At 37.1% G+C, this 144,179-nt stretch overlaps 5 protein-coding genes and 2 pseudogenes across 6 annotated transcripts; 3 read left to right on the plus strand and 4 right to left on the minus strand.

Annotated features, from left to right (window-relative positions):
- Nucleotides 1-33,889: 33,889 nt before the first annotated feature.
- On the minus strand, nt 33,890-34,655 carry LOC113295922. Its single transcript, XM_026544250.1, has 3 exons — nt 34,502-34,655; nt 34,190-34,404; nt 33,890-34,054 (listed from the first exon to the last, which is right to left on the minus strand). The coding sequence occupies exons 1-3, from the start codon at nt 34,653-34,655 to the stop codon at nt 33,890-33,892; spliced, it is 534 nt and encodes a 177-aa protein (XP_026400035.1).
- A 9,596-nt stretch (nt 34,656-44,251) lies between these two features.
- On the plus strand, nt 44,252-46,692 carry LOC113293343 (annotated as a pseudogene).
- Nucleotides 46,693-49,256: 2,564 nt separating this feature from the next.
- On the minus strand, nt 49,257-52,794 carry LOC113295923 (protein ACCELERATED CELL DEATH 6-like). The gene is made up of 7 exons (XM_026544251.1): nt 52,563-52,794; nt 52,282-52,481; nt 51,693-52,196; nt 51,435-51,587; nt 50,867-50,992; nt 49,988-50,445; nt 49,257-49,898 (listed from the first exon to the last, which is right to left on the minus strand). Exons 2-7 carry the CDS (start codon nt 52,436-52,438, stop codon nt 49,257-49,259), a joined length of 2,040 nt encoding a protein of 679 aa, XP_026400036.1. The 5' UTR covers nt 52,439-52,481; nt 52,563-52,794.
- A 33,831-nt stretch (nt 52,795-86,625) lies between these two features.
- On the plus strand, nt 86,626-89,773 carry LOC113295924 (annotated as a pseudogene).
- Nucleotides 89,774-90,736: 963 nt separating this feature from the next.
- Nucleotides 90,737-99,843, plus strand: LOC113293344 (nijmegen breakage syndrome 1 protein-like). Of its 2 annotated transcripts, none has more exons than XR_003332242.1 (4): nt 90,737-90,823; nt 99,179-99,240; nt 99,333-99,435; nt 99,525-99,843. XR_003332242.1 is itself a non-coding variant. In XM_026542001.1 (4 exons), the coding sequence occupies exons 1-4, from the start codon at nt 99,073-99,075 to the stop codon at nt 99,579-99,581; spliced, it is 234 nt and encodes a 77-aa protein (XP_026397786.1). In that variant the 5' UTR covers nt 99,029-99,072; the 3' UTR covers nt 99,582-99,843. The 2 variants fall into 2 exon arrangements, 1 of the variants encoding a protein (XP_026397786.1); XM_026542001.1 differs by lacking the exon at nt 90,737-90,823 and adding an exon at nt 99,029-99,084.
- A 711-nt stretch (nt 99,844-100,554) lies between these two features.
- On the minus strand, nt 100,555-101,891 carry LOC113295926 (patatin-like protein 1). The gene is made up of 2 exons (XM_026544252.1): nt 101,732-101,891; nt 100,555-101,465 (listed from the first exon to the last, which is right to left on the minus strand). The coding sequence occupies exons 1-2, from the start codon at nt 101,889-101,891 to the stop codon at nt 100,555-100,557; spliced, it is 1,071 nt and encodes a 356-aa protein (XP_026400037.1).
- LOC113293345 lies at nt 101,615-103,022 on the minus strand. The gene is made up of 2 exons (XM_026542002.1): nt 102,066-103,022; nt 101,615-101,894 (listed from the first exon to the last, which is right to left on the minus strand). Exon 1 carries the CDS (start codon nt 102,983-102,985, stop codon nt 102,068-102,070), a length of 918 nt encoding a protein of 305 aa, XP_026397787.1. The 5' UTR covers nt 102,986-103,022; the 3' UTR covers nt 101,615-101,894; nt 102,066-102,067.
- Nucleotides 103,023-144,179: the final 41,157 nt, after the last annotated feature.

Genomic DNA, 144,179 nt, shown 5'->3' on the forward strand with positions numbered 1-144,179 from the left:
TCAATTTATTTAGCAGCATGCTGGTGTCTGAACCTTCCTTCACATTGACATGTTCTTATTTTGCTTTTACGGGTCATGAACTCTCCAAGTGTTACAAGTACAACATAAAATAAGATATGTCAATAAACTTCAATTGAGAGCAAATCGATTAGCAAACAAGGTCAAACTTGTTCAGAAGTCTAATTCATCCGAGGTAAGTAAAAAACTCAATTCCTCTCCAAAAAAGTTAATTTCTAAAGAATTAATTAGACCTCTCCAGAAAAGAACAAGGTTTAAACATTCTGTGAAAAAGGGTATTAAGAATTCCATACGAGGAGTGTATGGTGGACAGATTATTGTTCACCCCAACACAGCTTAATTGTGTTGAAAGTGCGTCTTGTCTCATGTGCCTGACTTCAAAGAGACAAGAGTTTGCGCAATTCAGGCTTTAGGAAAAGAAATGTTTTCTTTTTTCTTGGTTGCTGTTTTCTGGAATTCTGTTGATCTTTTCATAAATAGGTATTGAAAAGAATTTCCTTTTCATTAAAAGAGAGTTAAAATCGATAATTCTACCTTCTTTAGGGTTATAAATTGGTCATACGTGAATCCTACTTTGTTTATAGATTCTGTAACCCAGCATTTCTTTTTCCTTCCCTGAAAAACTCTTTTTATCACAAGATTGCTTGTTGAGCTTTATTTGTGTATTTCTTTCACAATTCCATACTTGTATGGAGACTCCAAGCATCATGTCTTCTGATGGAAAAGATGTTAATATGATTGTTAAGCCATCAATCATGAAGGAAAAATATAATTATTCTTCCTCCACAACTTTGAAGAGAAAAAGGAAGAATATGAAGAAACCAAGGGATATCCCCTCTAATATCCAGAATTTTTATAGTGTTCTTGAAGAGTTGAAGGAAACAAGGAAGGAGATTCAGCAAATAAAGGCTATTGTTTTAAGGACTCTTGAAATTCAGAACGCCCGGGTTCGGCATCAGTCAAGAAGGTTTGTTGGAATTGACTCCTTTCTTCATGAACCTTATATTCCAATGGATGTGGACAACAAGGAGTTCGGGGACGATAAAGAATTTTTCATAGTTCTTATTGTCTAGGAAACTTCTTATGAGGATTTTATTCTTGTGTGTTAAGAGTATAACTAGGGTTCGGAATAACCTATATTGTGATTACACATTGTTATTGCCAACGTTTTTCATCTTGCAATGTTTTTAGATTTATTAATTTTAAATTCTAAAGTTTATTTGGAAGATGATTTTGCAGTATTAATCTTTATTGGTTTTATATATTGCAAAAAAAATTATGGGATATGCGTGCTTTCATCCATGAACTATGATTGTCCCATATATGTCAAAAGATTAAGTCTATTGTGTGATTATGAAAATATTGATGAAAAATAGAATGAATCTTTGAATATTCCGCAGGATTGATCTTTCCCTGATCCACTTTTATGTGAAAGTACTGTATGGCTCCGTAAGTTCTCTTATGTTGAGCATTTCCGATTAAATTAATCATGGATTTTCTTGTGGTTAATTTGATTGAGTTTTCTGGATACAGATTCATGTTTCATGTAATTTGTTAATGTCCAAAGAAATCCTTCTTTTCTTGTGAAAGTAAGGCCGCTCTTTTTTTTCTTTCGGCAATGACATTTTATGGGGTAGAGTTCTTATTTAAACTTGTACTTAATTGCCAAATCTTTGTGGGGAGTGCGGCTGTGGAATATTATAGGAGTTTTCTTGTATCTTTATAAACTCCTTGATGAATACACTAAGTTTCGACTATGTGAAATCATCGAAACAAAGTTGATATGTTCTCTTTTAGTCAAGAAGTATCTCTATGAGAATTTTATTATGATCCCGCTAGTTTTCGTACCTTTGCCAATTCATATTGACAAAAAGGGAGAGAATTATTTTGTAGTTCACACTACAAATACATATGGTTTATGGATCATTATGTAAGGGGGAGTGGTTTTCATTGTGAGATGAAGTATTGACTAAGGGGAAGTGATACATATCACCATAGTGTTATCGTCAACGTTGTGATACAATTGAACTGATGATCTGTAATAATACGATGATACTGTATAACAATAAGAAAACAATCTTGTGCAATTATTGTTATGGCTAGGGATCTTCAACAACTATGATGTTGAGTTGAACACGTTCAGAATCACTGGAGTACTTGGAAGTGACGAAGATTTCGAGTAATGTTGAAGAACCAAGAAAATCAAGCATTTGGATGAGAAGCTACAAAGTTTATTTATTTTGTAATACATATGTGTTGATAGTTTTGTCATTAAAATTGACAAAGAGGGATATTGTTAGAGCACTGCTCGATCGAACTCGCAAGCGTTGCTGTCTCAAGCTTGTTTGTCAAGTTTAGTTGCCAAAAATATAAGTCTTGATTTCTAGTATACTTATAGCTATGTCTCGGATTAGGATATAATGTGTAGTTGATTTTTAGACTTCACGACATTCATCGATTGAAGATGAAGAACTAGTAAGGGGAGCTTGTCGAACTTCATCAACAAAAGGTATGTGGAGACTTGAACTCATCTATCACTCAGAAGTCTATTTATATTCTATCTCCTATTGAGATAAAAGTCGTATAGCAATATAGACTTTATATTATACACATTTGATATTTCGAGTTGAGTTTAACTCGCTTACATATTTCTCGAAATATGTGGTGGTAAGCTTTCACTTTAACCAAGTTCATCTTTTATTCTTGATGAAAGTCAAAAGATGATCATGTGAAAATCGCCTGGTAACATCTTACATAATTTGTGTGAGACAGTCATTTGTTGTAGACACAGAATGTTTCGTATTTATCTATTGATCACTTGAAAATTGCTTTGAAGCTAATAGTTTGTGTGAGACAGCTATTCCCGTCTTCCAAGAATGTTTAAATGAAGTTTAGAATGATTAACCATTGATTGGATATAACACAATATGCGTACTTGTATGCTAACTGTTGCAAGCTATTCCAAGTCCGGGAACCATAGTATGCATACTCGTATGCGTACTAGTTTAATAGTTGAAGTCCGAGAACTTAGTATGCATACCCGTATGCGCACCGTCTTAACAGTTCAAGTCTGGGAATTCAACTGAGTTTGGTCATGTACGACAGTATGCATACCCGTTCGCATACTGACGAACCCATACCAAGTCCGACTACTTAGGTATGCGTACCCGTTTTCATACTTGAGTGGGTTAAGTTCTAAAATCGGTTTGTTCATGAATAAATTCATTGATACAATAAGGAATGCAATCTTTTAAAAACCGTGGCTATAATATTCATGAATTGATTCGAGTGAATCAAAATCGATTTTTCTTCAATTGTGTCTTGTATACTTCTATGAAAATATAATCAATTTAATAACTCTAGAACTAGTTTCATTTGAGTCATTTGAACTAGTTGTTATTAAGATGAACAAGGTTGATATGAAAGTGTTCATATGGCTAACTTTGGTTAACTATTGTTGAGCCAACTAAGTGTACACGTTTAGGTACGTTTACCCATATCTAAATGAAGTCACATTTTATTTTGTGTATAACAAGCTAAGTTCGATCTAACGGTTGAAAGATATTAGCTTGAATCTAATCAGGTTTTCATCTAATGCTGTATATTGAATGCTTTGTTAACAAGGTAGCATTGATTGTAAACCCTAATTTGAAGACTATGTAAGGGAGAACTCTAGCAACTGGGAAACCTAATCCCCACACCTCTGTGTGATACTAGTTGCGACTAGAGTCGATTCTCTTTTAACCTAGGTTTTTCCTAAAACCATTATAGGTTAACGACTTAAAGACTTCATTGGAATTCTGAAACCAAACACAACTATTTTCTCCGTAGTTGCGTGTTCTGATGTTAATTTGTTCTGTCGTATTGAGTACTATCTTCTCTAAGATTTGCTCGAGATTTAATCTCCGATAGGTAAGATAAAAAGTAGTCAGAAACATCTTCGTCTCATCGTTTGTGATTCCACAATATCTTGTTTCACTACCAAACGATTAAGATTATTGTGAGGTGCTTGATATTACTAGGCTGTTCTTCGGGAATATAAGTTTGGTGTATCAATTGGTTCATGTTCACTTGATTTATCTAAAGACGGAACAAAAACTCGTAGGTATTTATGTGGGAGACAGATTTATTTATTCAATAGACTTTTCTGTGTGAGACGGATTTGTTTATCAAGTATTCGACTTTGGGTCGTAGCAATTCTTAGTTGTGGGTGAGATCAGCTAAGAGAATGAAAATAGAAAAGTGAAGTGTGCAAATGTTGAGTTAAGTGAAAGATGTTACCCACAATACTTGTATGAATGCCGTCAAAGGATATATATTTATAGATCACTAGTTGAGAGAAGCACCCATTAACTCGACCACATGATTAGATACTCTAAGCGCATGTTCCTTTTCAGCAAGTACATGATAGTTTCCTTGGATCCTGCGTTCCACGCTTGCTTAGGCGACGGAGACAGGGACAACGTTTCACACATACTGCTATCAAAGTGTCAAGAACCTCATCAATAGTCTCTTTGACTTGCTATATAATGATGATATGGTTTTTGTTTTCATCGACTATGATTATCCGCGATTCCGAGCCTATCATTTATTAGTGTCGATAAAGTGAAGAGGAGCCTTATATATAATTTTTTTTTCTTTTTCGGCTCACTCTTTACTCTTTACGAGTGTAAGACAATTGTCTATGGGGCTTTTATATAAACTCAACCAGTGATTACCTTGCTACAACATCCATGGCAGTATCAGGATCCCACCAAATCACTTTAGAGAAACATAAAACTGCAAAAATAAAAAGAAAGTGATTCAGTAATGATTAATTGCGAGGATGACTCTTTAAAACGACTACCATAGCTTAATTTCGCATTCAATTATGAACGTATATATTTAAGGATTATGGAATTGATAAAGTGGAACTCAATCTATAACCGTAAGAACTATTTCAACCTAAAAAGGTTTAGAGTGTCATCCTAAATAGCTCATAATTAACTCCAAAAGAGGAAGTCTCAAGAATGAAAGAAATCAAAGAGTATTATAATTATGTGTATATTCAAATAGTAGATACTAAATGCTCCCCCACACTTAAACTCCACATTGTCCTCAATGTTCAAAACCGAAAATTCTGATTTCTGACATAACATCCCTGAAAAACTTAAAAACTGTACCAATGTGTATGGAACTAGGAAAAACATCCTAAACTAAAGTTGTTCACCTACGTCTTTTATATAACGTGTCGAAAGGGAACAATGTTTCGATAAATGGTCTGACTCTTATGGCCTCCGGACTGACTGACATGCAATCTGAAAAAGTTCTGGAAAAATACCGAAACTCAAATGTCCAGGCCTATCGCTCCAACTTAACAGACTCCAAATTCAGATTTTCTTTCTGGAAAAGAAAGGTATGTCTGTCCTCTTTAAAAGTTGGGGTCGACCACTCAAATCGTACTTCGTATGAAGTCTCGAGAGCTATTTTCGGGACAAGTGCGCAATCAGAATTTTCTGACGTGAATTCGTCAAACTTCCATTATAGATATAGGACTTGTAAAATCTCAGATGGGAATGCAAGATATGATATGAAAAACTAATAAAATTTAAAACAAAAGGGATAGAGATACAAAACCGATGGGTTGCCTCCCATTTAGCGCTTAGTTTAATGTCTTCAGCCCGACTTGGCATCCTTTTAATTACTCCTCCAGAGTGAGATAATCATGAAATCCTTGCACATCCATATCCACATAAGCGATGCTTCCATAATATGGCTTCAATCTATGGCCGTTCACCTTTAAATTTTTTCCATCTCTAAGACTAGAAATTTCAATTGCGCCATGAGAATAAACATTAGTAACAACATATGGTCCAATCCATCTGGACCTTAGCTTACCAGGAAATAGTTTAAGACGAGAATAAAATAAAAGAACTTTTTGCCCCACAACAAAATTCTTTCGAGAAATCATCTTGTCATGGAAAAGCTTCGTCTTTTCCTTGTATATACGAGAACTCTCGTAAGCATCATTACGTATCTCTTCTAGCTCATTGAGTTGTAACTTCCTTTGTTTCCCCGCATTGTCATAATCCATGTTGTACATCTTTATCGCCCAATATCCCTTTTGTTCAAGTTCAACCGGAAGATGACAAGCTTTGCCATAAACCAACCGATATCGAGACATACCAATCGGTGTTTTGTACGTTGTTCTATATGCCCACAATGCATCATTAAGCCTATAACTCCAATCTTTTCCGTGTAGTGTTTACGGTTTTCTCAAGAATGGATTTAATCTCACAGTTTGAGATTTCGGCTTGCCCACTAGTTTGTGGGTGATACGGCGTACCAACCTTGTGTGTTATGTTGTACTTCTTGAGTAGAGCATGGAAGGATTTCTGAAAATGTGATCCTCCATCACTGATAACCACTCTTGGTGTACCATGCCTAGAGAAAATATATTCCTTCATAAACTCACAAATAACTTGATAATCATTAATAGGGGTGGCTTTAGCTTCCACCCATTTAGAAACATAATCCACAATAATAAGTATATAAAATTTTCCATTAGAATTGACAAAAGGACCCATAAAATCAATTCCCCACATATCAAATACTTCAACAGCAAGAATTGGTGTGAGTGGCATTTGATTTCGAGCACCTAGATTGCCCGTTCTTTGACATCTATCACAAGATTTGCAAAAAATATATGCATCCTCAAATAGGGTAGGCCAATAAAATACACTTTCAAGTACTTTGAAAGCGGTACGTTTAGAACCAAAGTGGTCACCACATGCATAAGTATGACAAAAAGTAAGAATAGACTGAAATTCAGAATTAGGTATGCACCTGCGGATGATTTGATCAGAACCGTATTTCCACAAGTAGGGCTCATCCCACACATACTGCTTGGCTATTTTCTTAAGCTTAAGCTTTTGAAAATTAGACATTGTACTAGGTACTTGTCTTGTAACCAAGTAGTTCACTATATCCGCATACCAAGGTGTTGAATCTTCAGTTGAGAAAAATTGTTCGTATGGAAAACAATCTTGTAAAGGAAATTCTTCTTCGGAAACAACAAGTCTGCTGAGATGATCCGCAACAGTATTTTCAACACCTCTTTTATCCTTGATTTCATAATCAAATTCTTGCAGTATTAGTATCCACCGTATAAGTCTTGGCTTAGCTTCTTTCTTCTTTAGTAGGTACCTAAGTGCTGCGTGATCGGAATACACAACTACTTTTGAACCAACCAAATAGGATCTAAATTTTTCAAGTGCAAACACTATAGCCAAAAATTCTTTCTCGGTGGTAGAATAGTTGATTTGCGCATCGTTTAGGGTCCTAGATGCATAATAAATCACATGAGACAGCTTGTCTACTCTTTGACCCAAAATGACTCCAACTGAATAGTCACTTGCATCACACATTAATTCAAATGGCAAACTCCAATCCGGTGACTTGATAATTGTCAAAAATTCTTTCAATTTATCAAAGGCATTCTTGCACTCCTTGTTGAAGTCAAAAATAACCTCTTTTTGCAATAATTTTCACATCGGCATTGATATTTTGGAGAAATCCTTGATAAACCGCCTGTAAAAACCTGCATGACCAAGAAAAGAACGAATTTCCCTCACCGAAGTGGGATATTGTAAGTTTCTTATTAAGTCTATTTTTGCCTTGTCAACTTCAAGCCCTCGAGAGGACACAATATGACCGAGCACTATTCTATGGTTTACCATAAAGTGACATTTCTCTTAATTTAAAACAAGATTAGTGTCTATTAAGCACAAGTTCAAGATTTTATAAACAAATATCAAATGAATCACCATAAACACTAAAATCATCCATAAATACCTCAATTATGCGTTCCACGTAGTCAGAAAATATATTAACCATACACCTCTGAAAAGTGGCAGGCGCATTGCAAAGACCAAACGGCATTCGTCTATAGGAAAACGTACCAAAAGGACAAGTGAAAGTAGTCTTCTCTTGATCCGACGGTGCAATAACAATCTGATTGTATCCCGAATAACCGTCCAAAAATCAATAATGTGAATGTCCTACCAACCTCTCTAACATTTGATCAATGAAAGGCAAAGGAAAGTGATCCTTTCGGGTTGCGACATTAAGCTTTCTGTATTCTATGCACACTCTCCATCCTGTTTGAACTCTTGTAGGAACAAGTTCATCATCTTAATTTCTAACAACAGTGACACCTGCTTTCTTAGGTATCACCTGTACCGGGCTAACCCATTTGCTGTCAGAAATTGGGTAAATCACCCCCACACTTAGTAATTTGAGGATCTCTTTCTTCACGACCTCCATCATTGGGGGATTAAGCTTACGCTGATCATCACCTGGCTTGAAGTCATCTTCCATTAGGATTCTATGCATGCACATGGATGGACTAATGCCTTTGATATCAGCAATTGTCCAGCCAATAGCCGTGTGCTCTTTCAGAACCCTAAGTAGACGTTCTTCCTGTATTGGGGTGAGGTTCTTTGCAATAATCACCGGAAGTTCTTCCTTATCACCCAAGTATGCGTACCTTAAGTGATCTGGAAGCGGCTTTAATTCTAGTTTCGGTGCCTGCACAATAGAAGGTAAAGGAACCTCATTAGTTATGAGTAACGAAATATAAGAAACATTACCCGTTTTTGCTTCTGGTAGTGTCATTAAAGCACCACACATCTCCACCAGTTTTTTGGCTAACTTAACGTCCAGGTTTGGTTGTCCATAAACGTCCAAATCAATGCTATTCCGTAACACAACACCAAGTTCATCTTCAGCATTCAAATCAAACATTTGTTGCAGCTAACGAACCAATCACATCAATAGAGAAAGCAGAGTGAACATCACACGGATAACGCATGGTTTCAAAAATATTAACAGTATGATCTCTTTATCAAATTCCATAGTGAGTGCACCACTATCAACATCAATCTTCGTCTTTGCAGTCTTCATGAATGGTCTCCCAAGAAATAACGAAGTAGATGAACAATTATCTCCATTGGCATATCCACAATGTAGAAATCAATCGGAAAGATCAACTCATTCACTTGAAATAACACATCCTCCACGATTTCCTTAGGATATATATTGGACTTGTTAGCTAATTGAATAATAATGTTTGCCTCTTTTAAAGGTCCGAGATTCAAAGAATCATAAACATCGGCTGACATAACACTTATGGAAGCTCCCAAATCAAGCAAAGCACGCTCAAATCTTTGGTTACCAATGGTAACGCGTACCGTGAAACCGCCAGGATCTTCACACTTCGTAGGAATCTTCTTTAGTAACATAGCTGTAGCACTTTCGCCCACCTGAGTAATCTCATTAGCAATCAACCTATCCTTCCTTGTACACAAATCCTTCAAAACCTTGGCATACCTGGGTACGGTTCTGATGGCCTCAATAAACAGAATGTTGATGTGTATCTTGCTGAAAATATCCATGATCTCCTTGTCTTGAGCCTGCTTCTTCGACTTGGTAAAACGACTAGGGAAAGGAGGTGGTATGGTAAAAGTGGGAACCGTGTCCTTAGGTTGGCCGTTTGAGGTTGGCTTTTCCTTTGATACAGTTTCTTCCTCTACTTACTTTTCGAGGTCATTACTAACCTCTTTTTGTTGATGTGGCTCTTCAGTTTGTCTCCCACTTCTTAGAGTTACTGCATTAACGTGCTCTCTTGGGTTCACAAAAGGTTGTGATGGCAACTTTGTTGAAGCTTGCGCTTTCATTTGATTCATATCTGTCGCCATTTGCCCCATTTGATTTTGCAAATCTCTAATAGCGTTATCACTTTTCAACTGATTTTGATCGGCTTTCTGTATGAATTGATCAGTTCTCTGCATGAATTGATCAGTTTTCTGCTGACTTTGTTGGAACAAAGAGGTAATACCTTGCATCATAGCACTCAGTTTATCATCAATAGAGGAATCCTGCTCTTTATGTTGTTGTGGTTGCTGTAAATGTTGTTGAAAACCACCTTGTCTTGCATATGGGTTAGGGGATGCAGCTTGCTTGTTAGCGTAACTGAAATTAAGATGATCTTTCCAACCATAATTATAAGTATTTGAGTATGGATCATACCTTGGCCTTTGATTAGGGGATAAAGCATTTACCTCGGCTTCCTCTTCGTATGATGGAATAATCACTGCTGCCATCCTTTGTACTACCTTCTCTATATTGTTTATCCGCTGTTCTGACTGTGAAGTTTCCTCCATATTGCTAACTCTTCTGACATTTGAGTCATGTCTGGTGTAAAAATTTTGAGCATTCGAAGCCATACTCTCGACCAAACTAGTCGCCTGCAAGAATGTCTTCTCAGTAAGTGAACCACCAGCGGCTGCATCAATCAAATTTCGTTGCTCTGGAAGTAATCCTTCGTAGAAATATTGAATGATGAGTGTTGGAGATATGTTGTGGTGAGGACAGCTTGCCACTAACTTTTTGTACCTATCCCGGTATTCATAGAGAGACTCCCCAGTAATCTGGAGAACACCACTAATCTCTTTACAAACGGATGCTGCCTTGGAAGCAGGAAAATACTTCTCTAAAAATAGCTTTTTAATCTCACTCCATGTTGTAATACTCCTTGGAGGAAGGTAATACAACCATTCTTTTGTTGAATCTATTAAAGAGAATTGGAAGGATTGCAACAATGTTGTATCGCTGTCTTTGGTACTTTGCCTAAGACTTGTCATCTTCTGTTGAAATTTTCGAAGATGACGATTCAGATCTTCACCTGGAAGTCCCTTGAACTTTGGCAGATGATAAAGTAAGCTCAACTTCATCTTCACTGGGTTAGTGATTGTAATGCACAGTGGTTGCGAATCTAAGCATGGAGATGTCAACTCTCCTAACTTCCTCTCCGCAGGTGGAGGTGGTGGATTATTTGTACCGCCTACCATTATTAATGTAGAAGGTTCTTCTTACAACTGTGGACGTGCTTGAAGTACCGTTCCTTTACGAGTTTGGATTCCGCATCTCCGGTATTCCCAGTCTTTAGGTGCCAGCGATTAAGTACCTGAAAATAAAAATCTAAAAAAACGAAATTAAAAACTAAAAATAAAGTCTAAAAACAAGAATAATACTAAGAAAAATAACAACTAAAGCTACCGACTGCTCCCCGGCAGCGGCGCCAAAATTTGATGGCTGTCGTAAGTGCAAACAATTTAATAATCTTATTTCCACACAATTAACTAGTAATATAATGGAAGTAAGGATCGTTCCCACGAAGAGCAGTGAGTTTTAGTTGTCAAAGTGTCACAAAGGGGGGTTTTGTTTTATATTGTGAACAAAATAAATAATCAAAAGCAAATAAAATTGTATTGTAATCAATAGAGAGAATATGATCGAGGAATCCTTCTTCGTATATAAACCGTCAATGAGTTATTATAATTGCCTACTTGTCGTTAATCACAGATTATTACCAACCGTAGAATAACAGCTAGATCAGTGTTATCCCCTAAATTCCTTATACCACTGGATATGGAAGTTCTCACCTACCAGATTCTATTCAACGAACCACCAAGTAGTAGATCACTCAAGGTGTAATCCAATCGAATGCTTTATCTTTTGTGAATTTATAGGTTGATCCTATTAGTTAGACTCTTAGATCAAGGTCCACTTTTTAGTGTTGTTTATACACACAATCACTCCACAGAATCCCTCTGCAAGGTTTTGCGTTCTCTACTTGTGTACAAGTTATTCGACGATTACTAATCTCCTAACTCAATACTAGCAATAGATTGAATCAACAAATTAATTTAGTTGGCCACCTAAACAATCTATCAATCAATCATAAATATTAATTAGTATAAACAAACGATATGTCATGATCCTACAAGTTACTTTTCACTTTAAAATGTAATTTGAATGAATTTTCTTACTTGGGGTGTAACTTATTCAGTCTGGGGTGGAATTAGCATTAGGTTATAAGATCTATTCCTAGAATCTAGTGTATGCGCTTGATGCAATCGTAGCTGTCGGATTTTATTACCAGGGTTGGTCCTTTAAGAACCAATGATTGTACTCAGGTGAGAACCAGTTAATGAAAATTCAGTTTGGCTTTCAATTTGGAAGTTTAGGCTCTGCTTGCAGAGAGAAAGCAGCTTGTTTCTAATTATCCATTCATCTAATCTTGTAGTTGTACTTCAGTACACTAAACTGGTATCAGAGCCCATCCTGGAACCCGTAACCATGGATACTAAAGAGAAACTTCAAGAAATCACCACAGCAGTTACCCAAAATTCTACTTCTATTATCGAAATCCAATCTGAGCTTGGATCTTTAAAAACAGCTGTTAATAGTCTGGATTCAAAGCTTAATACTATTCTCAATCAACTTGAGCCTAATCACCATCAAAACTGTTAGAGCATAGCTCGGTCGACCTCGCATGCGTTGTTATATCAAGCATGTTTGTCAATGTTATTGATCAAAACTATGAGTCTTGATTTCTAGTTTACATAGCTAAGTCTCGGACTAGGATAGAAAAGTGTAGTTGAGCTCAAGGACTTCATGGTGATTCGTCATACAACGACGAAAATCTACTCAAGGAACCGTGGAACATCATCAACAAAAAGGTATGTGGAGACTTGAACTTATCTATCATTCAAAAGTCTATCTCTTCTATCTCCTACTTCTTATGAGACAAAAGTTGTATGCTATATAGACTGGATCATACACATTTGATATTTCGAGCCGAGTATATCTCGCCTATCTATATCTCGAAATCATGTGTTGGTAAAGCGTTTCGCTTTGATCGGGTTTATCTTCACCTAATGACGAAAGTCATAATGTTTCAATCACTTTGAAAATCGCTTTGACGAGAAATAGTGTAACAACTATATAACGTCCTCTAAGAATGTTTCAATGGTTGGAATGAGAGTTTAGGTCAATATAACCAATGATGGACATAAGCATTTAGTGGTAACACATATGTGCATAAGTCCTATTCCTTAATCCGAAGTTTGCGAACTTTGTTGATTGAGAGAAATCGGAGGAATTGGCTTTGCAAAGTCCGCGAACTGACGGAAGTTCTCTTGCCGAGAATTTCTGCTGGGATTTTCCAAAAACTCGTTTGCGTGTTAAGTCCGCGAACTGGCGGAAGTCTCCTTGCCGAGATTTTCTGCTGAGTTTGGAAAACTCTGCCGGTTGCCTTAAGTCCGCGAACTTGCTTGCGTACTTGAGTGGGTTATGATCTAAAGATGTGCTCTGAACATGAAACTTAAATTACTAAGAAATGCAATATGCAAACCGTGGCTATAAAGTTCATGAGCCGATTCAATCGAATCGAATCATCTTTGTTTCAATTGTGTCTTGTGTAGTTACATAAGATCTCATAGCAATTGAACAACTCTCTAACTAGTTCATTTGAGTCAATTGAACTAGTTATGGTGAAGAAGAACAAGGTTAATATGAAATGCTCATATGGTTAACCTTTTGGGTTACTATGTTGAACAAACATACACGTACACGTTGGGGCACGGTTTTCACAAACCCAGTAAACGTATATCTCAAATGTGTGTGACAAGCTAAGTTTTCGATCTAACGGTTGAGAAATATTAGCTTGAATCTAAATCAGGTTTTCATCTAACGATGAATATTGATTGCTTTGCACCTAAGGCAAAACCCTGATTTGAAGACTGTATATCGGAGACATATAGCATTGGGAAAAACTAATCCCCACACGTCTGTGTGATACTAGTGCGCTCGCTAGAGTCGATTCTCCTCCAACCTTTGGTTTTCTTCTCTAAAACCAGGTTAACGACTTAAAGACTTCATTGGGATTGTGAATCCAGACCGAAACTACTTTTATCGTAGTTGTGTGATCTGATCTTGCATCTTCTATCGTACGGCTACAATCTTTGATTGGCTTGAGATCGTGAGAGTTCTCCGATAGGCAAGATAAAGAAGTCACAAACATCTTCGTCTCACTGTTTGTGATTCCTCGAAGTCCTCTTGTTTATACAAGTAAGACTGGTGAGAGGTGATTGATTAATCTAGGTTGTTCTTCGGGAATATAAGACCGAATTATCAATTGGTTCCTATTCACCTTGATTTCATATCATAAGACGGAACAAAAACCTAGGGTTCTTCTGTGGGAGACAAATTTATCCTTTGATAGACTTTTCTGTGTGAGACAGATTTGTTTATTATCAAGTCTGCGATTTTGGGTTGCAGCAACTCTTGGTTGTGGGTGAGATCAGCTAAGGGATTCAAGTGCGCAGGGTCATGCTGGGATCAGAGGCGTAGGGAGTACAACTGTACCTTGAATTAGTGGGAGACTGATTGGGGTTCAACTATAGTCCAGTCCGAAGTTAGCTTGGAGTAGGCTAGTGTCTGTAGCGGCTTAATACAGTGTGTATTCAATCTGGACTAGGTCCCGGGGTTTTTCTGCATTTGCGGTTTCCTCGTTAACAAAACTTCTGGTGTCTGTGTTATTTCTTTCCGCATTATATTTTTTATATAATTGAAATAATACATGTTGTGCGTTTGTGATCATCAATTGGAAATCCGACCTTTGGTTGTTGATTGATATTGATTGATCCTTGGACATTGGTATTTGGTACCGTCCAAGTATTCCTTGTGTTTGATTATGACTCGCTGATTTCTATTAGCTTGAGTAATATCAAAAACAAGAGAGAGATATTAACTCCTTGAGATACTCTTATCTAGATTGAGTCTGACTATCTAGTTGATTCTCTAGCAAAGTATTTCAGAGTTAGTCCATACAGATTGCTAAGCGAAATATTGGGTGTTGTTGTTAGACCCCGCATTTTCAATTGGTATCAGAGCAGGCAAACACGTTTAAAGACCTCAAAAATCTGTGTTTGCAGCGATCTTACTACATGGACCATAAAGTCTCATTTGACGCTTCACCAGGGTTAAAAAACAACCGTAGAAAAAGGTCTGATAAACTGGTTACTCTTCAAAAGAGATTGGAATGACAAATCCGGATCTATTGTGGTCTCATTGCATAAATTTCAACTCTTAAGGATTTGATATCTAGTAAGAGTCTCTCGTTGAATCTGAGAGAAGCCAGTTGTTTCTTTCCAAAGAATAGTCATTATTCAGATAATGTTCAACAACCGATTGTTGAGAAAACGTATGTGACTAGTAACCACTCAGACAAATTTCAAGGGTCTGGCTCATATGGTTGTTCAACCGATCATCCTCGACGAGCCTGTATGTCTTCTTGAAAGAGTTTGGAGGCTGCAAGTAATCCTTCCAAGAATACTGTGCAACCTTGTGTTACTCAGAAAGGACGTACAATACTATCAGGAAATTCCAAACAGAAAAATCCTGATGGAATGGGTAATCTTACTTCTTGTCCTATCTCTCCCCTTCAATTGTGTAGTGACAGTTGTTGTAGCCCTTTTCTACATGTGTTAGGTGATTCTTCATTGTGTATATAATCTATCGTCTCTAAACGTGGAAAAGACTCTACAACTAAAACAGAAGGACAACTTCCGATTGGTTGTGTTTCTTCTCAATTAGAACCAGGAAATATTAATATAACTCTGAGCAACTCCTCTTGGGTAAAATACATGGATGATGAGTTAGATCAACTTCATAGACATGTTGTATGGAACCTTGTACCATGCAAGTCCAAAGTCTATAATATCGGTTCTAAATGGGTATCCAGGAATGTGGGATATTATTTAGACACTTTCAGAGATAATCTCAGGCTCATTCCTCAAGGAAGCTCACGAGTTGAAGAATTTGAGTGTAAAGAAACATTTGTTCCTATAGAATGTTCTTTATCCATTCAACCTACTTATAACTGTCACAGGTCCTACGTGACAAGCGTTTCAGGGGACAAAAGAAAAAGAATCTCTGCTCATGTATCTAACCTTGAAAAGTCACAATGTGATAAACAAGGAGAGATTTTGGATCCCATTGTCTCTATCTAACCCTAAACGTTTGCATCCTCATCTTTATCTTGAGAATATGGGGATTTGCGTCTTTTAACTCAAGAAGTGTATTTTTGGTTATTTCTTATTTATATCTATATAAATATCTAAAAATACAAAAGCTTTTGTTTGTATAGGGTTTTAGTCGTTCGCGAACGGTGTGTCTCAAAAGCTTCTGTTCCATGGCACATGTTATTAGATGCAGCACAAGCAGGAATGCAACTCTGGCAGCTAACGTACGTCGGTGTACTGGAGTAAATTTATGTCCAGTGATAAAACTTTATTTATGAGCTTTCATGAGAATTAGTATTTTATCACAATAGGTGTGAGCTTTCACAAAACTAGCATAAACCTTCGTTTTTTAATAAAACACTAATACGAAGGAAAATAGATTTTTTTTAATATATATGTAGCCGTGAAATATTTTATGTGAAACATGATGACATATTTTATTCACATGGATTTGTTGTTATTAGATAAATTCTGAAAATTTATATGAACAAATTGCATTAATTATTGATTTGTAAAATCAAGACATGGGTTTTGAGTAACCTTCAAACTAGACAAATTATTTATGATGAAGTCATGTCTTATTGTAAATTTCATAGTTTAGTTGTGTGAATGTCCACGTTATGAAAATTATGTATATGATTTTATGAGAAAATTAAGTTTGAAGGTTAATAAAGTTTTGTTCGTTACTGCAGGTTTCAAGGAACGAACTAATTTCGTGTGTTAACTCTTGTATTGCAATCACTATTGTTAGTGAAATTGAAAGAGGTAAGAGTTCAAGATTTACCATTTGTAGACACCGGCGTTTTAATTTGCATGATTCCATCATCTTATTGAATTCGCGGATGACTGAAACATTGTGTGGATTTCACAGCAGCTTTGCGAGGATGTCTGATTCTCCAGCCAATGATGCTTCCAGAGATGAAAGGTGTGCAGATGATGATATCTCCATATAGGAAACATGCACGGATAAGACTTCCGTTGGTGAGGAAGACGAAACACCTGGAGTCAAGAATGTCTCAAACATAGATGACACATTCTTTGAAGTTCCGGAGCCCGAAAATCGTCTCAAGTCCCCGGTATATCGCCTTCTGATCAATCCCAGGACGGTCACTCAAAAGAAATTGGTGACTCCTCGTGCTGCTATTCGGTTCTGTCTTGAACGAGGACTATTCCAGGATTCAATGATTGAATTCAAGCTTTCTCTAAGCCCCTTGGAGAAGTTCTCGGGATGGTCTAGACACATGCTAGGATTTCCTTGTGTTAGAGTTATGCCTGATAGAGCACAAATTACCAGGGCCGTTCAAACATCTGGAGATTTGTATATCTTTCATGACGCATGAGGTATTGTAGCTCTTCTTTCTCGCTGGTGCGTCCCAACTCACACGTTTATATGCAGCTGGGGAGAGTTCACTATTATCTTGGAAGATGTAGTTGCTTTATTGCATCTTCCGATTACAGGTAACTTTCCTGAAGAACTTTGGACAGCGGAAGAGAAAGCAGTTTCCAAAACTTTAACAGCTGAGATGGAGAGAATCAACAAGGTTTTTGGTAAAGGTTGTTACGCTCATTGGTTGACACATTGGTGGCAACGAGACGTCCCTCTTGATGAACCCGACGGTATGTTGTCTATTGCTGCTTTCTTGTGCTTATGGCTGTCTAGGGATGTGTTTGAAGATGCTGGTACCTTGTTGAAGCCGTTTGTAATTTCTTTCGCTATTATGCTAGCTCAAGGTGAACAACTTCCGCTAGGTAGATTATTCTTGGGATCTTTATATTCTAACCTGGACTCTTTAGTCGTAGACTCCAGTGTTTCGAACGGCTTCATGAAGATTGAATGCTACGCCAACACGATGTTTCTACAAGCTCTGATGTGGGAGCGTTTCAGAAACTATGCACCCATTCCCCGTAGCGTCTTACAAAGTCTGAACTCTGCTGATGCTCGACGTATCTTCCATGAGAAAGACAACGCTAGGATTATGCGCTGGTCTACGAAGCAAATTCAGTCCAAGACACGCTTCATTGACGTATTAGATGACGAGTCTGAGTTCAACTTTCGTCCTTGGGTGGTGTTTCCTCCTCACGTTTCTCAATTGACGACTTTCAATGCTGTAGAAAGTAAGTATTTGAAATCTGGTGCTGATTTGAGCGATGGCGAAAGATCTTTCATGCTGAGTTGCACTCCCGGTCATCTAATATCAGCAACGTATGGAGATTTTTCGGTGGAGGGGTATAACATTGATAGAGCCGCCCGTCAGATGGGTATGGACCAATGTGTTCCAACCTTCAGAAGGAGAAGACCATCAGTGGAACAACTTAAGACTTTCTTAGATCACACACATGATGAAGGGAGATCTTATTGGTTCCCTTGTGCTGATCGAACTACGTATGTGACTCCAAGCTACATGGAATTCTGGGATCAGTAGCTTGAGCGTCATAATGATTATGTGATGTCCGTCCAACCTTTAGTGAAAGATCCTCCTTCTTCTGCGATGAGTGTCTCTCGTCCCAGACTAAGGAATATTTCTGGTGGTGACAAGCGAAATACATCTCCAGGAGGTTCACCAGTATGTATTCTTTTGCATATTCCTCATACAACTCGTATAATCGTCTTTAATTATCACATCAATTTCTTTTGCAGGAGGGTCGTGCTGTGAGACCTCAAATTGAAGTCAATTTCTCAGAGGCGGAGGCAATTTCCCACGGTGGAGAAGGCAGGAGAAAGAATTGCAAGTTGTTGCCCAATACCATAAAGTCCCCAGTCGCCTTTTTGGTGAGTTGTTGATATTTTTTCGCTGTGACTTTTTCCATCCGCATTATCAGGATCTCAAAACCAATATTTGTTATTTGGTCACATGACTTTGCTCCATCTAGTATTGACGGTCTTCGATTCTCTGCTGTTGGGCAGACGACTTCTGATTTGAACGTTGAAGAAGAAGTCGCCGTAAGTAATTTCCTTTACCATCAGACATAAATGTTTCATGTGAAAATGCTAACTACTTGATAATATATCCAGGAGGATGTCGTCATGGAGATGGAAAGTGCTGATGTTCGATCTTCCTCTGAGAATATAGACGAGGGCACTTCAAAAGATTCGGAGCCAAATAGAGGTAATGAGCCCCTTGTCATTAATACAGACAATCATAATTCCTTGAGTACTTTGGAACCCCCAAAGTGAGTATATACCCTGCATCCTCTTCATATAAGTATGAAAGTGCTGATTTGTGAATGAATGAATGAGAATCCATGTGTATATACGAAAAACTTGGTCGAACTTCGTCGTCAGAAAATTCAGAACCCAGGTTTTTACCAAAAACGCCGTAAAATCTTCATCTGAAGTTGGACTTTCATGATCTGCATGTGCATATTCAAGCCCGGAAAATTTCCAAGCTTTTGCGAAGAAGATTTTTAAGTTTTAAGCACGTTTAGGGCCTGAAAAAGACGAAATAGTAAACTTTCAGGAGACTTTCAGAACTTTTTCAGATTGTATGTTGCCCGATGTTTTGATCACACCTCCTAGCTCGTTCTCCCAATTGCCATGAAATTTTGACATGTTGGAGGACTTCCATACGAAGAGAATGGTATATAACCCAACTATATACTCCACACCAATTGCTCCCAGTTCGTCATTGAACACAGGGCAGTGTAAAATTTCTTCAGCTGAGTTTCTTTGAAAACGTGTTTCATGACTTTGATGCTACTTGTACACATCTTAGATGTATGATAAGGAACTTAGATGTTAGTTCACTTACTCTCTTAATTTTATGATGTATTGGATTTCTCCCCTTGAATCATTCTAATCCCATGTAATCTTCGCATTAGGTGCCTAACAACGAAGTTGGGAATCATGAATCCAGTAATGATGGTTTGGGAAATCAGGAGTTGTTGATGACAATACTTCCATATCTGTGCCTCAAGATGATGAAGTGCTGGTCGTTGATGCCGTGGAGGTAGAAGAAACTCCAATTGTGCCTCAGACGGTGGAACCCGAACCCGAAATAGCAGAAGCTACTTCCTCTGAAATCGTCTCTATGATTATCGATGTTGCCAGTAGCTGAGAACCAGATGATAGTGCACGAGTATCCTACTGCAGGGATTTCCTTTGATCCTCAATTTGGTGAGTTACTCCCATATCACCAGCTTGTTGGAGGATTTAGCGTTCCATCGGATATGCTGCTATGTACAAGGAACTGTGGGAAATGTATGGACACATTGTTGTTACTCAGGATCCAGGACGCAGTTATTTCTTGACGAGACAAGTAGAAGTCATCTTGCGTGTATAAATGATATCCGGATTACAGCCAGAAATGTTGTTACCCAAGACGTACTCTTTGATTGGGAGTACAACTTGAAGAATGCTGAAGATCTTGGCTTCAATCTGAAGTGGCTCCGTCAAAGACTTGAAGTTATCAGGAAAGCAGTAAAGGGTGATGTTCCCTTCCCTACCAGTGATCCGTGTTGAAGAAGATGAATGAAGTTCGAACTAACCAGGAAGCGGGGGGAAAAGGCAGCCTTGAAAGTCTTGGAGGAGGCAGAAGAGCAGAAATCTTTCTTTGATGGTTTTCTTTAGTTTCCTTTCCATAATATCAAGAACATTGAACTCTGTGAGAGATGTGAGATTTTATTTGGGTTTTGATTCTTTGATAGGTGTCGAGTCGTGACTGAGAATTTTCTTTGATTTTGGATTTGATAGAGATTTTCTTTAAGTAAAGTGAATTGAATTTCTGATAAATTGCTGAATTCAAATACTGATTGCAAGTATTGCAAACGTTTTGGAGGGATTGAAATACAATGAAAGAAAATCCTAAATGCCAAATCCAGACATCATGAGTGCTCAAACGCCCAGTACCTCAAATGCCTAATAATTTCAGATAAACGCCTTAAGCCAATTCTCGTGAATTACTGGCAGGGTTCTACCATCTGTGTTGATCAATTTGTAGTATCCTCCAGTTATGGACTTAGCAACCATAAATGGTCCTTCCCAATTGGAGCTCCTTGCAGAGTGGAGATCTCGTTTAGCCGCCTTGAAAACCAAATCCCTTCCTTGAATTTGTTTGGTTTAGTAGTTCGCGCCTTGAATATCTTTTGCTGATTCCATGGTTGTGGCACGTATGGACATTCATGTAGAGGAAGTACCCAGCATACTGTCTGTCGTGCTTAGCCAGGTCCTCAGCAATAAACCTCTTGATAGAATGACCGACTTGGAGAAGCTCTGAACCCAACCATTGGGTATAATATTGGCGAGGTGAAGTTATCCATTCATAACTTTTGGTAATTGCTAAATCGTTTGTAGGGAGAAGTCCTTGAATCAAAGCATATTTGAACATTGGTAATATTGGAGCATGAAGAGGAATAAGACTTGCCTGAGCTCGAAACCTCTTGACAAAGGTATGTGGATTTTCCCCAGGTTCTTGCGTAAGTCCCATCAAGGTTTTTACTTCCTCCAGATGCTCAAACGGTGGGGCGTCCTCTACTTCTTCTTCTGACTTGGAGTCTTTGTCGCGACAGAGTGTTGAAAGCTTTGAAGTTACCCTTCCAGCATGAATCCAAGTTCTTCCAAGGATCATGTCATATCCAGGATCTTCTCGAATTATGTAAAACTTGGTCTCAGTGCAGACCAAATTCTCCGTGACTTTGAGAATGATGAAGCCGTATGCATCTGGAGATTCCTTCGTGGTCTCTGATTGCTATGGGAGCATGAGTAGCCTCTTGTCGAGTAATGCCAGCAGCTCTGAGAGTTTTCAAAGGGATGATGTTGACGGCGGTGCCGACATCAAAAATGCTCTTTTGAATTCATTTCCTTTAATATGCACGGTGGTGAGCAGTCCCCAGTCATACATTTCTTTGTCGGTGGCTGATGGTTCAGGAGGTACTTCTGGAATCAGTAGGCGTTTCCCAGACACTATGTGGTTCAAAGCTGTGAACATGTCTCCTCTTTGTGCTTTTGATAGATAGAGCAATTCGCAAACATGCTCTATCAATGACTGAACTGCTTCCTTGACTGGTGCTTCAGAAATAGAGAAAGTCCTGACAGGAAGAGGATCTCTGTACTCCTTCGGCTCCAAGGTTAAGTTCTCCTGACTCAACCTTTTCTCTGAATATGCGTTTCAAAACTTTGCAGCTACTTGTGGGGTGATTGACGAACCTGTGGAATCGGAAGTAACGAGGATTTTCCATGTCTTCCTCAGTTGGGTCTCTCCTGACGTATGGCAATTTGATTGCACCATCTTGGATCCAGGCGTCTAATAGTTCGAGCACTTCTCCAATGGGGAGAGGAAAATCAGGTGCATCATCAGGAGCATCTGTGCGTTGGCCAGGACCTGTGTCTCTGGTTTGTCCTTTTTGCGTCTTTGGAGGAGCTGCACATGCTTGTTCGGGGATTCAGCCTTGCGCTTGCTCCCTTCTGCAACAACGTTTGTAGAGGACTGCAGGTTGTACTGCTTGTTGATCAGGCGTCTGCTTCCTCGAGTGTCACGTGATTCCTCAGTCTTTGTGGACTTTGCTCTTTCTAACAGAGCAGGTGCAGTGGTTGCTGATCTCTTCGCGGCTTCGTGAAGTTCTGAGAAAGTCTGGAATCGAAGATTCTCCAGTAGAGCTCTGTAGACCGGGAGCATGCCGTTGATACACAAATCTACCAGCTGCTCTGTGACATTTGGGTCATGACAGTCCAGGGCCTGGACTCTGAATCTTTTCACGTAATCATTGGGATTCTCACTGACCCTCTGGAACATTCTTCCAAGATCAGAGAGAGTGACTTGCTCTGACACGAAAAAGTACTTCCTGTAGAAGGCGTTGATCATTTCTCCCCAATTGTTGATAGTCCCCGGTGCGATGTTGTTGTACCAGGTGTATGCTCTGCCTTTCAAGGATTTTGAAAACTCTTTGAGACGAACAACATGGTTATGTTCATGCTCTCCCAAGGCTTCGAGAAAACGAGAGACATGTTCTCGAGCATTGCCAGTTCCGTCATACAGAGTGAAAGTTGGAGAAATGTAACCTTTTGGAAGGGGAATCCTCTGCGTAGCGGCAGGATAAGGAGGTTGGTGACGATGGACATGTGATGTCTTGTCTTTTCCACGGTTCTCCAGAAGGCGCTCCACGTCTTCCCGAGTAATGAAATTTGATGGTTCCTTTGCTGATGAATCTGCACTTTGCCAGTTTCATCATCATCCACTGTATGGATTGGGATTACTTCAGGATCACAACATCTGAGGATTTCTCCTTTCTTTTCCCTTTTCTTGAGTCTTCTCTGTCATCTTATCAGTAAGAGTTTTGAGATAATTACACAGCTCCTTCTGTGTAGCAGCCATGTCAGTCTGATTCTTTGCGAGAGTCTCCTGCACTTTGATAAGATCAGCAATGGTAGGTGGTGGATTTCCTCTGACTTCTTCAGGGTGTCGACCGAACAGGGATGACCTTCAGCGTGAGGAGGAGTAATGTCACCACCGTCAGTGTTGGAGGCCGGAATCGTTTCCGGGATATTCTGATTGTCATTGTTGTTGTTGCTAGTACTAGCGTCGTTTGTGTTGGAACCTGTAACTAACCCAGACCTAAGACCAGCCATCTTGTGAAATCGAGATTGCAACCGAGAGATTAATCTCCCACTGTGGTCGCCAATCTGTGAGTGGGGAAAACGATTTGCTGGTTTTTACGGAATTGAAGAGTCGACCGTGTGGAGACTCCTTGAACCGAGCGAAATGTTGAACCTCACACAGATGCACTGCAAGAAGGGAGTGCTTTAAGTTCGAGAGATCAATCTGTAACCCCGGCCTAAACCAAGAACAATGGCCGTTCCAGAGTCAATTCGGTCACAAGAGAGGATGGGTTGATCTGTAGGAGGGAAGCTGAGAAATGCGTGAGATCAATGGTGATCTGAGATTGTAGGTGTGTTGTGAATTCAGCGTGAAAATGCTCTGAATGATTGAATTTTGCTCAATTGAGAGTAATTTCTGTGAGTTCGTGTAGACGAAAGATTGTCTGTATGAACTTTGATGAGAAATTGCTCGTGGCGAATGTTGTTCGAGTGTTCGAAAACTTCTGTCTTTTCAATCAGGATTCAAGACATTTATAATCGGAGTTGAAAACACCATGATCCCATGAAGTGTGACAATTGCTGGAATCAGAGAATGGGAAATGGGGAAATCATTTTAAAACCAATTACTCATCGTGCGTAGACTTGGTTAACTTTCCACCCACTACTTTGCTGACTCTTCCAACTGATTGCACGACTTGCTCACATTCTCATCGTGGGTGAACACACGTGCCGTAGACCGCCAGACCAAAACCCTAGTTAATATCCCCCCATGTGACACGATTGAAATCTCGTGATTTTGGAGTCAGTTGCTGACTTTATGGGACGATGAGTCCATGTAGCGCTGAGTTGAACATGTGTGAGTAAATGTTTCGAAACTCATGAATTTAACGTGTCTGTTGAGACAAGGTATCATCATAACCTAAGACGAACAAAACTGTGTTGCTAAATTGTTAAATATTGATAGTTGAACCAACATTCTCTGGTTTGAGCAAATATTGCTAGTCCGAGCGAATATTGCTAATTGAGTAAATATTACCGGTTCGAGCGAATATTGCTAGTTTGCTAGTTTGAACAAATATCGTTCATTTAATGAATTGTTGGTAGTTGGACCAAGTAAAATATTAATTTAAGTTACTGACTGCTGGGTCGAGCAAAATAAATATGAATGTTAATCATGGAATCAACATAAAATTATCAGAGTGTTCGAATCTGTTAGGAATTACGTTTCTGCAGAGCTCTGGATTCAAAACCCTAATTTTACCAAGATAATGATTTATTGCAAATAACATAAGACCGGCTACATGGGATGACGGGTTCACCATATAACGCCCAGATGCTCGAATGAGCAAAAATACCAAAGTCTCTTGAGGACCAGTTGGTGAAAGAATGATTAAATGTTGGTTTAATCATTTACTGAAATAATGCTCGTGTGAGCGACAAATCATAAAACCTGGTTCTATGGAAAATATGAGGGACCAGCCAAGAGGTCATGAGACCGGCTCTTGATGGTCGTGGGACCAGTAGATGGTCATTTGAGCAAACTTCCAATTGTTTGGAAAGAGTGTGAACCTAATATGAGCAGCTGAGCAAATTAGGTTAAAATCATTAAAGCACACGGGACCAGCTGTTTGCAAGCCTCAGGTTCACCCTTGGTCGGTCAAGGGGATGTGCCCGTGTCACCATGATGTCCGTGCTTCAGTCCTGAGAATTTTGATATTTTCTGGTGCACGTTTGAGCAACATTTGGAGAAAATATGAAAAATCCATGGTTTTGCTGAAACTGCGAAAAATACATGAGATGATGAAAATAATAAATAAACAAGGAACCACAAGTTTTAGGACCGTCCACGGCTAGGGCATGGTCGGCCGGCTGACACGCGGTCCCACATGCTTTTCCCAGTTTTATGTGATTTTATGTATTTTTCTCTGATTTAAGGAAAATTCCATGAAACTGGAGAGTTTGGCGAAATTAGGGAACTTCCATGAGATGAGAGACATAAATTAAAATATAAAATAGGGAATGGGAGTGTGGGACCGACAATGTCCGTGGCATGGCCGGCCGGCCAATGGGCGCGGGTCCCCAAGGCACTCTTCCCAATTTTATGTAATTTTGATGATTTTAGATAATTTTCATAAAATCAAAGGGATTTGTTGAAAACCAAGATATTTTGTTGAAATCAGGGAGTTTACATGAAATCAGGAAACAAAACACCAAATAATAACAAAATAATGGGCGTGTGGGACCGGCTAGAGCCCGGTCCCACAAGTTTTCATAATTTTTTAATATTTTCCATGATTTTAGAGAAAATACATGAAATTAGGTAATTTTAGGGAAAATTCATAAAATCAAGGAATTTTCATAATTTGAGAAGGAATAATAAAATAATGGGACGTGAGGTGTGGGACCGGCCACGACCAAGGCATGATCGGCCGGCCGGCGGTCCCGCGACACATTTCCCTAATTTTATTATTTTTGATAAAATCATGTGATTTAGATAAAAATACATGAAATTAGGTAATTTTCATGATTTTAGGGAAAATTCATAAAATCAAGGAATTTTCATAATTTGAGAAGGAATAATAAAATAATGGGACGTGAGGTGTGGACCGGCCACGGCTAAGACATGGCCGGCTGGTGCTCGATCCCGCGACACCTTTCCCTAATTTTATTATTTTTGATAAAATCATGTGATTTAGATAATTTTTTTGAAATAAAGGAAATTTGCTCGAACAAGAGGATTTTCATGAGATCGTGAAGATAGTAAAAATATGATAAAATATAAAATTGGGCGCGAGACTAGTCACGGCATGACTGGCCGGCTGGTCAGCCTAGTCCCCTGGCGCTTTTGCTTAATATTTTATTATTATTATTTTTCCTTCCTATTTTGCATAGGTTCCTCGTTCGTTCGTATTTTTGAAATGCTCGTTCGTGCATTCAAAATGCTGGTCTGTGCATTATCCGCTAATTACACTTGCACCATTTTTGTCAGGGCTTATTCGATGCTCAGATGCATGTTTCTTTGAATATTTATTACAAACCTGTGGAATTCTGCTGGGAAGAACCACATATTGAAGTAACGAAATATAACGAGGAATCATAGAATATTGCTGGATATTCAGGCGATTGATTGACGACTCGTAGAATATTGCTGGATATTCAGGCGATGGCTCGTAGAATATTGTTGGATATTCAGACGATTTAAGATAATTAATTGCTGGCTCTATACTAGAAGGGATTCCTGTCTAGGAGCATTAATTATCTGAGGGTTGAGAAATATGAACTTGCTGGAGTGTCATATTCCTCTTGCATAGTCAGGGAAAACTTGCTTACATCCCGAAGACGCTGCCGCTCTATACTAGCAGACATGCTGTCTAGGAGCCGCCCAATCTTTCGATTATATACAGTATGAGATGTGATGTGGCCTCAGCTGAGAGACTACACATCTACATCGTCTCTGAGAGACTTTCTCCATCAGAGGTGGCATGAGCTTTCATGCATAGAGACATGAGTCTCGATACTCATTCGATTGTCGGATCCGGAGTAATTACTGAAATTGCTCAGTATTCATGAGATGTGTCATGGCCTCAGCTGAGAGACTACACATCTACATGTACTCTGAGAGACAGCCTTCTCAGTCAGAGATTTTATGGCATGAGCTTTCATGCTTTGATGAGAGACATGAGCCTCAATACTCATCCGATTGCCGAATCTGGAGTATAGTTTTACAATTCTACCCTTTGTCGAAAATCCACCATCTACAACAGGATACTACAGGAAGTTTATTAAAAATTATGGCAACATTTGTAGACCACTCACTGACATGCTCAAGAAGGATTCTTTTGCTTGGAATGCTAATGCTACTTTGGCCTTCTATTCTATCAAACAAGCTATGACTACTGCACCTGTGCTAGCACTGCCAGATTTTATTCAGCCTTTTACTCTTGAAACTGATGCTTGCTCCAGAGGGGTTGGAGCTGTCCTTATGCAGAATGATAAACCCATTGCTTTTTTCAGCAAACCATTGGGTCTCAAGGCATTGGCTCTTTCTACATATGAGAAGGAATTTTTGGCTATTGTAATGGTTGTTCAAAAATGGAAACACTATCTCAGCAACCAACAGTTTGTGATTCATACTGACCACCAGAGTCTAAAATACTTGATGGACCAAAAGTTGTCTACTGCTCTCCAACAGAAGTGGCTTGTAAAATTGATGGGTCTGGATTATGTCATCAAGTACAAAAAGGGGATGGAAAACAAAGTTGCTAATGCTCTATCAAGACTTCCTACTGCTTCCTTCTCCAGCTTATCATTATCTCAACCACAATGGATGAAAGACATTCAAGCTAGCTATGACTCTGACACCACAGCTCAGCAACTCATTACCCAACTCATGGTGACTCCAGCTCAGGGAAATTATTCTTATTCACAGGGCACACTAAGGTTCAAGGGCAGACTTTATATTGGCTCTGGTAATGACCTTAAATCTTCTATTTTACATTCCCTGCATGGTTCTTCTGTGGGTGGACATTCTGGAATCACTGCAACTTATCACAGAGCTAAAGCTTCTTTTTATTGGCCCAACATGAAGAATGACATTATTCAATATGTCACCACCTGTGATATCTGCCAATGTCACAAAGGCGAAAATACATTTCCAGGTGGTCTCTTACAACCTCTTCCCATACATGACAATGCATGGAAACACATTTCACTTGACTTCATTGAAGGTCTTCCATTGTCTTGTAGGAAGAATGTCATTTTAGTTGTGGTGGATAGATTGACTAAATATAGTCACTTCATTCCTCTGGGTCACCCATTCACTGCCATTACAGTTGCTAAGGAGTTCCTTACACATGTATTTAAGCTTCATGGTCTACCTAGTTCCATTGTTAGTGACAGGGACAAGATATTCATTAAACAATTCTGGCAAGCCCTATTCAAATCCCTTGGCACCACACTAAAGCTCAATTCTGCTTACCATCCACAAACTGATGGTCAAACAGAAAGAACTAATGCTTGTGTTGAGCAATACTTGAGATGTATGACCAGTTCTCACCCTAAACAATGGGTCCATTGGTTAGCTCTTGCTGAATGGTGGTTCAACACCAATTACCACACCATCTTGAAGATGTCACCCTTTCAGTCCTTATATGGTTACACTCCCCTCACCTGGTTTTTCCTATTCCTGCATCCACTTTTGTTGCTACTATGAAGAACTATCTACAAGAGAGAGACACCATGCTTCAACTGATCAAAGGTGAACTTTCTAAAGCTCAACACAGAATGAAGTTTTTTGCAGATCAAAAGAGGACTGATAGAGAATTTGCAGTGGGTGATTTAGTCTTCTTGAAGCTCCAACCTTACAGGCAAACTTCAGTTGCTGTGAGACAAAATTTAAAGCTCTCTGCCAGATATTTTGGGCCTTTTGAAGTACTTCAAAGAGTAGGTGTTGTTGCTTACAAGTTGAAACTTCCTGTGGGGTTGAGAATACATCCAATCTTCCATGTTTCCCAGCTGAAGAAGAAGTTGGGATTGCAGACAGTCTTATCTCCTCAGCTACCATTGGTGGACCATGCAGGTAAGTTTGTAGTGGAGCCTGTTGCTATCCTAAACACTAGAACTACTGTCAGAGACTCTTCCACCATCAAACAGGTATTAGTGCAATGGCGTAACTCTACCCCAGAAGATGCTACATGGGAGGATGCTGCTCATCTCCAAGCTCAATTTCCTGATTTATCCTTGAGGACAAGGATCTCTAAATGGGAGGGTCAATGTCATGATCCTACAAGTTACTTTTCACTTTAAAATGTAATTTGAATGAATTTTCTTACTTAGGGTGTAACTTAGTCAGTCTGGGGTGGAATTAGCATTAGGTTATAAGAGTTATTCCTAGAATCTAGTGTATCCGCTTGACGCAATCGTAGCTGTCGGATTTTATTACCAGGGTTGGTCCTTTAAGAACCAATGATTGTACTCAGGTGAGAACCAGTTAATGAAAATTCAATTTGGCTTTCAATTTGGAAGTTTAGGCTCTGCTTGCAGAGAGAAAGCAGCTTACTGATAATTATCCATTGATCTAATCTTGTAGTTGTACTTCAGTACACTACACGATAATCATATGAAGAACTTCAAAGTAGATTAATATAATAACTCAAATCTTGTTTACAACTTAGAATTCATCCTCAATCAATAGGTGTTTAGCTACTCATGGATGTAGAAACATCCATGATATACATGATAGAAAAGTTAAGAGATAACATTACGATTGAGAATCGCTCTGAAACCCTAGCTTTGATATTTCTCCTCTCCAAAACTTAAAATTTCTTGAACTAATGATATGATTTCACATAACCCAATACCTTTTATAGGTTTACATCGCTTGACCTTCACGTATTTAGTTTGGTTTAGGAACCCGACCCAAAAATATGACCTAACGACTCCAAACGTGCCCTTAGGCCTTCCAAAGTGTAAATACACGTTTCCTACTTCCTAAGTTAGCGAACCCAGTTCGAAAACTTCAAAATCCAGCAGAAATTTTCGGAATTAAGTCTGCAAACCCGGTATGCGAACCCAGTTCGCTGACTTCATTGTCTTCGGTATTTGATAAAGAATGTTTTGGCCAAAACTTCTTCATCCGAACTCGGAATGACCTCATTCTTTTTGCATTATCTTTATCTTTCAATTCTATTCAAGATGATGATGAGAAATCCTTAATTTGGATGAGTTAAGATCGGTATTTGGCACTTATCTTGATTTTGAGCGTTTTGCTCCTTTTCGTCGCACTTCTTCCACTACTCTTGGACTTGGGTGCTTGGATACTTCTCTTCCTAGATCTATTCAGCACTTTATATCTCCTTTATGGATGATTCACCTATTAGAGGCAAACAAGATAAAACAAGAGTAATAATACAAAAATATGCAAGAATAATAGCTAAAACAAGTACGGAATGGACACTAAAATCATATGAATTATGCACTTATCAGTAACCACATCCATCAGATGCATGTAGAGCCCTTCAAGGACTACCAGACTGATCAAATACCGAAAGGTAATTGCATCCATAACATGAGAATATGTTTCTTCATAGTCAATCCCAGGTTTTTGTGAAAAACGTTGTGCCACTAGTCTCGCTTTATAGCGAACGACTTCACCTTTCTCATTTCGCTTACGCACAAACACCCATTTACAGCCAACATGGCTGATATTGCATGGTGTTCGAACTGCAGTTCCAAAATTTTGCGTTTAGCGAGAGATTTTAATTCTTCTTGGATTGCCATTTTCCATTTTGGCCAATCATTCCTTTGACGACATTCCTCTATAGAGTGTGGTTCAAAACCATCATTATCTAAGGCAATGTCAGTAGCTACTATGAATGAAAATATGTCGTCAACAACCATTGTATTACGATCCCAAACTTCTCTGCTTGAAACATAATTTATGGAAATTTCCTCATTTTAAGGTTCCACTGTTTCCGTAAAAACACTCTCCTCATCAGGAGATTTATGATCAGAGAATTCAGACGTATCTTTAGTAGCTCTTTAGGAGCACTATCTTTCAATGATTGAGATTGGAGTTTCCTCTTTCGAGGACCAGAATCTTTTGAACCAACTGGTCGTCCACGCTTAAGGCGTGATTTAGACGAATCATTTGCTACCACATCCACGGCTTGTCCTTAGGGACAACAACACGTGCCAGAGCATTTTTAGCTGGTACGTTTGAATTCATTATTTTTGTTGTATCTGCAAATGCATCAGGCATTTGGTTAGCAATGTTTTGAAGATGTAAAATCTTCTTGTAATACCCCGATTTCAGCAGTGGTTCGCCGATGGAATGGAAAATATGTAATGGTTAGTCTTTTCCTACCACCGAAGCCTTTTCAGCACAATTGTTTCCTGAGTTGGAAGAAAACTCTGCAGTTAAGCGTGCTCGCGTGGGAGCAATCCAGGTGGGTGACCTCCCGGGAAGTTGCTACTGGACTACCGCAGCGATGCCCGTTGAAAATCCCACACTGCCGGATAACTGCAGTGGCTAAGTGGGGACAATATCGGTGGAGGGACGGGTCATTACAAATGGTATCAGAGCTGACGACGGGTCACCTGCCGAGGGTGGGAAAGTACGCTGGACGGGGTTGGTCCAGGTGCTTCTCACGAGGGGCAGGGAACATCGGAGATCTGGGCTTGTATATATATTTCGGAGTCGAGGACGGCTACAATTTAAGGTGGTGGTATTGTAATACCTTGATTTCGGCAGTGGTTCACCGATGGAATGGAATATAAGTAATGGCAGAAAACTCTGCAGTTAAGCGTGCTCGCGCGAGAGCAATCCAGGGATGGGTGACCTCCCGGGAAGGTACTACTGAATTACCGCAGCGATGCCCGTTGAAAATCCCACATTGCCGGATAACCGCAGTGGCTAAGTGGGGACAGTATCGGTGGAGGGATGGGTCATTACAAATATTACAAATGATATTGGAGCTGAAGACGGATCACCTGCCGAGGGTGGGAAGGCACGCTGGACGGGGTTAGTCCAGGTGCTTCTCACGAGGGGCAATGAACGTCGAAGATCTGGGCTTGTATATATATTTAGGAGCCGAGGACGACTCCAATTTAAGGTGGTGATATTGTAATACCCCGATTTCGGCAGTGGTTCGCCGATGTAATGGAATATAAGTAATGGCATAAAACTCTGCAGTTAAGCGTGCTCGCGCGGGAGCAATCCAGGGATGGGTGACCTCCCGAGAAGTTGCTACTGGATTACCGCAGCGATGCCCGTTGAAATCCCACACTGCCGGATAACCGCAGTGGCTAAGTGGGGACAATATCGGTGGAGGGACGGGTCATTACACTTCTGCACCTCTATTTCACATTGCTTGGTGCGAATGTCAAGATGAGACAAATCTGGTGTATACCATGATAAATCACGTTGTTTTTCAAGCGGTAGCTCCCCCCCCCTAACGGTGGGAAAACTAGCTCATCAAAATGACAATCTGCAAATCTTGCTGTAAAGACATCTCCTGTTAATGGTTCAAGATATTTAATAATAGATGGTGAATCAAAACCAACATAAATCCCAAGTCGACGTTGTGGGCCAAACTTAGTGCGTTGTGGTGGTGCTATAGGAACATAAACAACACAACCAAAAACACGCAAATGAGAAATGTCGGGTTGATGACCTAACACATGTTGCAAAGGAGAACATTGATTATTTGCATATGGTCGATAACGTACCATTGCATCAACATGCAAAATAGCATGTCCCCAAGCAGAAACAGGGAGTTGAGTTTTCATTAGCATAGGTCTCGCAATGAGTTGAAGGTGCTTAATGAATGATTCAGCTAAACCATTCTGTGTATGCACATGAGCAACATGATGTTCAACATCAATACCCAGCGACCGACAATATGCATCAAAAGTTTTAGAAGAAAACTCTGCCATACCATCAAGACGAATAGACTTGATGGAGTAATTTGCAAAATGAGCACGTAATCTAATAATCTGAACAAGAAGCTTAGAAAATGCAAGATTTCGTGTTGAGAGGAGGCAAACATGCAACCATCTAGCAGAAGCATCAATTAAAACCATAAAGTACTGAAATGGTCCACTTTGGGAATGAATAGGACCACAAATATCACCCTGTATTCTCTTTAAGAAAGTAGGGGATTCATGAACCACTTTCATCATTGACGGTTTGGTAATCAATTTTCCCAAAGAACAAGCAGTACAACCAAGTTCTTTATTAAACAGAAGTTTTTGTAAAGGATGTCCATGACAGTTTTTGACTATTCTACTCATCATAGTAGAACCTGGGTGTCCGAGCCAATCATGCCATAGCATGAAAGCATTCGGTTCATAAAACCTTTGGCTTATGACAGAATAAGATTCAACCTTTTGAATCTTTGTAAGGTACAACCCAGATGCGAGAGCTACAAGCTTCTCAACAACGTGTTTTCCACACGAATTTGATGAAGTAATATACAAATACTCCATATCGTTCTCATCTTCAATTTCTAGGTGATAACCATTACGACGTATATCTTTAAAACTCAACAGATTCTTTTGGGATCCAGAGGAATATAAAGCGTCGTTAATAGTGAATATGGTACCACCTGGTAATGAGACACTTGCTCTACCAGAACCATCTATAAGACTGGATGAACCAGAGATGATATTGATATTAGCCTTGAACCTTTTCAAGGTAACAAAGTATCTACTACTTCGAAAGATGGAATTTGTCGTTCCACTATCAACAAGATAAATGTCACCGTCTGATTGACCCTTTGAGTTCATTCCTCTTCAAAATAAAGAAGGTGTAAAAAAAGTGCACAACATGTTCTAGCAAAAGATGTATATATCACAAATATGTATATATATATTATACATAAGCTTACATATTATACATAAAAAAAAACTAAAACAGTTACAAGATGCCGGTTTAATTTACACTAAATAAACCATTAGCAAACTGATCGAAATCAGTTTCGTACTTAGTGTCTTCCAGATCAACCAAATAGCTAGCAACATCTAGCTTTGGAGATTTGGTGGAAACACTAGCTTCAGCTAGATTCATCTCTGTTTTTGCTGCCTTCTTCTTTTCATTCTTCATGAAAAGTTCACAGAGATAGTCAGGAGTTCGACAAGTTCTATATCAGTGGTTGTTACGACCACAACGAAAGCAATGTTGATCTTTGTCAGTTTTCTTGGAAGGATTGACTGCTAATTCCTTCCCCTTTACTTGTTTCGCATCCGTATCATGTTCCTTTTTATACGGATCACCACTGGTATTTTTGTTCTTTCGACCTCCACGTTTATTCTTTTTTCCACGAGAACCACGTTTACTAGAGTCGCGTCCATGTCTACAGTAAGATGTTTCATTTACTTCTGGCACAAGAGCAGAACCACAAGGACAAGATTCATGATTTTTCACCAGCAGTTCATTATTTTGTTCCGCTAGGAGAAGGACAACAATCAACTCTGAATATCGAGTGAAACGCCGTTCACGTACGATATTGTTGTTGAAGTACGATCTGAGACGAATGGAACGTACTGAAAGTTTTCTCCAGTTTAGACTCTTCTGTGACCATGTCACCGCATAACTGTAATTGTGCAGTAATTTCGTACAATGCAGAATTGTAGTTTGAAACAGATTTAAAGTCCTGGAATCTCAGATGAATCCGTTCATTTCTAAGGTTTGGTAACATGACCACCTTTAAGTGATCATATCTCTCTTTCAAGAAGCCTCATAGTACTTGGGGATCCCGGCATGCCATGAACTCATCTTTGTGAGTTGTGGAGAGGTGTTTGTGCATATCTGCTGCAGCACAAGCGCGTTCACTTGACATGCTATCTCCGTTTCCTGATCGCGTGACTAAGATTTTTAGCTTCAAGATGCAATTCAGCATCAAGCACCCAAGAAATATAATTCCCTCCATTAGGCAAAAGAGGAGCAAAGTCAAGTTTAATTAAATTCTACATCATAAGGTTAAACAAACTTACTTTTTGTACGTCGACTGCAACTTGAAATGCTAAGCAAACTCTTTTCTTTCTTTCTCTATTTTTGTTAAACAGTACTTTAGAGCAGCAACTTTAGAACAAGCAAGTCGCGCTTTGTTAACTAAAACTTTGGAGCAACAACTTTAGAATGAGAAAGTCGTGCTACGTATTACGTTTCCAAAGTAATATTAACAATAATTAAAGCAAATACTAATTAACCACTAAACTCAAAATGGATATTAAGAGAAGTAATAAGGGAGAAGGGAGAATTTCTTATTCACTTAAGCAATTGGGATGCCATATACATTAGCTAAGGGAGTTATTTATACAAGTTCTAAAGGTGTTAACTTGTATACACCACCTAGTTTAGATGTCACACTACATGTAAAGAGTTATGTAGTAATACCACCTCTAGCTTGCATGCAAACTATGTAATTCAACACCCACTAGCTTTAGGTGTTACTCCCCTCCAACAAGTAGCTTACTATTGTTAAGTAGCTTATATAAGTTGCTCATGCAAGGTGCTTATCGAAGGAGCTTGGTGTAACAATGGTTCTAAGTGGATAGCCACCATATCCATGCATATCCCATGCATTTTATAATAAGTTCAACAATATGTTATATACAAGTAGTTAAAGCAACAACTCAATAGTTCAACAAATTTCAAGTAATTGGTTTGGACCATCTTTGAAAAACATGAAAACAAGATTTTGGATCAACATGTATCTATTACTTAAGAATTCATGTGTTTTTTTAACATACATATGTAAACTAAATAGAGCTCCTGAAATTTCATTTGCGTATCTGGATTCTTAAAATACTAGTATCTTGGAATTTGTTGCTATGAATAGGTTGGATTGCTCATGGAAACTTGAAATGATGTTATTTGAATAAACAATATCGTAAGTCTGAAAAAAGGCATGTTGAAATAACATTAACATCTCGAATAAAATCAGTCAACTAGTTACTTTGGCTTAATACGTCAGAATTTCAAATTTTGGTCTGGAAAAATATCAAACAAGGTAAAACTATTTATCAATTTAGGACATATGGGAGGTCAATTCATGGAAGGATAAATGAATTCTAGGGTATGAAGATACTCTAGAACAATCATGCAACTCCAATTACACATATATTAAACTTGAGTTTCACCTATTTGCCACCCATGTCTTTCCAATTTGCCACCCCCTCAAAATGTTAAAAGTAATTCTACTTTTCAATTTTACGTTATCCTATTTACCATTTACAAAAGTCAAATTAAATTTGACTACAACTATTATTATCACTTATTTTTGATCTTCTTCATTAAAAACCATATTCTTCTTCTTCATTAATCCCCCTTTCCATTAAAAAAATACTATTAACCCTAATAGGTTAAAGTTCTGTTTAATTAGTTATGGTACACCAAAAAAAAATTTTGTTATATGGAAGATTCTATTGTCGAAGATTTAGGCAAACATTATATGGATCGAACATCCAACAAGATTATTTAATTCACAAGCAACAAATTTGGTGCTCTTATATGATTTTTATTTATTTATGTTTATCATAACCAATAAAAGTACTGAATTTATGTATTTGTGTTAATGGATAATACTTAATGTGTTTGTGAGTTATGGAAGTATTGAATTTACTGAATTTCAGGTTCCATAGATACAACTCTAAGGAACATTCATAGTCATCCAGAATATGACTGTCCAAAAAAGTGGTAGACGTGCAAAATTTACCAACTGCACATTTTTAATTTTTTGAATCTTACTCGTTATTACATGAACGACTACAAAAAGTCTGGGTCGTTCTGAATATGACTGTCCTGGTTTGTTTTACTCGTCTGGAATTTGATGACCACAATTTTATAACTTCTGTATTGTAGTCGTCAATATTTCAACGATTAAGATCTTTATCTCAAATAAGATAAAAAGGGTGAAGGTGGTGGTTGGTGGGCGGAAGACGGTGGTAGGTCGGTATAGATGGAGTAGAAAAAAGTGGTCGGTGGGTGGAGATGGAGAAGAAGAAATAATTTCTTAGTTATTGGGTTGGTATTATTGTTACATGTAAACAAAAAATCAAGAGGTAGTATTTAAGATATCTTCAAATTTTTATGAGTGGTAAACAAGATAAGCGGGGGTGGAAATGTATGTGAGTGGCAAATAGGAAAAGCGTGGATAAATAGGGAAAATCTTAAACTTGTTTTGAATCGTATTGATTTGAACGCAAAGTGGTGGAAAATTTATTCAATTAAGCTAATCTTTTCTGCATAAAAAAATAAAAATATTTTAAACACCAATTTGTGTGGTGTCGATAATGGTACTTTAAACATGTTAAACTTAGACAGGGCCTTACCAAGAATGGAAGTTTACATAAAAGTATCTATACGCTTGACTAAATATCCATTCTTTGCAGATCAATCAACAATACCAAAGATTCTGGAAAAATCCATAGAGTATGAACCTATCTTTAAGAATGAAATCTTTTGTGCAGAAATGCTTATAAAAGGCTCTCCCAACAAGATAAAAATTGACACTTTTTTGGAGTTGGAAGAGAATATTTTTTTTTATATTCCTAAGTTGAATCAACACAACATATGTTATTTGGATGCTCATATACTACAAGAAAATCTATTTATTGTGACATTATATTGCCACATCTTGGAAATATACATCGCAAAAGGCTATTGTATTCATTTTCTTTCCATCATTAGTAATTATGTATAAGTATCCATATTGGAATCTCCCCATATAAAACCATTCTGCTTATATATTAATTACTATCACTTTTTTTCCTCCATTGCTTTAACATTAAGTTTCAACTTACTTTGAAGTTTATCTTCTTGTTGATAAGGTTGCAACACAACATCAGACTCCTCCAGAAGACTCAACTCATTAATCCTTTGAGTTAAAAGTTGTTTGTCATTTCTTACGTTTCAAAATATTGCAAGGTCTAACTCTTAACAAAGTGCTTAAGATTCTGAAACTTACAAAAGAAAACTCAACATATTTCCTTGATAAGAGATATAATTCCACAAAATTTCAACAGTCTTCACAAGTTTCTTATGCTGAATCCAAGTTCTCTCGAGCTTAAAATAAGGCTTGCATCTCACAGAAAGACTTGAAGTTACCTGATCTGACTGAAACAAAAATAAATCTAGTAAGAACAATTAGAAGAGCATCTATAAAAGCATCATCAGATTCAACACTGAAACAAAAATACGTCTAATCTGCATTGAATGGAGCCAATATGATTATTCGACCAAATATAATCATTATCTATCAAAGGTTGATCCACCAATTCTTGATTTAAAATCAAATTGTTTAGGAATGCATTATTTATGTTGTCTCTATCTCCATCTCCTTTATTCCTTATTTCACCTGATCTGTCTATATTCAAGTCGCCTACAATGCTAAGAGGACCTGCTGACCAGCTTCTAATTTTTCCATATCGTCCCGAAATAAGAAGCTTTAATTATACTCACATTGGATATAAACATTAATAATATACAATTGAAATTCGTTTATCATAGTAGAAAAAACTAGAAAATTTTATCAGGTTAAATTCTTTCACTTTTTTATTTACTCAAATATATTGTTGTCCCAGATAGATAGTCGATAAACCACCACTACATCCCCATGATGGGATACAAGTCCTCTCAAAATTTTCATCATGCCAAAATTTGCCTTATAAACCAATTGGAGGATTTTATTATTTTAATCTCCTGAATTAGGAAAAATAACCCATCTTTGAGCAAATACCAAACTCGAAAGATAAGTTATCTTGATGAAGTCTTTTAAGCTCTTAGTGTACCACCATAATTTTTTAAATTCCGTTGGAAAATTTGTCTACCCTTTCAGCTCATACACCATTATTGCTTACATCCTTGAGAAATACTTTTATCATATTCATCTCTACCACTGTCTTAAGAAAAGTAAAATTGAGAAGAGTTAACTTCCCCATCATCCGCACTATTAGGAACAAGAAATCATTCATTATCATTAAGTACCAATTTTGTCATTTTATCTCTATATGAGAACTTATATCATCGCGTACCATAACAACAAGCTAAATTTACCAGAGAATCAACAGTATTGGAAATCACTTCCCCCATCTTTTACCAGATAGTGTCTCTCAGAACCTACCTCATAGCTTATAGAATCAAATTGTCTATCTTCAATTGAATGGTATTTCGCGAAACCCTTGTTTAAATACTCTCTTCTTTTGCTGACGACTTGAATCTGAAACCTGATCCGAACCCAAAAGTGAGTTATGACCGAGTTCAAACGTGATTTACAGCTCTTGTGCTTAGAGACTTAAATAACTTTAATCCTCATTTTCTTGAATAATTCATCCAGACCCATTTTGAAGGAGTTCATTTATCTTATATGTTGCCATTTTAGATTGGTCCTTACCATTATGGCCATCCATATCATCTGACCTACCTGATTTGTTCACTTAATTAGTTTTTAGGTTTTCTTGTGCGTGAATTTTTGACTTTGAATTATTTTGAAATTCAAAATTCAAAATCCTTTAATCTCGCATCCAAATCTTCCACTTTTAATTACTTAAAAGTTAGTCCAGGAAAATGTTATGCTAAAAAGCAAAGAAGAGCTCAAGTTTTGGAAGTTAACAACCAAAGGTACAAAAACAAAGGAAAAATAGTTCACGAGGTGTTGAATGAAACATATGTCAAACGAAGATAACCAGGAGGCCAAGGATCGTCCGAGATTTTTATTGAAGTCGTTGTCTAAGTTTTTATTGGTTGAGTTTATATCTTGTAATCAATGAGGAAGTAATATTAATTAATTGGAAAATATTTATAATGTAAAAGTTATACTTTAATCTTTATTCGGTGTTTATTACATTTAGACTTACGTTTAATTAACTTGGTTTAGCAATGAAATACAAAGTATTTTTACAGAGAATTCAAAGAGAGTCGTTGGATAACGACAATATTTATAACCGAAATATTTTTAAAAATTAACGGCTAGATAACGACAATATTTGTAATGCTTATATTTTTAAATTATCACGTCTATATAATGGCGGATAGATTTTTTCTTATAAAAAATATAAAACCAAAGGAAAGAAAATATTATATGTGGAAGCAAACGAGGTGTGTCCATTATGTTTCATGGATAATCACAGTATGGTGCAATGCCCTTGGATGTAATCCAAGTGCCCACAAAAAGGTTGTTCACACATCAGAACGGTCATTGAATCACAACCATAAAAGCTTAGGTATTTGCGATGTCAAGATCCTAATTATCCCGAGGAACCACATATGCTAGATTATATATGCTATGAAGGTTAAAGAAGAAGAAGAAAAGTTAGCACCAGTGTGCAAAAACTTGACACTTAAATCCAAAGCACTGTGGAGATGGAGATCACGAATACAAACATAGTCCATAGAGAATTAATAGATGCTCAAAGCCCTGTTGCAGGACTTATATGCAGTTATAGACTTCTACAAAAGAAGACACATGCGAAAATCACTTCTAGAAATGTCCTAGGTGTTTTTTGGTGCAGTGTACTGATTAAGCGTAAGAACTAATTGGTTCACTGTCATTTTAGTTTGATGTCCTGGGTATTTTATGTTTTAGTTTAGTGTTATATTTATGTAATTAATCAATGGAATTTTCTTTGTATTTGCACCATTACTATCATAATTAATTTGAACTTTCTTATTTTAAACCGAACCACATTGGATTAGAGCTCTTTAATCTGCATTGGATTAGAGTAAACTACATTGGATTAAAATAATTACATTGGATTAAAACTAATCTATTATTCAATTAAACCAAAATTATTCTACTAGTTCATTAACGTCTTCATTCAATGACCCGGTGGCGGAGTATCTAGGCAGCATAAGGGGTTGAATCCGTGGAGCTGTCTAAGAATGTTGAAACAAGCTTCTTAAGCGAAAGGTTTTCCGTTAGATGACTGCCATGTTGCTAGAGTTCTTTGTATCAGTTTAGCTTCATTTTCACCATTCAATTTATGGTGATTATGTTGCATTACCAATTATAGGAATTGAATGACACCTTAACTTATTACTTGAAAATGAGTCGATAAGGAATGAGCATCACGACCCCTGGGGTTTCCCGTTTTTGCTGCGAACATTGCAAAAAAATTTTACCACACAGAATTAGCCAACATATTCCGATGACCATAAACACTTTCTCTTATTCTAAAGACAAAAGCTCTACAAAGAGTTAAATCCTCTTCTTAAGGTATTCATTAAAGTGAACTTAGCTAGAAATAGAAGTAGGAAATTTTGGGGTGAAGAAGGTGTCATTTTAGATATGAGAATTCTTGAATTTGTAGAAGTTGAGATGGTAGATGTTGGATTAACTTATCATTATCAGCTCAATATGCAACCCGAACGTCTCAGTTTGAGACGAGCCACGTTTCAGAATGAGACGAGTCTTGGCGTAGTTAACCCCGATTGTTTGTCCATCTATTTTCTTGTTTGGCAGTCCCACTATCGGGTGGGAATTGATAATTCTGCTTATTTTCCTACCCCATGTCTTTGCGCTAATACGCTATCATTTAAAATTATCTCCCGAAATGTGAAATAATATGATTTAATAATTTTACTAAAAAAATCATATCCCAAAATGTGGGATAATGTGAATTTAAGAGTCCGAGGGGATCTGGTCATCCTTTTTTTATTAGGAATTACTGTATAGTCCTATCTAGGTGACCCGAATACTGTCTAGTCCACCTGTCAAACTAAATTACTCGCTAGTCCAAAATATAATTTTGGACCAAATTTTTTACTCGTTGATCCAATACATGTGCGAGTTTCAAATGTTTTTTTTCTTCTCTTTTCTGAAATTAACTTGCAACAACATAAGAGGAGAAAAACTTTGTTTTCTTTTCTTCGGCTCAGATTCAAATCTCTCTCTCTTCTGCTGGTGTTCTCCGTCATTTTTCAAGCATAATGATATGACTGTACATATCCATCCTATCCAGCTTATCTTTCCATATTTTTGATTTGCCTTCTCTTCTACCGGTGTTTTTAGGGTTTGTTTGAAGATCGTTTTGGTGCTCTGTAATCAGCTTCATATCCATCCAATCAGGTATGTTCTATAATAAGTGAAAACAAGTGAAGAAGAAGATCTTCACAAATAAATCCACAAAGAAGAAGGAGGAGGAGATATAAATTTTATATAATCATACAGTACATATCGTGAGATTATACACTTTTCCTTCAGTAAATATTGATACGTATTGTTGGATCTTACACTTTTGCCTTCGATACATAGTTTCATTAAGTACATATTACTATGTACTGTTGGATTACTATGCATTGTGGGATCATAAAAATTTCCCTTCAGTACATATCAGTAGGTTTCACCTATTAACCACCCACATTTTTCCTTTTTGCCACCTCCCTCAAAAATTAAAAATACTTCTATTTCTCAATTCCTCCTTTTCCTATTTACCACCTAAAAAGTCAAATTAAATATGACTGCAACTACTTCCATTTTTCTTCTTCTTCATCTTCTTCATTAATTTCCATTTTCATTAATTTTTTTTCCTTTTTCTTGTTCTCCTTTTTCTTCATTAATCCCCCTTTCATAAATTTTCTTAAGCCCTAGATTAGACTTGTGTTTAATTATGGTATGTCAAAATTAATTATTTCTCTGCCTTTTATCATTTGGATGAATCAAACATCCAACAAAATTATGTTAATACATAATCAACAAATGTAATTTTATGATTATTATTTGTTTAAATTTATCAACCGAAAAAATTAATCAATTTATTTATTTGTGTTAATGGTAATACAGTTAATAAATTATGGAAGTATTTAAGTTGTTTATGGATTAAATTTCAGATTACATAATCAAAACATCCGTAGCCGCAATACACAATAGCCGTAGTCGTTCAGAAATGAAGGACTGAAATTTTTAGTAGTCGTCCAGAATGCTACTGTCCAAAACAGTTTCAATCGTCCAGAAATGACCGACCATAAAATTAAGTTCTTAATTTCATTAGTTCAGGAATTGATCAGCTTAAGAGCAATAACATCCACTAATTAGATACCCTGTATGCTATGACAAAATTATCATGTTTGACGTATTCTTTGTTGCATGGAATGATGCCAAATCTGCATGTGAAAAGACTTAACGGTATGGTGTTCGGTTTCTTGGCTGCTGCAACATGAATCTCTATTAACTAGTGGCATATTAGATCAGCTTTGTTTCTCAAAGTCCTGCCAAATTCAGATTGGTATATGGTGAAAGGTGATGATAAATATTCGAAGTATGATCTACTTGGCTCTGATGAAGCTAAGTGACTGTTTTTTTCAAGGTTCTTTTTATTAATGAAATAAGAAAAGATGGGTGAAGATGGTGGCTGATGGATGGAGATGGAGAAGAGAAATGTGGTCGATCGGCGAGAAGAAATAACTTGTAGGGTTGTTTTTATCCATTGGGGTGGTTTTACAAATGAGGGTAACTTAAAAAGTCAAGAGGTGTTATTTAGGATATTTCAAAATTATATGGGTGGTAAATAGGATAAGTGGGGGTGGTAATTTATGTGAGTGGCAAATAGAAAAAGCGTGGGTGGCAAATAGGGAAAACCTATCAATATGTATCACGGAATTATACACTTTTTCCTTCAGTACATATCAATATGTATTTGCTGAATCAATATGTACCATGAGATGATAAACTTTTTCCTTGAATACATATTTTCCTTCAGTATATAACAATATGTATTGCTGGATCAATATGTATTGTGGGATTATACACTTTTACCTATAATACGTATTTTCCTCCAGTACATATCAATATGTACTGTTTGATCAATATGTACCGTGGGATGATACATTTTTTTCCTTCAGTACATATCAATATGTACGATCATACATAACAATATGTACTGCTCGTGGTGATTAGCAGAGATCTTCTTCTTCTTCTTCTTTCACTGAATCTCAGTTATGTTTTTTATTTCTGTATCCTAATTTGATTTTAAGCTTTTAGTTTTATGGGGTTTTTTGATGATTGATTTTTTTTTACAGTTTCTGATTCGATTTTCGGTGCCCAAATTTTCGATTTCGATATGGGAATAGTTTTAGATTTTCTGGTTTGTGAACGACAACGACGTGGTTTTAGTGAAATCTTAGTGAAAAGGAACACTCTGATGGGGAGAAAGATAATTTTATGTTTTTAAAACCTTTTTGGACCTCCGGTTAATTGATTTTTGCCGGTGGATTATAGGATAAGCCGGATCGGGTTTAGTGTACTGAACAATAAATTTCTCTTTTTTTACCCCACCCATTACATTATTTCCCGGGGATTATTTCTCTTTTTGTTCGTGTTCTTAGTTCAACCCTACCGGGTCCGATGAGGGTTTCGAATGCCGATCTTGGGACCAACAATTTTTTGATTTCACCAGTTACAAACTTTGAACCGACCGAAGACTACAAATACAACAGCTTCTCCACTAGGGTTTCTCTGATCCTCTTAAACCCTCCGTTTACAGGGAAAAGCTCTTCATTCCTTCACCATGGTTCGTTACGGATTTCTACACAATTTTTTCAATAAACTCTCATATAATTCATCAGATTTCTATTGTTAATTCTTGTTTATAAATCGATAGTCTCACCTTTTTGTTGTGATTGCAGCCTCAGGGAGATTATATAGAGCTTTATCAGAAGCGAAATGGTTATCGACTTGATCATTTCGAGAGGAAGCGTAAAAGAGAAGCTCGCGAAGTTCACAAACGATCTTCTAGGGCGCAGACTGTAAGAATTTATCTCGTTATCTATTGATTTTCTGTTAAAGATTTTTAGTTAACATTTCAATTTTGTTAAAAACAGACTATTGGACTCAAGGGTAAACTAATTTCAAAGAAACGTTATGCTGAGAAGGCCTTGATGAAGAAAACGTAAGTTGTCCGTTTACCTTGTATACAATACTGTCATGCGTTGTTTCTATAAGTGAAGAACTGAAATATCGCAGGATTTGGACCAATGCACACAAGTAAAACATCAACAAATTCGACAATACACCGTTCATTAACTTTAATATATGGACATTACATGCATTTAAATACATTATCAGATGAATCTGCAAACTAGTATACCAATGGCTTTATGAATTCAATTTCCTGTTCGAGATCGTTTGCTACAGTTGTGCTTGAGTTGGCAGTGGCTGTCTGTGTGATACTGATTTTGGTTGTTAAATGTTTCATCTACTATTGTGGCAGCATTGCCATGCATGAAGAGTCGAATAAGAGAGGCAAGACTGATGACGAGGTTAACGATGAGGCTCTTCCTCCTTATCTTCTAGATCGTGAAACAACTACACGTGCGAAGGTAATAGAAGAATTTTTGCTAGCCCAGCTATTCCTATCCACCGATTCAATTTTTTGTTACTTGATGGCTTAGTGACGCCCCTTTAATGTTACTGCAGGTTCTTAGCAACACTATCAAGCAAAAGAGGAAAGAGAAGGCTGGTAAATGGGAGGTTCTCTGCCTAAGGTAACTCTTCCTGCATTTCATGGATTTCTTGGGATGCTTGTCAGTGACTCACCCCAGTTTATAATAGTATGTACTGCGAAATGACAATTTAGAGATTCCCAGTTCCTATATATCTTTTATCTTTGAGTGCCTTGAAAATAGTTTGATCTTTGGTTGGAAGGGAACGCTTGTATGTCATAATATTATCTCTCTTCTTTTATAGACATCTTGTTGATTTTCCTTTTTATATTAAAATTTTGCCTCTCTCTCACAGGTAAGGCCTATGGCTGAGGATGAGATCTTCAAGGTTCAAGATAGTGGAAAAAGGAAAAGTGAGTATAAAAACATATTTAAGTACTATAGCGTTTATGGTTTGGGGGTAAATGATGTCAATAGAAAATTAAAATAAATTAGCAGGCCAAATATGTTAGGAGGTTCTTATGGCAGAAATGTTGCTCACAACCAGATTCTCTGTATTGGCCACTTCTGATAAGTGATAATCTATATTCAACTTTGTCTCGCAGCCAAGCACTGGAAGAGGATGATCACCAAAGCAACTTTTGTGGGACCTGGGTTCACATGAAAGCCTCCAAAGTATGAGCGCTTCATTCGCCCATCTGGGTTACGATTCACCAACGCTCATGTTACACACCCTGAACTTAAATGTACTTTTAATCTTGAAATCATTGGTATAAAGAAGAATCCCAACGGTCCTATGTACACGTCTCTTGGCGTTCTCACTAAGGGAACCATTATTGAGGTAATGAGTTAAGAGTGCTCAAATTTCATGTTGTCATCTTGTGTTCAACAATGTTTTGATGTGGACATCATTTTCTTTCAACTGTGGAAATAACAGGTGAACGTGAGTGAACTTGGTCTGGTTACACCAGCTGGGAAAATTGTATGGGGTAAGTAAAATAGCTTACACCTATGTTTAAATAAACTTGCCATGTTTTACCATCCAGAAGAAAATGATACTTCGTTTTTTTCTTTATCATTTGAGCTAATAATGTACATTTTGGACGCATTCAGGGAAATATGCGCAGGTTACAAATAACCCGGAGAATGATGGGTGTATAAACGCTGTGCTGCTAGTTTAAGGGGTGATTAAAAAATTACAAATAACTTCTCTTTTGACCCTTCCAGCATTTAGCCGTGCTTCTCCATGTGACCTAACTCTTGAGTAATTAGTTGATTTCTGATGGGCACCTTGTAGATCTTTATGTTCTTCTATCTAGTGATATAATGATGGTACATGTACAGCCTTATCTTTTCAATGGTACTGTCTATTGTTGACATTTTATATTCGAAAATGCTTCCCAACGTCAGAGTAGCTATCGTTTCAGAACTTATAAAAGAAGTGTTGTTTTTCCACTTATGGCAAGTTGCAACCCACAATTAGAGTTAACCCGTGAGACTGTAACTTGAAAGTTGACTCCGTGTTAGCTAACAGAATTTGCATATTGCCTATACATTGTCAGAGTGGCCTTGTATCCCACTGCTCTGTGATAAAATAACCAAATATTGTGAGTGTGCTTCCTTCGAGAAGTTCTGCTTGGCTTTCTTGCAGACATTGTCGTAACATTTAGGAAGTGCAACACATACGCGTGGCAGTTCTGGAAATCTGTATTTGTAGTATGAATGTGTTTGGACTTGGCGTAACAAACTGATGGTCCTTGGACATTTTTGAATTCATTAAGGGGCAGTGTGTGATGATGTTGATTATGTGCTGTCAAAGCATGCTCGTAAAGATTTTTGTACTCATCATGTATTGCAATCTTCCTGGACAACATTGGAAATTTCTCTCCTCTAATTGATTTTAATTTACTCTCATCTCAACATGCATCTTCAACTTGTTAAGGCTCCATAATATACCGAGTGAAATTTTTTGTAGGAAACTTTAGTGATCGAGATGGTCCATAAGCATATTAGGTGATGTAATATGAAGTGTTTGTGTTTTTCAAGGCTCCATAAGCATTATGCATAATCACTACTCACCAGCATGCATGTCTATTATCTTAACTCAGATTATTTTTACTCGTCAATTCAGGATTTCTTGTATTATATTCTGAAAGCTGAGGTGCTTTAGTTTTTGTTGCCATGTTGTTGCATTGTATTCAAGTGACGGTTGCTCTGATGTGCACGTACTCTTCAGTTGTGAATTGAAATAGCCTTGTGTATACTACTAGCTTGCTAAGTCAGTGAAATTCTGGGTGTCTCAATAAAGTGGTGTCTGCATATCACACTGTTACAGGTTTGGCATCAGAATGATGGTTATCATTCTCTCTAGGTGCTGATGGTGGGAAATTGTATTAGCTATGTCCAAATTATCTGCTATATGAACTGCTGGAAATGTAGGTGCTAAGTCAGTGAAATTCTGGGTGTCTCAGTAACATGGTGTCTGCATATCACACTGTTACAGGTTTGGCATCAGAATGATGGTTATCATTCTCTCTGGGTGCTGATGGTGGGAAATTGGATTAGCTATGTCCAAATTATCTGCTATATGAACTGCTGGAAATGCAGGTGAAAACCTTGAGTGTCAGTGTCTTACGGAAATGTAGGTGAAAACCTTCGGTTGTGAGTGTCAGTGTCTTACATAGGAATTACGCAGTGCTTAGGAGTATCGAAAGATCTGTCCCCAAGCTAAGTCTAACTGACCGTACCAAAAAGGATTCTCAGGTTCTAGCCTGCTGAAGACAGAGGTCAACTTCTGCAAGTGTTTATAGGTACTCCTTACAAATTTTGGGACCTTAAGGCTTTTAATGTGTTTACGTATCAAGAAATGCTATTAGTACAACCTATTCGTTCTTAGGGTGTATCTTTGTTTCTCTTATATATAAAACAGTGGATAGATGAGAATATCTTCAAGCATTCCGAGTTCTATCTTTGCTCAATATAGTTAATAAGTTTGATTTCAAGATAGTTTGGTTTCAATTCTTGTTGTGTTGAATTTTGATTTGTGCTTTATTAAATTAAAATTTAGTGAGCTAGGACATCCTGGAAACTGCATCTTAAATGTTTTTTCTTTTCGCTCCGTCAAAATAAAAGGCACACAAGCTGTGCGCTGGTAAAAACATCTTAAATAAGCATCTGAATGTTTTTTACTTATTGTGTTCAAACTTAATGCATCAGGTGGTTTGTATATTGGCAGTAATCTGTTGGCAAATACTCTGTTGTTTCTCAATTTAAATCCTTAATCAGCTCAATCTCCTTGTGTTTGTCCTGGTAGGGTTCTTGTTGGCTTTAGATGGTTTATGATTTTTTTATGGTATTATATATACTAGTAGCTATTAGTTGGTTGATGCACAGGGTGTTTAACTATGTCAGTTGATTATGATTGCCCAGGGTGTTTTAACGATGCGCATTACACCATATGAGTTGGTTAAAAACTCTTTAAAATGTTGTCTTTAGGAAGCAGAGCAGCAAGGGTCATGGGGATGGGAGGTGGGGTGGGTTTTCAGGCTTAACGAATGGTTGAATAGTAAGTGACAGAAAAAGACTTCCAAATAAAGTTTGTTTTACAATTGTGGTCACAATTAATCAGGTACATATAAACCATCACCATAATTGTAGGGTAGAAAAAGAGACGGAACTTTTATGGGAGGTGACCAAAGCAAAGAGTAGGATTCCAGTGTTTGTGTGTATTCATATGATCTTTATTTTTTTGGTTGAGCAGCATTAAATAGACGACAAGAAGCAAAAGATAAAAAAAAAAAAAAAAAAAAAAAAGCAAGCATACACCGTGGGTAAGAGAATCGGCTACATGACTAGTCAGATAAACGGATACTGGCACTCTAGTTTACACATTTGCTTTGGCCCGCATTTTAAATGAATCCATTTAGCTATTAGACAAACGAAACATATGTTTGCTTTGTTTGCCAAAGATGTGAGGCCAATAAGTAGAACTCACCATTGTCACCAACAATGGAAACTGCAGTAATGCAAATAAGGTAACAGGCACGAAACCAAATAGCACTATAGGAATAGGAACCCACCTTAATCTATGCACAAGCACAATATCAAGTGCTGCACCAAAGGCTACCATCATCGTGACTATAGAGAAAAAGAGAGTTGCAAGACCAAGTATCAGTTTTGTTGGTAAAGAAAGGAGGAAATCTTCTTCTGCATATCGTGATGTCAGAATGGCTAAGAACATAAGAATTGATGTGATTGAGGAAAATAGAGCCAAGGCATCTGCTATGGCGAAAATCATGAATGAATTTTCGTTCAAGAAAATTGGGATGCCTCTATCACTACTTTCATCATTATTGAAATTTCCACCAGGCACAGTAAAAGCTGCAGCAAATACTACTGTAGCGATAAGGGCGGCCACCAGCATGCAAGATTGAGCAGTGTCCTTCATCCATTTTTCTCCTTCCCTCATCAGCTCCTTGTGTTGCGTTGTGAATATAGATTGGGCTGTAAACCCATCTTTATTTCTGACCAATCTTTCCGATTTTAGTACCATATTTTTCACACCCTGAAAGAAATAAATTTATGAATCTTTAGATAAAAATATACAATCCAAATCTTTTTCTTTTTGCCATTTTACTATGTAATCTTAAATACCTTAAACCACTGCATCTCTCGTTGCATCTGTAGAGCTGCACCTGAAACTAAATTGAGTCGAGGGAAAGGCGCTAACTTGGCGGCATAGTGCAAGACCCCATTACCATCCTTATCTTTTCTAGAAACCAGTTCGTTTTTATCTTCCTCACTAATCTTGCACATGAGATTCAAAATATTTTCATTTCGTTCTTCAATTGCCATTTGGATTAGTGTTTGATTCTTCATCATTTTAGTCCAGATTAGGTAAGGAAATTCTTTTAGACACTCTTCAACAAGTTCAGTTGTCCCAAATTTTATAGCTGTCTTCAATACCCCAGAATTCTCAAAAAAATCTGCTTCCTCGGCCTCAGTGGTCATCTGATTAAGTTGTGCAAACATACCTTTAACTAAACTGGAGGCATGTCCATGCATCGACTTTTGTTTGTATATTTGCTTGTATAAATGTTTGATGCCGGGGACTGAAACAAAAGTAAAACGAACCATAAGACATTCTCTATCCAACTTCATACACATCTGTCCGTCACCTGATGTTCCAGATGTTTTTAAGTCGAGTCTCCCACACATTTACGATCAACTGATTGGTTTGGTTGAAAGGCGATTCTCTAAAATCTAGTTAATCCTGCTCCTAATATACTATCTCATATTAACTAAAATGTAAAATGCTTGGGTTTGCAAATGATCTTCACAGTATCAAAAACATGTTTACAGCAGACCCTATAAACAAACTACATAGGGACATCCCATAAATGTAGACAAGGCACACCAGGTAAAGATATGCATCAGTTAACTTACTTAAGCTACCACACCGGTCCATCTGTGACTGTCACCAACTAGTTAGTCCCGAGCTACTACAAGTAACTACTTGAGATTAAATCATACCTTGGCAGAGCCAATAGAGAATGGTCATGGTTCGGCTTGTTGGCGAGGATTCAGCTGTCACTGCTGGATTCTCCGGGTCGTCTATATTGTTACTGTTAGTTGAAATTGGCACGTCCACATGAACCACTGCAATTCCAGTTTGCACATATTCATTATAAGATGTAAAAGTTGTCAAGTTTTATGATACAGACTATATTGGAAGGATTTTGCCTCTGGAAAAACATTGGGACTTCCGAAACCACACCACCTGAAACTACCAACAGAAAATCAGTATAAAAACCCCACTCCCTTCATGTGACTCTCGCGATCCATATGTCGGCTAGGTTCCCTGTCATCCTACTTTTTCTATTTCCAACTAACTCATGGAACAAAGCAAAGATAGCGCCATGCTCGTTCTGACACTATTGACTGCAGTCTTACATACAGTACATGATTAGGCTTTAGCTCTGGTTATCGGACCATCCAACTATGTATTGTTCCCACACAAGGGCACACTGGTAGTATGCTATATAGACCACTAAAGATTTTTTTTTGCTAAGATATAGACTACTAAAGATAGACCACTAACTTGAGTAGATGCTCCGTTGCCAGAAATTTAATTTACTTCCACTTTGAAAGTTGAACGGTCTTTGAGCCATCACTTCTAGAGGCCACATATTGCTGTTTTTCGCCTTTTCCATAACCAACTCGGGAGACCGATGAAAGAGAGACAGAGCAATGTCTACAAAAACATAAGATAAGTGTTGTTTCGTCGAATTAAATGGATAAAGTCTGGTAATATGAGTCACCAAATTTTTCTGTGCAATCGATTATACAACTTACTTACCATAGTAGTCTGCATCAAGTAAATTACACATTAGTGCAGCACCGTCAGGACCAGATAAGGGACTTGGATTCTCATCCTTAGTGACACTAAGAAGATACTCAATCGTCTCCTTTTTCCCAAGTGAAACGAACAAGGAAGCAATTAAAAGTGGTACTCTTCCTTCGTTATCACGTATTTGTGTCAGATTGTTGTTTTTGGTCACCATTGCTTCAGCAATTCTTGTCTTTCCTTCTCTAGCAACAATGTGAAGTGCAGTGTAACCAAATTTGGTTTCTTTTAGTCCAAGTGCTTCCTGCGGCATGCATCTTACAAGTTTCTCGACAAATTCCCACTGTTTGTGATCTGCAGCTACAAGTAGTGCCGTGTCTGACTCGATTGTGATTATTGCTGTCATCGAGCTTGGATTACCATTAAACAACTCTTGGGCTTTCTCCCAGTCACCTTCTTGAGCTGATTGGTACAGTGACATGTATTCGACCACAACAAAGCTCCTTACGGGAGTACCTTTCGAGATCAATCAATAAGAAGATTTTAAACTGACACATACCAAAATACAACCAATAAAAAGAATATTGAAAGAAATATTCACCAGAATCAAGCTTTGGGGAAGGAGTTTTTGGAGGCAAAATTTCTTCCACATTTTGATCAGTATTAAGAATAATATTACGGTCTCTATTAAGTAGATCATTCAAGCAATTCTTCCGAAAAGACATCTCGTGTACTACAGAATCATTTTCTGGTCGCATAAGTGCAGATTCTTTCAGATTACAGTTGTTGCTGTTATTGTTTCTGCTGGTAATAGCAGGACAAGTCATCTTAGTAATGTTAGTATTCATGCCTGTTTATAAATAAGAACAAGTAAAAAATTACCTTGCGTAACAGCTGCGAGTTCAACGGCTACTTCATCACCGGGGTTATTGTTATCATCAGGACACGATGTAGTAGGCTGTTGAGGTAAGACGGCCAGATTTTGTTGGTCGATAACTTCATGTCGACCAAGTTGATCACAAAAACTAACATGATTCATATACTTTGCATTTTGGTTTAGCGTTTGTATAAGGGTGGTGAAACTTGTTGCTAAAACATCCAACTGACGTTGAGTTTTTTCTTGAGTGTCGACGAGATTACGGAACCTGCTCTCGAAAGATTGGGTGTCATCTCCCGATCTAGACATGGTGATCGACCGGTGGGTGATACTTTAAATTCCCGACATATGAAATGAAAGATGAGATTATATGTATTGTTCGATAATTAGTTTGTTACAATAATTGAAGACAAATAATTCTTTCGGGTGAGAACCGATATAACATGCACAAACATGCAGTATACATTTGACTTTTTAAATTGATTTTAAAATTTTATGGGCCATCTTCAGCGATGCAAAATCTCAAATGAAGAGCAAAAACACGCAAGGGAGGTTGAATATGACTAAACGAAGAACAACTAACAACTAAATTAATAACAAGCCTGTTACAGGGGCGGCATGATTTATTAGAGGGGCGGCATTGTAATAGGACAAAAAGGGTCATTGCATGATAATTCAAGTGTTCCTTATCCAAAATAAACTGGAAATAACAAATTAATCCTCATAATTGATAACCTAGTTTAACGATGATAATCAAGTTTAGTGTTAATGATTAATTTTACTTATATTAATTCAAAATCAAAATCAAATTTTTAGAGTTAAAAAAAAATTTAGAGGAGAAGGTCAATCTCAATCAATTGAAGAAATTAACCAACAAAATCAAGAACCAGGACCTGAAAATGACCGGGTATACTTCTAAATTAGTCCCAGCTAGCTTTTTGTTGCTCAAAGTTATCTAAAGTACGTAAAAAATTCAATTTTTTTACATTTTCAGAGATAATTACGATTGGAATTTTGCTCATAACCAACCGTAAATCGAAGTTACGGTTCGTAAAAGATGCACTACCAACCGTAACTTGTTAAATTTGAAGAAAACCCAATCGTAAAACCAGTTACGGTTGGTAACTAAATGCTCGATACGAACCGTAACTCAGTTACGGTTGGTAACCAAATGCTCGATACCAACCGTAACTGAATTACGGTTGGTAACCAAATGCTCGATACCAACCGTAACTGAGTTACGGTTCGTAAACTAAAATGGTTACCAACCGTAACTGAAGAAAATTCTTAGATATAAGAACATACGGTTGGTAATTGAACTATTACCAACCGTAACAACATCAAAATCTCCAGTTACGGTTCGTAATTGAGTTAAAATCAACCGTAACTCACATAACCCCAGAAATTTCAATTTCAATTTTCATTTAAAGCCCTAATTTTTGATAGAAACTAAACTTAAATCGAACCAAATCGTAACTGGGTTTTCAAAACATACCTCATATTAGTCATTACACTACACTTGATCAATTTTCGAATCGTTGATTAATCGAAGACGATGAAATTTTGAGTTTTAATGGAGGTTACGGTTGATGGGAGGAGGAGAAGAGAAGAAGAAAGAAAACAAATTTTCAATTTAGCTTTGATTTAGGTTAAAAAATGGGGAGGTTAATCTAGTCAATTTACATCCCCTATAGACCATCTCCTAACCAACTAGAGGGACATTACTATCACACTGTCGCCCCTCTGATAAACCATGCCGCCCCTATAACAGGCTTGTTCCACAATTTATTGAGTTGCATTAGCATTGCTCACATTAGAAAGCTTGAGAGCTTTCTGACATCTCCACTTGGGTTAGGCGTGGTACAACTCATTTATTACCCACCGTTCTCGAATTTTATTCCCATCTTACTCTAGACTCCTTTGACTCGAAATGAGTTGGCTCGTTTGGTCCCCGGGCACCTAGCTCAGCTGGTCATCCCCGTTTTCAAAGTTTCATGCGTTCTAGGAGGTCCCAGGTTCGAACCTCCGATGACGTAATATTGCAGAAATTAGCATGGAAGGTAGAGTTAGTTTGCCCCCCTTGTGACACAATCTCAAACCCCCATCCGTCGTTTCGGCTTCCTTGAATAGGTTACCCATGAAACTCGCTGGTAGACTAGCACAACAACCTGTTCAATTAATGTAGTAGTACGTTGTTAGAGCTTAACTTGTTAGGCTTCCAACTAGTTATTGTAATACTCTTTATCCAATAATAATATTAACAAATGAAATACAAAAATAATCATCAAAATGTTAGCAGCTCCCAAAACAAAAGAGTTAGTCCACATTGCTAGCTACAGTCACAAAACAGCTCCATATTAAACAGCTCCATATTCTTTTCAAATACATCTTTTGCCTAGTGCTTGTTTTGATACTCGTTCAAACAATTATTTGGTCAGATTTATTAAAAGTGAAAGAGATGATTAATGATGATGATATGAGATAGACAGAAGCAAGAAAGATTATGGGTGTGAGTAAAAAATTCCTGAAAAATTAAATGAAAATGATCTGAGAGGGCCTGTAATTTGTTGAGACTGATTTCTATCTTACTCCATAGCTAAGGTAGGCGTGATAATAAAAAATTCTATCTTACTCCGTCTTTCCTTAGTCTGGATGGGTGGATTGAACTAGAAGGAATACAACTTAGGATGGAAATAAAGTCACCTAATTTATTTTAATAAATAAAATAAAATGAATAGAAGATGAAAAGACAATTAAAAAAAATAAAGAAATATAAATATTAATTATTGTGACAATTAAATGTGAAACCCGTAGAGATAAGAAGAAGAATCTTATAAGGGGATTAAAATAGAACCATTACATAATTTCCTTTATATACAACGCTAGGAATCTAGATGGACCGCATATCCATGGACCGTAGGCCCTGCAACACTCCCCCTTGTGCGGTTCAATAAGAAAATTTTATACATAATGCTTTACATATAGTTCTTCAAATGTCGTTCTCCTTAATGACTTGTGCCGGAGTCCATTGTCTCATTAAAACTTTGATAAGGAAAAAACTCAGTGGGACAAAACCTTGGTACAACTCTTCACATGTAATACTTCACATGTTGTCTCGTATTTTACATGTAGTTCGTCACATGCAATACGATCTTAAAAGATCGACTAGCGTAAGTTAATTGCCTCGTTAAAACTTCGTCAGGAAAAACCCATAGGGACAAAACCTGAACTAAAGAAAAAGAGTACAATATTAAGTAAAATTAGAACATAGTTGGATGTGTATACGTTGCCTCATTAAAACCTTGACAAGGAAAAACCCAGTGGGACAAAACCTTGACGAAGGGAAAAGAGTACAACGTGGAAGATGCAAGTAAAGGTGATCTGTTGCAGATGATCACTTTGCTTTGTTGAAGTTGACTAGTTGCTTCACAATTCCTAAGGCAGAAAATCCCCGTGGGAAAGACAATAGCCTTAGCTGGGAAATTACATTCCCAGTGTTTGTTGTTGTCTCATTGAAAACCTTACCGAGTAACAAAATCCTGTGGGAAAAAGTAACCCCGGTGAAGGAAAATAGTTCAACACACCATTAGATGCTCCCCCTGATGTCAGGTAATTTTTGTTAGTCTAATGCAGTCAAAAGGAGCTTATCACACTTTACTTTGGTGACTTGAAAGTTTATAAAATCATGTTGTTGATTCTAGAAGTTACGTTGCTTAACAGACTATCGCATTTCATTTCTTTGATTAAGATATCTTCGGTAATATCTACACGATCTTTATGTCTTTAACGTTCAACATACTTGATTTTTTTAGTGTTGTCTCGCTAAAAACCTTGTAGAGTAACAAAACCCTATGGGAAAAACTATTCTCGATCGAAGGGAAAAAAGAGTACAACACAGCTTCAATTTTGAAGTAAAATATGTCGACATCATATCCTTGGATCCTCCCCCTGATGTCGGCATCTCCCCTGAGTACTTTCAAAGTTGTTCCAGACAGTTCCTTTAGTCGTGTATTTTCCGAAACTGAATATTGTTAATGACTTAGAAAATAATCTACCACATCTCCCTATGATTACTTTCGTTGGAGAAGAGATTATTGTTCCTTCATAATCAGCAACTTTTGGATTGCACTTTCATTAGCATTCATTTTAATGTCTTTGTAGGGATAAAATAAATTTATGTCAATGGTTACTTTTAAGTACATGATTACATTCACTATACCATTCCAATGACGTTGCGTTGGCACGGAGCTATATCTAGCTAACAAGTTTCCCGAGGATGTAAAATTTAATCGAGTACATTATTATACTAAGTACAACAATGCGTCTATTGTACTTAGATATGAGAATTTCATCTCCCAACACATCTTTGTCATATTCCTTTGGACGAAATGTTTACTTACTTACATTTGAATCTCGACTAATCATGGGAGTGCTATCAGGATGCATGTCTTTGTTAAATTTCCTGACAACTTTAGACATATGCAAATTGGTGGAATAATATACCACAAGCTCAGTATTCGATCGAGATTTCCATAGATTTTTCATCTCAAATTCGAATTTTAAATAGCTTTTAAGGTCTCTTATTACATCAAGAGTACACATCATGTCTGTACCATCAACAAAAATAGCTACAATTCCAAATCAGGAACTTTCTTATGAATACGCAAGGCAAAATAACTTACTTGTATATCCCCTCCAAATCAAATAGCCACTTATACGGGTATACCACGTCCGCCTGATTGCTTGAATCTATAAGTGAGCGTTCTATCTAACTGTAAACGCACTCTGTGGTTTAGAGTCAGTTGATTTGGGCAACAAAAGTTTATCAAGTACTTTTGTAAATATCTTATATCTCTTGATTCATTCAGAGATACGTAACAACCACATACATATGCTGCATTTCAAGTCCTTTTGAAATTACCAAGCTAGCTATGTAGCGGAACTCTATAGCGTTCATTACAAGAGAACAATTCCAGGGCTTTGTGAGAAACCTCGCGCCACAAGGAGAGTCTTTGTACTTTAAGAGTACTTTCTTCTCATGATGCTTTATGACAAATTAATTATGTATGTCCGATAGACTTTACACTTGGTTGGTTAGTACTACCACACCAAATACCCGTATATTTTCCAAAGAACTAAGTTCTACCTGGATTGTGTAGGCCAAATATGCTATTTATTTGAAATTAATCCTAATAAAGCACGGTTCGATCTCATTGTGCTATACTTCTGGAGCAACTATTTATGGATTATATCATCATTGTGTACGCATGATCCTTCCATTGACTCATGTGCATTCTCATAATCCCTCAGGATTTCATTGTTCTTGTAGTTGCAGGAAATCCTACACTACACCCCTCACAAGATTTCATTAACATTCAACTCATTTTTGGATTAACAATCTTTATTTTATTGATGAATCTTTGAACAATCTTACAAGAAAAGATAAAGGGATTAAGAACAACAACCACTCTTGATTTTCTCTCTCCTAATTGTTTTTTTCCTCTCTCTAAAAAGATCTCTCTCTTTCCTTTACAACTGAACGACTATTTATAGGGAATTACATAGTGGATGACAGCTAACCTGTCCTTTATTTTCGGATATGACTTGCGACATTCTCGCAACCTTATAAATATCAATCTCGTAAACTTCCTTATTTTCGCAGGGCCGTCACACTTTTCTCATGATTTGGCTGATGTCGTTTATTATGTCGTTTCTGAAGTTGTTCTGCGACACTGTCGTGTTGTGTTGTTATTAATTTCGCTGAGGCATTGTTGCTGCGAGATTCTGATCCTACATCTTGCCTCTTATCATATCTTCTCTGCGAAGTAGAGAACGATGTGAGAAATTCCGCATCTATCCATCACTTCATATTCTGCATTTATCACACGTATCCTTTCTCCCATCTGTTTCTTGACACGTCTTCTGTAACCGCTGCTTTTCAACCACTCACGTCTTTTCGCATTAATTGTCTTTATCTTCTCGAAAATCTCCTATATATATACTCTTCTTACTCTCCCTTTTCTTCTTTTTTACTCTCTTTTTCATCTTCTCTGCAACTTCATCATTTTCTCCGTAAATTCCTCTGCTGTAATTTTTCTTCTATCTTCCTTCTTTAATCTTCTTAATTCTTCGTCCATTCCCATACTCTATATTCAGATATGCCTCCAAGTGGTCAAAAACATGAGAAAACCTTAAAGGAAGTTCAAAAAGATCTTGCCGAGAAAGGTTTCACACTTTCTACCATTCCTGGTGAAAGTGCCAAATCATTTCTTTCTATCAAACTTTTCTCTGATCAACATTGTGATGATCAATCAATCATAGTTTCGCTGGGTCAAATTCTCGCAGGTCTCCCCATTCCTCTTTATGACCCAGATATTCCTCTGTTCTATGAAATTCTCGCTCACTCGGGATTTTCGCGAGCTATATTCCAATTGAGTGGGGATTGCATCCGTCTGATGCTGGAGTTCGCTAACCGTGGTGCTGGTAAAGGATCTCTTTATTCCAAAGAGCTTAGGGATCCTAAATTCTTAGATCTAGAGATAGTCTCTGAGAAGTATAGAATAGCGAATTTCTTCGAAAATTATGAATTAATATCCATGAAGAAAGAGAATACTCGCTGGGGTATTTTCTTGAAAAGGAAAGATAATATTGATGAAAATAAAATACTCATGCAAGACATTGATTGGCACTCTGGTAAGAACACAACCCCTCGCCAATCCAAAGATGATAAATGGTGCGTTTTCCCCTTGATGCTGAAAGGACCTTACATTGCTGGGTCAAATGTCTTCTTGAGAATCTCGCTACTTATCAACCTTGGGTATTCTCTTGTCCCGAGAAGAAGAAAGAGGTATGTTTCTTCCAGTTTCGCCCACTTTACATTTCTTTATTTATATTTATTCCTTTGTTCGCTGATTCTTGCGACATTCTACAGATCCAAATAACAATTAGTTTCACATTCTTGGATTTCCTGCAACCACAGTTCTCTAGAATCATTTAAAACTTCGGAGTGTCCTCCAATATTGATTCATGGACATAGTCAGAGACAATCAAATGAGATGATTTCATTAATGATACAAGTTAGGTTGTGCCTTACTCATCTACTTCCTTTCTAGGTGAATATTGATCGAACCTGGTGGTCTCTCCATCTTCCTTTCTGGAGCCACGGCCTCAACTACACTTCCACCAAGTGTAGTTGCAACACCTTAGTCTATGGTGTACCCCATACTGAGGATTTCTAACCTTGTAGGAATATTTGCAGCTGGTATGTGTGATCTTGTCACTTTAGCGACATCAGTGTATATTCTGAAAATTGATTATTCTTTGTCACTTCATATTTACATTTTTGGAGTACAAGAATCAGTATGAGACACAGTGGGAACACACCACGACAATTCATGTCATTCCCTTAGAAAATACTTTTTCTTATCTCCTGCCCAAAGGTTTTAAAATGCGGATAATTGTTGGGAGTAAATATCCAACAAAATTACTTAATCATTTTTCGTGACCCATTATAGTACGATGTGGACTCGTAATGGCACATATATAGTGCAACCAAAAATGCGTAAAAACACAAATGCCGGGCTTAAATTCAGTTACCAACTGGTACGCAGGAAAGGTTGACTAATATTGGGTTCTAAAACGAATCAACTAAAGATGCGCGTAATATTGCATATCCCCAAAACAATAAAAGGTAGGTTGGTACGCATAACCTATTCCTTAGACACCATCTGTAACCTTTGATGGTAGCCTCTATGAGACCATTGGGTATAACATGCTCTATATTGATCCTATTAAACATGCGATATTCATCAAGTCCTTTTGATGTAACTTCTCTAGCATTAACAAGGGTGGTTAGTCTTTGCACTTTGCATTGTGTAGTATGTGCTAGGAGTTTTTAAACGCAAAGTTTTTGGGAACTATAATTAGTCCGAAATGTCAAAACATTCACCAGATCCATCAGTCACTTTAATGGTCCGCATTCTGCATGAATATTTTTCTAAATTTCACCTTGTTTTCTTTGTAATATGGAATTTTTTTTTACCTTTTGCATCTTAGGATGGTTTCGATCCTGTTATACTGAAGACTTTGTAAAAATGAGTGATATGCTTTCTTACCTAAAAGCATAATGGGATGGGGGGTTGTGCAACTAGTACGTATGAGAGATATATCGTTACTTCGCATTCTATCAATCTTTTTCCCATTGTCTTGTCCACTCAAAACACAGTGATGTACGTATGATTCCTTTCAAAATCAAATATCATATCACAACCAAAGTGCCTTTATGGTTATGTCAAAGCCTAAATGAGTCAATTCCCAACATCTCATCGTCGGAGTCAATATGGATTCAATAATCCAAATACTATAGTGATTTACATTTCACTAGATTGACTCATTAGTTTCTCTAAGAAATATTTCCTTCCAAATATATTAGAAACTATAAAAGATGCAATCAGTTACATTCTCATCATTGTGAGGTTCCACATGATATCCATTTGCATGGATTACTTTGGAATTTAACAAGGTGTGATTATCTCTCGGTCCATGTAGAGATTTTGTTACGTCTTTATTCTATCTTGAAAACAAATTTTGAGAAATTTTGCGCTCGATGATCCAATCCTCGTAGTCACATTATAAGGAAATAGTTCAACAGCTAGTTTAAATTCCTTAAGCTAGTGGAACAAAAACAACTATGAGTTAGACACTTGGGTCTTGAGAGTTTTAATAAGTGGTGTGGCCTTATTACGTAATAAAAGTGGGATTCAACTCAAGTGCTTTAGAGTGAATATATATTACGTGTCACCAAATATATCTCAAGTGCTTTAGAGAATTTATGTCTCGTGTTTTCATTCCATAAGCGCAGACATTGGATCTCGTTCAACTCAATAAGATAGTTGATTGGCCCAGCAAAGTTCTTGTTGCCATTAACGTTGATGTGAAAATTGGTTACTACTATGATACACACATTACATTGTATATACCAATACGTATGACCAGGTGCATTTCCAACTCTTCATTTATGTCCCATGATATATATGTCCATTTTCTCATGCTTTATATGAGTCATTACGTCTAACCCTTATTACTTCGGGGTTCTTTCCATTTTTAATTTTGCTACATTTAGCTTAATTTGAGAAATTTCTTTGTCTCAATAGGCCAAGAGAATCTCACTACACATGTCAACCAATTACTTTAGGTCGAGTAGAAAAGGTAGTTCTCTTGTTGTCATACTTCAACATGTACAGTTTCGTTAATATCATCGATGAAGTAGAGAAATAGAAATTTTCTGACTCATATCACCTTTTGTGAGTGGTGGTCTCGGGAAAGCGTGAAAATTAAGCGAAATGAAACGCGGGCCTACAGTAATACCGCAATTGCACGGTCGTCGGTTGTAGCTCGTGCAAGTACGGGTCGATCCACAGAGACTGGGTGTGTTTTGTAGTGTTTAGCTATTTTGGGCTTTAATTTGCTATTGGGCTTTGGTAACTTCTAGGCACAGTGGGCTTGGCTTTGGTTTTGGAATGGTCTTGGATTCAGTTGGCTTTGATGAATTGCTTTGGGCCTTTGAGTTCTTTGGGAATGAACTGGGCCTTTGGCTTTTGAACCTTAAGAGTGAACTGGGTTTAGTTGGCTGGGCCTTAGGCTTGAACAGAAGAACAGTGGGCTTTTGTAATGACTGGACTGGGCTTGTGCTGTGAGCCAAGCTCAGTTGCAGCAGCAGCAGCAAGGGAGAACTGGCAGCACCAGGTAGCAGGCCTAGGAGCAAAGAAGAGATGGCAGTGAAGTAATGGTGGAAAAGTGACAGTGAAACAAAGGTAACAAAGATATAAACCAAGGCCTAAGCCAAGGGAAATGGCAGTGAGCAAATAAGAATAACAGAACAGAGAAACAACACAACTGGGTTATGAATCCACCCTGTGACCTAGCCAGATAGTATAGTTCTAGGTTGAATCCTTAATGGAACTAAGTGACAGTTAAGGACAACTTAAGATCCTAGGCATACAAAAAGGGAATAGCAAGATAAACAGCTTGCTCAACTGATGTGCTCCTAGTATTGACTGTCTTTTGACAGTACAATCAATCACAAGCACTAGTGAGCACTGAATTCTCCCATTGCTCAATCAAATCAGTGCACTAAGGCTTTTAACCTAACATTCCACTACCTAACAGTCCACTAAAGCTTTATCTGAGCCTCAGCTAATGAGAACATGAGAGAACAGATGGAACAACACATGATTAACAGGAACAACACAAAAACATCACATTAACAACAACAACAACAGGATATTAAAACAGGGAACATTACACAAAAACAGGGAACATTACACAAAACAGAACATGAATATATGCAGAACATCAAAGTTCTGGACACTGGCTATTCCAGCATAAGTTTTACAACATACACACAAGGCTATTTATACCCAAATCCCTAAATTAAACAATTAGGGTTTCTACCCAAAAAATCCCCAAATTGAAAACAGTACAATTAGGGTTTGGTTTTACCTAATTCACCTAATTCAACCATACCCATATCCCTATTCTAGCTTCCCTATGCTCTCCCTAACAGAAACTTAGAGTTCTTTAATAAATTCCCCCAAATCAGAAAATTTAGGGTTTGGTAATTCTTACCCATATTGATATGATTTGACGAGTTTGTCTTCGACCCATTCTTCCCCTTGGTCCTCTGCTCCATTCCCATGCTTCTATTTATTCTCTATCCCTAGCTATTGTACCAATTTCTTTCCTAGGGTTTCTGAGAAAGAAAAGAAAAGAAATTGGTAGGATAGATGGCTAGAAGATGGGGGTGATGATGTTTGAGCAGGTGGAGTTGGTGGCTTGGCTGTGGCAGAATAGGTGGTGGCGTACATGGTGTTGCAGTTGCAGCTCTGCAACTGTCGGGTGGAGGAGAAGAAGAAAGAAAGAGGAGAAGAATGAGTCGACAGTTTAGGGTATAGGGTATCCGTTTTTAGGGTGTTGAGCGGGCGCATCAAAGTTATATGTTGGCGAAGCTGAGCCACTGGAATCGAAGCTGGTAGGTGAATCGGACGGCTCCGCCTGAAGAGGCTGGTAGCGACCGTCGGATGTCTTGATACAACGAAGTTAACGGCTCTAGATGGGGTTAGGTGTTGAAGTGTTAAGCGGAAGTATCGAGATTTGATGCGCAGGCAAAGAAGCGACCGTAGGATCTAAATGTGATCTAATCTGAAGGCTTGGAATTTAGGCACTATGGTGTTTTGCAGGGACTTCAGATTTTGATGCACGATGAAGAAGCGACCATTGGATGATGATATGGATCCAATCTAACGGCTGAGAATGGAGGCGGGTATGGATATAGAAAATGGGTTTGAGTAAGGGTTTTGGGCCTTGGGTATGCCAAGCCCATATCTTCTTTAAGAACAATTCTTCCTTCTTGAGCCCATTCCTAGCTTTTTGGTCTTGTGCGCACCATTCTTTGCGGCTTCCTTGCGTAATTTCTTCCGGCTTTTCACTACTCTTCAGCTCTTTTCTGCTCCGCAAGTCATCCAGACTTTATTTATTACCTAAAAATGCAAAATTAAGTAAGAAAAATATTTATTCTTGAAAACAATGAAAATACAGAATATGGGATAAAATGTAGAATTACTGCACAAAAGATGAGTTAAATGCCAACAAAAAGGGATAAATATATACAATATTAGGCACTCATCAAATACCCCCAAACCTGAATTTTACTTGTCCTCAAGTAAAACAAAACTAAGGAAATCCTAACTATACCACTGTCGCTGGTCTCTCGAATGCATTTAGCGTATGCACTAAGCCTTTTAAACCACTAAGTGTCCCTAGTGGACGAGTTGAAGTCTCGTGAAGGTTTGCTTAGAACGTACCTACAAAGTTCTAGGTCAAAATAAGCTCAGATTCCATCAAATGTGACATGTGCAAGTCAGTTAAGCTCACAGCAAAATGGAGATGTCAATCTAGCTATCGAAGGCACAATCCTAGCACTGATAACAATAAAGACATGTGATAAGAGTGTAAAGTGTATCTACACATGTGTAAAGAAAGATCGGATGTTATGACTACTAATCACCAAGAGATAGTTTCTCAGGCTAAGAACCAAGGTCGAAATCTAGCTAGCTGTCCGGACTTTACGAGAATTGTGAATGAGTTGGAGGTATTTCACAATTACTCGCGTTGTACATCAATGGCATACACCCTTCCTTGCTTATTACAATGAAACAACAAAATGACTATTTACATGACTCTTATTTACATTGACTACTCTCTTTTATTTTTGGAACAAGAGATGATGGAATTGATAAATACTTGATTTTTTTTTTTTGTATTTTTCTGATTTTTTTTTTTCTGAATATACATCGTTTTTTTTTTTTTTTTTTTTTTTTTTTTTTAAGAAGGAAACACTTTTGATACATATACAAAAGGAAACAAAAGATTACATGACACTTTGCAAGAGGTAGCCCTTTTTGATGCACCCAGTTAAATTCGATGGTTGTCTTTCTTAATGTAACCTCCACCTTCTATTCCAACCAACCAAAGAACAAGCTAGTCAAGTTTTGTTCAGTATTCTAAAGTGATTGGCAATCGTAACTTCCTATCAAACACCTTGAAGATCGAGGCCATACATGTATTGGTAGATCGTGCGCGTGCAAATTTCTTATCACTATGTGAATTGTGCTAGAATCAGGGTGCCTAAATATCTAGACTAAGACTCCTAATAATTACATATTTGCACAAGAGTCAACATTTCAAGGTAAATGAGCTCCATTTTTATGTTTTTTCATTTTTTAATTTTTTTATTTTCATTTTTCATTTTTTTTCAAAAAGAAGGAGTTCTTGTTTTCAATTATGGCATATTATGGCATATTATCGTGGTATCTACTCTATACCCCCAAACCTAAACTAAACATTGTCCTCAATGTTTCAAAATATGGAAAGAATTATAAAACAATATATGAAGAGGAACATGCTGAGTAGAGTAAAAGGAGAGAATACCCGATTTCGGCGAAAGCTCGATTAAAACTCCGTTATTCAAGGAAAAAATCCAACATATTTCAGCCGAGATCATATTGGATTAGCAAAATATATACAAAAGGAACAAAAGGGTTTTTGAAATTTTATCTACTGGATTATATACAAAAAATTCACCATACACTAACAATCTAAAGAGTTGAGGATCAACCCAAAAGACAAAGTGTAAAGGTTTCAACAGCTTCACACAATAATATGGTAGGCATGCAAGTGAAGCTGTGAAAAAAATGAGCTACCCCCAAACCTGGATTTTCAACGGATAAAATTTTGGAAACAAAATCTCGCAGTTTTGGGGGTTCATCATGCACAAGGTCTAGCTCGAAATGAACTGTGCTAGGGACGGGAAAACATGCTAATTCCAACTGTGGTTCCTCAAATGTATTATACTTAGAAGCGAAAGTCCAAAAGGACTTGGGAAGCATACAGTTCCATCCTAGATTAGGAATTTTCAGAAAAATCGGTTTGACAATATGGGTACAAACCAAATCTAGGTTGGGTGGAAGGCCATCAGATTGTGACTTAGGTAGAAGAATAGGCATATCATTATCAATCAAATCAAAATCTCCTAACTCATCTACACATGTCACATCATGCTCACAATCATCAATCAAATTGGCAAGATCACAATCAGAATCATCAATATCATCAACAGATTGATTCTCGTGTATCGGCACATCAGGGGAAACATCGCATGGAATACTAGAAGAAATATCATGCATTAAGGTCGGGGCAGAGAAGCCTAATGTATTTGAACCCAAAGGTTCCATAACATTTTCAGTATAGACATGTTCTTCTAACATAACATCATAATCATCATCATCATCATGATAGGGATTTTGCAATCTAGGATAATTTTCAATCCTAAGGTCGGAGCTATTACAAGAATAAAACTCTAATTCATGGGGGTGACTCATATCATGTGGTGTTGTTCCTGTTTCCCTAACGGATTCCCATTGATGGGTTTTCTCTGCAATCTCGGCTAAAAAATTCCATGCATCATCCACAGATTTATCAATAAACTCACCATTACACATAGACTCAACCATGGTTCGAGATTTAAAGTCTAGTCCCTCATAGAGGATGACGACAAGTCTCCACTTCTCAAATCCATGGTGCGGACATTCGCTCAACAAATCATTAAAACGTTCGAAATAGTGAAAAACAGTTTCCTCATCCAATTGGACAAAACAATTGATACTTTGACGAATAGCGATGGTCCTATGATGTGGAAAGAATTTTTTGAAAAATAGATCTGTGAGTTGGTCCCAAGTGTTGATTGATTGTGGTCTCAAACCGTAAAACCATGTTTTGGCCCTTTCCTTTAAAGAAAATGTAAACAAACGCAATTTCAGAGAGTCTTTGGACATATGATCAGGTTGCATAGTCCGACAAATTTGTTCAAACTCTCTTACGTGAGTATAGGGGTTCTCAGAATCGAACCCTCGAAATATAGGAAGTATTTGTATCATGCTTGCATTTATTTTAAAAGGGTTATTGGTTTGAGGTAATACAATACATGATAATGGATTTTTTATTGACGGATACATGTATTCATGGAGAGCACGAGGTTGGCCCATATTGAAAAGACACAAAGCCCACTATTTGGTTTTAATGGGTTTGGATTTTTGGGAAAATTTTGGTTTTTGAAATAAGGAGCAAAATTTTGTTTTTTTGTTTTTTTGTTTTTTTTTTAAAAAGAAAATAAAATTTGGTTTTTGAATGGGAGCAAGCCCACTGTTGGTTTTGTGTTTGCTTTGGCTCAGCTGGTTTGAAAACGTTTGGTGAAACTGAGTCCAAAATCTCGGCCTAGAATTTGGGTACTCGGCCCACTAACGAGTTAACCTAGCATGATCGCTCACAAGCTCAGCTGGGTTTAAAAACCCAGAATACGAAATACCAGTCCAAATTAAACAAGCTCACAAAAATTAAATACACAAGCCCATAATCAATGTAAACAAACAAGCCCACAAATAAATTATTACAAACCCAACAGAAAATAAGAGAAGCCCAAAAATTGGCTTTAATATTACAAGCCCACAATTAAAAAATTGGAAGCCCACAATTCGGGTTCTCTTAAATGGGTTACCTTTTAAGCACAGCCCAGCTGCTCTGATATTGTTGCAAAAACCCAGTTGGGCTTTGGTTCTTTTCCTTGGTGGCGTCCCAGCAGAGAAAAAACAGGTTCAGAACAGCAGGTCCAACAGCAAATGAAGTGAAGCAGATGCAGATGCAAATGCTATGCAGTGAAATGCAAAAATAGCTAATAAAACTACAAGAAAAACACAGCACCAGTCCCCGGCAGCGGCGCCAAAAACTTGGTGGTTCCGGGAAAGCGTGAAAATTAAGCGAAATGAAACGCGGGCCTACAGTAATACCGCAATTGCACGGTCGTCGGTTGTAGCTCGTGCAAGTACGGGTCGATCCACAGAGACTGGGTGTGTTTTGTAGTGTTTAGCTATTTTGGGCTTTAATTTGCTATTGGGCTTTGGTAACTTCTAGGCACAGTGGGCTTGGCTTTGGTTTTGGAATGGTCTTGGATTCAGTTGGCTTTGATGAATTGCTTTGGGCCTTTGAGTTCTTTGGGAATGAACTGGGCCTTTGGCTTTTGAACCTTAAGAGTGAACTGGGTTTAGTTGGCTGGGCCTTAGGCTTGAACAGAAGAACAGTGGGCTTTTGTAATGACTGGACTGGGCTTGTGCTGTGAGCCAAGCTCAGTTGCAGCAGCAGCAGCAAGGGAGAACTGGCAGCACCAGGTAGCAGGCCTAGGAGCAAAGAAGAGATGGCAGTGAAGTAATGGTGGAAAAGTGACAGTGAAACAAAGGTAACAAAGATATAAACCAAGGCCTAAGCCAAGGGCAATGGCAGTGAGCAAATAAGAATAACAGAACAGAGAAACAACACAACTGGGTTATGAATCCACCCTGTGACCTAGCCAGATAGTATAGTTCTAGGTTGAATCCTTAATGGAACTAAGTGACAGTTAAGGCCAACTTAAGATCCTAGGCATACAAAAAGGGAATAGCAAGATAAACAGCTTGCTCAACTGATGTGCTCCTAGTATTGACTGTCTTTTGACAGTACAATCAATCACAAGCACTAGTGAGCACTGAATTCTCCCATTGCTCAATCAAATCAGTGCACTAAGGCTTCTAACCTAACATTCCACTACCTAACAGTCCACTAAAGCTTCATCTGAGCCTCAGCTAATGAGAACATGAGAGAACAGATGGAACAACACATGATTAACAGGAACAACACAAAAACATCACATTAACAACAACAACAACAGGATATTAAAACAGGGAACATTACACAAAAACAGGGAACATCACATTAACAACAGGGAACATTACACAAAACAGAACATGAATATATGCAGAACATCAAAGTTCTGGACACTGGCTATTCCAGCATAAGTTTTACAACATACACACAAGGCTATTTATACCCAAATCCCTAAATTATACAATTAGGGTTTCTACCCAAAAAATCCCCAAATTGAAAACAGTACAATTAGGGTTTGGTTTTACCTAATTCACCTAATTCAACCATACCCATATCCCTATTCTAGCTTCCCTATGCTCTCCCTAACAGAAACTTAGGGTTCTTTAATAAATTCCCCCAAATCAGAAAATTTAGGGTTTGGTAATTCTTACCCATATTGATGTGATTTGACGAGTTTGTCTTCGACCCATTCTTCCCCTTGGTCCTCTGCTCCATTCCCATGCTTCTATTTATTCTCTAGCCCTAGCTATTGTACCAATTTCTTTCCTAGGGTTTCTGAGAAAGAAAAGAAAAGAAATTGGTAGGATAGATGGCTAGAAGATGGGGGTGATGATGTTTGAGCAGGTGGAGTTGGTGGCTTGGCTGTGGCAGAATAGGTGGTGGCGTACATGGTGTTGCAGTTGCAGCTCTGCAACTGTCGGGTGGAGGAGAAGAAGAAAGAAAGAGGAGAAGAATGGGTCGACAGTTTAGGGTATAGGGTATCCGTTTTTAGGGTGTTGAGCGAGCGCATCAAAGTTATATGTTGGCGAAGCTGAGCCACTGGAATCGAAGCTGGTAGGTGAATCGGAAGGCTCCGCCTGAAGAGGCTGGTAGCGACCGTCGGATGTCTTGATACAACGAAGTTAACGGCTCTAGATGGGGTTAGGTGTTGAAGTGTTAAGCGGAAGTATCGAGATTTGATGCGCAGGCAAAGAAGCGACTGTAGGATCTAAATGTGATCTAATCTGAAGGCTTGGAATTTAGGCACTATGGTGTTTTGCAGGGACTTCAGATTTTGATGCACGATGAAGAAGCGACCATTGGATGATGATATGGATCCAATCTAACGGCTGAGAATGGAGGCGGGTATGGATATAGAAAATGGGTTTGGGTAAGGGTTTTGGGCCTTGGGTATGGCAAGCCCATATCTTCTTTAAGAACAATTCTTCCTTCTTGAGCCCATTCCTAGCTTTTTGGTCTTGTGCGCACCATTCTTTGCGGCTTCCTTGCGTAATTTCTTCCGGCTTTTCACTACTCTTCAGCTCTTTTCTGCTCCGCAAGTCATCCAGACTTTATTTATTACCTAAAAATGCAAAATTAAGTAAGAAAAATATTTATTCTTGAAAACAATGAAAATACAGAATATGGGATAAAATGTAGAATTACTGCACAAAAGATGAGTTAAATGCCAACAAAAAGGGATAAATATATACAATATTAGGCACTCATCAGTGAGCTCTTCCACAAATTGGAATACATGTGATTTTATTTGCAATGTATCTTCTTAAAAAAATGACTCTTAATAGTCGAGCATGTGGATTGCATCCCACATAACATTTCAAATTTGGGATGATACAGGTGTATCCGTACTTCTTTAGGGAACTTAGTTAACCTCAAGCTAAGTTGAGGGAAGAATCCTATTCTAGGCAGGAATCCTTGTTTAGGCAGAATTCCTAGTTAGGGAAGAGTTTTGCTTTAGGAAACACTCTTAGTTTAGGAAATAGATTCCTAATAGAAGTCATTGGTCGGCTGAGTACGATGAAGGCTATAAATAGAGGGCTTTGGCTAACATCTAAGGACACACAGATATTAGGTACAGAAAACCTAGAGAAGGCTTGCGACAATGTGCAAGCTTAGCAAACAGTTTAAGGTTAATCCACTGTTAGAGAAGATTGTGAGCGTAACAAAGAGAGAATTGTAATCGTTTTCTTGTTCATAATCTAGAGAAAATATATTTCTTCGAATCATTACTTGTGTTCTGTTTTCTAAGTTTCTCGTCTATTATTATTCTGAATTCCGCCTTTATAGTAATAGCTACCAAGGTACAGAGATCATACGTACCAAGTTGGTATCAGAGCAAGGTTAGTTTCTAGTGTAAATCCCTGCGGTTTATGGTTTTCACTAGATCTATATACATAAAGCTTGGTGAGGTACTCGAGAAGCTAGAAGACGTTAAGAAAACAAGGGGATCAAGGATGACAAAGTCAGATGATGATCCTAAGCAAAGCGAACCACAAACTATGGAAGAAAAGGTGGCTACGCTGCAAACAGACATGAAGTCGATTCAAACCACCCTTGCAGAATTGACTGAATGTATTCGTTCTCATACACCCAAGCCGAAGGCGAAGAAAAAGATTATACCTTCACCTGTAGCTTCGGAAGAAGAGGATGAGGATGATGATGAAGAAGAAGAGGAAGAAGAAGAAGAAGAAGATGAGGATGAGAAGAAGAAAAATGATTGTCTTAAAAGTCATACATCAACTAAACCTCATGGTAAGAGTCTGAAAATTGATTTTCGTGTTGATATTCCACTTTACGATGGAAGTGTCGATGTAGAAAAATTGGATGACTGGATTGAACGTCTAGAGACATATTTTTATTTCTTTGAATATGGTTCAAAGGAATAGATTGCTTTCGCGGCATTAAAGCTACAAAAGCATGCTATAACCTGGTGGAAAGCTTATCAAAGATAAAACCTAGGTAAGGGAGCATTGTCGTGGAAAAGATTCAAGGCAGTTGTAAGGAAACAGTTTTATCCGGTTGGCTACCTTGAGGAGAGATGGTTCAAGTGGTACAACTTGAAGCAGACTTACAACCAAACCGTGCAAGAATATACTTTGGAATTTCAGAATCAAGCTATGGTTTTGGATTTAGACTTGGAAGATCATGCTATCTATATGAAGTATATTTCCAGGTTCCATGAGTATATACGGAAGGAGTTGAAGATGTTTTCGGTAGATATTATCTCTGAAGCAAGTATAAAAGCTAATGCCATTGAAGGCAGGCTTAAGAAATATGATTCAAATGGAAATACTAAGGCGAAATCTGGAGGTACCACTGTGAAGGTGAAAGGACCAAATAAGAAGGGAAGTCTAGTGACAAGGAAAGTTTGACTTGCACTCATTACAAGCAAACAGGTCACGTAGTCGACAAGTGTTGGGTTAAGAACCCTCATCTAAAGCCTAAACGGTTGCAGAGGAAAGAAGCCAAGAAGGCATCACTAGTCACTCAAAATCCAAAAGAAGTCCACGGACTAACGGAACCCAATTCAAAGCTTTCTCTTATGACAGGGGCAAAAGAAAGACCTTCAAAAGATGATCTTAGGAAGAGACTCTTCACAGTGAAGATGCAAGTCAAAACATCACTAGTTGATGCTGTTATTGACCCAGGAAGTCAGAAGAACTTACTTTCAAATTCTTTGGTGCAGAAGTTAGGATTGAAGACTATCAAACATCCAAGACCATACCCTTTAGGATGGATTCAAAAGGAAGGAGGCTTACAAGTTTCACAAAAATGCACGTTCAAATTTGCCCTAGATGAGTCATATATTGACGAAGTTACATGCGATGTAGTTCCTTTGGGTGTCTGTCAGGTAGTACTAGGTAGTCCTTACCTATGGGATAGAGATGCAACTCTACACAGGAGGGAACAAAAGTATACCTTTACCAAAGATGGGGAAAGTTTTGTGATTCGGGATATAGATTTTCCTCTTGATGGAGCAATCTTAATCACATCCACTCAGGCTAAGCGGTTGGTGAATGCTAGCACAAAGTTCATTCTCCTTATGATCCGTTCTCTTGAGGAGAAGCCGAGTAGAATTTGTTTGGAAGCCTTGTCTGCATAACAAGAAGATGACCTAGAAAGGTTGAAGTTGAAGTACAAGGATTTATTTTCGGATGTCACGGGATTACCGCCAAAGAGGAGTGTGGAGCATGAGATCATGTTGACCAGGGAGGGTTCTCTACCTAATGTAGGTATTTATCGCACGACCGTAGAGGAATCCAATGAGATCAAGAAACAAGTCCAGGAACTTCTAGAATTAGGAATGATAGTGCCAAGTGCTTCACCTTGTGGATCAGCGGTGTTGTTGGTACCAAAGAAAGATGGAGGATGGCGTATGTGTATTGATTATAGAGCATTAAACAAGATCACAATCAAGAATCGTTACCCTCTACCTAGGGTAGACGACATGATGGATGAGTTGGAAAAAGCTCGAGTCTTTACAAAATTGGATTTCAAATTCGGATACCACCAGATGAGAGTTCGAGAAGATGATACATGGAAGACTTCTTTCAAAACCAAACAAGGCTTGTTCGAATGGTTGGTGATTCCTTTTGGTTTTTGTAATGCTCCAGCGACGTTTATGCGTTTGATGAATGATTTGTTACGACCTTTTATTGAAGATTTTGTGATTGTGTATTTTGGTAATATCCTTATATACAACAGAACTTGGGAAGAGCATCTTGTTCACGTTGAGAAGGTGTTTAAAGTGTTACATGAAGGCCAACTGAAGTTGAACGTAAAGAAGTGTGAGTTTGGGAAGGAGGAGTTAGTATATCTCGGATTCATTGTTGGTGGTGGACAACGGAAGATTGATCAAAGGAAGGTTGAAGTGATCACTAAGTGGCCTAGACCTAGTACTGTAACTGAAATCAGGAGTTTCTTAGGAGCTTGCACCTACTTGCGTAAGTTTATCCGGCATTTTTTAAATATTGCAGGACCATTACATGGTTTGACGGGAGCTAAGGCAAACTTTGAATGGCAGCAAACCCATGAAGACACTTTTCAGTTACTAAAAATGAAGATTTCAGAAGCACCAGTGTTGGCATTACCTAACTTACAGCGTACTTTTGAAGTTGAGACTGACACTTCTAACTATGCATTGGGAGGAGTGTTGTTACAGGATGGTAAACCAGTGGAGTACCATTCAGAATTGTTCTCAGGTGCTATTAAAAACTACGCACCTTACGACAAAGAATTTTATGCTTTATATCAATGTATCAAGCATTGGCGAGTGTATCTCTTAGGTAAAGAAGTAGTGGTACATTCATATCACAAACCATTGGAGTATCTACATGCACAGACGAAACTACAACAAGCCCGACACATGAAGTGGATGTCTTACTTGATGAGTTTCAATATTCTCATCAGGTACAAGAAGGGAGTAACAAACAAGTTGGCAGATATGTTATCTCGACCTCTAATTCGAGCATTAATATTGGCCATGAGAATTCAGCCAATTGTTCCTCAAGAGTTTACCATATCTACAGTTTGCTTTCAATAGAGCAGTTCACAGTTCTTCGGGAAAATATCCTTTCGAGACGTGCTATGGTTACTTACCACCTAGCCCTTTTGATCTAGTATTTTATAGTGACACCTCTATGTGGGGGAAAGGAAGGAAGTGAACGACAAAAGGAACAAACGTTCTTGGAGAAGATATCTCAGATTCATGCAACTGTTGAAGCACAATTAAAGAAGTCACAAGCCAGATACAAAGCAAAGCATGACAAGCATCTTGTGCCTTGTAATTTCGGTGTTGGTGATTTGGTATGGTTAAAGTTAGGTAAGGAACGACTGAAGGGGGAAGGTAAGAAGTTCAAGCCATTGAGGTATGGACCATTTCGTATACTCGATCAGATTGGTGACAATGCCTTTCGTCTAGATTTACCACCTTATCTAGGAATGTACTCGGTTATAAATGCTGAATACTTGAAGTTGTTTGAACTACCATTACTTGATGATGACGGCGACGACACTATGATCTTACCACGAGTAGAAGACTTATGGTTTGATAGAGAGGAACCACTCAAGGAAGACTGCATATTGGAGCGAAGAGTGAATAAAACACGACAAAGAGAGAAAGAAGATTTTCTAATTGGATTTAAAGGTCAAGTTCCTAGCAAGGCCAAGTGGTTTAACAAAGAAAAAGGGACTCTCGAGTTCCCTAACCTTCATTTTTAACTCTCACAGGAGTTCAAGTTCTTAAAAGGGGGGACCCATGATACATGTGTATCCGTACTCCTTTAGGGAACTTAGTTAACCTCAAGCTAAGTTGAGGGAAGAATCCTATTCTAGGCAGGAATCCTTGTTTAGGCAGAATTCCTAGTTAGGGAAGAGTTTTGTTTTAGGAAATACTCTTAGTTTAGGAAATAGATTCCTAATAGAAATCCTTGGTCGGCTGAGTACGATGAAGGCTATAAATAGAGGGATTTGGCTAAAAGCTAAGGACACACAGATATTAGGTACAGAAAACCTAGAGAAAGCTTAGAAAACAGTTTAAGGTTAATCCACTGTTAGAGAAGATTGTGAGCGTAACAAATAGAGAATTGTAATCGTTTTCTTATTCATAATCTAGAGAAGATATATTTCTTCGAATCATTACTTGTGTTCTGTTTTCTAAGTTTCTCGTCTATTATTATTCTGAATTCCTCCTTTATAGTAATAGCTACCAAGGTACACAGATCATACATACCATGGGAAGAGAATATCAAGTACACAATAATGTTGCTCAAGTACTTCTAAACCCCAAATAAATACATTGGAATTGAGTTGGTACAACCAATTGAACAAAAGATAAACATCATTCAATGATAGCCAATATCTTTTCAAGAGAACAAAATAATGTTAAGACCAAAATTCTTAATGATCGAGATCAATAATTATAATTTAAATTAATCGTTTATATAATGTAGACTTATTTTAAGAAAAGTAAAAATATATTAGGCATGTTCAACAAACAAATAAATAAGCCCAGCAAGTACTCAGTGTAAAAGCCCACGTTGGTTACATACCTCAAGCTTTGGTTCCTGCTATATACACACAAAATGGGAACAACCTTGATCACGCACCGTCCACATCTGGAACTAGAACTGGTTGGGGTGGAACTAGAGCGGAACGATTTGGGGTGGACATTTTTCCCTTTCACCGTTTTCACATAATCACGCGGCCGTGAACTGGCAGGTTTTTTGTTTTTTTTCCGAATGAAATTCTTTCTCATTGGAAAGTGAACAGATCAACCCTCGCACATTAACACGGACATGTGATTAGATACATGGTACAGTGAAGGAAATCGGACAGTAATTATCTACCTTATCAAGTAGTGGTATTGTACGTTAAAATTAATCAAGACCAACAGTGAAGTGTATGATAATCTATTCATCTTTTCTATTATTTAAATCAGGAAAAACATGGAGACAGGCAAGATGATGAGAGGAAACGAAAAATCAACCAACAATGATATCGCACATAACCATCTATTGAAAAATGTTCAACCATGGTTTCACTAAATCCAAAACTAACCCAACCTAGCAATATGACATCAGATCAAGCCATAACAACATTACTGACCTATGCAATCATGTATTGGAAAATTAATATATTAAACATTAAAATATTATATAATAAGGCCTATGCAAACTTGAATGGTGGAGTGAAGGATGTTTACATTTTTAACTAAAAACATTTAACAGGAAGAAGAAAACGGACAAGCATGCGCATCAACCATCTCAAAATAAATAAATAAAAAACGGACAAGCATATAAACACACTACACACAGATAAAAACTAAACCAAACAATTACTATTATTGAATTTTATTTTATTTTTAAAAGAAAAATACATGTGAACTAGACTATTGGCAGACACAAATATATGCTCACTACAGGACAAAAAAAAGAAACATGTCAATCGTTATGGCATCGATTTCAAGATGTAAATTATGGTTAGTGTCCCCAAAAATAGACATCAGACAAAATCTTTCACAGCATAAAATTTTTTTTTTCTTCCAGACCTTGAATATAAAACCAAAATGCAGACAAACTCTTGACGATTAATACATGGCCGATAACAAAAGTATGGATCACATATTTCTACAAGGAAAAGTAATTGAAAAAGGAATGGTTTGTATGATAATACCTTTGATGTCTTTGATTCAAAGAAGCAAAAAGTATAGATCGAGTGGATAGCTCGGCTAATTTAGCACCGTGAATTTATATCAACCAAACTTAGGGGACAAAAAGTTTCCAGCGAACAGAGGCATCTCAGATTTACATTTCCTTTGCTCATTCCATCTTTCACCAGGTTCACCGGTTTAGATTTCCTTTGGCATTAGTACAAATCAAACAGATTTCCTTTAAAACCATGAATTAAATCAAATCTACCGAATTAAATCCAATCAAATCAAATATGTGACGATCAATCAATGGAAGAGGAGCACTTAGCTTGACATGATTCTGTAACTGGGACGATGTAGATCCGAGCATCATTTTTTTTTCGAACAACTTGTATTTATCATCCATGTAGAAAAAAAAATCAACCAATCTCGCTCTACCGTATAGCATCCTGCATGATAACGTGTTTGAGGACAATTAAAGATGAAACCTGTAGAGATAAGAGGAAGAAGAAGAAGAATCTTATAAGGGGATTAGAATAGAACCATTACATAGTTTCCTTTATATACAATTCTAGGAATCTAGATGGACCGCACATCCATTGGTCGTAGGCCCTGCAACAGTTATCATTATGAATATTGGTATTATTAAGATTTTTGTAATCAAAAGCTTAGGAAAAAAAGTTAGAATGTATAAGGCTAAGGAGAAGAAGAAAGAGATTGACCTAGAGATTTTTAGAGAAGAAATCAAGTGGAGTTGGTAGCAATTGAGAGGTAGAATGCGAAATTCTTTCTTTTTTTAGGTGTTTTTCCTTGGTGTTTAATTTATGTGATTTTGTATTGTTATGATTCAGTAATTTATTTGAATAAATATATACCTCTTGTTGATGATCAGGCTTACCTTATTGATAGAAAACATGATTAGGTATCTCTTATTAAACTTGAGAATTTTCCAATGTAAATTCACCGTTGAATGTTTGATTTAATATGGATGATGATTTCTGAAAATTCTGGACAGACTCGCTTTTCTGTAGTTTTGATGTTCTTAGGCAGTCTTAATGATATTAAAATGACTTAAGGTCTGAACAAAAGTTGTAGATAAATGTATCATCTTTCATTGTGCTTTGGGTTTTCTTAATTTAAGACTAATATGAATTTATGGTGAATATTTTGGTATAATGATGTTATCTGTCTAGATTTTGTAATGCGTTTGTAAAATCAATATCTTTTGATTGAGCCGTTATTTTGATGTGAAATTTGGATATGTTATACATGATGGTGTTAGGAATGCGCACTAAAATTTTGAGGTAGATCGGACAAAGTTATCACCTGAAACACATGATATAAAATGTCTGCAGTTAGTGTGTTTGATTAAATGCTTGAATGAAATTCATGTTGTTAAGCCATGGTTGCTTGTGTTTTTTTTTGAAAATGATTTATAAAAGAAAATGAGTTCATGTTTTACCGTTATATGGAAAATGTTTCATGCTAACGGCGGGTAATGATCCCCGAGAGTTAAATGGGTAATGATCCCCATGGGAACTTGTGTTTCCCGACCATCGATGGCGGCTGTCCGTGCCGATAAACGATAGGTGGTGTACGAACCAAGGTTTTCGTACTGTGAATGAAATGGGTAATGATCCCCGAGAGCAAATGGGTATGATCCCCATAGGAACTTTTGTTCCTGACCATCGATGGAGGCTGTCCGTGCCGATAAACGATAGGTGGGTGTACGAACCAAAGTTTTCGTACTGTGAACTCATGGTTTGAGGTGACTTATAAATATGTGAATAATGTGTTCGGAATCTAAATTAAATGAATTTTTGGAAACATAATCGGCATTATGAACTCATTTGTGAAATTCAAATGGAGGAATTGTTGTTGTGAATTGATGAGTTGGATCTTAAGTGGATGATATGATAAATGATTTGTTGATAATAATATAATGTTGAGAATTCATGGCTTGTTGGCGACAATATTAATTTGTGAATCGTGTGTTTAAATCTCTATTGAATTATTAGTGAAAACCTTATTGGTTTTATGAACTCAAGCATTGAAATACGAATTGAAGTATTTGTAGGAAACATTAATAGTATTGTAAACTCACGTGCGAAATCTATTTCAATGAATTGTTGAACTCAAGTGTGAACTTAAATGGATGAATTGTGAATTGATGTATTAAATCCAAAATGGATGATTAGTTGACAAAAATAATGGTATTATGAACTCATGTTTGGTTGGTGACAACGTTAATATGTGAATGATGTGTTGAAACTTAAATGGATGATTTGTTGATAATAATATTAATGTTATGAAATCGTAGACTGAATTCTAAATTGGATAATTTATCGAAAATATATTGTTGCTATTGTGATTCTTGAATATATCATGGATTCGTTGAAGTTGTACCATGTTCTTGTCATATTTTTTTCTTTGATAAGAATGATTATGTTTTCGCATCTTTAGAGAATTGGTAATGCATTATACTGAGCTATCATCTCACCCCAATTGACATCCTTGCAGATTTATTAGAGTCGCGCAGTGGAAACTAGGATTGAGTAGCTTAGTGATTTGAATCTTTTCATTGTATTGATTGAAATGTAATTTGAAATAATAAGTTTGCTGGAAATGTTGTTACAAATGATTAGCAAATTCATATTAGAAAGGCTAAATTATATTTGTTGTAAAAAAAAAAAGATTAACTAAGAGAAATATATATATATATATATATATATATATATATATATATATATATATATATGTCTTTTTCCGACCCGTAACGCTTCGAGTTCGGATCTGCATATGAATTTGACCCTGTTTCGGAACTCGAAGTGTTACAAGGTTAGCCGTGATGCAACTCATTTATTACCGATGGTTGTCAAATTTAATTTCTATCTCTACTACTAGTCTCTATCTCTACTGCTAGTCTTTGTTTTAGCTAATGTAGGAGTTGAACGTCAAGTCAAGGGCCTGTAGCTACCTTCTTCAATTCTTCGGATAACTACCTTCTTCAACTCTCCTTAGATTTACAACCAAAGGGGCATATGCCATTTATTTGGGGCTATCAATTTTTTTTCCCAACTCTACCAAAAGGCTATGGGGTGCCAAATTTAACAAAAAATCTAATTTAACCTGGCCAAATTGGGGTATACCCAGATTAATTATGGTATACCAATTTTAAACTCATCTAAGGTAATGTGTTAAGGGGTGTCTAAAAGATGTTAAAAGACCAAATTGTCCTAACTATTTTCAGCCAAATTTAAACCATGCCGCCTAAAACCTAAAACCCAATCTCAAATCCCTTATGATTCAACATTTTTGCTAAAAGTCGGCAGTGTATTTTTTGTCGACCTTGTCGATCTTGAGGACTTTTCATCTCTGAGATTAACTCATCTTCTTTCCTATTTAAAAAAAATATATCTTTTATTTTTTGAGAACGATACAAAAAGCAAACTCGTGAAATATACATATTAATACAAGGCTAAAAAAAGTGTAACTGTTATTTCGCCTACCTAGTTTGAGGCCTAGGCATTTTATTTGAGGTCTGCCTCAATGAGACAGAAACAGACGTTTAGAAGTAAAATGGAAAATTTCTTATCCAACTATTTTACTTAATGAATAATTTGCCCCTGATTGATTCGCGTTATTTCGGGTGATTAATTGTAGTTTAATCATGTTAACCTAAAAATCAATTAATCTCAAATAATCATCAAAACATGAAAAAAATCTGAACCCAGAATCGGTATACGTTCTTGCACTTGTAAACCGATTCTAAGAATCGGTTTTTAAGACTTTGAACAGAGGTTGATTGTAAGAATGAAGAGTTTTTCTGTGATTTTTTTTTACTACAATCAGTTTACATAAATGCCCAATAAACAGATTGTAAATCTGAGTATTTCTTCGACTGTTTTGCTCATAATTTCTTCGTTCGATGTCGGAATGACCTCATTCTTTTTGCGTTCACGTGCTCTATAATATAAAGATAAAAAATTTCAGGGTTTGTGCAAAAATTCAAACATGGGTAATGAATCGGTTGATATATGCATTAACGTATACCGATTGTGGTTGATGTTCATCACATCAACCCAGAATCGGTTTATGTAGGTGTACCATACTTACTGATTTTGGGGAAAATCAACAACAATCGGTTTATGTTAATGTCTATATCAACCGATTCTAGTTGAGTTTAAGAAAATTTTAATGAGAGATTTCAGAGATTCATAGTTAAATCGTTGATGAATCCCTCTTAAAAAGAACGGATTAAAAGGATGCAACACCCCGTGTTTTTAGCATGGCACATGCCAAAAGATGCGTCATTTTCTTGTGATAAAGCTTCATCCAAAGCTTCTGTTGCGTTGGAAAAGGAAGATTGGCCCCTGGACAATGCGTTGAAAATGTTCAGCCAACATGGATGCACATCGGGTTGGCAGCGGACATCCAACATGCCTGGACATCGGGTTGGTAGTGGACAACCAACATGGCCGGGTATATGGCAACGACCATGAATAGTAAAAGTGGGGAGTTGATGAATGATTTTTCTTCCCCTAATCAAAGTTGTAAAAATGTTAAGTTAACATATATAGGGAGGGGTACTTGGTTGAAGGTGCATATACAGACCATGCACCAAGTGAGATAGCCTTAGATATGTACAACCATCACGGCTGGACATTGGAGTGGCCTATGGGCCAAAGACGGAAGTATAACCATCACGGCCCTTCATGGGACATGGCTCAGTAAATGTTCAGCCGTCATGGCCGGACATTGAAACTGGCCTGTGAGCCAGAATTGAATGTACAGCCATTACGGCCGTACATCGCAGTTGGCTAGAATGGTAAGGTGCATCCATCATGGTCTGGGGAGTTGATGAATGATTTTTTCTCCCCCAATTTGAGTTCTAAAAATGTCAAATTAACTTATATAGAGAGGGGTAGTTGGTTGATGGTGCATATGCGGACTATGTACCAAGTAAGCTTCATAGATTAGGCGGAAGAGTATAAATGATGCCTAAGGATCATTTATAGTTGTGTAGCCTCACGAAGAGGGAATTTGATGCTTAGGCATCCTTATGCCATATTGCGGACCAAACATGCATCACTTGGATGCATTTTGACGGAACGACCTATACGGACTAGGCCATTACCTTTATTGCTTGGCCACGGCCTCGCAAACGAGTTGGGTTACGTTTATGTCCATTCGATGATGAACTACGGTCTGTGCTTTATCCATTTAGAGTAGGGAAGGGTATGTAGGAAGCCACAATGAGTTGTAGCATTGCCGGTCCAGCACTCTGTCGCTCATATCATCTAATTGGGAGATGATTGCGACATTTTGGCCCCTCATATCATCTAAGCTCAGTAGATCGACGCAAGAGATGATTGTGGCCATACTTGATGAGGATTAGTTGCATGCCATCAAGTGGATGCTCATACTTGCTATCAAGTTACAAAGAGCAAGCTATAGCCTATCTGGATGGCTAAAAACCCGAATGTCGTAATTTAGCTCAAGAGGAGGCCATTTTGATGGGAAACGACCCAAAGATAAAGACATGTCGATCTATAGATCCACATGGTCACCAAAATTTAGCCAAAATTCATCGTTTAGGGCCTCAAAAAGCCGTTTTTGCCGTATTGAGAAAGTTTTTGTTTCCTTGATAAACCCTTTGCGGAACAAGGGTAAGTTGGAACGGTGTGGAAGCTAAGTTATCTGCATCATGATCCATGAGCATTCCTGCGAGGGAAAATGGACGTGCATTTGCCCAGCCTTAAGGCCCGGATCGTAGCTTCATCATGGCGCACAGGGGAAATTACGGCCTGCGGGGCAACGCGCCAAAGGCGTAATTTTCCGGTCCGTCACAAAGGATTTGATTCAATCACTCGAATTGTTTGTTGCCGAGAAATATTATTTGAAAACCCGAAAAAATGGAGAATTGAATTGTTTTGTAATTATGTTTTAGTTTTTGATTATCATGGAAACTGAATTTTTTTTAGGTTTTTATTAAAAATTGTTAGTAAAAATGATTTAGTTTTTTTATTTGGTTTAGATGATTAGAATTATTAAGTTTGTAAGGTAAGCTAGTATTTTTAACACACTTTAGACACCCCTTATCCTTCTTTATTGGGTGGATGAAGAAATCTATAGGCCTCAAATACAAGCCTAACGCCTCAAACTAGGAAGGTTATTTCGGGGCTGATAGAATCGTAATAGAGATATCTTAGGGACATAAATAGATGAATTTACTCGAATAACTTTTCACATTATAAAAAATTCGATTTCACTTAGAAATTTTTATTTTATTTTCTCGTACATTCTTATCATAGCCGATTCTTTAATCTTCTTCAATTGATTAAGTTTGCTTCAAATAAAATAAATTGCATGTAGAATTGAAGACCAAAATACGCGAAATAAAGAACATATTATAATTTTCTGGTACGACTTACCCGACTTTCTCATGAAAGATTATTAGAGTTGGCTAAATTGTTTGAAATGCCAGTTTTACGTTTGTAATCGTCTAAGTTTTAGTTGGAAAATATGTTTTGGTTTTGGTTTCTCGAAAATCATTAGCAAAAATAAAAGTAACAAAGCAAGAGTTAAAATACTTATCGAATTGGGTTGATCGAAGTGAGGATCACTCTTTCCTTAAAGACTAATACGTCCCAGCACACGATGCTTACGATTTTTCGGACGTAGCCTTCTAAGATACAACGATCACACCTTATGATACGGCATAGCGGAAACGATTTAGGATAAACCGACACATGGAGAATCCACTCCGATAAACGGGACCGGAGACATAGCTATAAGTAGACTAGAAATCAAGATTATAGTTTTGATCACCTAAACTTGACAAACAAGCTTGAGATAGCAACGCTTGCGAGTTCGACCGAGGAATGCTTTAAGTAGACTAGAAATCAAGACTATAGTTTTGATCACCTAAACTTGGCAAACAAGGTTGATATAGAAACGCTTACGAGTTCGACCGAGCAATGCTCTAACAATAAGGGTCACTCAAAATAGATCAAAGTATTGACGGGATCTTTATAACTGTTCGTAGATCGAAAGATAACTTGGATCATCCATTGTTAATATACTCCGTTATGTGCGTGATCGATCATAATTGGATTCAACTTTGTGTTATGCAGGTACAAAAGAAGGCAATTTAAAATTTGAAGACAAGAAGATTTCTCTTATTAGTTTTCGTATCTCGTAATTTATGCACACATCTTGATCGGATAGGATCCGACTTAGATCTGATTTATCTTTGATAGATTTAGATCATAAATTCGTTTAGATCGAAAACTATCATTTGGTGGTATTCTTCAATATCCGAATCAGATAGTTGTGAATCCGAATCTAAGTTATTGATTTGGATTGATCTTACCCAAAAAAGGAATTTATTAACTTAGATGGAAGAGCCTTTGTCGAAACTCAAGGAAATCTTTTTAAAAGATAATTGGAGTAATTACCAAACAGATTTGTTCCTTTACTGCTTGGAAAACGATCAAAAGGAGTTGAGTGCTTAAGACTTTACATCGATAAAGCAACTCAAGATAGTGATTTCTATATTGGGCTTCAAGTACGTGACCAATAGGTCGTAGACGCAGAGATACTGGGGGAACTAAGTAACTAGGGTTAAATTACTTGGTCTCAACTATACGAAGTTGGCTTTGTTCTTTGCATAACAGCTTAATTCTGAGAGTATTTGAAACTGGACTAGGTCCCGGGGTTTTTCTGCATTTGTGATTTCCTCGTTAAGAAAATCTTGCTATGTCATTTACTTTAATTCCACATTATAATTGTTTTATTATAATAAAGTAAATTACACTTGCACGTTAATTCATAATCACTTAACATTGAACCTATATTCAATCGGTTCTGAACCGTAACTATTGTCAAGTGAGTATCTTGGAGTTGTATTGTCTTAACTTAGTCTATAGACGATCACTCAAGATATCAAACTTATAGGTTGAAACGAAAAAATTATGGTGTACTTGGGTACCCTCGTCATTTCAGCTGCAGATAAATTCATGGATTTTATTTCTCATACAAAACAAAACAAATAAAAAAGTTAGGAAATAAAATATTAAAACTTTTATAATTTATAAAATAAATTAAAAAAAAAAGGCTAGAAAATAAAACATTACCACTTATATAAAATGGATTTCATTTCTTTTAAAGAAAAATCAATCTTAACTCTTAAGGTTGGGACGATGTTGTGCTGGTTATTACTTACGACCTGTTGCAAGATAAATATTCCTATACATTTATAAACATTAGCCCTAATATAATTTATAAACTACAAAAGCAACCATATATATTTGCTAAATTTTCTCATTTATCCCTAACTTAAAGGGTGCAGATGTCCAATAAATTTTTAGACTCGCATAATATGGGAATAAGTTAGGCTAATCATGGTATTCCAGTCCAGTTGGACAGGAAACTGACTCTCTATTTCATCCGGTTTGCTTAGAAAAAGACTCTTATATCTAAAATTGCGATGAGAAATGATAATATGTAAATAATTTAGGGAGCTACGACGTTCGTTCGAGGCTAGTTGTCTAGGAAACCGATTTTCATATTTATGATCTATAGTTTGGGTTTTTCGTGGCTACCGCTAGTTGGCCACAAAATATAGTGTATAAGTAGACTAGTCTTTTAGAGACTAATTTTCGTATTCGAAGTCAGTAATTTATATATATTTGTTTATCGTTTCCAGTAAAATTTTCAAAATTATCATTATAATCGATTTTTTAATTCCAAAAGTACAATAAATTACTTTTCAATAGAACCCTTCTAAAATATACCGTTAAGTTAGTTGTGAAAATCATATCATTACTTTAACCGACTATCATCTCAAACAAGAATTTTCTTAATAAATCTATAATTCAAAGTAACTATGGAAAAATAAAATTACAAGTGCAAAATTTTCACAGAAAAATAAATCAGTAAATTACAAATGTACAGATTATTTAATGAATATACACCCAAAATGTCTCCAATTTGACCGTGCCCACGCGAGATTGATATTGGTGCCCTAATTGCTTGCTGAGTTGGAATCCCATTCTAAGGATTCTTGCAGTTCTGGAAAATCCAGCTACAGAAGAACCAGGAACGGAGAGCTTTCCCCCCCACCCCCACCCTCCCCTTTACGCCTGAATCTTTGGTCTTAAGAATGAGTGATTTCCCTTCCACGACCCTTACTTCCCAATCTGAAAGTAAGCCTCCTCAGACCATACAAGGGCGCGACCGGCCCATGCAAAGGGTTTGGTTAAGATACGCCAGATTCCACCAAATATAAGCGTGGGGAGAAATGACAAGAAGATATTGGAACATTAATTTGGAAGAGATGATGGAAGCAAAAGTTCATTTTGGTCATGGTACTAGGAAATGGCTGCAGCATGAGCTGAATATGCGACAACAATCCAAGGGCGCATACCCAGACGAAAACTACTAACTTGGTGATGACCGATCTGACGGAACTGATGGGCCAGACAGACCGGATGCACCTGATCCCAGATCACTAACTTAGTTAACAAAACCAAGAGTTTCAACATACTATTCTGTCCACTTCTCCTAATCACCAGCTCAATCAAGATGACCAAGAAGACCGGCAGAGATAGCTTTTTTATAATCTCATTGCTAACTGTGAAATTAACCTCATACGGCTCAGCAATCGATCCTATGTAACTAAATAATATTTTTCACAAATTTATCCCATTTTTGTTTCTCGGGTTAACCTTGACCGTATTTACAGCAGTACCCACCCATGACCCACCCTATAAAATACCTCCAAACTTGCAAGACTTTATATCGTGCTTTCTTTCAAACTTGCTTTCTTTCTTTAACTTGCAGAAGGTAGTTTTTCTCTCTTCTCCGCTCTTCTCCACACACTCGCCATGGGGAAGTTTGTTATTCTGATTTTTGTGTTGGTTTCTTATGTTACATATGTATCTTCTCAACAAACAACAATCCCTGGAAGCCCTTTTGTTGCTAGCAATGTTACTTCTCCTCCTCCTCCTCTTGTTAATCCTGTGAAAATTCCCAAAAAAGAAGTTTTTCAGCTAGGGAAGACAGTTGTTTATGCAATAATCGGGGCAATAGCGTCTTCAATTGTATCTGCTATTGGGGGGATTTTGTGCATGAAGTATAAAAGGGGAATAAAACCAAATAATCAAGACTTGGAGATGGGCTATTTGGGTAGTCTAAGAAGACAATCAGTACCCATTATTCTCGATCAAACCATAAGAAATTCTACTGATTTTGAACCTGATCGATTTTCATACGAAATACCTCATTCTCATCCATATCCATATTATATAGAAGCACCTCCCGCAAGGTTTCAGTGAAGATTGTCTTTGAGATTTATTATGAGAATCACTTAGTTGTTTGTTATTTAAGAAGATGTTAGTATGTTTCAGTTAGTTTTAGTTTAAGAAGATGTCTTTGAGATTGATTCTCATCCTATTAAGAGTTTTAGTTTTAGTTAGTTGTTTGTTGTTTGGGCGCTTTAGTTGTTTTTTAGGGAATTATTTTGTCGGACTAGCTTACAATGTATGTAATCACCCATAATACAATTCTCTTTTTTTACTATTGAATCATAAGTCTCATTCTGTTTCTCTTTTTTCTTAAATTTTTTTCTCAAATCCATTGAAATAGCAAAAATTAAATTGAATTGGATATTTAAGAAGCGCTTTCTCTTCTAAATTAGTTTCACACATCTTATTAATTTTGTGGGATTTATCTTTCTTGATTTCCTTTTTGCTATTAGTAACCTGTGGAGAACTACTTCTGAAGAAAATAGGGAAATTGAACGCCTTGAAAAACCTATCTACAATGCTGTTCTCCAGGCAGCTGAAGTTCACCGACAGGTTGCACTTTTCTTCATTTAGGGATTTGCAGAATAGTTAAACATCATAATTCTTCTGTTTTGTATAATATGTAGAACAAAGATGTGGTACTGTTTCATGAAGTTACAGAAAATGTAAAATTGGTGAGTTGTTGTTGCAGGCATGGAGCTGGGGATGGATGCAATGGCACTGCAATGCAGGCTTGAATCCGTGCTGGTCTCGGTTTGTGTGGATGTTAAAATTGCAGGAAATGGGTTTTGATGTTGCTGAGTTTGAAGCAGGCAGAGATGCAGCTGAAATTATGAGTAAACAAGTCAGATACTGGAAGAAGAAGTTGTGTAAGGAGGGATGGCTAGTTGATACCAAGCAGCAAGGAGTTGCGGTTAGCAGAGATGAAATTGTAGGTGAAATCGCAGGTTAACTGAAGAATACAGTTCAATGATTGATATGTGTGAAACTTTGGAGAATAAAGTTCGTAAGTTAATTTCAGAGAATGTTCTGCAAGCAGGCATTGCCTTCCTTACAGGTTGCTCACTAAATTGGTAAATCCTTTTCCTTCCACCTTTTGATATACATTTCAATGCATGCTTTTTGTTTTAAGCTACATCGATTATTTTACAGGGTTGCAGCTCATTGGACTCCCAATTCTGGTGATAAGACTGTACTTCAGTATGATGATGTTATGAAGTTGGATTTTGGTACTCATGTGGATGGTATGACACAAATTTCTTTACTGGTCATGCTCCGCCTAATATTTTTACAAGTTTTTATTATGTGTCTTCTAAGTAGTAGGCTTAGCAACGTGAGTGTTGTTTTCCTGTCACTATGTATTAGATTTTAATAAGTAATAACTTATCTGAACTTTATTGTTTTACTTTGTTCAGGACATATAATCGACTGTGCATTCACAGTGGAATTTAATCCCATGTTTGATTCACTTCTGAAGACCACACAAGATGCAACAAATACTGGAGTGAAGGTAGTTTGTATTCCCTGCGCAGACTTACTGTCATAGTGTTGGCCTAAATCAATAGGGTTTTCATTGAAATTTTGTCTACTTAGCAGTTTAACATATAATGCCTCTTATTTTATCATTGTCACGCTGCAAAAATGTTGGTAATTCTAGAGGTACCAATGTGGAATGCTTGTTGGAATTTAAGTTTGTGGTTGGGTGTGTCCGTGTGGGTATGTTGGCCTATGGGAGTGCCATTTCTCTATTCTCACTCTTTAATCATCTCTTGCTTAGGAAGCTGGAATAGATGTACGCCTTTGTGATGTTGGTGTTGCAATCCAAGAGGTCATGGAGTCATATGAAGTGGAAATAATGGAAAGATATTCCCGAGTAAGATTTCTTATACCAGTTTTTTGTTTAGGAAAGTTAAGCTTTTTCTTTTTGTGTTGCTTTGTTTCTGTGGGAGTATTGTCATGTTTTTTTGTTAACCATCTGTGTATTTTTCTTTGCATAGTGAAAATTATTCGAAACTTGAATGGACATAGTATTGGAAGTTATCAGATTCATGCTGGTAAATCAGTTCCAATTATGAAAGGAGGAGAACAAACGAAAATGGAGGAGGGAGAATTCTTTGCAATAGAAACTTTTGGATCCACGGGTAACCTCTATTCTCTTGAGCCATGGTATTTAAAAAGTTAAGGTTTTTATCGTTGTTATTGACTAAAGCAAGCAAATCTATCTCTTAAAATCGCAGGGGAAGGGTATGTTAGATAAGATTTGGAATGCAGTCACTACATGAAAAATTTCGATGTTGGGAACAAACCACTAAGGCTACCTAGAGCGAAGCAACTGCTAGCAACTATCAACAAGAATTTCTCGACATTGGCATTCTGCAGACGTTACTTAGACCGAATTGGGGAATCTAAATACTTAATGGCATTAAAGAACCTTTGTGACAATGGCGTTGTTCAGGTACTCCTTGTTAACTTGGACAACTTCTTCATGTTTTTGGAAGGTTCTATTGGTGTATCCTTTCACTATCTTGTTTTTAATAAGAAATGAATTGAACATGACATGGTTTTTTCCTCTCTTTTTTCCCCCTTAAAGGATACCACTCTGAATTTTGTATTTGCTTCTGCCACAGTGAACATAACTCAGCAAATTTTGTTTCTTGTTCTGAAGGTGAGAACTTCTGGCTGCGAGCATCTCGAAACGGTTTCGCATTCAGCTCCCCCATCCGTTTAATTCCAATATTAGCACGGTTATGGCGCTTATTTCCAGAGTCATCCAAAGTCTTTAACACAAGAATAATTACTTAGTTTTCCAGCAAATAGCAAAAGTACTTATGGGGCATGAGGAAGAAGTCATCCATAAACTTCTTACCTCGATCAAAACTTTGTGTGGTTCCTGTAGATCACGGTTACTCTTGTGCTCTTTATCAATAAGGGTTCGATTCAAGGTACGCACACTATCCAATTCATAATCTTTCTCTTCCAATTATTTTCACAATTGATCCATCTCAGTTTGGAGTTGGGCTTTGTCTCCAATACTCACACCTCGAGTCAAGGTACGAAACACTGATTCCCTAAAAAGACATAGACCAAAATAAAAATGTGATTTTATCTTCCCAAGCTTAGTGCTGATCGATGTAGTTTCAGACATTATCTATGAGATCAGCATCGCATTCAAGAGTAATGGGTAGATTACCATTTTTGTAGATATTTCCTCCGAAGACCTTCATAGTTTCAATCATGCATTTTTGGAATGTCACAAAAATACAATTGAGGCTTTCAGATGCTAAATTTTCAAAAGAATCCTCTACTACCTGAACTAATTCATCAATTGTGTTGGATGCTTCCATATGCTGCAGTGATTGAATAACCAAGATCTAAAACATTAAAATCTGGACTATTTGGTGCTTCCATGGGCTGTAGTGATGGACCTCAAATAAAATGACAAATTTCAAAATAGACGTTCCGCTTCCAAACAAGTCGTTGTATCGTTGTAGTATAGTAGTAGTGGCAAGTATGGTAAGTGTTCGTGCCTGTCATCCGGGTGACCTGTTGTTTTCTTCGATTCCCGGCAACGGCGCTCTTTTCATTTCCATTTTTTTTTACCAGGTTTCTGAACATGGATATTATAGTAATTCTCTCTGAATAAAGTGTTTTCCATATCGACACTTCTTTCTTTACTTCTTCTTCTTTTCCATCTTACATCACATAGCGCCTGCAACTCCACTAAAACCCACCACCATCACCATCACAACAACCACCACCGCTCAGCTAGCAGAACAAGGTAATACCCCCTCTATCTATTTCTCTGTATACTTCCCCTCTCCATTAAACCCTAGATTAAAGTCAGCTGTTTGCTTGACCTTTATATGTACAATCTCTCATAGGGTTTTAAATATTTTCATCGCTTGGATTTTCAACTCTATTTTACTTAATGAACTAAAACAATCTTTAGATTGAATCTTTGTGTAATATTAAACATTAATTTGATATACATGCAAGATTTGATTGTTCGAGATTCCAACCCACCAGCTTCATTTGTGTCTACCACAATCAGAGGAGTGGTGAATTTCAAATGCTTCAGAGCATCCACAGTGGGCGAGTATAACCAAATTTATGGGATGAGATCCTAACACAGTGGGACGGAGTAAAGATCAAATTTGGACCAAAGATCAAATTCCAGACCAAATATGGTCGCGAGCAAATCCCAAATTCTGATATAGTCGGGCGTAACTTCGAAGTACGTTTGATGCTGGGCGTAAATTTAAAGTACGCTTGTTAACGGGCGTAAACCAAATTTACGTATGTTGGTGGGGCGGAATTTAAATTTACGTTTGTTGCGGGCGTAACATAAATTTACGCCTGATGAGACGGACTGAAGAATTCCGCACGTTGCCAGGCGGACACCAAAATTCCGCCTGTCTGGGGCGGACACCAAATTTCCGCCTCTCTGGGGCGGACACCAAAATTCCGCCTCTCTGGGGCGGACACCAAAATTCCGCCCCTCTCAAACGGACATTTTTTTTACGCCTCATCAAAATTATGAAACATGAAATGAAAATTTTTGAACGTTAGAATGATAAATTTTTTCGAACGTTGGCGTTGGAGATTGCGTAGCAGATTTTTGACCGTTGGTAAGATATTTATATCTTTCGAACGTTTGAAATTGAATGTTAATAACGGGTTTATTTTATACCTATATATACCAGATGAATTCCTTTCACATTTTCATATCATTCGTTTGTATTCGGCAACAAAAAAATAGTATCAGGAAGAAAAAATAGTTTCCCATATTTCAAATCATTTTGAAAATTTTCATCGAATCGTTTTTAATGTCAACACCACGAATAGCAAGAGGTCCAAATTTTACGACAATCGAAGATGTCACGATGTGTAAAATTCATTTATCAATATCTCAAGATCCCGGCGTTGGAGCCGATCAATCAGAGATTGCGTTGTGGACTCGTATCAAGGATGATATTGAAGCTCATTTACCGGATAAACCAGAGCGGTCTTGGAGTTCCTGGCAAAAACGATTTCAGGGAATAAGTAAAGAAGTGGCGTTGTTTTCGGCAAAACAGGCGGAAGTGGAAGGTGAATATCATACGGGATGGGGTCCGGAAATGACCGTGAGTATTCTCTCTGTTTTGAAACAATTATTTTCTAATATTGAGATGCCCATGAACCTAATTGTTTTTAAAAACATTAACAGCTCGAAGAAGTAAACAAACGGTTTAAGGAATGCAATCATGGAAGAAAATTTAGGCACGAAGAGTGCTACCCAATTGTCATAGAAAATATAAAATATAATCGTCGATCGACTTTTGTTTTTGATACGACGCACGATTTGGATAGTAGCGTGAATACCGAGGAAGATGGCACTCAAGTCGAGTCCGGTAACGACACAGATAAAGGAGACATAGAGAATACATACCTTCGTCAGATGGGAAAAAAAGCAGCTAAACGACTGAAGACAACCGGGCGAGAGAAATCTACTAGCCAAGAGGAATTGATGGGAATAATTATTACACAGCAAGGAAATTTCAATTCTCATTACCGGGAACAATCAAGATTCAAGATGGAACAAAAAAAGGCCGAGTTTGCACAAAAACAAGCTGAGCATGCGGCTAAAATAGCCAAGGAGGTCGCAGACGATGAATTTCGCATCATGATGATGGATCTTTCCAAATTGGATCATGTACAAAAGGAGTACTTCGAACTTCGAAAGGCTTTAATAGTACGGGACAAAAGGAGCCAATTATAATCGTCAAAACGGGATAGTTCGAACCTTAAGTATTAAGTCTAATAATAAGTGATAATAGTTTTAGTAGTTTATTTACGTTTTAATATGTATTAATTTTGTCATTAGTCGTATTATTATGTAATATTTGGGATTTAATTTTATCTTCATTTAATTTAATCAACTTTAACTTATTTTGTAACATCTTACTTTAATTTACCAAGTGATGAGTATATGAAATAGAGTTAATACATTTCAATAAAATTATTCGTTAAAATAAAATCACATAATATTTTCATAAGGGAAACAACATTTAATTCGAATATTTTGTCCTCGTCTCCAACCTTTTAATTCCCATATTCTGCCCATATATGTTCGATTAAGTCATCGCGCAAGCGAATATGCCTATCTTTGCTGCGCATATGACGTCGGCGTTGCTCAGCTCTAATTTGGGAAAACTCCTCACTGTTGCCTCTTAATATATTAACCGGTGTCGGGTTGCTACGATGATCATAAACATGTGGCCATTCACCGGGTAGACGCTCATCCTCGACTATCATATTATGTAAGATAATACACGTTTTCATGATATAGGCAAGCACATCTGGATTCCACATTCTAGCAGGTTGTTTGATGATTCCAAACTGTTGTTGAAGTACACCAAATCCCGCTCTACGTCTTTTCTTGCACCCTCTTGCATCGCTGAAAATATCTCTTTTTTCCTACCAAGCGGATGTTTAAACGCCATAATAATAGTAGCAATTTCTGGATATATTCCATCACCTAGATAATACGGCATGTCATAAGAATGACCGTTTACCACATAGTTCACCGGTGGTGCTTTTCCCGTGACCAGACTTCGAAAAACATATGAACGGTTCATCACATTAATATCGTTGTTAGAGCCTGGCATACCAAAAAATGCATGCCAAAACCATAGATCATACGACACCACCGCCTCCAACACGATACTTTCGCTCCCTTTATACGCGGTGTAAGCCCCTGATTCGGCAGACGGACATTTATCCCATTTCCAATGCATGCAATCTAGGCTACCTATCATCCCTGGAAATCCTCTATCTTTGTTTTGGTTGAGCAACAACTCAACATCACCAGCCGTAGGTTCACGCAAATATTCTTTCCCATACACATTGACAATCGACTTGCAGAACCTCCGAGTTGCTTCCAACACCGTGGTTTCGCCTATGCGTAAGTACTCGTCTATTGCATCTGCCGCACATCCATAAGCTAACATTCGCACCGCTGCAGTTACTTTTTGATGAGGGTTTAATCCTAAAACTCCACACGCATCGGGCCTTTGCACAAAATATCTGTCTTCGGCTGTAACACCTTCCACTATTCTGTTAAACAATTGTCGACGCATCCTGAATCTTCTGCGAAAAACATTAGGTGGTTGGTTTGGATACGGAGAAAAATAGTCGTTCCACAGAAGTTCAGCACCAGTCTCACGATCTCTTGGTATTTTGATACGAGTTTGAGGCCATTTAGAATTGGTAACAAGGACTCCCATACTAACGGCCATGTTATTTTGCATAATTGCTATTGAATCATCATCCGAGGAATAAAAACTACTATTAGAAGAAGAAGAAGAAGAAGATGAAACAGAAGAACAATAGTGAGCGGTATTCTCATATGCTTCCATATTCTATCCGAATCAGAATAAGTGTGTGATTGTAAAAAGAGTTGGTATTTATAGAGTGAGTGACGGAGATCACATGCTTCCATTTTCCATCAGGATTAATAAATAAAATAACATAAAGTATTTGACAAATTTTGTAAACTGTTTGTCAGTGAGGTGTTTGTCGTATTGAAATGACTAGTCGCTGAAATTTGATAAAGTATTGAACTGACTACTCGCTGAAATTTGATTGCCTATTGAAATGACTACTCGCTGAAATTTGATTGCCTATTGAAATGACTACTCGCTGAAATTTGATTGCCTATTGAAATGACTACTCGCTGAAATTTGATAAAGGATTGAAATAACCACTCGCTGAAATTTGATAGAAATTTGATTGAGTATTGAACTGACTACTCACGGACTACACATAACAAAGATAAATAACATAACAAATGTCTAGTATGACTACACATAACAAAGATAAATAACATAACAAATGTCTAGTATGACTACACATAACAAAGATAAATAACATAATAAATTCAAAGCTAAACCATATAAATAGTCATCACAGGCTAAACATTTCCCGTATCCGGAGGCGCCGATCGCGGTGGGATAAAACCCGTTCTCGGAATGGGCCTGACCGAGGACGTTGAAGATGATCCTTGACTCATAGAACTCCACACTTGTGGGGGTCTAGCGGGGGAAAAGGCGCCGAATCCAATGGAAGGTTGGATGGTGTGTGGCGTTCGGAAAAGAGACAGTTGATACTCCAATTCCGTGATCTTATTATTCTGGTTTCCTATAAGTTCATCTTTCGCTAATAGACACTCCATCCTATCTTTCGTTTCTCGTAATGTAAAATCTCGAAATTGTTTAGTAAAATCAGCATATTCTTGGAATAATGCATAACTATCGCCCTGTCATGAAAAAATGAGATAGATGAGATTTTTTTTTTTTTAAATAAGCAATGTAAAGTTGAACGAACACTTACGGGCGATAATTGTTGTTGTGGTGGAATAAGAACATGTTCATCTGGTTTTCCAAGTTCGGTAGAATAGAAGTCACCGCTGTACCCAAATGTTTGGACCTCCCAATCAGGATGTGTCACATATTTTCTGAAATTAGTAACCTTTTTCCAATACTCTAAATATACTTCATACTGCACAACTTGCACCACCTCGGTTGCATCAACATAACCGTCCGCTAGCAGGAGTTTTGCTTGGTCATCACCCAAATTCCCAATAATTACATGTAGTTTCATGGGAACAGCAAACGAGGGATGGTTTTGCCTCCAACATCTTTCTCCTAAATAAACATTATGCTGTATAACCAAAAAGGGAATATAATTGTAGTGAGTACGTTATTAATTAGATAAACAACGAAAAATAAAAAAACTATGTTATTGACGTTTAATATTAATGATATAATATAAAAAATCATGTCTAACTCACAACGCCATTCCAAGAAAATATCCATCTCGAGTCCGACAGCTTCCTAGCAGACTTTCCCATCTCAGAACTGAGGACGTCGGTGTATGATTCGTCCGACAGCTTCCTAGCAGACTTTCCCATCTCAGAACTGAGGACGTCGGTGTATGATTCCCATGGGTGCCATGTCACTTGGTCAATCGTCAGCTGATTCAGTAAAATCCTACAACGAATAATATCATTCTGACACCTCCTTCCATTCCATCTGGAAATTACAGGCCATTTCTGTTCATTACCGGTCATTGAGATGTCTGGTCGACATATGCCTAGGTATTCATACCCCCAAAACTAGTCCATAAAATTAATGAATCAAATTAATATATCCAAGGAAATAAACTTAAATGAAAATATACTTTACGTTGAAAATTAAAATAAAATCGATTACCAAAATACCTCTAATATTTGGAAGGGCCCGCTTAGTGCCTTCTGTTGTTTCCTACAAGCTTGTCGGAGACCTGCATACAATCTCGAAAAGGCACTACCGCCCCAGTCAAGGTCTTTTATTTTATCAATTTCTTCGAAAGCAGCTAACCATCCAGCATCAATATAGTTCTTTGCATTAGGAAAGAAAAATTGACCCAAAACATACATAAAAAAGGCAATTGCTATTCTTTGGGCGAGGAGAGAATCTTCATTAGCCGCCACCAACTTATCTTCTTTGAAGTATGAGCTTAAATATGTAATTGTAATTGAGTTTGATATCCACGACGCGCCTCTTGTTCCCTGTGTGATATCCGGAAAAATCTTCTCACGGACATAGTCAAATTGGTATAGGCTCGAATCATACGGAACTACATAACCATCACCGATACTCAGTCCAGTTAACATGACCCAATCTAATGGCGTGAACCCCATCTCACCAAATGGAAAATGGAACGTGTTGGTTGTATCCCAAAACCTCTCAACAATATAATCAACAACGGCATGTTGGGTAACGTTACACTCTATGTTCAACAATTTTTCCCACCCCGCTTTTTCAATCAAATATTTAACTCTAGGACAATGTATTGAAATAAATTTATAATAATGAATTACCGATGCCAGACATCCACGATGTTTAAACTTAAATGTTGGTGCGTCTGAAAATGTAATGTCTTCAGTAGCGTGCGGCTTATCATCTTCCACTATAGGAAACCTCCCTAACCCGGGGACGTCGACCTCCTCAATTTGACCGGTAGAGATTAAGTTGTAATCAGCTTCGGTATATTTTTGTCTCTTGTTGGTCTTTTGGCGACCACTAAACCTCGATATAAACTTGTTCATTCTACGCACAAACATGTTAAATACAATTTCATAATTAAAAGACCAATCCACGAACCATAATAGACATAAATTTAACCGAACAAAATTTCAACATCATAAAATTCCATAAACATAAATTTAACCAAAAAAATAATTATCCAATTAACTATATTTATAACTATTTATAATTAACAAAAAATTCAATTAAAATACGAAACTAAATTAACAAAAAGATAAATTAAATTAAATCACGTAACTAAATTAACAAAAAATAATTATCCAATTAACTATATTTATAACTATTTATAATTAACAAAAAAATAAATTAAATTACGAAATTAAATTAACAAAAAAATATATTAAATTAAATCACGTAACTAAATTGACAAAAAATAATTATCCAATTATTAATATTTATAACTATTAAATAAAACAAAAAATTAAATTAAATTACGAAACAGTAACAAAAGTAATAACATTAACATTAACATACTATTGGATTAAGATGTGATTAACCCAATTTTAATAAGATTTGATTAACCCAATATGAATATCCAATTAGTAATAAAGTCTGATTCAATTTTCAACGTAAAAACCCTAAATAAATTCGAACAAAAAAAATAAATTAAATTAAATCCATAAACTTCCTAGCAGACTTTCCTAATTTGGGAACAAAAAATACAATACATGATATTATTATTACACAAATTGAATAAAGAAAGTAGAAAATACATACCTTATAATGGAGTTTTTAGGGTTTTTGTGGAGTTTTTAGGGTATCTGTACGGTTGGTAGATGGGAATGGAGAAGAAGAATATGAACTGAAGAGGAGCGGTGAAGCAAACAAGAATATGAACTGTGTAAGAATATGAACTGTGCAAGAAAATGAACTGAGAAGAAGAAGGCTCGTGTAGAAGAGATGGGTTGTGGTTGGGAAGGAGAGGCGGTATTGGTGGAAGGTGCGGTTCATTAAGATTACGCCCGATTTGATCGGACGGACAGGAGAGTACACCATAACCCTAAACCCTAATGAAAACCAATCATACGGAAATTTTGGTTACGCCCGTCTCAGGCGTAATAATATTTTACGCCTGACAAATTCATCACGCGGACAGAAGATGTCCGTCCGTACAATTCATCACGCGGACACCAGATGTTCGCCCGTCTGATCTCACACGTGCTGTGTGACCGTGTTTAACTCGGACGGAATTTAGTTTTACGTTTCTTCGAGCGGTCATTTGGAATCCGTCTGATCAACGGGCGGAATTTAAGATTCCGCCCCTTACCAAACGTAATTTATATTTACGTTCGATAACAAACGTGATTTATATTTACGCCCGTTTGAAACGTAATTTATAATTCCGCGCAGAAATGAAACGTAACTAATACTTCCGCCCGTCTTCATGCGTAAAATTGTTTTACGCGCGACCAAATTTGGTCTTCTCCCCATAACGTCACAATACAGATTAAACTCATATTTAGTCTTTTTTTTTTGGTCTTTGATCTTTGAGTTTAGTCGTACCATTGCAGTCGCTCTCAGGAGAGTAAGAGCCTATACCTTCCTCCCTCTCTGACCTAAGTACATTTCTTAGTAGACAAGTCCATTTTCGATATGCCTGTTGATTTATATCAGAACCAACGTTTTTTCAACCAGGACCTTGTGTATTTTGTTTTGACTCTATAGCACATATTAAGTTCCCAAGTTTGTACAAAATGAGTATTTTGAGTTCTTGATTCAGATTAAACTCAATCTTTTACCGTAAAGCTTTTAAAAACTTTTTTCGTTGTCAACTCAATCAATTAAAGTGTGTCATATCCTTTGACTTTCTCTTTCTGCATAGAACTTTGTTATAGTTGTTGTGTTTACTATTGTTTCTTTTATCGTTGTGGGATTATCATTGGGATTCTTCTGCAATTGAATGTTTGTGCAAGTATGTCATAGATGAATATGCAAATTTAATTTGCTCCTGTATTTGGAAACAATTGCGTTCTAATAGTTAGTGTCTTGAATTTATGTACTTACAGAGAGAGACAGAGTCGGGAAATAGCTACAGATGTCTGATTCCATTCTCAAAGAATCCGTACAGGTTAGTTTCTCATCGTCTTGTTTCTTTCAGTCATTTCCCAGGAAATATGTGTGCATATAATTTGAGTATGTTATATCTGTTGTCTGTAATAGGGAATCTGAGTATGGGAGCGAGGAAGTAGCTGAACATGTAAAAGAAGAAAAGAAGCGGAAACAGATGGAAGCAATTTCTGAGGATTTATTCAATAATGATAAGGTATGTGATGGATTTATTTTTAGCATTACGCATCCTGTTCTCGACATGTTTTTCCCTAAGACTGTTCTTTCTTGGATGGTTCTTGTTAGTCCCGGAGACGTGGAGCAGCTGGTACTTCTATTCGCGAATTGCTTACCCGTGGTTGATGGAGTTAAACTGACTTAACAATGTTTCGAAGTGTAAAGTATGGTTGATGGAGTTAAATTGGCTTAACAATGTTTTGCACTTCGAAGTGTAAAGTAAGCAAGATAAGTTTTGTTACTTGTATCTTGTATAGTGACTGGTCTTCTTAAAACTTGTGACAATTACCATCGTAATCTAACTAGCTACATGTACTCACATTACCAAGTTCCCATGTTATCAGTTTTCATTATGTTATTTCCAAATAGACGAAATACAAATTCTTTCTGTTCTAATGTTTGCTGCATTTTTAATTCAATTTGCTCTGTTTAGTCGATTCTATCGTATTTGTGTGTTTGATATTGTCATGTAATGGTGTTTGTTCTCTATTTGGTGTACACGAATAACAAAAAAAATCAGATTGTCAAGTTGTTGGTATTTGTGTGCTGTGAGTCTGTGTCATAAACATATTGAATGTGTGCACGTAGAGTTTTTTCTGCTCCGCACCAAAACACTCGTATCAACACCATAATAAGTTTTACCTCCTTCATAAAATTCGACCAATCACCCATACAGGCTTCAAAATCTCTCATTTTCTGATCTCCCATCTAATAGGGCGCCACCCACATTCAGGCATCCCAACTATCACAGAATCAAACATAGACTCACGCAAAAGAAAACAATCCATCCACTCAGAGACAATAACATCAACTTTCTCAGGTGAAGTAATACCTTCCAAAGAACCCTCAATGACGTCCACTACATCTTGAAGATTATTAGCTTTATAACAAGTTACTACATCTTGAAGATATTAGCTTTATAACAAGTTCATGCGCATGTTCAGATGAAAACGAATGTTGAAAAATGGGAACTAGCCAACATTATAATCAGTTTTTCTTCTAACACAACTAGGTTTCACAGCTAAAACATTACTGCCTACAAATTCTCTAGATAGTGGAATCAAAAAAACTGAAATTATGAATGCAACACCATCATTGCTCAAGTGTGACGACGAGCTCTACGCTCAGTAGAAAGCAACTCGGCAGCTCTGGAAACTGCCTGCTCATTGGTATCGCCACGGAATATATTTGCTTGATCTACAACATTTTCTAGACAACCGGTTTCTACATTCTCTTCTTTTACCTGTTCCTTTAACAAGTCTTCGCTTACTTGGACCAGAGCTCGAAGATTCTCCTTTGATGCGACGTCCATGGAAGATACTTCACTGGCTTGGTCACTTGTGAATATGGTTTGCATCCGTAAGTAGTGGATGCGATCACGACCAAGTAATTGACGCAGAAGTGAGATGACGGTGTCATTCGTGTATCTCACCATGTCATCTTGAGCTGGCCGGAATAAATCTGTGAAGCCAACGGTTTCTTTTGCCCAATGGTACAGTCCCCATTTAGCTGCACTGACAGCGGTGGTGTCCTTCTTTTGAGCCTTGGCCCGGGTGGATGATCCGGTACCAAGTGAAATAATCAGCACTTCACCATCTCCTCCTCTGCCAAAGAGTTGCGGGTTTCTGCTAAGAATTCTGGTAAGCATATTATAGCTTATATTCAGGGGATTATTGGCTGCTATACCTCCATCTATAATGTTATATTCTTGAATTTTTTCCACTTCACCAACTTTAGCCTTGACTTGAAAATGGTGAGGAGGGAAATATGTGGGCGCCGCAGCAATGCACACATCAGATAGTAAGGGATTTTCCATTACACAGTCTTTAGCCTTATCGGTTGAGAAGATGCATGAGGTCTTTTTCTTCAAGTCAAAATCCGTGATTGCAATCGGCGTGATTGTCTCGCTCATGCGAGTTTGTCCAAGTTTTTCTCTTATATATAACTTTGTGTAGGTACGATGCATTATACAGTGGCCCACGTATGATCCGCTGTATCCATGTGGCCTTGCTGAAATATCATGAGAGCAAAAAAAAAAATCAACTTAGTAACATCATATGATAACTATGCAAAACATTGATCAAAACAGCACTTCTGGCCAAGGATAGAATGTATCTACAATGTTATGCAGTTCATTCGAAACAACAGTTTCTGGCTCCTTGAAGCTGATAAGCAAGCTGTAATCTTGTCCTCTTAATTAATAAATTCTTTTTCAATCAAAAAACAAAAAAAAAAACAACCATACAATGCTTGCCGATTCTTCTCTGGAAATATACTTGCTCCGTGATCAAAGTAGAAGCTATTGATTTCTTGTGCAGTAAAACGTGCATGGTTAGTTTCATCAGGTGCTGTTAACATAGCAGTAATCAAGCCTCCCGTGCTTGTTCCGCAGATCAGATCGAAATAGTGGGCAACTCTCGCCTCAGGTCCATCCATCGCCTACAAGTGACAAATATCTTTCTTTTATCAACCATTACAAATCATTACATGCTGGCAAAAGAAACTTATGAGCAGGAGCCAAGCTCATACAAGAAAAGAGCAAAAAAGAACAACATGCAAGCCATAAAACAAACACTCTAACGATACAAACTGCGGCGAGACAAAAGGCACCTTCAATATTTCTTCTTTGCTGATTTCCTTTGTCCTCTGCCTAGCAAATCATTGCTCAGCTCACTCTTCAAACCTAATTTTTCAAGCTCCCTTTCCTTCCTAGTTTTCTGGTGCTTATCCGTTATTTCAGTGAAGATGCTCCTTTTTTCCTCTTCTGTAGCCCCATTAGATGCTCCTAACAATGCAGAGAACTTAAAAAGTGCATCTACCTGTTTAGAACTAGTCTCCTTGCTCCTTTCTTCTCTTGAAGAGTTTATAGCGTTTTCTGCATCAGATTTTTTCTTTTCTATTCCTGCAAAACGGACCTCCCCTGGTTCACTAGTATTTTCAATGGAAATATCTTCCTCCACAATTTCTTCCTCACTTAAGTTAGCAAAAGGCATTTCAGAATCAAGAATGTTGTAAGGGTTCTGAAGAACTGTAGATTCCTGCAGTACCTTTTCTCCTTTTTTTCCAGATTTCTTCTTCTTCTTTGGGTTTATCCAATTTCCTTCAGCTGGTTTAGGAGCCAAATCCAGAACATCATCCCCTTTAGCACTTTCTATTCTTTCTTGAGTAGAGTTCGAAGAATTGTTGATTTCAACCACTCCCATTTGCTTCCCAATACCACCCCCTTGTTCAATTGTGACATTCTCTTCCCTTGTTCCTACATCTGCAGTATCAATTGGGATACTAGGGGCTCTCTTTGGAATCCAAATGGTTTTAGTCTTCGGTGCAAGTTTACACTTACCACTAGGATGACCAAAACTCTTACAGTGAGTACAAGATGGGGGTTTCCATGGATACTCTGCCCTAACCACAAACTTTTCATTATCAATTCTGTAAGGAATCTCAGCTGGATAAGTACAATCAGTATCGACTTCAACACATATTCTCGCAAAATTCATCCTAGTCTTCAAAGCTGTATGAGAATCAGTCATAATAGGTCTGCCAACTACACTAGCTAATCTTGCAAAACCCATCTCATTCCAAAGGTGAATTGGGACATCTCTTAGATTCATCCATATTGGGACTGAACGAATTGAAGCAATCTGTTGTTCAATAAAAGGTGTCCAAGGTCTAACTATGAATAAACGATTAGCAATGTAGATGGAACCAGACTATAAGATTCTTGTTCTATCTTCTTCTTGAACAAACTTAAACAGGAAAACATTTTCTCCATGAATAGTCATGGAAAAATCTCCCTTAGTTTTCCAATTCAAGACTAATTTTTCTTTCACAAAAGCAAAATCCAATCTCCTCCCCAAAAAATACCCAACTACTAAATCAGCACAATTATCAATTTTAGGTTTACATGGGTGTATTGGATTGAGATTTATTTGGATATTTAACAATCCTAAAAACTCCTGGGTATTCAATTAAGATATGTAAGAAATCATTAAATATTCATGGTATTCAATCAGGATTGTTTTAGATTCTACAAATATCCTAGGTATTCAATTTATCCTAGGGGGTTAGTCCACGAGTGAGTTTGGGGGAGTTTAATGTATTTTGAATCTTGAGGATTTTGAGGGAGTGTAAGAGAGTATGGGGAGTTTGAGAGAGTGTGGTGTTTTGAGTGTGGGGAGTTTGAGAGACTCTCAAGAAATCTCTACTTTTTTGAGAGATTTGGAGTGAGGAAAAAATACACTATAAACTCCCTAGAACTCCCCAGAACTCCCCCAAAAACACCAACTCCCTAGCATTCTAATTTTAACGACTAACAAGGAGTTTGAGAGTTTCTTTCAAACTCCCCTACGACTAACAAGGTTTTCTAGGGAGTTTGGGAGACTCTTCTAAACTCTCCCACGACTAACAGAGATTTCGAGAGACTCCCCCACGACTAACAGGAAAAAACCAAACTACACCCAACTCCCCCAACTCCCTTGAGGACTAACACCCTATAAGATTTCTTAGGATAGTTAAGGAACAAGATATATATGGATTCTTATGGATATTTGTAGGCAAAATATGTATGTTATTATCTCATATCAATCTTAACCCAAACCACAAGAGTTTCATGGATTCTTATGGACAATTTTTTTTTATCACAATATGCTATGTTTTTCCACCACCACCATTACAAACCACCACCACCACCACACACCAACCACCACCAGACAACCACCCCACACACCAACCACCACCCACCACCACCACTCCACCTCCACCACCCACCACCACACGCCCCCACCACACCACCACACCACACCACACACACCAACCACCACCTCCACTTCCCACCACCACACCATACACACCAACCATCACCGCCACTACCACACCACACCACACACACCAACCACCACCACCCACCACCACCTCCACCCACCACCTCAACTTTTGGATATTTTTTTAAGGGAATCATGATGACCTTGTTTTTTCAAATAAACTTACTAATTGATAAAATACTTCAGTTTTTTAAAATCGAACTATTTCTAAGGCAATCCATTATAATCCAGAATCATATATCTATAAGAATCTTAAAGATTCTTTAAGAAACATTATAAATCCACTAGATTCTGGTAAAACTAGTATCTAATTTCATTTAGATAAATCATGATCCAATATACCCCTGTTAAGTGATTGAGGTTTAAGAACAATAACTCTTTACCAATAATCAGGACCTGAAGGACTCCCCCTATTAACTATCTTACTCTATATAGCTCGATATCACACAGACACACTATTTACTCAGTCATATGTTAAACACCCAAAAGGAAAGTTTACTCAGACACACTGTTTACTCAGTCATATGTTAAACACCCAAAAGGAAAGTTTACTCAGACACACTGTTTACTCAGTCATATGTTAAACACCCAAAAGGAAAGTTTAAGAAGCATTAACAAACAATATTCGGAATAAAAGTTTTACCTGAAGTTCCTTCTCCAAGAGTGCAAGCGTATGCGACGGAATAACTCCTCTAATTCCCCCACCATCTATGCACAAAACAAGCTTATTATAGGGGCGGCATGGTTTATTAGAGGGGCGGCAGTGTGATAGTAATGTCCCTCTAGTTGGTTAGGGGATGTCCAAAAGGGAATGTTAATTGACTAGATTACCCTTTTTTCTTTAAATGGACTAATTTGTCCCTCCTTTTTAAATTGAAAAGACAGAATTATCCTCCATCATATTTCAACCTAATTATGAATGAGTAAAGTAAAATCAAAATCATTTTTTTTCTTTCATCTTCTCTACTCTTCCATGGTAACCGTAAGGGAAGCTTCCACCATTAAAACTTCATCGATTGATTGGCGATTCCCAACAGTACTAATCGTTGATTAAAGTCTATAATAGAGATGACGAAGAAGAAGAAGAATGACGAAGATTCAACGGCTTCAAATCAACAAAATCCTTCAACCGGTGAAGAACCCAAAATTCCAAACTCCTCAAGTTGAGAAATCAGGATTAATGACTTATATGAGGTATGTAATCAAAAACCCAGTTATTATTTTGTGTATGTTCAATTCAAGTGTATTCTATATCAAAAATTAGGGTTTTAGGTTCAAAATTATAATTTGAATTCTGGAAATGAGGTTTCTACGGTTGGTATTGTTTCAGTTACCAACCGTATCTGAACTGTTTGATGCATATACGGTTCGTAACAATTGAAATCATCAAAAATAACGAACCGTATGTTTTAGGGTTTGAGTTTTTGTGCAGATACGGTTGGTACGGGACACCCTATTACGAACCGTATTCCTTCCTGCATGTTAATTTTTTTCTAGTCGGTTCGTAACTGTGAGTTCGTAACCAACCGTTTGTGTTATACGGTATGTAATGTTTGTTGATTATCAACCGTACTTTTGAGTTGTGTGACGTATAGAATTTCATTCTACGGTACAAGAAATTATGAACTGTATAATAGTTACGGCACGTAAGTATCATTAGTCTCCAACCGTATGTCGTCCTGATGCTCAAACCAATTTCAAAGTTGTTATACGGTTGGAGACGAAACCAAAGTTACCAACCATTTCTTTTACACGGTTTGTAACTTTGAAAAATTATGAACCGTATCTTTTATACGGTTTTTCTGGACATCTCATTACCAACCGTATGTTTTGTGTTTCAATATATTTTGAGTTTCTTTGTTTGTATCTTGTTTGTTCAACCTTTAATAAATCATACAAATGTATTGCTTGTGTAGGAATCCTGATAGGGTTAAGAATAAAAGAGGGAATAACTAAACTCCAATTGGTCATATACCCACCCCTCGCGGTGACAAGCATTTAGGGGTAGATCATAGAGGTGACCATGTGAAGAAGAAGAATCAGTTTGAGATTAGGTTAAGAGAAACATCTGTAAGTAACTCTGGGGTTGAATTAGAAGGAGGTGATCATAATGATCAACAAATTGAGGAAGAAGAAGTAATTCCTCATGAATCCAGTGAAGAGGAGGAAGAAGAAGGAAATAATGAAAAGGAGGGAGAGGAAGAAAGTGATGAAGATGAGGAAGAGGAAGTAAATGATGAAGAGGGAGTACAAAACAAGGGGAAAGAAATTGTCGTAGCTACAACTCTACCTCGAGCCAAACCAGTTAAAGAAAAGAAGCCGAGAAAGGAACCCGCACCAAAAGGGTTGCATATTCCTACAGGAAAAGATTTGATGTTGCCACAGAAGAAGAATAGATGTCCCTGGGGCGAGGCACCATATAAGTCCTCAATCTTATTTGGTTATACCAATTCCTGGGACGCAAAAGTCTGTGCGACTAGGGTATGTTTCTCTTAACACATTGTTATAATTTATTTCGATTTTTTTTCGTTTGTATTTATATATATTTCATTAATCTTAGTTTAACAAAATATGTTTGTATTTTTTTAAGGATCATGCAAGGGCGAACAAATTGCTCAAGCGTCAAAGGGCTGGTTATTGGCCAATAGGTAAAGAATGTGGTGATGTTCGTACTCTAATGGCAGCTTCAGGATTAGGGCCTGGAATTGAGCATAACCAATCGGAGTATGATAGTGTTATAGTCTCTGCCTTCAGGGGAACGATTTTGTCCAGAAACCGATACGTTTCGTCTCCCATTTGGAGAGATAACAATAATACCGGATGATGTAAAGCAAATTCTTGACTTGGAAGTTGAAGGAAAATTTTTGTATGAAGGTTTCGATAACAACATGTCTTCGAATGATCTTTATAGCCTTGTTAAGGAAACACTTAGGTAGGATAAAGACGAGACCGAGATGGAGTTTATGTTGGCTGGTGGTTATGACCCTTCGCAACCAAACAAGGTTAACAAGGTAAAGAATTTGTTGTTGAATAATTTGAGGACGAAGTTTGGAGACACCCTCAAAAAGCAAGAGGCAGGTGAGGTGATAGATGAAACAAGAGCTAGGCGTACCGCCACAACGTATTTATTGTATTATATTGGGATCGTATTCATGCCCGATAACTCGGGAAATAAGGTGAATGTTCATTACCTACAGTTGTTGAAGGATGTGAACAAGACCAGAGAGTATTCGTGGGGCACCGCCACGCTTGCATATCTACTTCAAAGTCTAAGAAAGGCCTCGAGGGTTGGAGATACTGAAATTGTTGGGAATGTTGCGCTCCTAATGGTAAGTTCGGTTACATTTTATCATTTTTTATTTTATGAATGCTTGTTATATTTATCTTCTGTAGTCATGTCTCAATTGGTTAAATTGTTTTATATTTTTATAGGCATGGGTGTATGACCACTTTCCGAGCCTGAGACCTCCTACTGAATGGGGAGAAAATGATCACGGACCTACAGGAAAGGAGTTTATCTTCACTGGTAGACAATTGAGGAACAAAGAGGCGAAGCTCATTCAAATGAGGGAGGAAATAGACGCTTTCACCGTTGAAGATGTTATCTTTGACCCCTATTTAAGGATTCAAAATGGAGTTGATGTTCGTCAATTCACACCGACCACAGGCTACAATGGACCATTGTATCATGCCACCGGTTATGTTATGACCAATCCTCGTCGAACTCTACGTCAAATTGCTCATATTCAAGGAATTGTCGTTAAGGAAAACTTCAAATTATGTCAGGAGGGATCCGAGACAAAATGCCCCACTATTGTACTCAACTACCGCCCAACTCCGACGGTTGATGTTTGGAACAACCGCCATAAAGAAGCATACCAACTCGCACTTGGATAGGCAACGGCTTGTAACAAGACGAAGGAAGCCGTTGATGATTACACAGATTGGTATTATCATTTTGGTCATCCACATGTGATTAATAATGATCCGGAGGCCCAGCCACTTATTCAAAAGGCAATAGAAAAAAGGTTGGTTGCCGAGGCGAGCAAAGAGACAAAGGGACTATATGGTATGACTTGGAAGAAACTATATTTCATGTCGGTAAGTAACTTTGTTATCCTCATGACTTGGAATTTATTTCTAATTTATATTATGTACTATGGAATAATCTCTTAAGACACTTTTTTATGCGTGAATAGAAAGAACGAGGACAAAAGTTTGCTAATAGATTGACTTCATGCATCCGTGCTGGAGGTGTGATTGAACCTCCTGAACAAAGGACCTTACAAGAGCAAATAAGGTACATGCATGATCCAACCCGGAAGGAATTTCATCCGTGCGAGTACTAGACGTAATCAGCCGTCATCTAGCAGCGAAGAGACGCAATTGGAAGAGGATTTTCATGATGTGGGTACTAGCCAAAGAGGTGGTCGTTGTGGTCGTAGGGGTGGTCGTCGTAGTGGTGGTGGTCGTCGTGATGGTCCTCGCACTCGTGGTGGTGGTACCACCAACAAAAGAGGTCGTGGTCGCAATGCTTAATTATGGTTGTGTGACATTTGATAGCAAGACAACTTTTTATTTCTTAGCTTTGTGTGGTTTGTTTTTTAGTTTATGGATATTATGAAGAACTAATGGTTGTGTGGTTAGTTTTTGTAAGTTTTTAGCTTATGGATATTATCACAAACATGTTATGAATTGTGTGGTTATGGATTTTAGCTTATGAATTACTTATGAACTGTGTGCTTAGTTACTACTTGATTTACAAAGAAAATGTCAAGTTTCAGGGTAATATACGGTTGGTAATGAGTTACCATTACAAACCGTACAATACCTACGGTGTGTATTTTGTTTGAATTACAAACCGTAGGTTACCTACGGTGTGTAATGGAAACCCATTACCAACCGTATTTTACCCTGAAACTTTTGAAATATGGTGAAGTTGGACATATGAAACTTACGGTTGCTAATTCTTTTATCTTACAAACCGTAGGTACCCTACGGTTTGTAAGTGTTTTACTTTATCAACCGCATAATATCCTGAAACTTTTGAGTTTTTGAGAGGACACACATACGGTTGGTAAAGAATAAACATCATCAACCGTAACTCTGGTATAATTTTTTTTGCAGAGTTACGGCTGCTAATTGTAACTGAAAAGTGACCCGTAGACCTGTAACTGGTTTTTGATCAGAGTTACGGTGTGTAACATTTGATAAACTTATCAGCCATAAGTTATATACGGTTTGTAATAGTATTTTAGTTACCAACCATAACTTTATATTTCCTGGATATTCTCTACCTTATCTACCGAGTTGTCTTTGTCACATTTGAAAATATAGCCATTGAAGCCTTCAACGACTCTATTTTCAAAAAATAGATCCGTTACAAAATAAAAAAAAATAGAATTTATATATATATATGCTTATCCTCCTTACTAGAAGTTACACCTCCACATGAATCATCTCCTACCTTAAACTAGATTATGGCTCCAAACCCTGAATTTACATTGGAAGAAGATTTATTATTTGCCGCAACTATGTTCTATGCTATCCAAAAAGAGGAGAAGAACGACGTCAATGTGATTTTGTGAGTACAAGTTATTTGATAACTCTTTTTGAAAACTTTTGTTCCGAAATAGGTAACCCTAATCACCGCGATGGAATTATGTTGTATGTTTGATATGCAACTATTCGGGATAACGTTGAAGAATTTTATGGCATTAGTTCGTATTATGGGTCAAATACGATTAAGGGGTGAAACTGACGCTGAAGTTTTAGAGAGCTCTATTCAAGAATGGAGACGATGGAAAAGGTTGAGTTTTCAATACTTACCTCATTTCCACATCCTTAAAGACTTTTATCGCACTCGTAGACCGGGATATTAATATCCTTTTAAGTCGCACACATGAATGAGTTGTAATGTCATTTATATTTGTAATGGTTCAATGGTTGTAATGTTTATTTAGTAATGAAGATGGTTTAATGGTTTTAAATGACAATGGCAGCTATAATTGGTTTGTGAAGGTAGTTACGGTTGGTAACAATCTTATAGTTACCAACGGTTTGTAACTTAACTGTTTTACAAACCGTATATTACACTGAAGCATGAACTCTACCCAAATTTAATTTAACAAAATACTTCATTCATAACGTGAATCAAATAGATATGATATTGTCACTTTTAATCACATCAAATTTAGTCAAAATACCAAAACACAAAATGTAAAATGTTTTTCACCACCCTTCACAACATTTACGCATCTTCGTCGTCGGTCATAACTATGAATTGGGATGGCAAGGAATGCATAATAGCCTTCCATAATTCAATCCTATCCTCAAATAGATTGCACCAAGACTTGGGGAGTTCACCGTCACAATCAAATTCCATCCTCAAAGGAGGTAATAGGCTTCCTTCTTGCAAATGGAGGCCAATATAATGATTTCCATGCACATGCCCCATTACAAATGTTTTTTTTTTGTTGACAAATCTTCGTCAAACGGTATTCTTGTTGGTGCAAATGTATAACTCATGTCTCTGGAGATTAAATGAATGACGCAATTGAATGCGTTGGCGAGGAGTTGTCCACATATAGGCATGCGCATCCAATATTCGCTTGTCAAACATACATTGCCGATTAACCGCCTTTCCCATTCCGCGAAGCTCTCATTTAATACCTCATCACTTTCATCTCTTTCAACTCTCATCATTGGCTCATAAAAGTCGTGGTGACCACATAGTTCCATTAAGCATTTTTGCCTTGCGTAAGTAACTTGGTCACAACCCCACCCTTTCGCGTCTTCAAAGGGTCCAAGTTGATCCACGACGACGTGGTAACCACAATTCCCATCACCATGAACATGGTTTGTGGCCTTGATATAATCACGAATATAGTCGGGGGAAAAAAAGAAGGTAACTTTCATAGAGAATGTAATAGTTGTGGATATATTGACCATTCTCATCTCTAGGTGGTGGTTTAGGCACTCCTTTTATACGAAGCGTCTTCTTCTCCTTCTCACCACTTGATGGAATATTTTCAACCATCGGACTATTTCCGTTGTTCTTTGCTAATTGTTTAAGACCAAATTTACCAACAAGTTTTTTTATTGAACTAGCTTAGGAGGAAACCTCGGAACCGATAAAAGAACCTTTACCTTTAACTCCATCATCGTTTTTTGCACTTTCTTTGCAACCATTTCTTTTAACAACAACTTTGCTTCTTTGAAGTTGTTTGGAGCGAAATACCAAACCTTTTCCTTTAACATCAATTTTGCTTGTTGAACTTTCTTGAGTAGGAAGCTCGATACATTTTTCTTGTACATTTCGACGGCTTGGTTCCGCTTGACCTCTTTTCCGTTTGTTTCTACCTTGAATATCATCCTCTTCCATCTCATCCTCCGCTTCATATTCCTTTCTCAACCATTCATAACCACAAGGATCTTTTTTCTTTGATTCTTCCGCCAATTCCCTTGCTTTTTTATTTCGTACGTAACTCTTTTTTTGGTAGGAGGCCTTCCCTTACTCTTCCCCTTTGGTGGTTCCTTGATATCAAACCTAAATTGTGGATATAAAAAATCTTTCAAGTTACTCAACCATATTTGTCTTTGGCCCGGACTTAGTGTATCATATTTATCGGCTAGAGCTCTTCCAATCTCGGTATCTCCAAACGTTCCTCCAAAATCTCGATCAAATATTGTTTCACGGAATGATAATTGTTTCCAAAAGGGATCAACATCTTGAATCGGGATCACTTTGTCTTGGTATGTGGCTATAACATGCCGACATGGGAGTCCCAAACTTGTCATGTTTGGACAAACACACTCTTCTTCATAATCCCCCAATTCAAAATGTTGTACTTCATACATTATCTTATCAATGGCGTGGTGCGAAACTTGAAATGTAATTCCCCTAAGCCACGAATTGTCTAACCATTTGGTGTGTAGTTTAATTTTTCTTTTTTCAAAAGACCCCGTAACTCTATCGTGATCACGGAGAAAATACACATTCATGGCTTCGAATAACGTAACCAACCCACCATTACAACTATGAAGTTTCTTCTTCAACCGGTTGTGAGATGACTCCGTCGTGCTTGTAGCTTGGTTGTCAAAGTGCCTATATTGGTTAGTGAACGCCGCTACAAACTTCTCTTTGTGCGGATCCAACCAATTAACCAACAAATACTTCACGACACTTGGATAACTTCCTTTCCAATGAGGCACTAACATACGAGCTCTATCCTCATATTCATCCACGGTGATAGAATGTGTCAAGGCTCTCCACTCCATTTTAAAACTATCCCATTTTAGTTCCGCCAACTTGTCATCCTTCTTATATTTCTCTTTGGCTTCCTTTTGTTGATGTAACGGTAGTTTCTTTATTCTTTCCATTTCTCCTTTTTTGGTTGGATGGACAATGCGCATGCACTTAGTTTCAATACTATTCCACAAGTGAAACGTGCAAAGAAGGTTATGAGCTTCCGGGAAAACCCTCTTTATCGCATTCAACAAAGCTTGTTCCTTGTCGGTAATAATCACCTTTGGAGTGTATCCTTCTACGTAGAATAGATTCACTTGGTTTAATGCCCACACATAGCTCTCTTCAAGCTCATTCTTCAAGAAGCAAAAGCCAACACTAAAAGGAGCATTTGTAGAAGTTTGCCCGACAATGTTAAACAATGGCATCTCAAACTTGTTGGTTTTGTATGTGCAATCCATTAGAAGCACTTGATGAGAGCACCGTGCCAACTTTATAAACTCGGGATGAGACAATTAAAGATGTTTTATTCGTCCTTTCTCATCTTCATCGTGGAAAACCGATTAATTGTGCGCCTCCCCCAAATGCCTTAATTGTTGCATTTCATTCCTTTGTTCCCATTTCTTATTCTTCAATTTTGTTCTTGCGTTGTAGATGTTAGGCAAAGTAGAAGCATTTTGTGGGTTTCTTTCCATTAAGTGAGCGAGGATATCAATGGGCTTCATACGAATTTCTGTCAAAGACTCTACGATCTTCTCTTCTTCAGTAAGGCGTCCAACATAAGTTTGTGTTAGCAAACTATCCGGTATAGGGTGGTTATGACTACCGCATACAACTTTCTCCAAAACCACTTTTTAGCCGCGTTCCTTTTAAATTGAAGCTTGAAGGGTCATTCGGTCTTCTTATAGAAAGTAGTAATCTTCCTCTTTGTCTTTGCTTCGTACACGGTACCTTTTTTTTGCATGACTTTTATGTTTTCCACTACACTCGCAAACCATTTGAAAGGAAATATCACTAGTGGTACTACTACAAACTATGATACACTTAATCAACTTGCCTCGTTCTCTAGCCCACTTCTTTGCATCATCTTTCTCACCCCATGTCTCGTCGGTTAAATAGTGAAAGCTAGAATCTTGGGTGAGAATTTCATTTGCTAAAGGTTGTTCATCCATTAGGGGAGGTACATCAACGACCTGGACAAAAATATACCAACATTAGTCTAAGCGAAGCAACAAAACAAAAACAAATACAAAGACACGGTTGGTAAAAAAAGAGTAAAACAAATCGTAACAGAGTTACAATGTGTAACTGTAATCATATACAAACCGTAGGTCGAATACGGTTGGTAAGTTTCATCTTATAACAAACCGTAAGTTAATCGAAAGAAAATTCTAACATACGGTGTAACTTACGGTTGGAGATGAAAATTAAAATAGGCACCGTAGAAAAGATACGGTTGGTAACGCTTTACAAGTTATCAACCGTGACAAGTGCAATAAATATAGGCATGCACATGATTAGTTACGGTTAGTAACTACTGCACAACATTATTAACCGTATTCATCCTACGGTTCGTAAGTGAACAAAATATACCAACCGTAACTGGTTTATTTCTGGTTTTCCCCAAATTGAACCAGTTACGGTTGGTAATTGATACATTATGAACCGTAACCTACGGTTACGATTGGTCCCGAGCTCAATTCCAACCGTATGTTCTTCTGAAATTTTTAAAAATTTGATTCTTTTACGTAGTTTAGATAATTTTGAGCAACAAAAAGCTAATGGGAACTAATTTAGAAGTATACTTGGTAATTTTCAATTGTTGTTTCTTCACTTTGTTGGTTAATTTCTTCAATTGGTTGAGATTGGCCTTCACTATGGGTTAAAACATCTCTACCATCTAACAAATACTCCATATCAGGATCTCCATCAAGAGGTATGTAGTACTTGTTTCCTCTATCAGATAGAGATTCACCCATCTCAAATTTGCAACTGGAATCACTCATTTTGGTTGAGTGAATCAAAATCTAGGGTTTCACAAGTTTCACAAATATCACATAAATTTTTATTTTTCTTCTCCTCTAAACTTTTTTTGTTTTTTAACTCTAAAATTCTGATTTTGGTTTTGATTTTGTGTTAATATAAGTGAAATTAATCATTAACACTAAACCTGATTATCATTCACTAAACTAGGTTATCAATAGTGAGGGTTAATTTGTCATTTCAAGTATCTTTTTAATATGGGACACCTTGAATGATCATGTAATGACCCTTTTTGTCCTATTAGAATATCGCCCCTATAATAAACCATGCCGCCCTATAATAAGCTTGGCACAAAAGGCTTACTAGTTTGCTAGGTGACTTATTCCCCTGCCATACCACTTCCTTCATCTTCATCTTACTAGGTGATTTATTGTTCTGCGATACCACATCCTTCAGATCTTGTTTTTCTGGCTCCTAAAGCTTGGTTTTCTCTCGCCATGGCTATCCATTCTTCTCTCTGGTAACTGTTGTCTAAGATCTGAGAAAATGTGTTCAAGTTTTCTACAGAAAAGACTGATGTTTGGTGTGGTAGAATTAAATGATATGGCATTTCTTGTCAATGGCTTACCCAAAATGGAATGCTTATTGTGAATTTTCAACACCAATTAATGCGCCCACTCACTACATAAAAGTACTCTCTCCCCTGCCGCGTTATTTACAAGGCCTACTGCAACATAAGAGATCATATTCTCTCTTTCTATGCTTTTGTCTTTTAACTTGTAGCTCATTTGGAAACACCCAGTTTTCCTGGTTCCTTCTCGTGTAAGTTTATGCAAGGCCTTAGGTGCACAGGCATTATTGTAGTTTGCATTAAAACCATTTCAAAATAAAGAGTCTGGATATTTAATTTGTCCTATGAAGCATCCAGATATGAGTTTGACAATTTGTAAAGTAATTTATAGGTGGAGTGTCATCAATGAAACCATTTTTAAGGAAATTCTTCCCAAAGGTTTATAGAAGAATGAAAGAAGACACAGACATCGGCAATTACTGCAAATTTGATAGCCATCTCTTGACTGCATTCACTTCATCTCTCTACATTGCTGGTCTTGTGGCTTCTTTCTTTGCATCAACGACTACTAGGTCTTATGGTCGGAAGCCCTCCATACTCATAGGTGGCTTCGCTTTCCTTGTTGGTGCCGCTCTTGGTGCAGCTGTTGCCAACATTTACATGCTTATACTTGGACGTGTATTGCTTGGTGTAGGCATTGGGTTCGCAAACCAGGTAATTACAGTGACATCATATATCCGCCATTACCTCTTTATGCACCTACATGGATTTGATTTCTATATTTTAAATTGTCGTCAAATCTAACGAATATATAGATTCTGCAATGCACTTCATTGGTTAAAGCTCGTGCTTTCCTTTGATATCGGTTTGCAGGCAGTCACATTGTATCTGTCAGAAATGGCGCCGTAAAATACCGAGGAGCAATTAACAACGCTTTCCGATTATGTGTCTGCATCAGAGTCTTATATGCTAATCTCATCAAATTTGGCACAAAAAAGATCAAAGGTAGTTTTGGATGGAGAGTTCCTCTTGCCACTGCTGCCATTCCAGCTTCAATTCTATTAATAGGATCTATCTTGTAGAAATTAACATTTAATCCCAAAATTACTGGGCTTTGGACACTCTAGTCCTACACTCTCAAGCCTAATACTAGGAGGTCCAAATTTACCAAATCTGAAACGAGTTAATCCTTTCTTAAACGATTCAATCCAAAATAAAAAAAATCGATGACAAAAATACCCATCAGATATGATTTCTTCGTAACTCGGTTTTCATTTCTTCATTTCCAACGTCCAACGTCGAGAAAGCTTTTCCAGCCGCTCCTGTTGAAGACGATGTTACTAGTTTCATCTTGTTTTTCTTCTTCTTTTCTCGATTGATTGGTTTCGTTTCACTTGATTCATCAAATTGTTTTTACAATTTCGTGATGTAAAAATTTGATTTAGGGTTAATTTCATCAATTTGGGGTTCTACTGAGATGAATTTTTATATACATATTCGAGGTTGATTGATGCATTCATCGTCACTACAACAATCTACAGGTATGTTATTCATTTACTTACGATCTTGTTATGTAATTTTGGAAGAAATTATTATTATCACTATTTATTGAATAGGTTATTGTTTTCTTAATATTGGGGGATTTTTGTTGATTTTAAGATGTTTTATTGAATTTGTGTATTCAATTGAGTATCAATATTAGGTTTTCTTTGAAGGATCTTATCTTGTTGGGTATATGCAATGAAGAGGGTTGATGATGTTGGGTTTAATTATTTTATTTTTTTTAATTTGGTGTTTAAAAACTAATCAACTGTACTTCCTCTCGTTATTAGAGGTTATTAGAGTTTATAGAGATTGTTTGGTCTTTTTTATTTATTTGTAAAAGATGGATGCTCATTTTTGGGATAGGAGGAACTGTTTCATTTTGGTGATAATATGACTTATGTTGACATATAAGCTTCTTGCTTATGTTGACGAAGTATCTTGTCGGCTGATTAAGAAGATATTCATTTTTGTGAAGGTCATAGGATGATGCCGGTTGATCCTGCTATGCGATGTACATGGATTGTGGCACAAGATTTTCTTGCTAGTATCTCTCTTGCAGCACCACCCAGTGAAGTTTATACAAGTCAATAACGATGCATTGGAGTGAGATTCTCAATTGATAGGAAAGTTTGTTAATGGCATAGATGGAATTAGTGGATTCACTGCAGGTATTATTAATCTCTCTTTGTATTGTTTCTTCCTTTTGTGCTTCCTATATATGGATATGAAGTGGACCAAAGAGAACTTGTCAAGGAAATAAGTGGCATGGCTATATTTCTCTTGTTTGGATTTACGCCTAAGTACGAAAAAACATAGGTAAACCCCATTTTTAGAAAATTCAATTAACAAGATGGCATGGTTATACTTCTTTTAAACTAGATGAAACTAAGAAAATTTAGCAAGAAAACCGTGTTCGCAGACTATTAGGTGTTCTTAAAACTTTGCAAATGTGAAAAGTCTTTTGTGTGTTCAACCAGAGGGAAACCCAACTTGTCTAATGCTCATGTAAACTAGATAAAACTAAGAAAATTTTAGCAAGAAAAACCAATATTACCGGCAGCCCGTTTAATTTGACATAAGATCTTTTTGTGGAGGTTTCATTTCTGGATAGGGAAATTATGACGCTTTACTGCTTAGCGGAAAATGTTGAGCTGGTTATGATCCGCAATGACATTTATAATTAAAACATAGGCTTCAGTTTACTCATTATTCAAGTATCTCAATTATCAAAAATAATCAAAACTTATTTGAATATCCTACTAACAAACCAGTCTTTTTTCTCAAATGTCTTCACATGCACGTGAAGGTTTAGAAATTTTATAGTCGCTAACGTTTAATGTTAGACAAGCTAGTTTCAACTGCCTATACTTTGGAAAATCTTAATGCGTACATAATTGTAACATTAACTCTTGATGTGTACATAATTGTACACTTGTTGATTTTCATGATTATTGTTCATTTCTTGTTGTTAGTTTCAATGATTATTCACCGTTTAACCTTTCTATCTTCTTTTACATGTTCTCACTCTATGAATCATATTTGTAAATGTGTACATATTTGTACACTATTGCATGTTTTCGCTTTATGAATCATTTCTTGATTCGTTTTATGAACATTATATTTTTTTGCATCGAGACCATGTATTATGTAGCTTATAGACAAAGTATGTATTGCAGGTGATGGATTGCGACAAAGAAATGCGGTATCCCTGAAGCATCCCTATCGGGATCTGATATATGAAACTTTGAAGGATGACCAAGTTGATCATTCTTATCCAAAATCACATTACTTCAGATGCCGATATCGTCGTCTAGATTTCTTTGGCTTGTAAGTCTTCTTTGTCTTTCCACTTTCTGAGTTTTAAACACATTTACTTTGTTATTGTCACTGCCATATATTGTAATTTCCACATTAAATGAAATGTCTCTATGAAATATTTCGTTTGACCTGACCTAAATATATGTTGTGAACTCCAAATTCTTTGCATTGGTTGGAGAGAAAGCTTTGGATAATAGAAAGGAACTAAAAATAAAAATGACCGGATTGAAGTTGGATAAGATTCATAAGACAAGTTATTAGACATTTGATGATTTAGTTTTTTATTTCTAGTTTCCCTTCAACATCTTCCTATAGCTCTTGCTAACCATAATCCATTTTGGCAGAAACTTTTATATAGGAATTAAACATCAAAAGTTATTGGATCTCTTTCTTATACTTTTATGGTAACTGCAGGGCCTTGTGTCATAAATGTCCACATAGGTCTACACCTGTTGATCGTTAATGTGTACATAATTGTACACCTGCCTATTCTGAAATTCAGATGACTATTGAGAAGCTTTGTACTTGTTTACACATTATCCCTCAGTATGGTCATTATTATCATACTAAATTGATTGTCAACCGGTGCACCAGCAACTAAGGTTAGTTCCTTTCCTTCCGTATTTTCTTATATTTTTCTAAGCATACATTTATTAATAATGTCAAAATCTATTATCGAAGAGTGGAATATCTTTTATGGGAGATGGGGATTCTTTCGATCTGTGTTTTGTCTGGAGGTTAGTGATCTTGTTGACAGCTTGTAATCTTTAACAAACTTACAACTTAAAAAATACAAAAAATTCTCTTTGGAAAAGCATTTTGTGAAACAAATTTGCGCATGTTTATACTGTAGAGTAGATTGTGTAGAGTAGTTGTAAGAAATAGCAGGACTTTGTGAGAAATAACAGTAGTCAAACCTGAAAGGTAAAACATAAGATTTTTCTAGCGTAAATAACTAGGGTGTACAAACTGATGCACATGTGAAAAAACTTGCGTAAATTACTAAGGTTTACATAATTGTACACATGTTGATTCTTAATGTGTACATAATTGTACACATGTTGATATTTGATGTGTACATAATTGTACATCTATTGATTGCTGATGTGCATATAGTTATACACCTGTTGATAGTTAATATACACATAATTATACATCTGTTGATTATTTAAGCTTTTGTAATAAGTAAATATTTTTCTGCTTCATCATTTTCATGATGTTGGCGATTCTTTTTAGTTTTGGGGTTTGCTAAAGAAAGTTTGCTTCGTTCATATAAGCATATAGCACTTAATCAACACCCATTTATTACGAATTCATTGTCGTCTCGATATACTGATCGCAAATTTTGTTTTCGTATGCAGATTCTATCCCTGGATGAAGATGGCCAACATATTTGCTTGTCTTGAAGCAAGGTTTGTAGATACTTTTTTCCCAATGATTTAGAAATAGTTGGTATCTTACTTTGTTAAGAGACCCTTTTTATGTTCTGAAGGTGAATAAGTGAAGTTTCCCGTTTAGACATGTTCTTTTCCCTATCCCTTTTATAGAAATTAACATCTTTATATGGTTTGAATAAGTGACCCATTATGAACCGCAACATTGGATGACCTAATTTATTAGAGAGGCATTAGTGATGCTTCTATAGTTAGTTTCATACTTTTTAAGCTAATGTGTACATAGTTGTACACCTGTTGATTGTTGATGTATACATAATTGTATACATGTTGATTGTACGCATAAATGTACACTTGCTGATTGTTAATGTGCACGTAAATAAACACTTGATGATTATTAATCTTTGAAACTAGAAATAGTAAATAAGCGTGTTAGGATCGACTTATACTGCATGACTGATGTAGAGTTTACATAATGGACAAGTCATAGCCTTTAAGTAAGCATGTTGTTTTAAAGGCGGTGGGTGTTTGCTTGTTCTCTTCAAAGTGCTAAGTGCGTGCGTCAGTAGACTTTGTTCATTTTGAATTTTAATTATAAATTTGTTGAACCTATTATAACTTTGTTGAACTTATAAACGATGCACTTAATGCAGCAGTTAAGTAGTCCATAAACCTTTTTTCAGCTTGTCAAATGTTAAGTTGTCAGACTTGATGAACGAGTTAAGTAGTCTGTGAACCTTTTTTGTGTTTGTCAAATGTTTTAGTTGCTGGAATTGATGAATGAATGCATGTAGATCGAAGGTTTCATAGTTTGTGGCATGAGAGCATCGTTGATTTTGCTTCACATAATTTCCTACGTGCATTGGTTTTTCTCTATTTCTTATACTTTTTAATCATGCATCTTATGGATAATGGGAGTTCTGACCGTGATGACCATATAAATTGCGATTTTATAGTTTTGTTCGGAGAGCGTTGAATGGGCTTGGTTATCAGAACATATTTAGTTGAAAATTGTTGGTAAAGTAGGTATTTGTAGATGTGTACATGTTTGTACACATGCTGGTTATTACTCAAAATAACAACTATCTTCCTTTACCTTCTTATGGGTCCTAATTTAAAGACCTAATTGATTTTCCGTAAACACAATTACTCAAAATTTTCAGAATTAGCTTAGTAGTAAACTTATTTTCTAGAAAAAGATGAATGTTTATGATATTTTTTTGTTTTCTTTTTTGATTGTGTAAATAAGGTGCTTGTGTGTCATTAACTAAATCATGTGGATGCCGTGGAAGCATCATTGAGGATGAGCTGCAGCATGAAATGTGTGAGTGGTGCTTGGGTGGATGATTCAAGTTGTATGTGGTTTACAAATTGATGCATCTTGTCTTATATGGATTTTTGTAGATGTGTAAATGTTTATACACCAGTGTAAACTAAGATTATTAAAAAATGAGAATTATATAGTCATATGGGTACTCTTTTTGTAGCTCTCGAAAAGAGCTTTCCGAATATATAAAGTTTACGAATTTTGGACAAACGGTCCAAAAGATAAATTGTTTTTTTAATTATTTTTATGTTAATAAAAATTGCCAACATCATCATAAGTCAATGTGGACTAAACTGTAAATATTTGGACTAAATTGTAAATGATGAGGGTTATTAGTGTACTTTCTCATATTTTGGACTAATTTGTACCTAGTTGACTCGGGCTGGACTAAACCATACTTTTGGACTAAACCGTATTTTTATCATTCTGGTTTGGGTTGGGCGTCTCAATGCGGCTCACCAAGCGTTTTTAGATTTTAGACCACGCCATCGAGTCTCTATTCGGGGAGATATTATTTCTACTGGATTAGGCCATGTTTATTTGGATCTAACTCGGGATATGAATCTTACTCGGCATCTAAGTTAGCCCGCGTCAGCTAGATTGTGTCATATACTCGTGTTGTTTATTTATTCATTTTTCTGATATCGGATTCAAAAACTCGGCCCATACATATGATTTGCGTTACTTTGTACTAGACGCGTTAGGTAAATATCTGAGTGAGATCCAAAAAAGCTCTACTACTTTATCAACAAATTTTCTCAAATTAAAGCACTCACTCTTTCTAAATCCTCTTGAAAACTAAATTTATGTTTTCAACCTTTAAGTCTTTAGCTAGCTCTATATGTTGGTTTGATATGAAATGAGGATGAGTTGAAGGAACTATATTTATAGCTGAACTTTATGGAACATATAAACTCTCTTGAGAATGTATATATTTAGATTCACTTCTTGAGCTGCCTTCAAAGACCTTAGACTTTAGTCTCCGTATCAGAAAATGACAAGAGGCTTACGTTTGCAAGAGGAGCATTTTATAATATTCCCACTCCACAAAGGATGCAACTTGGAAAAGGTAAGAGTATAAGAAAGTCAGATTCTCAACCTGCCCTTGAGTACAGCTTCACGAGGTTGACAAGCTTATGCAAGTTAATGGTCTTTGAGGCCTGGATTGTGGTTGTGAGAAATGGGCCAGATAGATAGAGGATGTTACGCGTGACCTAAATTTGGTGGAGAAAGGAATAGTATATAAAAGAACCTCCTCTCTGCACATAGGAGGATATATCTCTTCTTCTACTTTTGTTTCTAGGGTTTAGAATATGAAATCTTTTCTCTTTCTTCTTGTTATGAACTCCATGAACATGATCTAGATATTTTATTATTGGTTAAAGATGTAGTTGGATTTTGAAAACAAGTTATGATTTTTATGAATTAGTTTCCTATCAATATTTTCGTTTGATTTATACGGTTTATAATAATTGCATGATTGACGTATTGCAATATGATTGAATGTTTGTTTAGTTAAGTCTAGAATTGATTGAACTTACATCCATATCTATAGCTAATTTAGGGTTCATCATCGAGCGATAACCTTGAATACGAGTAGCATGATATGATTACGGTTTGTAGTGATACACTCTTGCAATCATATGTAGAGTTTGACCTTTGTCCGAATTGTCATGCACAATGTATAACAATTGCATTGATTAGCCTATTTCTGAAACTTAATGCTCCTAGGAATTGAACTTAATTAGCGCAAGGCGTTAGGTTATTCTTTAGGTAGAATTCGCATACGCAGCTCTAATGTGTGTGTTGATGACTTAGGAAATTTACGGAGTATTCTTGCAATAAGGTATTCTAGGGCTTTTGATGATGGCGAGAATAAATAAGAATTATATTCGTATATTCAAAAACTTGTTTACAATTGAAGATGAAACCTTTACCCAACATTTCACATCCTTGATTTGCGTGATTTATTTCTTTGCTTTGCTTTTATTTTAGTATACTTTTATAAAAATCAGAAAATTCTCCCTTGTTACTTATAAGAAACCATAACATATTGACAACCCAAAACCTCTTTGTGGGAACGATCCTTTCTTACCCTTGCTATATTTTATATTTTGAGTAGTGAGAAAGTAATTTATTTTTGACGTATACGACGGAGATCAAGTACATGTAATAATTGTTATGAATTGGGAGTATTTGTTGATTTTACGCTTATTATTATTTTCTTTTATTTCCTTGGCACTGTTCTATGTGAGGGTTACTCATTCATTCTGCACGGACCTTATGGAACCGTGCAAAAAGGGGTATAGCTATCTAGCTCTAATTAACGGATTAAAAACCTAAGTGTTGATCTTTACAATATTGTTATTAGAGGGTTAGCTTCAAGTCAAGAGAATTATTGATTAGAGAACTGATTGCACTGTCATTGTGAAATGCTAGAAAATGGGTCGGTTCCTGATAGTTTTACTAGGAAAGCCTTAAGAGAAGGGGAAGGGGTTCATGGAATTACAGAAACCATCAAATACCTTTTCATGGAAAATTGCTTGTTCTATTAATCTTCTAACTCGTTTTTCTATTTTTTTGTATGGAAATGTCCAACCCAAGGTTTTAAAATCGTGAATCTGCTTTTGAAATCTCATAACCGAATCATATGTTAAAGGGTTGGACATTTCAGTCCTCCTATTTCGCAATATTCGTAATTAGTGCTCATATTTCATTTGAAATGACTGAAATGTCCAACCATTGCGAAATAATTTCGCTATGTATTTCACAAAGGGCTGGACATTTCAGACATTTCAGTCCTCCTATTTCGCAATACTCGTAATTGATGCTCATATTTCATTTGAAATGACCGAAATGTCCAACCATTGCGAAATAGAGAACTGTATTTCACTATGTATTTCACAAAGGGATGGACATCTCAGACATTTCAGTCCTCCTATTTCGCAATACTCATAATTAGTGCTCATATTTCGTTTGAAATGACTGAAATGTCCAACCATTGCGAAATAGAGAGCTGTATTTCGCTTTGTATTTCACAAAGGTTTGGACATTTCAGTCCTCCTATTTCGCAATACTCGTAATTAGTGCTCATATTTCGTTTCAGGAAGGATCTTTTGTTTTGTATACATACAGAAACAATCAAACACGGGCGAGTTTAGAACAACGATTCAATCTGATAAACCCCGGAAAACCCCGATCCCCCCTCTCTCTCTCAAACTCCTCCGAGTCGTTCATCAGCTTTGTGAAAAGTGAAAACCATCAACATCGTCAAGGAGAAGGTATTCATTTTGAAACCCTAATTCAAGATTTCTTTGATGTTTCTGTGAAAAATTGAATCTTGATAGATACAGAATGGGTCACTCAAAATTGTTTAATTTTCATTGTCTGCATATCGAATTTATCGATTCATTCAATAGATCATGTTTCAATCGATAACATCACCCTAGTTGGTGATGCAATTCTTCAACATAATGGCAGGATTTGCCTCACTCACTCCTCCTTATTCACCATCATCACCATCGTCACATCCAATTGGGCTAGGTAGAGCTCTCATCCAATTAGGTTTCTTGATTCTTGGACGAACTCTAATGCATCTTTTGAGTTATTACTTGGTTTTCCCATTCATCATTTTCTCCTCCACTATTTGGGGATGGTTTAACCTTCCTGATTACTTCGAACCCTTAGGCCATGGTTTTGGTTATATGGGTCTTTCTAGTCTAACTCCTCAAGAAGAAGAGGAATTCATTCTATTTTTCCCTGGAATTTGATACCCTGTTCTTGGTGATACGACGTCAATTCAGTCATGTCATTTGCTTCTTTTGATTCAACTTCGATGGGATTGATTTAAAGAATGGTAAAAGAATGACAGTGTGGATTGAATACATAGATTCCAAGAAGATGGTGAAAGTTGGCTCAGTTATACAAAATCTAGAACTATTAGGCCAATTCTTGATCAGAACTATTGGGCGTTCCTGGTGAGGCAGAACAAAAGGAGTCTGGTGATCAGCAACACCCAAAAACAAGCAGGAAGAATGCACTATTTTTTGGAGTTGGCGGAGCAGCATTTTTTGTCTCAATTTTGCTGGTCATTGGAGGGATAAATTTGTTCTCTCCGAGGAACAAAAGTTACGTCCGCCTTGGGCAGAGAGAAAATGCAGTGCATGATGTACATTTGACTGAAGGGCCACAAAGGCTCTCTTTGGACGAGATTGACTTCAATCCTAATCCACTACTGTGTTCCAGGGAATCTCTGGCGCCATTTATGGAGGTCACCTTGCTTACAGTTAAACGATTTCATCAGATTAGCACGGCTGATCTATACTGTGAGTCAGTCGCTGTTGAACTGGTAGCAGCAATTGCTTGTTTAAAGCACAGGAACCTCCTTCTGCTTCAAGGTTGGTGTTGGAGCGAGGTGAGCTAATCTTGGTTTATGAGTGTATGCCCAATGGAAGTCTTGACAAGTTGCTGGAGAGAATTGGTGACTCACCAGGTATAAAGATTGTTCTTGGTGTTGCCTCCGCGCTAACGTATCTTCATGAGGAGTGTGAAACGCAGATAATTCACAGAGATGTCAAGGCGTGTAACATAATGCTTGTTGTTGATTTTAATGCAAAACTTGGGGATTTTGGTTTGGACGGACTGTACCAGGCTGCTGGTACAGACACAGGGGAAGTGAGCATACTCGTAGGAACAAGGGGTTATCTTGCCCCTGAGTTACATGCAGGAGTTCACACTGTGAAGACAGATGTTTCAGCTTTGGACTGGTAGCACTGGAGGTGGCTACAAGAAAGCGTGCAGTAGATAATGATGGAAGGACCCTAGTCGATTGGGTGTGGGAGAAATGGACTAGTGGGAAACTGATTGAGGCTGCTGCTCTCATCTTGCATGGAAAGTTTAACAGGACTGGTTGCTGAATTTCTTGTGCAATTGCACCAAGAGACCAACTCTGAAAGATGCAGCTAAGATGCCGAAAGGCGAAGCTCCATTACCTGTTCTACCAGCAAGGAGGCCACTTGATACTATTGGAATTTCAGCTTCATAATCATCATTCATTAGACTAAACATGATCATATAATTACCCTTATGCTGAGAACATTCTTAACCCTAGTATTAGCATGCTCAACAAACTAGAAATCACCTTATGCAGAGCTATTAGCACATACTAAATTGGAATGGATCACCATGATAATTCTGACTTAGCTATAAGATTCATATGACAAGGTTGCTTCTGAATTGAATTACATCAGTTAGGACAACAAACAACATGATACAAATACCATAAAGTTCAGTAGAAGGAAATAAAAGCTTTACAAAATTAGAATAGTCAAGACTTAACTTCTACTTCTATTTCCTCTTGCTTGATTAATGGCATAACACAAGTTCTGATATATAATCAAGAGGCTAGAAGAGGGATTAGTCACTCCTTAATTAGTTGTGTGTCATCCAATTTGTCCATCATTAGTTGGATGACACCTCACTAGGTGAGTTACGCTTAGTCAACATGACATCTCAGCTAACATTAAGCTAATCTAATTCCTATATTTAGCTCTAATCAATTCTTAATCTGGTATGTACTTAATCCAGCTTAGATTAGGACTAAATATAGATTAGCTTAACCTAAGCCTGATTTGTTGCTAAACCAACACAAAGTCTAACATCTCCCACTTTGGTTAGCAACAAATTCTTTACTGACAACAACAAGCTCAAGTTAAGAGCACGCTAGCGTTCGACTATAAAGACCTACACGCCATTTAGAAGATGCATACGCCATTTCTATAATCAGAAAACTAGACGTACACCAATCTTAGGTGTAACTTTATGCCTTCATATGATCTGATCTTTACAACAAAGATCCTTAAATCTCAGATATTGAGGATTCTAAATGATCTCTAAAGAGATTGATTGTCTCAATTAAGAGACTTCTTTATAATCATAACGAGATCATTATATCTCATTTTAGAGAATTTCTCATAATCTGAAAAGAGATTTACCAATGCAACCTTTGATAATCTCAACTGAGATTGTATCTTATTCGAGAGATTTCTTTAGGTCTTATTAAAAGACTTCTTTTGCGTCGAAATAGTTGTTTACATCTCCGTTAAGAAATTTCTTTACGACCTTAACTAAGATTTTCTCCAATGTCTCAATTAAGAGACTATACAACAAACAAATTTCTTTACGACCTTAACTAAGATTTTCTCCAATGTCTCAATTAAGAGACTATACAACAAACATAATTTCTTTACGATCTCAAAAGAGATTTACACCAATATCTCGATTAAGAGACTACGGCAAAAAGAAATTTTGTTTGACCCCAAAAATTTACTTATTTTCTCAATCATGAAACTACAGTGAACTCTTTATGAGTTGACTTTAGATCTGCTAATGCCTCACTTAAATGACTACATTGAGATTCTTTATGATCTCAACTGAGATCTGCTAATGTCTCACTTAAAAGACTACATCAAGATTCTTTACGATCTCAACTGAGATCTGCTAATGTCTCACTTAAGAGACTACAACAAGATTCTTTATGATCTCAACTGAGATATGCTAATGTCTCACTAAAGAGACTACAACAAGCTTAAATTCCTTATGAGATGTCTCCGAAGAGACTTTCTTTACTCTATATGAGTTTTCTCCGCAGAGATTTTCTGTGCTCAGTATGAGCTATGTCGACTTCTTGTTCTCAATATGAGCTATGTCGACTTTCTGTACTCATACGAGACTTCTTTCTAATCTGCAAAGAGATTTTCTGTGCTCAACATGAGCTATCTCTTTAAGTACTTTATGTTGTCATTCTGGCATAGTCTACGAAAAGACTTTTCTGCACTCATTTAAGAACTATCTCCGAAGAGACCTTTTTGTACCATTGTCAATAAAGTATAAACAACAAGAACAAGTGTAAATGATAAGAGAACAAAAGTTATCATGCTCCCACTATTCTTTGGAATTTTGCCACTATCTATACTTCTTCATTCTATGTTCAGATATAGTATGAATTGCTTACAACAACAACAACAACTATCTCCATTTAGATGATATGAACAACTATGTTGAAGTAGCAATCACCTCTTCAGGCATATAGCACAATCCCTGTTACAGCTTTATGATTATAATACCATTCAAATTAAACATTAAAACAGATTCAATACCATCACAAGTCACCTTTGGGTAAACCCATAATACAAGAATCTCAAATTGCCAAGTGAAAGCTTTTACACATAGGACAAACAATGTGTGTAATATGATTCATTTCAAATGTTATTACTAAATATCTGAAATGTTACACCATCAAACCACAACATACATGCCTATTATCAGTCGAACAACTGTACATACATATGAAATATATAACATGTATTCCATATGAATGATATTAACAATACTAGCATACAAAACTTCATATAACTATAAATCAGAACTAACAATTATCATTGAAACTTCATGATAACAAAATTCTAATTTCAGACTCGATACAACCACAACTTCACCTTTGGGTAAATTTGTGATATACCAAGTCTAAACAAAAAACAAGACTAATCAGCTTATACATAGTACTCAACGGAATCTTTAAACCTTTGGGTCGAAAGACCTATCATTTACTATGTATAAATAGATCACCTTGTTCCATTATAGACGTTACAAGTCTGATTAACCTTTGGGTATCATCATACGAACAACATCTGAAATGCAATTTTACATAGTCCTTTCATAACGAAATATGTAGCTTTTATCAGCTTCCGAAGTATCACTTTGGCGACACATGGAAACGATAAAAAACACATCAAGACTACTACAATCATCACTTATTCTTATTAAATTTCTTTCATCACTCTCAAAGCACCACTTTAACAATGCTTAGTCGAGTAATGAAAAGGTACAGATACAAATACAATTTTCAAAAACTGAAAAATTCAACGACATAGTTGCTTTAAACTAGCATATTATGAAGTCCAAATCTGCACCGTAAAAGAAACATACCTTGAACGTGACTGTAGCTGAAATATGTGACATCAAAATAGAGGAAGTCACATGGATAAAGAACCTTCAATGACCAGTCTCAGATGCCACACAACAACAAGCCACGATTGAGCGATTCCCATAGTACGTAGTACAACTCAAAGAGTCAACTAGTACTCTCTCTGACATCTCTGTGACTTTCGTTGCCTGATAGGAAAATTCAGCCATTAAAGCTATCACTCACAAAACTGGTCACAACACTTCAGGACTATGGTGTCTGCATCCGCGGAAAAAGGAACTACTCCAAATGTTAGTTCACATGCAGCTTGAACATCAGTGCATCACTGCCACTGATGCACTTAGGGCCCCACTCTGCTAAGAAGAACACAGAATAGTCCCCAAAAGTTTGGACTAACCACAAGCTCTAGAGTCTACTGTTAGATGTATCCTGAAACTATACCCGTAAGTCGAGGCAAATATTCAAGAACATCATTGCAATCTTTGACCCTTTTGGAGGTTCTGTATCGTGCCTCCTCCTTGCAAATCTGCGAGCTGTTTCAATCAACAAAACTTCTCCAACCACATCTGTTTGTATTCCAAAAACCAGAGTGACAGTTCACCAAGAGAATGATATTCCAGCGAGACGAAGAGCCAACATTGGATCTGAGACTTATGTGATCCGAATCTGCTGAGTTCACCAATCCAAACAGCTCCAAACCTTTGAATTCAATAACGATTTTTCTATGGAGAAAATTCTGATATGAAAGGTATCCATGTTTAATAGACAATGCTACAGCATCAGAAGGTTGTGTCCGTTCCAAACTCCATGAAATCATTTGCAGCAAGTGATGCTCTTGCATTTCACCATTATCTGTAATTGCAGATGTATGTTCAACACTAGCAACAACCATTTTGACGGATATCCCCTGCTCAAAAATAGTCACTTAGTTGTCCAGATCAGACATGCCACTAGCTTTTGAACAACCAGAATATGACCTCTCAACTTTTGGCTTTAACTTCACTCCATCCAACTGTGAGACTGAGAGGTTCACTTCTTAACAACCCTATGAGTTTCAATAAGTTGACAACGTTGTGAGGGAACTAAGCCAATGGGGCATTAGGTGTGGATCTGACTTACTAAACCTTTATGCGCCAATAGGTTTTCAAAGAAAATTAGTAACCACTGGATGAAGTATGTTTGCCAACATCACCTATTGCTTCTCAATCAACAAATCCAGTTAATGGGTTTGAAGTCTAATTGCACAATTATTCTCGTTAACTGCTCTTGTGTCCATGAATCTAGATTTGTCGACCCAACAAACTTAAACCTTAACACCAAGACCATGATGAACAACAGAACAATCAGCACATAAGCCAACTCCTTATGTAACTAAACCAAAACTGAATTCTGTATATACCCTAGTTGAAGAACATGAAATAACTAGGGGAAACAGAAGTAGAATGTTGGAATTTCAGCTTCATAATCATCATTCATTAGACTAAACATGATCATATAATTACCATTATGCTGGGAACATTCTTAACCCTAGTATTATCATGCTCAACAAACTAGAAATCACCTTATGCAGAGCTATTAGCACATACTAAATTGGAATGGATCACCCATGATAATTCTGACTTAGATATAAGATTCATATGACAAGGTTGCTTCTGAATTGAATTACATCAGTTAGGACAACAAACAACATGATACAAATACCATAAGGTTCAGTAGAAGGAAATAAAAGCTTTACATAATTAGAATAGGTCAAGACTTAGCTTCTACTTTTATTTCCTCTTTCTTGATTAATGGCATAACACAAGTTCTGATATATATAATCAAGAGGCTAGAAGAGGGCTTAGTCACTCCTTAAGTAGCTGTGTGTAATCCAATTTTTCCATCATTAGTTGGATGACACCTCACTAGGTGAGTCATGCTTAGTCAACATGACACCTCAGCTAACATTAAGCTAATCTAATTCCTATATTTAGCTCTAACCAATTCTTAATCTGGTATGTACTTATCCAGCTTAGATTAGAACTAAATACAGATTAGCTTAACCTAAGCCTGATTTGTTTCTAAACCAACACAAAGTCTAACAGATACTACTTGTGAATGTGCATTTCATTCACTTGTTATATCGAAGCTTTGAATGATTTTAACAACTCAAAACCAATTTATCCCAAGACTTGTTCTTGGCTTCAAATGTCTACTTGTAAATGCTCCTAGAAAGTGCTTGAGATTTTTTTTTTTACTCGAAAGAGAAATATTATACACTATGTAACAGAAACATCCTTAGCCAAAGATACAGAGATTTCAGCTGGTGGTACATTCCACCATTCTCCTACATTAAAACACTTGCGGACTGATTTGGCTAGACAATCTGCAGCTTTGTTGCACACTCTAGGTACATAAACACACTTCCAGTTCTGGTGTATTTTACAAAGATCTACACACAAAGATAGTAGTGTAGAAGATTCCCAGGGAGGTAAAGGAAAACCTTCATTCATATACAACATCAAACTCTTACTATCGGATTCAAAGATAACAGCATTCCAGTCTTTAGCTTTAGCCCATTTCATTGCTTCTAATAAAGCCCATGTCTCAGCTTGAAAAGCATTTTCTACTCTTTTAAGTACTCCTCTGGAAGCAACATGTTGTCCTGCAGAAGTTATAATTATCACAACAATACCGGATAGATAAAAACCTTTATGATATGAAGCATCAACATTCATTTTTAAAGTGTCTGGTGGAGGAGGGTTCCAATGATGTGAATGTCCTACAATCTGTCTAGGATGGCAAGCATGTTGATGAGACAGTAATGATGAAGCAATATTATTAAGATGCTTGAACAGAGGAATTAAAACAGAGTTTATATTAATCTGCGCCTGCTGAAAGATAACTTGACATATGTATCTCCATATATGCCACATTGTTGCAACTATTCCATGTATAGAAGGAGAATCTGAATCAAAGTTGATCACAGCATTAGTGGAGGACCAAGTATAAACCCAATCAGTAAGAGTATTATACTGTTGTAAAAGATGAAAATGCTTAGGAAGAGAAGCTTTCCAAATGGCAGCAGCAAAAGGGCAGGTAAAAAAGAGATGGTTAATATCTTCTATGTTGGTTGTATTACAGAGTGGGCAAGATAAATCAGTTATATCAGGAACATGTGTCAAATTGGTTCTAACAGGTAGAGCATTATGAATTATCTTCCACAAAAAAAATCAACAGTTCATAAGGTATCTTGAGCTTCCAGAACTTCAACCAGAAAGTTGTACTGAAGTAGGATTGATTGATGTCATGCAAATCAATTTCGCATAGATGATTATAGTTTGACTTTACTGTGAAAATTCCAGTTGATGTAAGTGGCCAGATGAGAGTGTCTTGAGTATGTAACATCACAGGAATAGTTAAAATAGAATCTACCTGTTGAGGAGAAAATAAGCTTCTCAGAAGTGTCACATTCCATTTTGCTGTCTCAAAATGTATAAGATCATAAACCATTGAAGTTCATTTATGTTTAGATCATTCCACTTGTATAAAGGTTCTTGTTCACATGGTATCCAATTATGTTTCCAGATATTAACAGTATTTCCATTACCTATTTTCCATTTACCAAATTTATATATAATCTGTAAGCCATGTAGAATACTTTTCCATATCCAACTAGTGTTTTCACAAAGAGGAGGTGGCTCATGTTTCAAATCATACAAAGGGAAATATTTACTGTTAAGGAGTTGGACCCATAATTTTGTAGAAGTATGTATCATATCCCATGCTAACTTGGCTAGAAAAGCAGAATTATAATGAGACAAATGCTTTAGACCTAAACCTCCATGTCGTTTTGGCAAACGTACCTTATAACAGCCAATGAAATGCTTCTTTTTACCCCACCAGTAATTCCGTTGAATTCGATCCATTTGCTGAATTGTGGCATCTGGTAACTTGAGGACCTGCATATGATACATACTCATTGTGCTTAGGACTGAGTTAAGTTGTGTTGTTTTACCAGCTTGATTAATCAATTTACTTGCCCAACCCTGCAGCCTGATGTTCATATTATCCAAAATTGGTTGACAATTTTTAGTTTTTGATCTATGCAGCAACAAGGAAATACCCAAATATTTTTCACCCAAACCCATAATCTTCTTTTGCATGATATTAGCAATTTTGTTTCTGGTAGAAGGAGTAACATTAGTGCTAAAAAGTATAGTTGATTTCTGTAAATTTATAATCTGACCTGAAGCAGTACCGAATTGATGAAGGATATGTTGAAGCTGTCGAAGATGATGAGGAGAAGCTTCTAAAAACAGCAGACAGTCGTCTGCAAAAAATAAAATGACTGATTTCAGGACCTTTTTTAGCTACTTTGAATCCTTTCAGCTGACCAGTAAGAAGCTGATGCTGGATTATCCTTCAAAAAGCTTCCATTACTAAGAGGAAAAGATAAGGTGATAAAGGGTCACCTTGTCGAATTCCTCTAGTAGGAGAGAAAGAGGCAGTAGGGCTTCCATTAATAAGGAGAGAAATATTTGTAGTAGATATACATTGCTGAATAAGCTGAATCCAATCAAGATTGAAACCAAGTCGACGAAGAATATCAAACAAAAAAGACCATTCAAGGCGATCAAAAGCCTTTGACATGTCCAATTTCAGACCAATATATGAGACTTTACCCTTTCTTTTTTGTTTCATTGAATGAAGTAACTCATGTGCTATGATGATATTATTTTGGATGTGTCTACCAGGGATATAAGCACACTGAGTAGGAGAAATGATCTTGGATAACAAAGGCTTAAGTCTATTTGATATAAGTTTTGAAATAATCTTGTAACTGACGTTACAAAGACTAATTGGTTTGTAGTCATATGGAGTTTTTGGATGTAAGTTTTTGGGTATTAGGACTTGGTATGTATGGTTTATGGATTTAAGCATATATTTATGATGAAATAAATGTTGGACCATAGAAGTTACCTCGTTTCCAACTATAGACCAGCATTTTTGATAGAAAGCAGCCCGAAATCCATGCTTCCCAGGTGAAGACCATGGTTTAATTTGAAACACCACATGTTTGATCTCTTGCTCTGAGGGAAGCTGCAATAGCATATTGTTTTCTTCATCTGAAATGCAACTCTGAAATTCAGATAAAATAGAAGTATCTGAAATTGGGTTAGTCGATTTTGAGATAGCCGAAAAATGAGTAAGTAGAGTATTTTCAATCTCAGATCTTGAATCATGCCAAATTCCTAAAGAATCTTGAATAGCAAAGATGTGACTTCTTTTCTTGTTAAAGTTGGCTTTGGAGTGAAAATAAGAGGTGTTCCTATCTGCATCATAAGAGTGAGTACCAGTTTTTTGCATATAAAAATCTTTTTGAATATATAACCATTGTTGAAGAGAATTGGTTAAATCAATAACTACAAGATCAGAAGTGGGTATATTCATATTGTAGCATTGTTCTAGATGGTGTTGAATGGTTTTAATTTGGGTTTCTATGTTACCAAAAGTGACTTTCTTCCATAGTTGAAGTTGATGTTTGGTGTAATCTAGTTTGGAAGATAGTTGATAAGAAGGAGAGCCCAAAACTTGACGCGACCAACTTGTATTAATTATATCAGAACAAGATGCAATCGAAAACCAATATCGTTGAAGTCTAAAAGGGAACTGCTGCCTTTCCATACCTGTTGATGTAGCCAAAAGGATTGGGGAGTGATCTGAAGCCACGGCCGGAATATGCTGGAGATGAGCCATAAAATAACAGTTGAGCCACAAAACGTTTACAAGTGCTCGATCAAGTCTGACAGCTGTATAATCTTGTCCAGTTCTGTGATTAGACCAAGTTGTAGAGGATCCCGAAAAACCCAAATCTATGAGACCTAATTGTTGAATAATAGGTCTGACCATCCTAGAATGTTGATGAGGATGCAAAGAAAAACTTTGAGTCTCGGAGTCGGACATCCTAAAATTCAAATCTCCTAATAATATCCAGGGTAAGTTCACAAAAGGTTGCATATCCAGCATGTACTTCCATTGTTCTTGATATTCCAGAGGATTATTAGAACCATACATACAACTCAAAAGGAAATCTGATTCATGTGAATGAGTATGAATGATAGCATGAAAGTTATGTCTAGATGTATGCATGATTTCTAGGTCAACACCATTTTTCCAGGACAAAGAAATACCACCAGACAGCCCCACAGGAGGAGCATAATAGAAATTAGGATAACAATATTGTTGTAAATAAAAGTGCATTTTTGAGTCTACGATTTTAGTTTCTGATAAAAAGAAAATATCAGGTTCATATTTCCTAATATAATAGTTTAGATACTCTCTAGTGGAAGGATTTCCAAAACCCTGACAGTTCCAGGAAAGAATTTTCATAGCGAAAATAAACCAAAAATAGAACAAAAAGCGAAAATGAAATAAATCAAGACAGAAGGTTGAGTGAAAAGTAGAATATGAGAAATAAGATACCTGCTGGACAGCATCAGGGAGATGACGATTGAGAACTATAGTTCCAGCTGCAATGTCCCAAGCAGTTGGCTCAATGTTAAGATTAGAGGTATCTTCATCAAAACTAATTCCCCCAGTAGACAAATTACCTTGGTTATTGTCTTGTTGCTGACTAGTGGATGCTTGAGTTGAATCATGATATTTTTGAATCAGAGAGTCTTGATTTGCTTGATTGACATCTACAGTATCAGAACGTACTCGTTTGTGCCTTACAAAAGTTTTACAAGCAGAGGTGCTGGCAGTAGAGAGGAGCTTGGAAGAGTGGGGAACGGCTCTATCTGCTGGCGCTAAAGAAGAGTCGGATTGTGAATCAATTGCTGTAAAAAACGAGACATGCATACCATCATAAGGTCCTAACTGCTGTAAAGAAGAAGGCCGGTGTAAGTTGGATCTTCTATAATGACCATGATCAAGAAACAACTTAGCAATCTCCTGAGGATTTCTCTCCGGTAGAGCTACTGGTTCAACTTCAGGACCAAAGTTTCGAACGTTGATTCCATAAAAAGTCTTCTAGTCTTGCGATTGTTACAAAGATTAGTGTCATGATCAGGAACTTTGCATACAGGACAAAGGTTGTATAGTTGTTTTTCAAAAAAGAAACCCACCCAACGAGATACTCCTGCAGCATTAACAGCGTGAATTCCATTAATCAATGGAGTTGTAACTCTGACCATAACCAAAGCTCTAAATTTACTAGAAGTAGTATGGGTTACACCATCAGGTTCAACCACAACAGTTTCTCCAACAATATTACCAAAAAGTTGTAGAATTTCTGAATAGGTAAATTCAGGGAGAAGATATTTAAACTCAAGCCAAAAAGGAGATGTGTTGAAAGTGAGTTTCTGGTAAGAGTATGAAGGGTGCCAGTCACGAAGAACTATCAAATATACATTAAAATTTCATGCTCCTCCAAACAAAATAGTATCCTTATCTTCATCAGTAGTAAATCTAATGGCAAAAATATTGGGTTCTAAAGATCTTACCATGATTAGCCACTGATTATTTCGCCGAAGGTGAGGCCAAATATACTTAGCTGCTTTCTCAGCGTCCTGCCAAACCATAATTCCAGGGGAAAATAGCTTACCAGCAAGACAAATTTTCCAATCCTTAATTCCCTATGAAAGAGCAGTAACAGAGTGTGTAACAACTCTAGCTCTAGTAGCAGGATGATCCTCTAAATTAATATCTTCCATTTGAGAAGAAATATTGTTTACGTAATCAGACATGATGATAATAGGAAGAACAGACAGACTAGAGGAAAAATGAGAATGGAAAACAAATAATGAACTGATAAAGTATTTAAAGGGATATTGAAGTAGTTGTGTGTCAAGGAGCTTTGTAAATAGTTTATGAGTATTGAACATGGATAAGGGTATAGATGAACAGGTGTTGAAGTTACAGGATATAATATGGGAAGATGAAATTGATAGTAACTAGAACCAATCTGACAAAACCAGATAAGGATGAAGATTAATACCCAAATAATATCATATTGATGCTGCGCCACTGCAATGAATAGAAGCCAACAAACACTTAACCAATGAAACAAGAGCCAATTGCTGATATGAGACATTACTGCAACCCCTGATGCTGACAACAAGTCTTTAAAGCTGCATAAAATGAAAGATAAAAACAAAAAGATAATAGAAACAATGAAATGAGAATCAAACGTGATGAAAAGATTAAACAATCATTAAATAAAAGCAAGAAAAAGAGGATTCAAAAGTATGAAAAGAAGAGAAATTACAATCAATTGAAAATAAAAACCTAAAGGATAAGGATGAAATTAGGGTTCTAAAAAAGAGAGGAAAAATGAGAAAATAAAATTGAAAGATGAAGCAGAAGAACAGATCAGAATACTAGGGAAAGATTAGAAAACTTAGAATCAAAGATTAGTAGAGGAAATTGAAGGTTGACTAAGTTTGACTTTAGTTGACTTTTCTCTTGACTGATCGCGTGTCCGGGGGTACTAGTTTGGTTCCCCTTTATATAGTGTGGTAAATGTAGCTTACTCATTTATTCTCGAACATCTCTCTACTTGAGATTGATTTGTTGTTTGGTTCAATATTTTTTAGTAATGAAATTTTAAGTACATGTTGCATTGAGTCTGAATCCTTTTCTTGTGTTTTGTTTATAACTTTATATATTTTCCCACTTGGTTTCTGTTTTTAACCATGGAGGAGCTTCTTAAATTTCTGGGCTGCAGAAACAGTTAGACTTTACTTTTGTTGATTTTAACTTTTGCAGCATCATCATAATCTTGAGGTTTGGTGCAGCATTTCTGGATCCAACCCTCTGCTTGTAAAGGTAATGTGGATATGGTGCTATTAAAAAGTACAACTTTCTTTTAAATTTGGTTTTTTTTGGGTACTTTTCTACCTCAGTTTCTTATTTATGTCCCTAGTATGAATAGCTGGATTGCATAGAACATGGAATATGCCCTAGTTTCTTATTCATGTTGGAATGATTTCACTTCCTACTATTCCACTTATTTAGTACGGTTTGACGGATGCTGCCAGCATGATTCTGCATATAGTATTTATAACTATAAATTAATGACCTTATAGCATATGTTTGAAGGTCAGCATAGCTGTGTTTTGTATTCCCTTCTTATAATCTTGGCAATCTCTTTATCTTGAACAGCTGATTAACTTGTTATGTTCAGTAGAATAGTGTTCATCAGCTAAAAAGCTTTGACCCTAAGTTTTAAGGTATTAGGCTGATTTCGTCTTATTTTCTATTCCAGGTTGCAGACTAAACAAGCGTGGGAAAGGCTTCTTGTTTTTGTTAACTTAAAGGCATGCAAGCTGTCTCTAGAGAAGATGGGAATGCTTTGGCTTTGGGAGGTCCAAGACCTATGGGTTGGTCTACTGTTCCCTTTAATGGTACTCAAGCTACAGAACCAAATGGTTAACAGCGAACATCAAGTTTGGAATCACCGATAATGTTACCAGCCGATCACCAGAGTGCAGTGTACACCATGAAATTTAATCCGTCTGGATCTACGTCAGAGAGATGCAATTCAAACAGTTCCAGGTAAATATCAAATCACAGCAGTTGGGTTTTCAGATGCAGCAGATAAGATATATTCACTGGTGGGATTGATAATGATGTTAAGGTGTGGGATCTTCGTAGGAATGAGGTTACTATGACTCTTCAAGGTCACTCTGTCACTATCACAGGTATGCAGTTGAGTACCGATGGATCCTACCTCTTAACAAATGCTATGGATGCATTTGGGATCTTCGTTGGTGAAGATATTTACAGGCCATCAGCACAATTTTGAGAAGACTTTGTTGAAATGTAGTTGGTCTGGTGATGGAAGCAAAGTCCCCGCTGGTAGTGCAGATCGGATGGTTTATATCTGGGATACGACTTCTGGTACATTGTTTGACATTGATCACTCACTCGCTCTCAACTCTCAAGCTATATACCTTCCTCTTGTTTCTGGCTTTCTGCTTTTCTTAAATGTTTATAATTAAGCAAGGAAAGGATGACGCGATTAGTTCCAACTTGATTTCAGTTAAAGTTCCCAATACGCAATTTCTACAGGGATAAACAGGGATCACCAAAGAAAAAAAAAATCCAATTCTTGAATTCTTTGCAATCTAACAGTACATATATACCATTTCCAAACTCTAACCATACAAGTTCTCTTCATTATGACCTTGAACAGAGAGTACAGCTGGAGAAAGAAAACATATGTTACATACTCCTAGTTGTTAAACTAGTTCTTTTTTTAACGACTCTCTCGTAGTCGTAGTTGTTAGCTAGCTAACTTATATACTAATACAAGAATGTTCCCAACAATGTAGACAACAATACACTGGAGTCTGGAGAGGTGAGGAACCTCAAAACACAAATACACGCAAAAAAGAAAATCGGAAAGAAATTCCAAATAATGTGGTTATATCGTCTTTTTGATTAGTTCCACCTTTTGGATGTGGAGGTGGTGACCTTTGCCGAAGAGCTGCTTTTCTCGCACCTGTGGTGAAAATCAATAAAACAGATTTTAAAATTCGTAATCTTGATGAACTTCATAAGTGTTGCTTATGTTTTGAAAATGGACATGTGAAGTGAACCATCTTTTCTCACAATGTCAGAAAAACTCAAAACATATTGTTTGCATCTCAACCGAATTTCAGAATGGAAAATGTGAATGAAAAGTCCGTGTTTGACTGTATTAATGCATGCTCATGATTGCCAGTCCAAAGTAAGAATGAACAACCATTTCTAAATGTAAGAATTTACATACTTGGTAGGGCCTTGATAGTTTCCTTGGTAGTTGTTGGTCGAACAGGTGCTGAAACTGCTGTTTGTAGCCTGCTTGCTGATGGTGGTCAGGGGATTTTTGTTGGTGCTTTAACCCTGAAGAGAAAGCTTTCAAATTAGAAAAAGGAAATACAAGTAGATATCAAAACCCCAGAGATTAAGAAAGAATATACTCACTTTTCTGTGCCTGTAGTCTCTGCAGGTTTTGCAGTTTCAGGAAAAAGGGTTAACTCGACTATGCTGCTTATTGAGCCATCAGTTTCAGTTCCCATAGAAAGGCCACCATCAGAAATGTCACTCAATCTTTCATCTTTCTTTGCTACTATCTCTTTAAGTGATGAGACCTGATCCATTAATTCTCTAACTTCTCTTGCCTCTTTGTTACTCTTTGCACCCAGCTCAACCCGAGAGACCCTTTCGGCAAACTTCAAGGTACTTAGCGTCCCAGAATATGAATCAGCATCAGGGTTAAGCTGTACAAACATGAGAGTCTTTGCCTGACCACCTGTACCAGAAAAAGGAAAAGAAACAATGTCAAATTCAGAGGAAAGAAATGTGTAAGAACTGCAACCGTAATACGCCCAAGAGCTTAAATGTTTGAATATGAACATTTAGTATGAGAAGCTACAGTTGGAACATCCTGAATTGGATAATTACCAACAGAGATCATCAACTTAGACAACAGAAACATCCAAGGAATTCCAGCTCTTAGATCAAACTACATGTTGGCCATAAAACTGTGTATCTATGAGAACAAAAATAGTGGTGTCTATTGATCCTCTACACTTTGTATTATCAAATTTATCCAGAAGGGGCCTGTTGAATCATAGTTAGGTAGCATTTAACTTACCTAGAGAGCTCTGAAGCACTTGAGTTAGTTTGCTATTTTTGTAAGGTACATGACCATTCTTCTGCAAAAGAGCAAAGATAACGTCGCCAAGAGCAGAAAGTGATTTGTTAATGTATTGCGCTTCCCTGAGTCTGTCTCCAGTTACCTCCGAGCGATCAACTCTTTCACTTCCCAGCAAGATCCACTAAATGAAGACTACCACGCAAAGTGGCACCTGTCTCCAAATCCGTACCACGTACGTGAACCGTAAGAACACTATAGACATATAAAATTGTAAGACCCCACACACAGACAACACTATGATGAAAATTCAAGAACATGTACAAGTAATGAACAAACATACCTGTGTGATCTACTACTTCTTTCATTAAGAGCAGTGGAACCTACAGCTCGGTTTGCTAACCCAATTTGCATTAACTCAAGGACATCAGACGTAGAGTTAACAGGATGCATGCTAGCGTCAGGGACAGCTAACCCATTGGGCTGTGAACTGGTCCAGATCCCAAGTGTGTGCTCATTAAGGAAACAAGTTAACAATATAATAAAAAACTGAGACATCTATCTGCAGTACTTATACACAAAATATACGAAGGATATCTTTTCTATGAACCGATGGTTTTTCAAATGATGTTGTAGTTGTGGTAAAAACTGGGTTCTTTTCAGATTTGTGAAGGAAATAATTTTTAGACTTAATAAAAATAAAGATAAAACAAATTAAATTCAAAGGTGAAGTAAATATTATGGAAAGACCAGGGTTCAGGATTTCACCATACACCAAAATTCATGTGATTCAATGATAATTCTTATCATGCAATTCTAGACATTATAATTCCAAATCAAAAGTAATTGTGATTCTAATCATTGCCTAAATCAGATTTTCAAAACATCCATTGTTAATCGCAAGCATGAAATATCAAAAGCAATAAACCAAGCATATTTCATCAAGAGAAAACACAATTAATTAATAAAAATCATTTATTCAATTTTCATTCGGTGCAATTAATCATAAAAGGATTGCATAAATAAATTTAAATGAATTTTACCACATAACTTTTGGAAGAATGGCTTCCTCCATCACCCCTGGGATTGGGTTTAGCTCCTCATCCCAAAAACACACTCACAAGATAAATTCATGGCTAAAATAGGTGTTTTTATTGATGAATATAAGATGAAACAGGAATTTGCAACGCTGTAATGGTGTTACAGCGCCACTGTTACAAAGGGGAAAGGGCTGAAAATCAACGATACAACTCAAGTGTTGTAAAACAACGACACTGGGTTCCACTTTTAAGACTGTTGAAGAACGACTGTCTTAGCTAGTCTGTTCTTCGTCTTCTTCTTCCTCTCGAGCATCAGCAGCAACACTGTAACTCTCTGTAACTCGATTATCCCTTCTCTGCAGACCTCTAAACTCTCTCCTAATGGTTTCTAACCCTTCTATGATGAAAACACAGCTATTTATAGCTATCCAACTCCCTAGAAACTCGATCAAATCCGAGAATAATCTTATTATTCTTCTCGGGCAGTTTGGAGAAAAATCACTTTCCTGTTGATTCATGTGGTTCTGTTGGCTATTCTCTCGTATCCAAACTATTCTCTGACTTGAACAAGACTAGGTACATCTTTATCCAGCGTAAAACTCTCCCAAAATTCTTCACAAAATCTTTGAAAATAAACAGAAAGAATACGTATCCCTGTTGAACTTTGATTCACTTCTCCCGGACATTCTAGCCCAATATGTTCGACCCAAACGCACACACAAACCCTGTTTTGCTCTAGTAAGTCCAGCCCAATCGAATTCCACAATTGAATCTCTTTAAAACTTCCCAAAGATTCTCACACAAAAATTGCTCCTCGTTGCTGCCAGTTTCCCGCCAAAAATTGTATTTGAATTATGTAGATGACCTCCCCTTATCCATTTCGAGAGTCCCTTTAGTACATGCCCTGAAATGGGGTGCCCCTTATCCAACTTCGGGGTGCCTTTAGCAATTCTTCTAGGATGTTTTCCCCACTTTTTCGGGGTTCCTCCGAGGTATTTCTGGGGTGTCTCCAACATACTTCTGGGGTGCTTCTGGTAGTTCCTCTCGGGGTGTAAATACCACTTTTCGAGCCCATTTCGCCGCAAAAGCTTATTTCTCCAAAAACACCTACAAAAGCGCAAAATAACCAAATAAGTACAAAAACGAGCACTAACAATACATGTAAATGAGAACAAATAGACACATAAATGCGTCTATCAAATACCCCCAAACTTATTATTTGCTAGTCCCGAGCAAATCAAAACTACAAAATAAAATCCTTACTCACTGTCGCAGGCATCGTCGATTGCATTTAGCGTATGCAATAAGCCTTTAAACCCCTAGGTGTCCCTAGTGGCCGAGTTATAGTCTCGGGAGGGCTTACAAGAGATATACCCACAAAACCTGTACTCCAGACCTTAGCTATCTACGCAGAACCTTGGAAGGCACTAAAGAATCTCCTTGGTTGGCATACTTATTGACTACAGGATGAAGTACCCTGATGCGAAATTCCAATTCTGTACACGAGTTTGCACTCAAGCATACTAAAATTCATATAAAGTGACAGAGCTCCACTCAGATAGTTGCACTATGGACATCATATTCGGAGTCAAAACTAATCACATAGATAGATCAAGAAGATGGATATAGAAAAACATATATGGTTTTGATGTTTACTAAGTGAACGGCGTTTCCCATATCTGTCTGAAGGCCTCCGCCAAAATGAACCTATCCTAATGGATTGAGATACTAGTCTGACTAATATCAACACACTGGCATATACAAGGGTACAAGTGGTCGATAACCTAACTCTAGGTCAACACAACTGGCATATACAAGGGTACCAATGGTCGACTTTATTGAATTTATTCTTTTTGGTCAAATGGTCTGGTCTCAATGTCTTTTTTTTCAACTTTTTTTTTTCAACTTTTTTTTATTTTCCTTCAACTTTTTTTTTTCAACTTTTTTTTTTCAACTTTTTTATGGTATCTCAATCACTCTAATTCACCCTAGCATTGGTAACAACTTGAATCGTGAGCCCCACCAAATCACTTAGAAACATAATTAAAAAGAAAATTAAAAATAGAAGTGAAAAAGACTCAACGAGATATGGTGAAACTATCATGTTATTTCTAACACCTGAGCTCTGTGCTTTTATGAATAGACTCTTCTAGATGTTTCCACCTAATCAGATTGGTTCCTCAACTCCTACAACCAACATGCTTCCATCCACTTAGATTAGTTAGTGCAATCCTCAATATGCATAAATTTCTAAGCTCTGGAGTTTATTTATTGCAAAAAGGTGACAAAAAGTGTTTCTTCCCCACCCCCAAACTTAAATCTAACATTGTCCTCAATGTTCTAAAGATGAAATTAAAAGCATGAACAA

The sequence above is a fragment of the Papaver somniferum genome, chromosome 7 (assembly GCF_003573695.1).
Source record: "Papaver somniferum cultivar HN1 chromosome 7, ASM357369v1, whole genome shotgun sequence".
Taxonomy (NCBI): domain Eukaryota; kingdom Viridiplantae; phylum Streptophyta; class Magnoliopsida; order Ranunculales; family Papaveraceae; genus Papaver; species Papaver somniferum.

Bases quoted from the DNA above. Each gene is read 5' to 3' on its own strand.
- LOC113293344 (XM_026542001.1), top strand. The intron at 99,241-99,332 runs GTTAGTTTCTCA...TGTCTGTAATAG, and splicing joins TTCTCAAAGAATCCGTACAG to GGAATCTGAGTATGGGAGCG. The intron at 99,436-99,524 runs GTATGTGATGGA...GGTTCTTGTTAG, and splicing joins ATTTATTCAATAATGATAAG to TCCCGGAGACGTGGAGCAGC.
- LOC113295926 (XM_026544252.1), bottom strand. From the start codon at position 101,891: ATGGATGGACCTGAGGCGAGAGTTGCCCACTATTTCGATCTGATCTGC. The intron at 101,466-101,731 runs GTATATTTCCAG...ATGATATTTCAG, and splicing joins CTACTTTGATCACGGAGCAA to CAAGGCCACATGGATACAGC.
- LOC113293345 (XM_026542002.1), bottom strand. From the start codon at position 102,985: ATGACTGATTCTCATACAGCTTTGAAGACTAGGATGAATTTTGCGAGA.
- LOC113295923 (XM_026544251.1), bottom strand. From the start codon at position 52,438: ATGCGACCAGAAAATGATTCTGTAGTACACGAGATGTCTTTTCGGAAG. The intron at 52,197-52,281 runs GTGAATATTTCT...TGATCTCGAAAG, and splicing joins TTCCCCAAAGCTTGATTCTG to GTACTCCCGTAAGGAGCTTT. The intron at 49,899-49,987 runs GTATTTAAGATT...TATTTCTTTCAG, and splicing joins GAGAGATGCAGTGGTTTAAG to GGTGTGAAAAATATGGTACT.
- LOC113295922 (XM_026544250.1), bottom strand. From the start codon at position 34,655: ATGTTACCAAACCTTAGAAATGAACGGATTCATCTGAGATTCCAGGAC. The intron at 34,405-34,501 runs GTACGTTCCATT...TCCTTCTCCTAG, and splicing joins TAAACTGGAGAAAACTTTCA to CGGAACAAAATAATGAACTG. The intron at 34,055-34,189 runs GTAAAGGGGAAG...CTTTTCATGAAG, and splicing joins ATGATACGGATGCGAAACAA to AATGAAAAGAAGAAGGCAGC.